The 144179-nt window shown below is 43.0% G+C and overlaps 1 protein-coding gene across 1 annotated transcript; it reads left to right on the top strand.

Moving 5' to 3' along the window:
* The first annotated feature begins 42064 nt into the window (after positions 1–42064).
* STMN2 (stathmin 2) lies at positions 42065–78543 on the top strand. The gene is made up of 5 exons (XM_075583058.1): positions 42065–42243; positions 66079–66174; positions 70831–71003; positions 72421–72612; positions 77418–78543. Exons 1-5 carry the CDS (start codon positions 42225–42227, stop codon positions 77475–77477), a joined length of 540 nt encoding a protein of 179 aa, XP_075439173.1. The 5' UTR covers positions 42065–42224; the 3' UTR covers positions 77478–78543.
* Positions 78544–144179: the final 65636 nt, after the last annotated feature.

Below are 144179 nucleotides of genomic sequence, written 5' to 3'. Positions count from 1 at the left end.
AATGGTATTTGGACAAATGTATTTATCTAACAAAGAATGAATACATCTATGTAGTACTATGAACAGATATGTATTTGCTTACATGAAAAAAATGTGTTTATGACATTCAGACGTGTCTCAACACCACTGGCTGTTTGGTCAGTGTCAGCTGGTAAATTGACGGGATGCTCCTCCTCCAAGCCCTGACGTATGTCTGTTTGTACATTATTGCAGAGTGCCACATTGTGCAAAATGCAACATGTAATTATAATATCAGACACTTTAGTAGGCTTATATTGAAGTGCCCCACCAGTTCTATCGAGACACCTAAATCTTGTCTTGAGAAGCCCAAATGTCCTCTCTATAACGGATCGCTTAGATATATGGGCAACATTGTACCTCTCCTCTGCTTCACATTGAGGGTTTGCCACAGGGGTCAACAGCCACGGCCTAATTCCGTATCCTGAGTCACCTATAATCCATCGTGCACAAATATGAAACAATTTGTGTTAACATTATTACATACAACATTTCCTAGAAAACCAAGAGTTGTTTGTTAACACATCATAATATGTACTCACCCACCGGCCAACCAGGTCCAAAATAGCCTTCTTCGAAAGCATGGAAGACTGATGAGTTTCTCAGGATAGAGGAATCGTGACTGGAACCAGGGAATTTGCATAATCTTCATCGTGACATCGCATACCACCTGTACATTCAGGGAATGGTAGTGCTTACGGTTGCGGTAAGCATGCTCACTCTGACTAGGCGGGATCAAAGCAACATGGGTGCAATCTATTGCACCCATCACACATGGTATCCCGGCTATGGTATAAAAGCCATTCCTGACTTCCAGCCTCTCTGTGTGCTCTGTAGGAAAATGAATAGAATTCCTAGCACGTCTATTCAGTGCACATAGAAACTGGGTAAAGGCCCATGAGAATGTAGATTGCGAGACCCCGCCCACTATGCCCACAGTTGTCTGGAATGACGCGGAAGCAAGATAATGTAAAGAGCACAGCATTTTAACAAGCCCAGGGACTGCACGACCTCTGGCTGTCACAAAATCTAAATCTCCCCGTATCTCTTCATAAAGAGCTAAGATTGCTGCTGAACTCAAACGATAGCGACTTACAATCTCCTCCTCACTCATCCCATCTAACAGGGTTCTCTCCCTGTACAAACAAGGACGAGGCATAACTTCTCTCCTCTCACTTCTCCTCTCATCTCCTTGCCCTCTACCTCTCACTTGACCTCTCCCTCTCCCTCTCCTGTCCGCGTGCCTGTCCCTGTCACTGTCCCTGCCACTGTCCCTGCCTCTGTCCCTGTCCCTTCCTTGGCCTGTGACATCCTCTCCATCAGCAAGCCTCTGGTCCAATAGAATCTTCCTCCGTCTCATAAACATTCGCATCATTTTCAGGTCTGTAGCTGTGAATGCGCAGGTAATTGCCCTCCTTTAAATACCTATGTGATGATGTCAGGTGACATGCTGAAGTGCAAGGTGTTACATTAACATATCCAAGTTGTTCACTCCCAACGTGTATCCAGTACCAATTAAAAGGATTATTTATGTGTGTTCACCAGGCAATCATGATATTTGAGAATGATGTAACGTTAAGCTTTGTAGAACCATTTATTGGCAAGTATTTCTGTAATGTGTAATGCATGTACCACTTCTGAACGCAACACTCAGTCATCTAATTAGGATACAACCATGACATTGACGTTGAGAAACTACGTTGCAACATGTGTAATTTGTCATGTTATTGTCACCTGTTCACATGAAGTAATTGTACATGCATATGCATAATTTAATGCCATCAGGATACTTGCTATTGATTCAGTTTCAATCGTGTAAAAATGAGTAACGATTATAGATGTGTGTCTAACTTAGCATGAAGTGATTCTAATGCATCGTGTACAATGTAAACATGCAATGTTATTGAGTGTCCAATTGCGAACGACATCAAAAGAGGGAGGTCACAAAGTACATGTAAACATGAAAACAAACAGCTACATTTACGTTTGATCATGCGTTACACATTACAAGGATTGTATAATGTATAGCAACATTACTATACGCAGGATCTGTTAGATGTGTGAAATGTGTTACATCATATAATAAATTGAAGCACACTTAAGTAACATGTTTGATATGATGTGACCTGTTCCTTTAAGTGTTGAGTATAGGATTTTCCCTTGACACATCATAACATTAAGACTAATGCGACACGCAAATCATCATAACATTGAAAAGTACAATGTTATGCAAATAATAAACGTAAGGGGTGACACGATGAAGTGAATGACCTCGACACTGTAATGCCAAGCACATTTTTATTATGAGCAATAGAACATAAACAGTCCTATAATGTTATAAGTCCCCGCTCCATTGACTCCATTGATGTAGAGATGAGGTTTTTTTTCTAAGTGCCGTCCCAGCAGCCTTGCCGATCCTTCTCCCCTCCAACTTGCCAACTTTAGTTGGCGGGACCAATTGCCGATGAAATCTCCATTTCTGAGTGCCGATCAGCACCGATAAGCTGATCGGGGCTACTTGAATACAGCCGATTTAAAAAAGTGCCGAAAAGTGCCGATAAATGGGTTATCGGCAGCCGCATGCCGATAAATTTTTATCGGCAAGAAAAACTGCCGGTTTTGAGCACTTATCGGCGCTTACTGAATCTCAAATCCAATTTTGGCGGGAAAATGCTGATAAAAGCCTTATCGGCGCTTACTGCATGAGGCCCTTATTCAATAATGAGTTGAAATTGGAGTCTTTGGATTCTTTGGGGCGTAAGAAACACAACATGCAATTGACTTTCACAGTATCAATTTAAGAAAAAACTAACATCAGCTGCACTGTCTTTCTCTTTGTGTAATTAGCATGTTTAAGTAGAGACACACAGAACCTCTTTGTGAGTGAATCCCTTGCTAATTTAGACAATGCTTATCTATGGAAGATACCAAATGGGAGAGGTTTAACAATTCTCATGTGGAAATCTCTTCCAGGGCCATTATAGGCAATATATTACAGCCTGCCGCTAATATATTCAAGTGGAAGCAAAAAAAAAAGAAGACACAAATGTAGGTTGTGGGGCATTTTTAGAGTCCTTCTCCTGATTTTGCTTGGCAACAAACAGCACAATATTTGTTAAAGAAAATATTATGGGTGATGTGTACTGTATCTCTCTGTGCATAAAGTATGCAATACAGTATGAACTATAAGAGCACCTATTTACAATAAGCAAAACATTCCTTTTACATACAATAGGATAATTTTCTTTAACTAATACATAATTTACTGGAGCTGTTTTTACACAAAGATCATGCCAGTTTTGCAGCCATTAGTCATGACCCCCAGTGTATAATGAAGAGTTTATTCCACTTTTACTCCCACCAGAAGCCATATTACAGCTCTCCAGCAGCTATCTGCTCCAATAGTTATCTTATTATGCATTTCACCATGCATTCATTTCGCCGCCCATTGTCTTTTTTTTTAACCTAAGTAGTATGGTGCTGTGCTGTGAACAAGATGCTCTATAGAGGAGGAAGCTACTGTATGCTACGCTATCAGTAAGCACTGAAGAGTACCAGGACATTACACACTTTTGTGTTTAGCTTTCATGAGAAGCATCAAGGTAATTCATTTGTGTACATTTCACTTCCATATCCTATTCTGCTTTTGGCACAGGCAATCCCCAACCTTCCCTTAATTATTTTTACTATAAATTATTAATTAGATATATTTTTGACCAATATAGTTTTACTTGTTATTAAAATAGTGTAAATGTGCTGTGTGCTAATTACAAAATGTCAGACTGTATCTTGTACGTGCAAATAACAAATTTAAACATAAAATATTACAAAAAATAGCTATCTAGATCGGGGTGCGCAAACTTTTACCGTGTGCAACCCTGCCTGCTCTCCTCTGCGACTCTCGCCCCCACCCCTGCTCGGCCCCAGCTTCTAATGAAACGTGGGTTCATGTGACATCACCTTACCATGGCAATGTGACATCACGTGACCCCGCTGTGTCATTTGCGATGACGACGCGTCACTGGAAGGTAAGGTAGCTGTGTTATAGATGCCACACGTGCTCCCACGGCATTTAATTTAATTTAAAGGCCTTGGGGGAGAGCGCAGGACCTCTTTAACTGCCTTGCCCCCCCAAAAAAATCTTGCACCTCCCCCTGGGGGGGGGGGGGCACGCACCCCAGTTTGCACACCACTGATCTAGATTATGCTACCATATATGGAAGAGAAGAGAGAAGATCCGGTGCAAAAGCAAACAGAGGTCACGGCAGTCCCCTATTAATTGCACTCAAGGAAAAGGTCAAAGTAAAGATATTAATATCCACAGTATGGATTTAAAGTCCCAGATGAAGTTTGAACAAATGCTTAAGGATACAATATCCACTGAAAGACTGATATGTCTGACATAATAACATATAATCAAATAAAAGGACCACACGTGTCCACAGTTAATGTTTGATAGCCCTAAGTATAACGGTGACATCCACTGATAAAATCCAAAAAATAAAAAAACTTTAATAAACCATAATTACGCCGAAAAGCAAGTGACAAAAAATGAAACAATGGTGTAAAATTTTAAAATACCCCTGTAAGGGGAGCGGGTGGGAGGAGGGTAGCGACAAATGAGGTAAAGGAAAATCACTATTAGCTATAGTAGTAGTAGCATATACAGTATATAGTGATATCACTAATGTGGCTACCAAATAGCATATTAACCCTGTGGGTTTAAGTCAAATGTGAGCATATCAAAATAGAGGGAGCATAGATGGGTAAGTATGTATAGGTCTGATGATCAGATGGTGCCTGATAATGTGATTGATAATCTACCATTCAAGAACGTAAATGACCACAAATTTATGTCCCATGATGTGCCCAGAAGGATTAGCAACATCAATAGTAAGCAAACAGATATGGTATATACAACCGTGCTCCTATGCTCCTTTGCTCAACCGGACTGTGATAGATCCCAACAGAGGCTGCTCGGCTCCATGAGGAAACCCGCTCACAGACACCCACAAGTGATGTCACGCCACGACGCGCGTTTTGTGTGAGGCTTCACACTTCATCAGGGGGGAGGAGCTAGCTTTTACTTTTAAATACCGTATATATTTAGCAAAAAATTAAAATAGCAATATGATCCTGTTTAAAGACTACTGATATGTGTGATACATTATTTTTCCATATTCTAAATGATGCAGTTTTCTCATAACTAATCACTGGCTCATGCATAAGTTGGAGATAGGAGTACAACAATAGCCATAAGCAATACATTTCAGTAATTGAGCCTTGATGACAAGACAGTGAAGCACTGAAGCACAGGCAAAGTCATTCCTGGAAAGCTTACTGAGAATTCCCCGTGGTTGAATTATCCTCTAACTACACGCCCTAAAAATATGTGTAAGGATATTGAAATATGATTAATTGGCAATACACTCTCAAGTAATTACACATTTTGGCACATTTTCATTCCAAAATTTGAATTCTGTAATCTATAGTGGCTGTGCCGCTTTATGTTGGCTCACTGGTATGGTGTAATATGAACTTAAAGGCATTCCTCCATGCTATGTATATTTCACAGTTGTATTTGGTCAAATCTCTTTGCAGCTTCCTTCTCTGTGTAAATGCTCCACAGATGCACCAAGGTATCTTCATCAAGAAGAGCACAGTTTATCTCAAATACTTTTACTACAATAAGGGATTCTAGCAGGATTTCAGCAGCCATGGGTTTCTGTGATAAGTACACAGACCAGCACAGAGACACAGGGTCCTATGCACTAAGCGCCGGGGGAAAAAAATTGCCGGGCTGTTTAAATCGCAAGTTTTGACAGCGTTGCTTTCACGGTATGCAGAAAGCCCCGAATACCTGTTATAGCAATATTTGCAAAACTGGCGAGTAGCCGGCGATGTGATGATCGCCTCTCTAAAAAGTGCTCACCCACCGATTTATTTTTGCTTCAGAGAGAGAGCCACCTCTCCCTGCACAAATGTCACTAGAGATCAAACATTTTTAATATAAAATGTAATACTAGTATATTGCAGCGGGGGTCTCCGGAGCAGAACCTCGTTGATATGAGGTCTGGAGACCCCCTGCTTCCATAGATACAGGCCCCATTATGGGAAGCCAGTAGCGCCTATGCATTTTATTCCCATGGTCACGTGACGCGTGGGGTGCCAGTATCTCCTCCAGTATTTAAAACCACGGTCACGGGTGAAGATTTAAAAATGGCGGTAATACAGGCACCTGATGTCCCATACCGTGGCCTGTAACTCGGGAAGCAGGGGATCCCTGAGGAAGAAACAAAAGCGGCTTAGCTCAGGATACCCCCTGCTCCCACAAACTATAAATAAAAATTACATTAAAGCAGCTTCATTACCTTAGCGGATAGCCGCCAATGCTTGTTTTCTATTGATTGTTATTTTTTCGATTTCTGTTTATTGTTTGGATTAAATTGATTTGAATTTGGATGGCTTGTTTTTAGTACATTTTAGGATTGATTAGCTTTTATAATTATTTATTTGTTTTGTTTGCTACTGGTTTTAATTAATTAATAGTTTTCTTGGCTAGTGGTTTTATTTGTTTAATAGTTTGCATGGATAGTTGTTTATTTAATTGTATTGTTTTAGAATAACAATTGTTATAATTTAGTGATTTAGTATTTGGTGATAGATAATTATTTGTGATGTGTACTATTTAGTTCTTTTATTTTTGGGGTGTTTATGTGCTCCTGTATTTATGTGATTATTGTGTATTTTTGGCATACATTATTTTTATTAGGTTTACCATTGAATGATATAGGGGCTTATCATGCCCATATTCTCTGGGTATGATATACCACTATGCCAATCAATGGGTACAGGGTTGGTATAGTGGGTCTGGGGTTGGTGCCTAGGCCTCCCGGGTGGGTAGCCTGAGATGGGGGTTAACCCCTTAGTTACTTTAGGGGTTATTAACCGCTATGGTGATTAAGGGGTTAGAGGCCATTAGATTGTATTTGTTCGTGTATTCTTTCTGGCATCGAAGGACATGGACCTGGAGTATGCTGACGAGGATGCACTGGCAGGGGTAAGTAGAAGGGTTTATTTACTTTATTTATGCTGGCTGGCTAATGTTTTATTTTAAAATGGTCAAATGAACTATTATCCATATCTGGATAATAATCATTTTGACCATTAATGTACTGTATGTATTGGGTGGGATGTATTTATTTGAATGTATGCATATATTTATTTTTAGGCACAGGATTGGTACCGCAGGCCAGCGGGGTTCCCCGGACACCCATGGGGACCACGTGAGGACCCCCGAAAACCTATGGGGACCACATGAGGATACCCGCGGGGAATATCCGAGGGCCTCCAGACACCCGCAAGGACCACCCAAGGGCCCCCAAGCACCTGTGGGGATCACCCGAGGTCCTCCAGACACCTACAGGGACCACCTGGAGGCCCATGGGGATACCCGGGGACCCCCACCGGCCTCTGGTATCAATCTTGTGTATAAAAAATGCTTTAGAAGTGCAGACTTTCAGCTTTAAGTCAAGGGGTTGAACAAAAATATTGTATGAAACGTTTAGGAATTGCAACCATTTTCATACACAGTCCCCTTATTTCAGGGGCCCAAATGTAATTGGACAAATTAACACAATCATTAATAAAATGTTCATTTTTAATACTTGGTCGAGAATCCTTTGCAGGCAATGACTGCTTGAAGTCTAGAACGCATGGACATCACCAAACGCTGGGTTTCCTCTTTTGTGATGCTTTGCCAGGCCTTTACTGCAGCTGTCTTCAGTTGTTGTTTGTTCGTGGGTCTTTCTGCCTTAAGTTTTGTGTTCAGCAAGTGAAATGCATGCTCGATCGGGTTGAGATCAGGTGATTGACTCGGCCATTGCAGAATATTCCACTTCTTTGCCCTAAAAATCTCCTCGATTGCTTTCGCAGTATTGTAGAAAACGGGTGAACAGGGGTTAACCCACCAGGTGCTCTAGAAGCCAAAACAGTCACTGAAATGTAAATGTATAGCAAGATATGAGGCAGGCCACGGCAACACTTCCAATGAGTGATGTAAAGTCTTTCCCAGCAACTGGCTCCGTGATGAGCACAAATAACATTGAGTTAGAGAGACTCACGGTTAGTGGAGTGTGTACTGCCGAGCCTCATGGATCCTTCAGTAATTGTTGCTCCGCCAACCCGTCTAGCAACGCTTCTGTCGCACAGGGCGGTCACATGACCGGCGGTGATGACGTCATCAGGAAAAACTCTTTGACAAAGGCCTGAGGGCTGAAACGCGTCAGAGGATCCATCAGCTGTATACTTTGTTCACAATAAAATTCTTTTAGTCACCATCTGAAGCCATCCTCCGCTTTGTTTCACGGCTGTGCTCTGTTACCTGCCTCCTGTGGGAGGAGTTCCTGCTCTGCTTTCGCAGTATGTTTTGGGTCATTATTCAATCAATTTCGCTGAATTTGGCTGAATGTGAGTAGACAATACACTTCAGAATTCATCCGGCTACTTCTGTCTTCTGTCACATCATCAATTAACACTAGTGACCCAGTGCCATTGGAAGCCATGCATGCACATGCCATCACACTGCCTCCACCGTGTTTCACAGATGATATGGTATGCTTCGGATCATGAGCTGTTCCAAGCCTTTTCCATACTTTTTTTCCCCCATCATTCTGGTACAGTTTGATCTTAGTTTCATCTGTCCAAAGAAAGCTGTTCCAGAACTGGGCTGGCGTTTTTAGATATTGTTTGGCAAAGTCTAATCTTGCTTTTCTATTCTTGAGGCTTATGAATGGTTTGCACCTTGTGGTGAACCCTCTGTATTTGCTCTCGTAAAGTCTTCTCTTTATGGTAGACTTGGATAATGATATGCCTACCTCCTGGAGAGTGTTCTTCACTTGGCTGGATGTGTTGAAGGGCTTTTTCTTTACCATGGAAAGGATCCTACGATCATCCACCAATGTTGTCTTCCATGGAAGTCCAGGCCTTTTTGTGTTACAGAGCTCACCAGTGCATTCTTTTTTTCTCTGAATGTACCAAACTGTTGATTTGGCCACTCCTAATGTTCCTGCTATCTTACTGATTTTTTTTTTGCAGCCTAAGGATGCCCTGTTGCTCTTTTGACTGCATGTTGTGGGTTCACAGCAACAGCTTCCAAATGTGAATGCCACATCTGGAATCAACTCCAGACCTTTTACCTGCTTAATTTATGATGATTGTGTGGAATCCGCTCCTGGGTTTGGGCTGGAACTCATCCTTGCTGTGGAGTTTCAGACAACCCCTCCCTGCTGCTGCAATCAAGAACCACCTGTTCTGGACTCACTCTGCAGTCTCCATCATGCTGCTTGCTATGCAGCTCTATCCCTATTGGCTGCCCATGCTATTTAGGGTTAGCCCTTCCCCCCAGGAAGTGGCTAAGCATAATCCAAGTCTGTTTGAATTTAATGGTGCTTGCTACAAGCACGCCTGTCTGGCCATTATGTTCCTGTGTGAAGCACTGGTTCCCCAGTGCAAAGTTTCTAGTTCCTGTGGCTTGCGACATATTTCCCTTGCAGAGGCCTTCATGCTGTCCTACCCCTGTCCTCCTTACAGGGGACTTTTTCCTATGCTGAAGCTGCTCCGCTGAAGTTCCTGCTTCCCTTTTCCTATGCTGAAGCTGCTCCGCTGAAGTTCCTGCTTTCCTTGCTGAAGCATCCTGCTGAAGATTTCCTGATGATGACCCTAGCTTGTGACCGCGACCATCGCTCCTATGCCGCCTGCCTTGACCCTAGCCTGGATAACGTTAACGCTGCTTTCTCCAACCCTGAACCGGCTATGTCTGACCACGGAATCTGCACTCCGGACCTGACTCCGTGGCCTAAGGTCGGTGCATATACATCCCCACTTCAGCCCTGCGGTCCGGTACCAGTTTGTGGCAAGCACGACAGTTACAATGATATAACGAGGGAATAGCCCACACCTGTCCATGAAACAGCTTTTGTGTCAATTGTCCAATTAGTTTTGGTCCCTTGAAAAAGAGGGGGCTAGAAATTAAAGAGATGTAATTTTTAAACCCTTCCTCCAATTTGGATGTGAATACCCTCAAATTAAAGCTGATAGATTGCACGTTACGCCCATATTCATTATTTAACTGTAACTTGAATGTACTTTGGTAAACAGCCGAAATAACAAAACTTGTATCAGTGTCCAACTATTTCCGGACCTACAGTAACTGTATATTGCTTTCTTGCCATGTCCATTTTTATGCTGAATAATGTAAATAAAAGTTATATATTTATTTATTAGAGACAGTTCCAGAGTGCCTCAATGTATTTTCTTTTTGTATATAGAATACTATTATGCCATCGTTTTATGTTCTTCAGGTAGAAGGGGTACTTGGTACTGGACTTTAAAGCTTGTCTGTGGCTAAGTATCTGATTCGATCCCTAATGCAATTTACTCATACCGGGACTCACACTCTCACTGATTGTATTATTGCTGCATAAATATTTAATCATTTATTTTGCTGAAAGGGAATTGGTACATTTCAGCAGGACTCATTAGTCCTTTAGTAGCATACAGTGTTGATAGCCTGTTTGCTCTGTGCATGCTACCTGTGTGGATAAGTCATGTATCAACTCTCTGCCTTATAGAGGGAGGTATACTATTCCATCAATCACCAGTGAGTGAGAATATATGCCTCCACACCTCTGGGTCATTGTGTTTATTTAGATTGTCCACTCAGGCTGTTATTATAAGTTTACTCTATTGAATCATTCAGGTGTTAGCTATATTTTCTCTCATTTTAGAGATACTGCTGACTGTTTTAAATATTGATTGTCTGTGATGTTATTAATAAATTTGACTATTTTGTATACCTGAGTGCTTTAGTTGGGATACTTCTCTTGTTTTGTTCTTCTCCCTGTCCTTCCCCTTCCCCCTCCCCTCTCCCCCCAAACCCCCCACCCCTCCACCCGCTGGTACATCTCCCCGCCCCCCTCCCCACCCGCTGGTACATCTCCCCCTGCTTCGGCACATCTCCCCGCGCTGCTACCGCCTCTCCCCTCGCTGCCGGCACATCTCCCCTCCCCCCTGCTGGTACATCTCCCCCCTCTGCCGGAACATATCCCCGCGCTGCTGCCGCGTTACCCCTCGCTGCCGGAACATCTCCCCCCACCCCCACTGGTACATCTCCCCCCACTAGCTGCCACATCTCCCCCCCACCCCCTGCTGGAACATCTCCCCCGCATATCTCGCATCACAAACACACAGCCCCGATCCAGCCAAGGACATGCCCCCTCCCTTAGTAGCCACGCCACCCCTCCCCCCAATTCCACTCCTGCTCTAACATTTTTGCAGGACATCCAATGGAAACTTAGAATGTCCATAATTTGAGAGGAAGAGGCAACAGCAAAGATGTTACAACAACGAGAAGTCACAACCTCAACATTCACTACCATTTGGTTAACACAGAAGTGGCTTGATAAAATGAAGCAGAACATTGTTAATGAGCCAAGAGGACAAAGAACTTTGAATTTGCAGCTGCATTCAATCTGACTCCCTTCAGTGTACATCTGCATCTCCCCAAAGGCGGCAGGCTTTGGCGCAGCTAAAGAGTGTGTGCCGTTTGCTGCCATTCGCTGATGTTTGAAATAGAGAAGCTTTAACATCACCAGACTGAAACTCACCAGCTCATTTATCCCCGTATCCAATTTTCCAACACTATCTGTCCATGAAACGCCTGTGAATTGACTGTATAACCTCTGTTCTTTTAATGTAACTGTAACAGGGACTTACCCCTGTTAAGAAACTTGCCTCTGATCCAGCAGTGTGCCGGTTAATTGCACACCTGCAATCAGCCAACCCACCTCCCTAATCAGAGCTATGTGAAATAGTGTCATGTGAGACACAGGAAGGAGATTCCTGACCTGACATTTGGAGCTGACACAGGAAAGCAGAGAAGCCTGCACACAGACACTGTCTTGAGCACAAAGGGGTGCTGCGATCAAGACACTCAAGAGACTTATATTCCTGGACACAGGGGACCCAGGAACCTACCAGAGACTGACATGAATGGCCACCTGCTTTAAGGTATCTCTTGAGACTGGGGAATAGGGTGGTAATGGGATTATCCCTCCAGTCCTGCAGATAGGGACTGGGGAAGTAAGTTAGCCCTTACACAGGGATAGGCATTTGTTGTTTTTGTTGTTTTCATATGTTTGCTGTGCTATTTAAGGAAACAGGCAATAAAGCCTTATTTTAATTTCACCTTAAAACAGTCTCCATTGTGTACCTCCTGAACACGTCTCTTACAGTAACCATGTATTGTTATAACTCTGTGACCAGGACATACTTGAAAATGAAAGGTAACTCTCAATGTACTGTATTACTTCCTGGTAAAACATTTTTATAAATAAATATATATAATATCACTTGTGAGCACATTCACATGTCTTAGACAGGACTGCAACCCTGCCTTTCAACCATTATCACCTCGCATACAGTGCTCCCACTGCAGCATGAGATTCTGGGAAATGACATGCAAATGAGCACACAATGTGTCACCTTTTGCCTGGAATATCCACTAAATTAATGGATGCGAGGTGTATGCGAGGTGATAATGGTTGAAAGGCAGGGTTGCAGACATGTCTAAGGCTAAGTCCCCGCTGGCGCTGAGCGGACTCATGCTTGGAGAGCGCTCCAAGCATGAGCACCTGGTCTCCTCTAATTTACGCAAGCTCGTGTGCGGGGGGGGGGGGCAACGGGGGTCGGCATTGCGGGCCAGCTGGGCACGCAGGGAAGTATAGTTTTTGTTTTGGTAAGTGCCAATCGCGGGTGACCGCGCACGAGAGCCGCGCTCACTGTGTGAGCGGAGACTTACATATATCTATATATGTAAGTCCCCACTGCAAGCGCCACCCAATCAGCATGCTCAGTGCTAGCAGGGACTTAGCCTAAGACATGTGAATGTGCTCACAAGTGATATTCTTTATTGGCTATATGCGGTGGAGGTTTTTTGTTGCCTTTTTCACCCACCATAACTATATATATATATATATATACGCGAAATGCATCAGGGAATGGAACTGCGTCATCACGCAAGCGCATGACGGCTGTATCGAGCGCTGATACACATTGCGGCCAGCAGAGATTGGAGATTTTCCTAAAACTCAAAGACTGCATCATTGATTTTAAGGAGCCTTTTTACTCACGCACCAGAGAACATCTACCAGCAGCTTCAAGTGAGAGTTGGACTGCAGGGTCTGGAGGCTGAGTGACCAGAGTTGGCGGTGATATATTTCACACACTGCTTGATTTTAACTTACTCTTGTGAGTGGATTTTATACCCCCCCCCCTTCCCCTTTGCCAAATAAATGTACTGTATTACGCTATGGGGCGTGCGCTCTCTCTCTTTTTTCTTTTCTAATAGGTATCATCTGGATGGGGTTCATCCTATTTGAGAGCTGCTGGAGATCCCCTCATACCAGGACTATTCTTCCTATTTAAGGACTTTTCATTTAAGGACTGTTTTTTATATCAATTCTTCTTTTTGCTTGTATTTTATGTTATCACATGTTTTGGAGTGTTGTCTTAAATTATATTTCACGAGATAGGAGCACATAACATATGTTTTATATATATATTTTTATTATATATTTTTTTATTCTAAATTGTAGTGTTCACATTTATGATTTGTAGTGTTTTTGCCCATTTAGAAACATACATTTAAATTATTATCAATAATATATATTTTTACACAATTTCAACACTTCCATTTTGGCGCTACTTGATATCCTTTCCTTTTGCTTTATATATATATATATATATATATATATATATATATATATATATATATATATATATATATATATATATATATATTGGTATATACATTTGATTGGCTCCATGTATTTCTTTGTAATAGTATTTTCTCATCCTGCTATTATCCTGTTCTTTAAGTGCAGTACTAAAGTTCTAAACTGAGAAAGATCCTGCTTGGATTTTTTATCGTCGAGCATTTAATGACATTACATTGTACTGACCCCTTCTACAAACCCCTAGTGGACTGGGTGTGTCGGCATCCAGATTGGCAATTGATTGATTGAATAGACAAGAGCATTTATCTCTGACACCATCTACTTCAAACCTCTGGGTCAACAGCAAAATGTTAATGGACAGTCCTATATAGTTTTTCCCTGTTCACATTATGTCTGATTTGTTTGGTATCTGTATTCTTATTTTGCACATTACCTCATTTGTATAGTAATGTATTTCTGGTTAGATCAATTTTCGAGTGCGGGGTGGACATCTTTTATGTTACAGTATGTACTACTTTTTAATGTTTATTGCCCTTAATTTGTATGCATTTGGTTAGTATGTCAGAATAATTATTTTACACATGACATACATGGACTAACAACTTGTTTGTAGATACAATAGTTTATAACAGTCTCATAATAAAAGAGGTTATAGAAACAGCACATACTGTAGCATTTAGTTGTTGTTAAAATATTAAAGGGCCTAGTAATTAAACTATGAGAATGGTGTTTCCATGCGAAACACATGTTCCTTAAACTGTTCTCACATGTCCAAACTAGAGAGAGACAGAAACTTTTTCATTTTTCACTATAACAAAAAAATTTTGCCAGTGATTGAACAAGCCTTTCAAAGCTTAAAATAGATTAGTCAATGGTCATTAAAGGTGCAGATAAGGAGGGAACAATTGTAGTTTTGAATGCAATTTCTTGAAATCCTGGCTGTCTAAAACCATTTAACAAAAAAATGTTCTGCTAAAAGCAAATCAAACAGAGCACATACAGTACATATGCAATGGCTGTTATTTAAACATTTCACGCGTTAAGACGTGAGATTACTAGTCTTTTGATCGAGTGCAGAAAATAGCATTTTAGCGTTGTCTGCAATACTGTCGAGAAACTGAAGTGGGCGATCGCGAATTGTTGTCTTAAAAATCTAATTGCTATTCAACCTGTCTTTTATCGCCGTACAGTACTTCAAGTGTGTGTAAATGTAAATTGAAGAATAACGTTATGAGTTCATACAGTATACACGGGAAAGAAGTCCTTTCTGAGTCTCCTTAGCCAAAAATACAAAAATTCAACGTCGTTTCTTCTGCCGAATGTAAAATATGTTTTTCGCGAATGTGTGTTTCTCAAATTGGAACCTTGTTGGAACGCATATGCGTGTCATCACATTTCTGCGCATGCAGAAATAAAAATTGGAAACTTCTAGCTTTATACTGTATTTTATACATACTGTATTCTGTACAGTATACAGTATCAATAACATTTTTATATATTTAAATACCTTTAGAAATTTAGGTATAGTACTACTGTAAGTGTCTAGACCATAAAAACATGACCACACAAAAAGTATATTTAAAGAATGAACATTTTTATTTGGATAGAATAATAAAGGGAAAAATAATAATAGAATAATACAACAACGTCGCCTCTTCATCCGAACGTAAAATATGTATTCCATAATGAGTGTTTCTCAAATTGGAACCTTGTTGATACGCATATGTGTGTCATAACATTTCTGCGCATGCGTGTATGGCAAATTGGAACCTTGTTGACACGCATATGCGTGTCATCATTTTTCTGCGTATGCGTGAAATTGCAAATTGAAAAGTTGTTGAAACGCGCATGCGTGTATGGCAAATTGGAAACTTTTTGAAACGCATATGCACGTGCGTGTCCTGATGTTCCTAATTAAATTACTGTACAGTAAGATACATTGAATTTCCTCACGGAGTCACTAGATACTGTATCTGCTAGACAGTAGTACAGTACTACTGCTCTTAGTATATCTAAATAGTAGAAAACACTTTCATTTTCTAACTTTATACTGTATTTTGTACATACTGTATTCTGCACAGTATACTGTATCAATGACATTTTTATATATTTAAATGGCTTTAGAACTTTAGTTATAGTACAACTGTAAGTGTCTATACCGTAAAAACATGAAAACACAAAAAAAATATATTTAAAGAATGATCATTTTTATTTGTCAGGATAATAAAGGGAAAAATAATAATAGACCAATACAATCTCATGGGCGCTCGGGTGCAGGTCTCTCAGCATGATGAACCATGTGCTTCAATCCTATGTAAAAAAAAATGGGAACAAAATGGCCAGCTTAGTTTGCCTCTTTAAAGCAGCATTTCATTCAAATTCCTGTATGTTTTTTTTTTTAAATAAATGAGTTGTGTGGTATTAGAATGTTGCAGTGTTACTGATAGATTCTGTTATATAGGTATGTCTGAGCTCACCTAATTTTGTTTTTCTAAATAGTTTTTTTATGGAGGTGTTTGGCCCTTTGTTCCTATGTTCTGAGCTCCTTGCCAATTCTGAAATTAGCAAATACACTGGCGACACACTTTATTCGAGCTCGGCTAGTCCCACGAATTCGGGTATACCCGGGTGTATTGAGGTTTGTGACTGTTTTCTGCCCGAGTGCATTGGGTTATTTTCCAGGCAGGGATTGAAGCATTTTATTCCCGCTGGCTGCAATACTGCACAGTATATATATAGATACTGCATTACAATTCATGAATTTATGCCATCTGGTAGACACGCGAAGCATTGCAGCCTATTAAATCCTAATCATTATCATTTAACAGATCAGCCGCACGTCAGCCAGGCATGAACCCAGGCTGGGAAGGCAAACGCAACGGGGCTTGTCAGAGGTGAGGAGCGGCGCATTCCAGGTATCTGCCAGGTACATACTGGGTATTTTCTCGAATAAAGTGTGTCGGTGCAGTAGGTGGTGAGTGCCTCTGACGGCCAAACAATAGAAATGTGTGTGTATATACAGTATGTAGATAAGGCAAACAATTAGTGTCCTACTGTACTTGAAAAAGTACTGTCCACCTGGAATTTTTTATATTAATGTCTTATATAGGGAATTTGTGGTGTCTCATCCTGGTCTGAAGGGCCTATGTTCCACCAACATAGTTTATATTAGCGTATTTTTACAATTTACAAAATAAACCTAATTGCTGGATTTGCAGGTGAGTGATCCTTGCATATTGCTCTTCTTGTTCTCAGCCATGGAAATGGTGGTCTCTGTGCATATATGTCTGTATGTTTTGTATTTCGTTTGATTGAAGGGTGGGTTTTATTTGTTTCTTTATTGTGGTTGGATTTCAATGTGTTTCTAATGAGAAAGTTTGAGGTAGTCAATATGTTTCTAAAGAGCCTGTTGGAGAGGTTCGGATGCTGTCTGTAAGCTGTCATGGGTGGTTCTGAGTATAAGGTTTTCATACTTTCACCCTCAGAGAGAACGGCTTGTAGATCTTTGATAACCTGTTTCCGTTGTTTCGGAGAGGTGTTGTAGGTAATGACTAGACGTAACCGTTCAGTCTTAGGGGCGTATGCAGGAAACTGCGAGAATGGCAACTCGCCATGTTTTTGGCGGATTCCCCTCGCAGTATGCAGAAAGGTGCGCAAATCTGGGAGAGGAATCCGGCAGAGAGATGGCAAGGCCTGGCGAGAAGGGCTCCGCTGGCGAGATCTGTCAGCAGAGAGCGAGATCCGCCTCTCTGCACAAATCTCGCCGGCAAATAAAAAAATTGAACATAACAAATCTATTAATATTGTAGCTGTGCAGGGGGTCTCCGAAGATGAACCGCATTGGTTTTATGTCCGGGGACCCCCTGTTTCATGAGATACAGGCCCCGTTATGAGGTACCGGTATCTCCTATGCATGGAGATAGCCCGATCACGTGACGCGGGACATTTCCATCATTGGAGATACCGGCACCCCATAACTGGGCCTGTATCTCGGGAAGCAGTGGGTCCCCGGACATAAAACCAACACGGTTCATGTCCGGAGACCCTCTGCACATGTACACTATTAATACAAATACCGTAATGCTGCTTCATTACCTTAGCGGCTATCCGTTAAGGCAATGAAGGGGTTAAGTCACAGTAGCAAGTTTATTTCGGACAATTGCCCCCAATAAACATTGCAATACACAACACAATCAACCTCTGTGCCCCCAACAACCCCTATGCCCCCCTTATATACATAACCCATAGTTATTTTTTTAGGCACAGGAATGGTTCTATAGGCCAGCGGTGGGCCTCGGGTGTTCCCGCAGGGGCCTGGGGGTCACCACTTGCCTTCAGTACCAATTGTGTGCCCCAAAAAATCAATTACAAATACATACATTCTTTTAAATAAATACACCCCCTCTCTAACACATACGCAGTACATTCATGTGCAACATGACTATTATCCACATATGGATAATAGTGCATGTGCCCATGTAAATACATTAATCCCAATAAATAAATCTTGCACTCACCCTTGGCCTCCAGCCACGATGAAGGCCATCCTCATCTTCATCACCGTCCATGGCCTCGGGTGCTGAAAAAAAAACCCACAAGCATAAAAAGAGGCAATGTTATGTCCCCGAACCCTTTAATCACCATAGCGGTTATTAACCGCTACTGTCACTAAGGGGTTAACCCATCCTCACCCACCACTCTGGAGGCCTAAGCACACCCCCCCCCCCCCACTACCCAACCCTGTGAGGCATAACCACCCTCACTCACCCCTACACACCGGGAGGCCTACCCTCCCTCCCTTGGGGACAATAACCCCTACCCCCAATACCGACATTCCAAACAATACACACACCCGCAATAAACAAAACAATTATTAATATACTATACGTAACTCACCCACACCATATAGCAAATATATTCTGGTGATACTTAACCCCTTAATAACAATAACGGTTAATAAGCGCTAAAGTTATGAATGGGTTAAGCCACCCTGCACCCATTCATTTGTAGCCTGGCTTCATCATGCACATATTATATATTTTACATATATATATTTATTGAACATATATGTATGATTAACCAATCTACAAAGAAATGGTTAAGGATATCCATGTACAAATATAAAACATCCCATCTCAAATTGACAACATCACAGCCAAATTAACAACAAAGCGAAATAAAAATTAAAACACATATCATACGAGAATACAGCAAGCACCTATCCAATCCAGTAAATAGCTATAAAACATAAAATTGAACAATGTGTACATGATGCAAATAATATTTCCATCATGTACACAATAGCAATCAATGATCCAAAACAAATACACGATTGACAGTAATAATTCAATATAAACAAAGCAAGTAGACTATAATAAATTACCAACATACAATTTATGCCATCCGAAATACATTACAAGCAAATTTAAACTCAAAACCCTATTCACTACTGTAATGCAAAAACAAAACCATTCCGAAAATAAATCTATTTCTAACTAACACGATCATACACAATCTAACTTCAAAAAAGAAGCCACAATAAAAAATTACGGTAGGGCCCATAAATAAATCGATGCAATCATCATCATCAGAAAGGACATATCTAATTCAAAATAACATTGCACACACAAAATTTTAACCAAAAAAGAGGAAATACCTGTACAAGACATAAAAAATACAAATAACATTAGCAATACAACCCTTTAATGGAATCTTGCTATGCGCATGCGCGGGAACACGATCCCCTTCACGAATGGATGAGAGGTTTTTGGCGTCAAACTGATGTCATCACCTACTGCCTTCTTATACCGAAATTGTTCAAATGCCAAATTACCACCTTAGAAGAAGCCCGTGGGGGCGAAACGCGTTATGGTATTCATTTGCTACTGGCCCTGATTGCTGGCCTCGTTTGGACTCTATATTTTTAGATTGGACTCTCTCTATATGTTGGTGATTCACTCCGGCTGGGATGACCCCGTCCAGGACTCTAAGCTGCACTGAACTCAGTGAATTTATGCACCATCAGGAGCTGAGTATACTCTTTACTTCGGTCTATTTATATGCCATTGCAGCATTCACCAGTCAATGCACTGGTATTACAATTTTTCAAGTGTATGACCAGTTCCCTGTATGTGATCACACTGTAGGTTTATGTTTGGGTCACTGAATAATTTCCATTGTTCCTCTCCTCTGTTCATGTGAGCTATATTTGTAGTTCTATGCTATAAGGAGGGTTTATTACAGTGCCCTACATATGGGTTCAGAATGTTTAGTGTTATAATTGTGTTATGATTACATCTTTCCTGGTGGGTCAACACCACATATTTCTTCTTGGAGTTTAGGGCATTTGCCTTTATTGTTTTTTTTTATACTATCTCCTCATTATATGACCGGCCGGTTGCTAATCACTATGGGTACTTGGTCCCCATAGTGGTTTTATAGATTGAGGTTTTGTTTATTTCTTTCTCCCTATTTTTGTGTTATAAGAGTTAGTCCCATTTATATTTTATATTTTTTGTCCAATGATACTCTTTGAGTCCAGTAGTTAGGGTTTCAGTTAGCTTTTTTTGTTTTTTCTTTATATTTTGATTCAATAAATTTATTATTATTTTGCAATATAAGTCTGAGTGCTTTTTGTGAGGTTTCTTTTTCTTCTTTTGTGTATGTATATGTATGTGTATGTGTATGTGTATGTGTATATATATATATATTATATTATATTATATTGTGGGTAGCAGAGATGGGTGCAGTGTGTATTCGCCACAAGGCTGGGAGTTTAGGACTTGCGGGTGGGTAGCTGGAGGGCTTAACCCCTTCATGACCGTTGCGGTATTAACCGCAAAGGTGATGAAGGGGTTAAGTTCACCCGCAAGCCCTAAACACCCACCAAAGGCCAAACACCCCCTTCATCCACCCCTGCTCCCCACAATAAGCCTAGTACTGCACGGTTAACCCCTTCATTGCCTTAGCGGTTAGCCGCTAAGGTAATGACGTGGGCTGTTAATGCATTCTTCCTGCTTCGGATACATGGGGGGGGGGGGCGCTTCGGTGCTGATATTACTGGGTATCAGCTCTGGAGCCCCCCGGCATCAATCCGACCCAGGAAAATGGCCTGATTTTTTTCTATGTATCGCCGCTCAGCACCAGATTTTTGCCAACTTTTCTTGGCGGAGCGAATTGGAGAAAATGTCTCCATTCTACAGCGGCGAACAGCGCCGAGATGCTGATCGGCGCTACTAGAATACTGCGGGTTTTAAAACTGGCGAGATATTGCTTCTCGCCACCCGCGCGGCGAGTTTTTTTTCCCGTCAAACAAAATCAGCGGATTTTGCTCATCTCGCCAGCTTTTCGGCATTTACAGAATTGCTGTAGGCATATTTGCCAAAAAAATGGCGAGATAGGGCTTTTCGCCGTTTCCTGCATAGGCCCCTTTGTTTTTAATTTATACTGTTTGGGGGTCTTCACTAAGTCAAAACTATTGAAATAGCCTATTATCTGTTCATTTTCATTTACTGACAATTTGCTTTGATTGCGGAAGGGTACACCAGTTGAATTTTTCAGGATCAAAATATGGAACTTAACAATTTGCGACTTCAATATATTATTATTGATAGAGACGAAGTGTCCTCACCGGGGAGGAGGGAAAACAGCGGGCACGGCCGTGCAACAAAATAGCGAAGGCCGGACTGTGCTAGAAGATACTTTATTGTGTCATGGATTTAAAAAAAGAGAGAAGTGATGGCACCCCCCGCAGCTCTTACGTGTTTCACCCACTCAGGGCTTTTTCAAAGAGTAAAGATTACTTGCTGCCGTGCTTCCTAAAGTACTGACTACACCCGGAAGTGACGTCACTCAACCAGTGCTTGCAAGATCTCCCGAGATGTATGAAGGGAGCCCACACACCTGGTGAGTGTAAACACACCCGTAATGAGTCAGTGCTGGAAGCATAGGCAGTAATGGCAAATAATTTGCCAATGAGACAACAATTTAATCAAACATTTATATAATTTACACAAATCTTAGTTATTTAGTCAATATTCACATACACCCTTAAGGGAGGTAGAATAACAATAATATATGCTGGAAAAGGCATAATAAACCTCAACCTTATAGGATAGCGAAAAGTAAAAAATAAGGAAAAATTGCATAAGGAATGCAATAATCAATTAAAATCAAGTAATATCGGGGGGATGAGGTATATAGAACTTTAGATCGTTTAAATGACTAAATGTCATATATAATGCAATTTATGCAGTTCTATGCAGACTATAAATCATGTTCAGAATTTGCTACATTCTACACAAGTGTTACTAAAGCAACTAGACAACATGTATATAAACTTGTAACAATTTTAAGTCACTTAGTTACTTATTATGTAAACTTTAAAGGGTTTTGTGACACACTTTAAGTATGTCCCACCTCAATGTTAAAAACGCTATTTTGTTGCAGATTGCCATGAATGTCAAAAACATTATTTTGAAAAAGAAAAAGAAGAAGAAGAAAAAGGCAAGGGAAAAAAAATAACAAAGAAGATAAACAATAAACAATAATATACAACAACATGAGTTGGTTCTTCTTTCAATTCACAATAAGTGAAACATTGTCGGGCTATGTTTCACCAAGCATGTTTGTTAACCCCTCAGTAACAACTAGGGGTTTTACTTCACCTACAGGTTTCTTTAAATGTTGTTTTTGCAAGGTATGTACCTATGCTAAACCCATTAAAGTAATACACTCAAAAGTTAATAAGGATAAAATAAAGCTTAAGAGTTTTATTACATGTAATACCAACTACGTAATCTACATTTTAACATGTGGTTGCGGCAAGAGCTACATAGGAAGAACAATACGCCCATTATAAAATCGTATAATGGAACATATTAGAAGTATAAAAAATAAGGATCAGAGATTTCCTGTAGCGAGACACTTCTTAGAATGCCCGATGGGCAAATTTGATTTGTTTACCTTTAGTGGGATAGAATATATTCCACCCCCAGTCAGACGAGGTGACCGACAGAGCATCCTTAATCAAAAGGAAATGTTCTGGATATTTACAATGGACACAATGTCACCAAGAGGAATCAACGTTGACTGGGAGATAAAACACTTTCTTTGATGTGTCTCCCCTCTGGCAATCTCTGATCTGCTAATTGTTTGCCTAATTTAACTCTGTGAATAACATCTGTGGTATAAGATTATTATTTCTACTATTAAAAATATCTATTGTTAGGGCCTCTATTCTTCATAAAACATGTTTAAACTTATTAAGAGCCATTTATTGACCAACTTGTTCATTGTATGAAAAAAACTAATCTTCCATATATTTTGGTTACTTTTAAAACAATGCTCAAAAAATAATGTCTATATGATTATTCACGTATACAATTTAGACATAATCTGGATATGTTCTTTTAGTGGTTTCTATCTTTAAGACTTTGATAGTGGAATACTGATGAACATCTACACGTAAATAAGTCCTGATTTATGATTGAAATGTTTCACTTATTGTGAATTGAAAGAAGAACCAACTCATGTTGTTGTATATTATTGTTTATTGTTTATCATCTTTGTTCTTTTTTTTCCCTTGCCTTTTTCTTCTTCTTCTTTTTCAAAATAATGTTTTTGACATACATGGCAATCTGCAACAAAATAGCATTTTTAACATTGAGGTGGGACATACTTAAAGTGTGTCACAAAACCCTTTAAAGTTTACATAATAAGTAACTACTGCTGCGGCAGCTTTTATTCTAACAAATCGCCATTTTTTCCCTGGCTTTTTCCTGGAATGCAACGCTCTTCACCTGGCGCATGCCGCGTTCATGTTGCGTTCCCAGCCACGGGTCATGCGCGGCTGACGCGCGGTTGATGCGTTTATTGAGAATGGTTCGGATTTAATAGGTTGCAATTCTTTGCGTGTCCGCCAGATGGCAGATATTCATGAATTGTAATGCGCATGCGCTTCAGTAATGTGTCGACTGGCAGGTGTTTTGTTTAAAAAAGATACCACAGTGTGCTATTGTAACTTGGCCTTGAGACTGAAGGAAGAGGTTGCAAAAATGTATCAATGTAGGCTTTTCATATTAAAGAAAGACAAAGACCAGTTTCGGTTACAGTATTCTCCAGAGACCCGCCCGCCATGAGTGTTCAAGTGCAGCCCGCATTCCAAAAACCCGACAGAAGTTACGCGTATTTGATATGGGCCGCGATTAATGCAACAGAGGATAAGATGTATACATACAGATTTGGAATAGTCTGTAGTATATTGTTCCTGTAGTCGCTCATTCACTTATCATCACATTGATATCACTATTTATTTGCACTTAATTAATTGAATTTGCACTTAATTGAATTGCACTAACATTTAGGCATCACTGTAGGTCAGCGCTTTTTAGAGGGTTATTTCTATTTGTTTGCCCAGAGGATAAGATGGCAACAGTTGTTCAAATTTATCAGTATTTTATCGAAAACTATGACTTTTACAAATTTTCGCCAACTCCTCATACGTGGATGGGTGCAATAAGGAAAAGGTTATGTAGCGATCCCTGTTTTTATCGTATTGAGCAACAATTTGTTGGAGGGTATTGGTGTGTATCACCGGCTTTTTCCTGTATCTATGATCATGATGACGGCAAAAGGCGAAGGGTCGTGTTAAAACCAACTAAGAAATGACAGTCGCTGCCAAGCAATGCACCGGCTTCCAATGACGGTCCCGCCATCAGTGACAACCCTGAGCCTGAGCCGGATTTCGCATGCAGTTTCGATCAAGCTTGCATGTACCTAAGCAATTTCCAGCCTCATCAGCTGACTACAGGTGGACTAGTCCCGCTGCAAACTATCGACGTGGATGATCAAGAATGCTGGACTGGCAGTGGACCGGCTCCGGCGCCAGCTGAATGGGAAATTCTACGGTGAGTATTGTTGCCGTATTATTTTCTGTGTTTTTTTTATTTTGACAATACAGTATCAATATCGGTGCGATTCAAAAGTCAAGCGATTCTCCTGTAAGCAATATCATTGGCAGAGCGGCTTCTACAGTACTGCAGATACTGAACAATTGGTGGAACGCTAGGTGCATGCGCATTGGAGCCTTCTTGAAACGCATATGCGTGTCATCGCATCGACGGTAGGCGCATGCGCATGTGAACAGGAGACACCCCCCGAAAAAATTATTGGTGGGACAGGCTGGGAACTTCTTTAGACCATTACAGTAAAACTTTTCTTTTTGTTTTTCCTCAGAAAAGAAAACGGCTAATGGAGGGATTTCGATGGATAATATCGCTTTGTGTAACAATGCCTGCACATTGCTGAATCGGATTTAAAAACCCACGTACCGGAGTCTACAGTTTAGTTGCCGTTGTTATTGATTAGGATAGAATACTGTACCTGAAACAGTATGCTGATGTTTTCCGGCCATACAGTATACTGTACAATACTTTTTATATATAGTACAGTATATTGTGTAATAAACCCCCAAAAAATAAAAACTATGCATTTATTCTACATGTACAGTATCACATACATTATGTGTCTTCTACAGTATACAGTGCCAGTACATACAGTACAGTACAGTTTGTGTCTTCTATTTTTTTTAATACTCTTATACTGAGCATGCCTACAGTATACAGTGCAGTATGCCTCGACATTCTAGAAACACTGTATTTTGTTACTGTAGCATAGGAGCAAATGGAACAATGTAAGACAAATCAACATGTTCTTTTATTGGTGGAGTAAGTACAAAAACATTTATTTACAAATAATGTAGAAACATTTTAAGTGCACAGCAATTCAAAACATCAACAGGTGTATGGTTTACTGCTACATGTGTGAAAATATTTATGTCAGTCAGTATGGTTTACAGTCACATGTTTTAAAAACAAATTCTTTATTCATAAAATAAGCAAAACGCAACATCTCCTTTATTAAAGAACGACAAGTCAAAACATACTGTATACTGTACAGTGGGATGGTGTTCAAAACAGTCTGCACCAGTACAGTCCTCGAGGGCAGCATACAGGTCAGGTTTTCAGGACAACCTTGAAAACCGTGCCTGTTTGCGGCCCCATGGGACTGGAATTGTGCATGTCCTGTGTGTGTGGACAGCAAGTTAAAACATTTCTGTATAAATACAAGTAAAAAACACACAACAACATCTCCTTTACTTAAGTACAGCAGGTCAAAACATGTAGAGTACAATACAGTTCAGCACAACAGTATGGTCTTACCTGTGATTACAAAAAAAATGTATTCATAAAATGCAGTATACAAACGAAACATCTCCTTTATTAATGAAACATATACAGTACAGTGGGATGGTGCGCAAAACTGTCAGTCAGACCTGCACCACTACAGTCCTTGAGGGCAGCAAACAGGGCAGGTTTTCAGGACAACCTTGAAAAACGTGCCTGTTTGCGGCCCCCAGGGACTGGAATTGTGCATGTCCTGTGTGTGTGGACAGCAAGTTAAAACATTTCTGTATAAATACAAGTAAAAAAACACACAACAACATCTCCTTTATTTAAGTACAGCAGGTCAAATCATGTACAGTACAATACAGTTCAGCACAATAGTATGGTCTTACAGAAAGTCCTCTGCATTGTCCGTCCATGGCCGATTCCTTGCATGGCGCAAAACGCCATTAATGCAGTCTCGAACGCCTTTCATTACAGGATCTTTAATTGGATAAAAGCGCCGCATTTCATCCTGAATGTTCTTTCTTAAATTGACAGGAAGTGCCTTTTTAACGCGATTTCCTTCGTAGTTCACTTTGAAGGCCCAGTTGCAGTACAACGAGTAGGGAACATGGTGCTTAAAAAGTAACAAGGCATACTTGTGGGGTGCACCAACACTCTTCACCCTATACTTCTCCCTGAGCGCCGGTGGCAGATCGCACAGGGTGATGCTGGGCACCGTATCGATGCGAGCGACTGTAGGTCTTTTGGGAGTGGGTGTGCTTGAGGCGACGGGCGATGCTAGGTTGTCTGGGAGGAAGCTTTCCTCTGGTCTTGGTCGCCATGTTGTCTCCTGGCGTGGTCTTGACGGGGTTGTCATGTCCTCCTCAACGGCATACATGTACACTACATCTTCTGGTGATGGGGGTGCGCTTGGTGATGGAAGGGGGTCGAAGGTCCCATTCATCACATCCATGTCACCCCCCTGCTCCAGCGTCGGGGAAACAGGGGCATTAACACCGAGCAAATAATGTATGCCCGCTATGTCAGCCTCTATCTTCTCCATCCGTCGATCCATCCGTTGATCCATATGTATCATCCGTTGATCGATTTGTAGCATCCGTTGCTCCACATTTAGCATTGTCTCCAAAAGCAGATCTATCTTTGCTCAGGCGCAGTGAGGCTTTGTACTGTAGCTCGGCTATGGACGGATTAAGAACACAATGGCAAGATTCAGAAAATTAACGACTCTGTGGAGAGAGGGGGGTTGGGTGACTCATGTGCAGTAAGCAGCTAAGCAGCTAAATAGCTCCCATCTGAAAAAGGATCACACGCAGGCACAGTGAGGCTTTGAAGCTTGGCTATGGACGGATTAAGAACACAATGGCAAGATTCAGAAAATTAACGACTCTGTGGTGAGGGGGGGTTGGGTGACTCATGCGCTGTAAGCAGATAGCTCCCATCTCGAAGAGGCTTAGAGTACACGCAGGCGCAGTGAGGCGATTGATGCTCGGCTAGGGACGGATTAAAAACACAATGACTAACTTCAGAAAATTAATGACTCTGTGCAGTTGTCTGTCGAATGACTCTGTGGAGAGGGGGGGTTGGGTGACTCATGCGCAGTAAGCAGCTAAGCTTCCATCTGAACAAGGATTACACGCAGGCGCAGTGAGGCTTTCAAGCTCGGCTATGGACGGATTCAAAACACAATGGCAAGATTCCAAAAATTAAAGATAGGCACATGAAGTTCAAAGCTAAAGACATACTTTAATTTCAAAAGGCAGTTCATCATAATAATACACCCCCAAATACAGTACATAAAAAGCACACAAATCAACCATGTGCAGTCAAACGCACAGGGTCGCAGTCAAAAGCTACTTTACAGCAAAGATTGAATATCATAATACAGTAAGATGGTTTTTGCAGGCTTGTGGAGAAAATAAAAAAAAATTACAATAAAAATTTTTTTTTCATTTTTAATTTTTTTTTTGGTCACTTACTCAGGCAAGCAAGCCGTGGTGGGCGAAGTTACAAGTGCATGCGCAGTAAATTCCTGCTGTCAAGCAGGAATGTGATTGAAACCAGACACACGTTCAAAGGAATGGTGTGGGAGAGATGTACTGTACTGCATTGCACAGAAGATAAGAAGCTTGCGTGTACTGATTGATCTGTGTGGTTGATTGAAGTGCTGGTTGGTTAACGTGTGTGCAGTTAGAACCAGAAGGAAAGGGTACTGGGTATACTAGCAGGGGTGTCTGTTTTGGGGGAGTGTGCAGTGGGTTAATCTATTTTTAAAGTGTGCTGTAATTTGAAGCCTGTAACTTTTTTTCTCCTTTCTCCTGCCTGAGGCAGAGTTGGTGTGGTTGGTTATTTGGCTGGCCTAACACAACTGCAGTGGGTGGGGTTAGTTAATTGATAACCTAACACACCTGGTGGGTGTCCCTATTTAAACAGAGGCTTCTAACGAATCCTAAGCTTGCGTGTACTGATTGATCTGTGTGGTTGATTGAAGTGCTGGTTGGTTAAAGTGTGTGCAGTTAGAACCAGAAGCAGTTTGAACAAGGAAGCAGTTAAACAAGGTATGGTTATTGAAGTACAGTTTACTGTTAGTACTTCTAAACTTCATAGTTGCTAGAATGTGCAGGATTGAAAATGCCACTCAATGCACATCTTACCACATGTATGTGCACTTGGAGCAGCTGTTCCAAGGAGCATACAGCTGTGAGAAGTGTGAGCAGGTGGTCTCTTTAGAATCAGAGATTACTGATCTGAAGAGGCAACTTGCAATATTGAGGGACATTGGCAATCTTGAAAGGGAATTAGAGCTCACTGAGCAGGCCCTTGCTTCGACTAGTGGTGCAGATGGTGGCGCTTTTAGTGAGGAGCAGGTAAGTAGCTTAGTTGCTGTTAGTGAGGAGCAGGTAGGTAGCTGGGTGACAGTTAGAAGGGGAAGCAGGGGCAATAGGGAGAGGCAGGTCGTTTCTGAGCTGACACATCCCAATAGATTTGCCATGTTGAGTGAAGATATTGGGAATGTTGGGGCAGAAATGGCAAGGCTGGGGGAGACTAATTCCTCTAGCAGCCAGGGGAATAGTTCCTCCAGCACAGTGGGGACTCAGGATGCTCAGATGCAAAGAAAGATTGTGGTGGTAGGGGACTCCATTATTAGGAAGGTAGATAGGGCAATCTGTTGCCGGGACCGCATGAACCAAACAGTTTGTTGTCTCCCGGGTGCTCGGGTTCGGCACATTGCGGATCGGGTAGACAGATTGTTGGGGGGGGCTGGGATTGACCCGGCGGTCTTGGTACATGTTGGCACCAATGACAAAGTTAGAGAAAGATGGAGGGTCCTAAAAAATGATTACAGGGATCTAGGCCAAAAGCTTAAGGCAAGGACCTCCAAGGTAGTATTTTCTGAAATACTACCAGTGCCATGCGCTACCGCAGGGAGACAGTCAGAGATCAGGGAGGTTAATGCATGGCTAAGAAAGTGGTGTAGGAAGGAGGGGTTTGGGTTTTTAGAGCACTGGGACTCCTTTTCTGAGAGGTGCCATCTATATTCTAGGGACGGATTGCACCTCAATGAAGAGGGATCTTCTGTGCTAGGGGGGAGAATGCTAAAAAGAGATTTTAAACTAGGATGGAGGGGGGAGGGGAATGAAACAGATAATTAACTAAATGGAATAGATGAGGATACAAGGTGATATGGAGGTAGAATGGGGGCAAGTGCAAGTTTGACAAGCAGTGAGATACCCATAGTAAATAGAGATAATACTAGAAAACTTCTAAAGACTAAACCAAGTGGGAGCAGAAAGGAAGGAGCAGATAAGATAATAGTACAGGCTGAAAAAAAAACTTAAATGCATGCTTGCTCATGCAAGAAGCCTGACAGATAAAATGGGGGAGCTTGAATTAATAGCTACAAGGGAGCAGTATGATATCATAGGCATTACTGAAACATGGTGGGATGAAACTCATGACTGGACAGTTAATTTAAAGGGGTATTCTCTTTTTCGGAAGGATCGAACAAATAGAAGGGGATGTGGAGTGTGTCTATATGTTAAACCAGATCTAACACCTATTATAAGGGATGATGTCTATGAAGGGAATGATGAAAATGTAGAGACCTTGTGGATAGAAATTAGCAGTGGAGGTAAAAGTATAAAGAAAATGTTTGTGGGAAAATGCTATAAACCACCAAATATCTGTGAGATTGAGGACGCTAAAATACTTTTGCAAATGGAGAAGGCATCAAAACTGGGTCATGTTTGCATAATGGGGGATTTTAATTATCCAGACATAGACTGGGGCAATAAGATTAGCGTTTCAACAAAAGGAAACAGGTTTTTGGGGGTGCTTAAAGATAATTATATGACCCAAATTATTGAGGAACCAACCAGGAGAGGGGCAGTTCTGGATTTGGTCATATCAAACAATGTAGAAGTAATAACAAATATTCAAGTCCTGGAACATTTGGGTAACAGTGATCATAATATGGTCTCATTTGAAATAAATGATCAAAAAACAGATTACTTGGGTTCAACAAAGACTTTAAACTTTAGAAAGGCAGATTTTAATAAACTGAGGTCTAATCTAGTAGTAATACAATGGGATGATGTTTTTGCAGGGAAAAATGTAGAAGATAAATGGGCAGTCTTTAAAACATTGTTAGAAAAGCACACTTATCAGTGTATATCCCTTGGGTAATAAGTATAAAAGAAATAAGTCAAAACCAATGTGGCTAAATAAACAGGTAGGGGAGGAAATGGACAAGAAGAGGAAGGCATTTAGATTCTTTAAGTCAGAAGGGACAGAGACATCGTATCAGAATTATAAGGAATGTAACAAAAATTGCAAAAGGGCAATTAAATTAGCAAAAATGGATAATGAAAAAAGGATTGCAATAGAAAGTAAGGTCAACCCTAAAAAGTTCTTTAAGTACCTTAATAACAAAAAAATGAGAAAAGAAAATATAGGACCCTTTCAGTGTGAGATGGGTAGGCAGATTATTGGAGATAAGGAAAAAACAGAGGTATTAAACAAATTCTTTGCCTCTGTGTTTACCAGGGAAGAATCAAGTTCAATAGTAGCGCCACAGGAGGAAGCCACAACCTCCATATTAATGACCAATTGGTTAACTGAGGAAGAAGTTCATAAACAACTTGAAAAAATTAAAGTAAATAAGGCACCTGGCCCCGATGGCATACATCCAAGAGTACTCAAGGAGTTAAGCTCAGTAATAGCAAAACCATTATATTTAATATTCAAGGACTCCATTTCCAAAAGCTCAGTACCACAAGATTGGCGTAAAGCAGTTGTGGTGCCTATATTTAAAAAGGGAGCTAGATCACACCCGGGGAATTACAGACCTGTAAGCCTGACTTCAATAGTAGGGAAACTACTTGAAGGTTTAATACGGGGTAATATTCAGGAATACCTAATGGAAAACAAAATTATTAGTAAAAGTCAGCATGGATTTATGAAGGATAGATCTTGCCAAACTAACCTTATTTGTTTCTTTGAGGAGGTAAGTAGGAATTTAGGCCAGGATAATGCAGTTGATGTGGTCTACTTAGATTTTGCAAAGGCTTTTGATACGGTTTCACACAAGGGGTTGGTGTACAAAATAAAGAAAATTGGACTCAGTAATAATATATGAACCTGGATTGAAAACTGGTTAAAGGACAGACAACAGAGGGTTGTCATAAATGGAACTTTTTCAGGTTGGGCTAAAGTCGTGAGTGGAGTACCTCAAGGATCAGTACTGGGACCCTGCTTTTTAACTTGTTTATTAATGACCTTGAGGTTGGGATCGAGAGCAAAGTCTCCATCTTTGCTGATGATACTAAATTGTGTAAGGTAATAGAATCAGAGCAGGATGTAATTTCTCTTCAGAAGGACTTGGAGAGACTGGAAATGTGGGCAGGTAAATGGCAAATGAGGTTTAATACAGATAAATGTAAGGTTATGCATTTGGGATGCAAGAATAAAAAGGCGACTTACAAATTAAATGGAGATATATTGGGGGAATCCTTGGCTTAGCAATAGTGCCCAATGTCATGCAGTAGCTGCAAAGGCAAACAAGATCTTATCTTGCATCAAACGGGCAATGGATGGAAGGGAAGTAAACATAATTATGCCCCTTTACAAAGCATTAGTAAGACCACACCTTGAATATGGAGTACAATTTTGGGCACCAATCCTAAGAAAAGACATTATGGAACTAGAGAGAGTGCAGAGAAGAGCCACCAAATTAATAAAGGGGATGGACATTCTAACTTATGAGGAGAGGCTAGCTAAATTAGATTTATTTACATTAGAAAAGAGGCGTCTAAGAGGGAATATGAGAACTATATACAAATATATTCAGGGACAATACAAGGAGCTTTCAAAAGAACTATTCATCCCACGGGCAGTACAAAGGACTCGGGGCCATCCCTTAAGGTTGGAGGAAAGGAAATTTCACCAGCAACAAAGGACAGGGTTCTTTACAGTAAGGGCAGTTAAAATGTGGAATTCATTACCCATGGAGACTGTGATGGAAGATACAATAGATTTGTTCAAAAAAAGGTTGGACATCTTTTTAGATGGGAAAGGTATACAGGGATATACCAAATAAGTATACATGGGAAGGATGTTGATCCAGGGATTAATCCGATTGCCAATTCTTGGAGTCAGGAAGGAATTAATTTTTCCCCTTAATGGGGTTTTTTGTTTGCCTTCCTCTGGATCAATAAGTAAGTATAGATATAGAATGAAGTATCTGTTATCTAAATTTAGCACAGGTTGAACTTGATGGACGCTCGTCTTTTTTCAACCTCATCTACTATGTAACTATGTAACTATGTAACTATGAAATACCCTGCAGTGCAGTTAATTATCCTGAGCGAGGGGAGAGCGCTGTATATGCCGAAATGTGACACTGTTACAGTACTGTACACGCCTATGCGTTTCAACAATTTTCAAATGAGACATACCGTACAGCAGCACTGAAAATGCATGTATACTTTAAATATGCAAATTTACAATTACTGCGTGCGCACACACAGACTGTGTACTGACGTAGGTTGACCCGCGAAGGTATTAGACTTCCAAGACAACAGCTCACAAACCCCCCCCTGAGTTTTTACACGGCATTGCAGTATTGCAGAAAGCGAGAATTAAATGCTAATATCACGAGCGCGAAAATAACGTAGTTCACTCCGGGCGAAAACGACACAAAACCGTACATAACCGGGATAATCTGAAAATCGCGGATCTAGCCGATTTAGACTAAAGGCGGACGCCACTGTAAGTGACTTAAAATTGTTACAAGTTTATATACATATTGTCTAGTTGCTTTAGTAACACTTGTGTAGAATGTAGCAAATTCTGAACATGATTTATAGTCTGCATAGAACTGCATAAAATTGCATTATATATGACATTTAGTCATTTAAACGATCTAAAGTTCTATATACCTCATCCCCCCGATATTACTTGATTTTAATTGATTATTGCATTCCTTATGCAATGGTTTTATTTTTATTTACTTTTCGCTATCCTATAAGGTTGAGGTTTATTATGCCTTTTCCAGCATATATTATTGTTATCCTACCTTCCTTAAGGGTGTATGTGAATATTGACTAAATAACTAAGATTTATGTGTAAATTATATAAATGTTTGATTAAATTGTTGTCTCATTGGCAAATTATTTGCCATTACTGCCTATGCTTCCAGCTCATTACGGGTGTGTTTACACTCACCAGGTGTGTGGGCTCCCTTCATAAATCTCGGGAGATCTTGCAAGCACTGGTTGAGTGACGTCACTTCCGGGTGTAGTCAGTACTTTAGGAAGAAGCACGGCAGCAAGTAATCTTTACTCTTTGAAAAAGCCCTGAGTGGGTGAAACGCATAAGAGCTGCCGGGGGGTGCATCCCTTCTCTCTTTTTTTAAATCCATGACACAATAAAGTATCTTCTAGCACAGTCCAGCCTTCGCTATTCTGTTGCGCGCCATGCCCACTGTTTTCCCTCCTCCCCGATGAGGACACTTCGTCTGTATCTCTACAGAGCCTGGAGCACGCAAAGATAAAGAAGAAAAAAAACGGAGGAATTTAAAGACACCAGTGAGTAATATCATTATCATTATTTCAATGTTGGAGCTTACCCAGGTGTTATGGTTCATATAGCAGCGGGACTCATGTATGGGGTCTGGGTGGGTTTTAGGACTTCCCCCAGACAACCCTTCACAGTCGCCGCCAGACCACATCCCTACTAGGGGTGATTTATTATTCAGCTCCTTTACTCCTCTTTTCATCCGGACAAAGCAGCAATTAAATTACTCAGGTGGACTCATATGCTCTGTAGCACTGGTTGATTGAGGGGGTCGTGCGCCTCAATGTTTCTTCTATATTATTCTTGATAGTTTATAATAAGCTGTTTTTGTCTGTGCTATTTTATAAAGTAGGGTCTAATTTACACACAATGACAAAAAAACAAAGCCTGTGAATGCATTGTTAATGTGTTTTAAATGCTTTGAATGTAAATGGGGTTTTTTTTTCATTAATATTTATAATTTCATTACTTTATAGTTTTTAATAGTTTCATTGTTGTTTAAGTAATATATATGTCATGTACATATCGGTTTCCTTTTTGCAGCCCATCTCCAAGTAGCACCATCTGCCTGAATGTGCCTCACATGTGCTAATTAAGCAGGCTGAACTTAACTGTCAAGTGACATGTTAGGCCCATATAAACACAGGCATAGCTGTCTGTAACCAATTTCCAAGTAGCACATTGTAAGTAGCAAGAAAACTGAAGTTCAAAAGGAAGTTCAAAAGGAGTGGACAACACCTACTGGCCCTGGTTCCTGGATTTGATCTACGCTGGAAAGGAGGATATTATCTACTCCAGACTGCACATCTCAGCACTTTACTATTACTGTGATGCCACCTCTGCTAATTATATTTGCTATAAGATCACTTCTTTTCAAATTATGTACTTCTTTCTACCAGCCTCATTATGCCTCTAACTCTATTCATATATCTCCATTTCTCATTCCTTCGCCACTTCTCAGTTCACATGAACTACTTTCTTATGTGCGCCCTCTGACACTACACAGCTGTATCCCCTGCACTAAATCACACCTCTACAAATCATCTTCACACATTCTCTTCTATCCATGCTTCTCCTCCTTGCTTCTGGGGATAACTCTCCCAATCCTGGTCCCTGCCTTATTCCTACATGCTCTCATCCGCACCTGCCAAATGCAACTTCTACTCCTTCTGGTGTAAACCCCTCCAACCTCATACCCATCCCCTGCCATACTCCCCCCTCTCTCCCTTTCTCCTTTTCTCTGTTGCCCTTTGGAATGCTCGCTCCCTTTCTAACAAGTTCCTCTTTGTGCATGACTTATTTCTCTCTCACTCTCTGGTCCTATTTGCTATAACTGAGACCTGGCTCACTCAGGCTGACTCTGCAGCACTCTCTTTGTTTCTCCCACACTCTGTGTCCTGATGGCAGGGGTGGAGGCGTGGGGCTGCTCCTCTCCTCTCTCTGCCGATACAGTACCCTTCCTATTCCTTCCTTTCTTGCTTTTACGTCCTGAGGTTTACACTGTCCAGATCTTCTCTCCTCTCCCTGTCCATGTGGCAGTCATCTATCACCCACCTACCTCTACTCATCGCCTTCTGCCTTTCTCTCTCACTTTGAATCTTGGCTATCATTCTTTCTCTCCTCTGACTCTCCTGTTCTTCTCCTTGAGGACTTCAACTGCCACATTGATGACCCCCTCTCCCCTTGGGCTGCCCGCTTTCTCTCTCTAACCTCTTCTTTTGGCCTTCAACAGTTGACTGTAGCCAGCACTCACAAGGATGTCCACTATCTAGACCTGGTTTTCACTAAAAACTTTTCTCTCTCCGATTTCCTATTTTCCCCCTTTCCTCTCTCTGACCATCACCTCATCTCATTATCTCTCTCTCGCTTATCCCCTTCTCCACCTCCATCTACCCCTCAATTTTGCAGAAACCTGCGCTCTATTAAACTTTCAGCCTTTGATTCCACGTTATGCTCCTCCCTCTCCTCTCTCAGTTCTGCTACAGACCCTGACAACCTGGTCAGGAACTACAACTCTGCCTTATCATCTTCTCTTGATCTATATGCCCCGCTTTGTCTCTGCCGTCCTCACCCTCCTAACCCCAGACCCTGGCTAAATTCCCACACATGCATGCTGCTTTCCTTCACTCATTCCTTTGAACGCCTCTGGAGGAAATCTCACACTCTCGCAGACTTCCTTCACTACAAATTTATGCTATCCTGTTTCAACTCTGCCATCTTTAAACAAGCTAAACAAACATACATTTCCTCATTAATCGACACGCACAAGTCTAACCCACGCCAACGCTTCTCTGTCTTTGACTCTCTACTCAAACAACCCTCAGCTGCCTCTTCTTCTTCTTCCGTCTCACCTCAGGACTTTGCTGACTATTTTAAGGAAAAGGTGGAATCCATACGTCAGAACATCCCCTTTGTTTCCTCCTCCCATCCTACACCGCTTCCTAACTCTCCTCCTGCCTTCCTTGACTCTTTTTCCACTGTCTCAGAGGAGGATGTGTCACTTTTGATCTCCTCTTCTCCCTCTACCACTTCCCCTCTTGACCCCATTCTCTCCCAGCTCCTAAAACCTCTTGCTCCTACTATAATCCCTACGCTCACATACATTTTTAACTCCTCCATCTACTCTAGTACCTTTCCATCCTCTTTCAAACATGCAACCATTATACCATTACTCAAAAACAGCAAGCTTGACCCTACCTGTCTTTCTAACTATCGATCTGTCTCCCTCCTGCCTTTTGCCTCCAAACTCCTTGAACATCTTGTTTTCTCTCGCTTGCTCCACTTTCTCAATGCCCATTCTCTCCTAGACCCTCTACAATCTGGCTTCTACACTGTTCACTCCACTGAAATAGCCCCCACTAAAACAACTAATGACCTCCATGCTGCCAAAGACAGAGATCATTACACTCTGCTCATATTACTCGACCTCTCTGCAGCATTTGACACCATGGACCACCCTCTTCTCCTTCACATTCTCCATACTCTTGGTATTCGTAACAAGGCTCTATGCTGGATCTACTCCTACCTCTCCCATCATACTTTCAGTGTCTCTTCTGCTAACACCTGCTCCTCCTGTTAGGGTACCCCAGGGCTCTCTCCTCGGACTTCATTTCTTTTCTCTGTACACACTTTCTCTAGGTGACCTAGGTGACCTAATCACATGTCTTGGGTTTAAATATCACCTCTATGCTGATGACACAGACATCTACCTTTCCACCCCGGACCTTACACCTGCTGTACAAACCAAAGTTTCTGAATGTCTCTGTGCCATATCATCCTGGATGGCCCTCCACTGACTTAAACTTAACATGACAAAAACAGAGCTCCTCATACTTCCTCCCAAACCTGGCCCTACTACCTCCGTCCACATTACTGTTGGAAGTACGATCATTCATCCAGTAGTCAAAGCACACTGCCTAGGGGTCACACTCGACTCCTCTCTCACATTCTCCTCTCACATTCAAAACGTTTCTAAAACCTATCGCTTTTTCCGCCACAATATTACAAAGATAGGCCCTTTCCTCTGTTGCTCGACTGCTAAAACTCTGACTTGGCCCTCATTCTCTCCAGTCTCGATTACTGTAACCTCCTGTCGTCTGGCCTTCCTGCCTCTCACCTGTCTCCCCTACAATCTATCCTAAACACTGCTGCCAGAATCACTCTACTCTTTCCTAAATCTGTCTCAGCATCTCCCCTGCTGAAATCACTCTCCTGGCTTCCAATCAAATCCTGCATCTCGCTCTCAATTCTCCTCCTCACTTTTAAAGCTTTACACTCTTCTGCCCCTCCTTACATTTCAGCCGTAATTTCTTTCTATGCACCATCCAAACTCTTGCGTTCTTCTCAAGGATGTCTTCTCTCTACCCCCTTTGTATCTAAAGCCTTCTCTCACATTAAACCTTTCTCACTGACTGCCCCGCACCTCTGGAATGCCATTCCCCTCAATACCCGACTAGCACTCTCTCTATCCACCTTTATTACCCACTTTAAGACACACTTGCTTAAAGAAGCATATGAGTTGCACAGTGCTAAAACTATATGCATGATACATAAAGCTTGGCCCCCTGCAGACGCACTTACAAGAATGTCCTCCCACTGTCTCTGGATGTTCTTCCTACCTACCAATTAGATTGTAAGCTCCTCGGAGCAGGGACTCCTCTTCCTAAATGTTAGTTTTATGTCTGAAGCACTTATTCCCATGACCTGTTGTTTATATTTGTTATTTATATGATTGTCATGTGTTACTACAGTGAAGCGCTATGTATATTAATGGCGCTATATAAATAAAGACATACAATACAATACAATGTTATCAAAATACCTAATGGAGGTGCACATGGAACATTGTAATAATGTAGTTATAGTAAGAACAGAAAAGAACACTCCCCTAGATAATGTTTTATATTATGTTACTATAATGAAATTTTGTTAATATTTTACAAGTTCTGAGATTCACTGCTTGGTCAGAATGCTGTCAGTGCCATGGAGATGGTCGTGATGCGTTTCTCGTCATTTTACAGGCACGTTATCAATCTTATTTAGTTTCCTTTATTTTTACTGCTCCCAGTTCATTTAATTTTTCTAGAGCCCATGGTTATTCCATTCTCCCATTATTTTTCTTTGTTTATTACATTTTATATTTTTATCAACAAGGACAAAAGTTAAAAAGATGAGTAGTGCACGCTAAGGCATTTAAAACTTAACTTTTAATTCAACAATTATGATATATATGTATACACACAACAATACATTTAACAAAAAGTGTATGTTTAAAAATAAACAAAATAAAATGACAGGTTGTGAAGTGTAATTATTTCTGCTGTTGTAGTGTTTGATATATAATGAACCAGAACCGTATATTGGACTGTGGTACAATGATGTACTGTAATAATATTTTGTTGTTCCAAATGTATAAACAGATTAGAGATATAGATCCTGTATATTAAATATGAAAGTCACATAAATACGTGACGCAACTAGGATTTATATTAATCTCCAAATAATGTGTGACTGGATGCGTTTGTAGAGGATGATAGTATCACTGATTGTTGGAGTTTATGATGTTTGAGGTGCAGTGGAGATATATGCTAGAAGCTAGATATAAAAGTCATGCAGGGCATGACGCAGCTCTAACATCACTGCCAAAAATTACTCCTCAACCAATTAATTTTAAGATAATCTCCACAATGTGATGATTGGTATATGATATTGTAGGAAAAATTTGTAGCATTTCGAGTAGTCTATTGAAAGAAATAGGTTATAATGGACAATATATTCATGAAAGAAGTCTCTCTATGAGGGAACAAAAAATACCCTAATGTCCTTGGTAATAGCTGCAAAATAAATTGAAGATGCCATAGTCTGGTGATACCAGTGATATAAGGATCACTAGTTTATTTAGAATTTGGGCTCAACTGTATGCATCACCCAGCATACAGCACTTCCGCTGCAGCAAGGGATTCTGGGAAATGACATGCAAATGAGCACCCATTAAGGTCGAAACAGCTGTCTGTGGGTGGTTTTCTGGGTATGCACCTTCACCCTGGCTGTGCTCAAAGCTGTGACCATGCAGCAAGCTTAAGCCTATAGGGAACCATGTTAAAAATGGTTTTTGAAGCGAAAAGTGGCACTGCGTGCTCATTTGCATGTCTTAGGCAGGTCTGCAACCCCACCTTTCACCATTATCACCCAGCATACAGCACTTCCACTGCAGCAAGGGATTCTGGGAAATGACATGCAAATGAGCACGCAGTGCCACTTTTTGCTTCAAAAAACATTTTTAACATGGTTCCCTATAGGCTTAAGCTTGCTGCATGGTCACAGCTTTGAGCACAGCCAGGGCGAAGGTGCATATCCAGAAAATCACCCACAGACAGCTGTTTCGACCTTAATGGGTCTCATCAGTGTGGGGTTGATTAACTGGGTATGCAAAGAAGCTATGGGATAGGCTATACCATAATACTGAGTTAAGTTATGGTTATATATAAATATATATATATATATATATATATATATATATATATATATATATATATATATATATATATATATATATTGTAAATGTGTCTTGATCAAATCCTATGTACCTATATTAACATTTATTTGAACCACACAATCGCCAAACCTTCAGCTAAATTAATCTTTGTATAATTTCTTTAATTTTGTTTCTAATGGAAGCAGCCTGCAGTGCTAACTCCACTTCTTGCAGCACATTGCAGGACATACAGAGTGTGAGAAGCAATGCACATCTAATGCTTCTACCACTGCCACCAGCTGAGGTTCGGGTGGGGCTGCTGCATCTCTTCTCTTGCTTTTCACACATTTCCATGTAATCTCCTGAACAAATCACGGTAAACAAGAGGATATCAAAATCCTACCCACAACAGCTCATTGTAATTAAACCGTTTGAAAGCTTTGTTAGCTGTCTGCTTTACAAGCCATGTTCTCCATTACAGGCCAGATTTGTTTGAGGGCTTACAAATGGAGGTTTAAATACAGCAGAAAAAAATATCCAGTATCACGCAATATACCCTTCACTTCTACTGTGTATTCTCATGCACGGTATATTTCAAAGCAAATTGCTTAGCTAACTGCGCATGCACAAGGGTGTGGTGAGGGTCAGCTAGAAGCTCTTAGACAAATGACTGATCACACAAAAATCACACATTACCAACGTTTTGTTATTTTCATCTAGAAAACAATGTTGGGATTTTGTATTTTTTTTTTATTATTTATCCTTTCCAGCAGTATGAAAAAATACATCCATAATAATGTACCTCATTCGCTTAATGAGGGGCTACAGTACATAACCAAAAAGTGCATATTATAATGTTGAGTAAGGAGGAGCAGCAGCAGCAACAGCAGCAGCAGCAGCAGCACCCATAACCTCTCCAGCGTCAGACAGACGCACTGAATGACTTAATGACATCTTACATACCATATCAGACGATTCTTGTTAATTGTACAGTAAATTATATCCCTGCTGAGAAATATGTGTTGTGCTATTGCCTTAGAGTATCAGGGAGGAGACAAAGGCTAAATGAGTGTCTTTTTACAATCCGTATCCTTGCTGTCTTTAAAGGGTACTCAAAATTACTCCACTCACATGATTTTTACATAATAATATATCATACAATTTGCATTTAGTTAGTAGCATAAAAAAAAGTACAACAATGCGCTATTTTGTCATTTTTCTCATGTATATTTTCAATATGTTGTATTATTCTCCTCCTGGTCAGTAAATGAGGCTGCGCTTCTGCACTGGTGGCCTAACCTCAGAGAGGTAAGCGGTGTTTAGTGCAGCATTTCAGTACCAAGGACAGCTCTGCGAGATTCTAAGGTCAATTGTGAAACAAGCGCAGAGACTGTTAATGCTCGTTAATGGAATACTGGAAGTATCATACCGTACAGTATATGGCATTATGACATTTTCATGCACATCCTAATTGGCAGGAGCTGTCATACAACACGCATACAATGTGTGTGTGTGTGTGTGTGTGTGTGTGTGTGTGTGTGTGTGTGTGTGTGTGTGTGTGTGTGTGTGTGTGTGTGTGTGTGTGTGTGTGTGTGTGTGTGTGTGTGTGTGTGTGTGTGTGTGTGTGTGTGTATATATATATATATATATATATACTGGTGCTGGTAAAATATAAAATAATAAACTGTTACCGTAATTCATTATGTACAGTACAATCTGAATTCTACACTCTTGTCATTCCTATTACGGTAAATTCAGGGGCACATATTGTATAGTTGGCAGTAGAATACCATTCCCATTCCAAAATCTTTCTTCTGTATAAATACGTAATGCATTTTACATAGACTGTACTATTAAAATAAAGGGGGGTGGGCTTTTTGGGAGACGATTTGAAATTCAAACTGCACACTTCCATTTGATCTCTCAGCTCTATTGGTGGATAAATATTTAATGCTTAGAGATTGAAGCATCAAACGAGTCATATAAGGGGACCAGTGGAACCAATCTGCTTCAGCATACGACTGCTAATTATGCATGGGCTCCTGCCTCTTGCTCTTTCTTTTGCACAGCCCCACTCTGCTGACTCAGTGCCTTATTCAGTCTTTTCTCTCTCTCCACTGCTGTAGCTGGACCCCTTGCATTCACAACCTCTGAGCATCTGCATATATCACCATGGCTAAAACAGCAATGGGTAAGAAACTGAATCTCATTTCCTTCAACGAATTCAACATCCTTTGTTTCATGTGATGGATTACAATGCATTCTATTAGAGATGCGAGTGTTTTAAAGAGATGCAATGTTAGCTTTACCATTGCTGTAAAAGAAAGGATGTGACATGCAGATTTCCAAATCCAAATTGATTTCTGCTATTTCGTGATATTATTAGTTATCTAGGTAAAGAAATATGCTAAATCTTCAGAATATATATATATATATATATATATATATATATATATATATATATATATATATATATATATCACAAACCTTTTCAGACTATTATACTCGTTGATATGGTAGTTTTAAATATAATATTACTTTATACAATGGGTAATTTGTTCTCATATCTACATGTATGTATATATATATATATATATATATATATATATATATATATATATATATATATATATATATATATCTTTCTTTAAAACGCCATGAAATTAAACCGTTAGGATGTCGAGCAGAACACGCCCAGTGGAATTGAAATGCATCCTTACACAGCAATCAAAGATTATTTCAGTTCACTCCATTAATTGCGATGTTTAAAAAAATCTGAAGATATATTTTGCTGATGTCAGTAGCTATCTCTTTGTGACATTGTAGGGTAATCCAGGCGAATGTAAAAAGGGTGTCCCTGCTATGGCACACGCTATAACACAATGCAGACAGACCCCACCCAATGTGTTTCTTTCTTGTTCACAGGCAGCTAGCTCACTGGGGAGCCTTTGCCTATCTCTAATATGTTTCTGCTGTCTTAGTCCAAACTCATTAATGGAAAGACGAGCACATTACTGTATGCAACTCTTGCCTTTGGATTTTAGTTAAACACATTTACATTTTAGACTTAGCATGGAACTCACCGCAGATTTCAAAATCGTGCTTGCTATTAGATTTGACAGGATACATGTAAATCCTAGTTCAATTTGCTTTTATGTCTTTTTTTCTTTTTACAAGTTTCACATGAAGCTCAATTTATTTGCCTCATACTGAGAAAGCTAATGTGCATTGTGTTTAGACCCTGGAGACCTTCACATTTTATAAAGCAACAAGGTCTTCATTCTGATGTTATATTACGAAATCACCGGTATTTGCAATGAAGCTGCAGTGAAAATATGTGTGAATTATATTCTTATATTGCTTAAATTGTACTTCTTGGGTTTGGCTAGTAGGAGACCGTGGATAAACTGTCCATTTTGTAAAGAAAACATATTTTTCTCATTTAACCTTGTCACAACTTATCTCCGCTAGACATTAAAATCAAGGCGTAGGCTCGGGGCTGGTGTGTGGTGTTTTGTAATGGAGTTGACACTATATATTTATGTATCAATATGACTATTTCAACAGATGGAATTGGCTTTGCCCATATACTTAACAAGTGCCCCTCTAATTTGTACACATTTACAAAACCAGTCCAGTTTATTACAATTATATAACATTGTTATTGCTGACTATTATTTTAGGAAAGGACCAATTATTGTGTTAGAACAATTCATATTTATTGTGATGTTCTTTAAATAAATATGATACATATGAAAACTATTCATGATAATTATCATGGTAGAAATCCCACCAAATATATTTTTCTTGATAAGCGTTTGTCATCCTTGCTGACATTATCTTAACATTGGATTTCCTTTTAGTGGCTTCAGTAGGGTATAGAAAGATGAAAACAGTGGTTACCAGCAGGGGGGTGGGTAGGGGGGGACGGGAGGGGGAGAGTAAAGCCACTACAGTATGGCAACTGTATACTGTATGTAAATTAAGGGAAACTGGAGCTATGGGAGTCGGGCCAGCCCTGCAGTGCTCAGCAAACCATCCCCTCCCTATTGCAGCAATCTGGTAATCAGTATTGATAATTTGTAGTCAGTAGGAGATTGATCAATGCAGAAGGCCACTGTTATGAATTATGTTGCTGAGTAAGGTAGTGCTCTACATTATTTGATTAATGGCATCACATTCAATCAGACAAGCATAAATATGTCTGGAGATGTCATTGAGGTGTTTGAAATCATTAAAATTAATCATTGGAGTTAATTATCAAATCTTCTCTTCTCCATTGGATAACAATATAATTCAGGTATAGAAAAAAATATTTCAAATGTTGTCATTATTTTATTATTTTTATAGACTTTGATTGTTTTGTTTTTATTTTTTTCTTATCCCTCAATTACAATAAATGCCTCAGAATCCATATATATGTTTTTTGTGTTTACAAAAGTATGTGCTTTATTGAAATTATGATTGAAAGTTTATTTACATCACATAAATGCAATTTTTCTACATTGCTCCACATGAAGGGATCAATATATCCAAGACAAATGGCTAATATCATTTACATAAGAGTTTAAAAATATGATGTTCATTTATGCCATTGAAATTCCATGGATTGTACAAAACCTGGATTTATTACCTAGCTCTTGGGAGTTTTACAGAATGAGCTTCATCAGCACCGTAGGAAAAACTGGGTAAGCTACTGTCATCTAGTGGTCAGGGGACAAACAGCAAGTAGTTTGGGGAGGAGCATTTTGGTTTCAAAATCTCTGGATACAATACAAGTTTTTTTAATGACTGCAGAAGTCAGAGAAACACGATTGAAAAATGAAGAATACACCTTTTTGTATTAGTATATATTTTTTCCCTAAAGAAGACAACTCATGCTGTGACTTTCTTTTTATTGCTATATCTTTTGTTGCCCCATAATTTATGTGTATTCAGCCTGTGGGGCTGTGTATTTCCCCACAACATCAACTCCAACTCAATATTCACCCAACAAGCAAATTAGAGCTCTATTGTTGTGTTTCATTGGATTAAGTTGAGGATTATTTACCATATATATTTACCTAGAATGTACAGTCACAAAATCTTTTTTTTATACGAAGGATAACCATTACAATGTAATGGAGGGAAAGAATATGTGAAAATTGCATACAAGTGATATAACAACACTTCATATAAAATACAGTTCAAATAGGAAGTAACATGGATGCAGAAAATTATAGCAAAACATCCAGTGTCTATTTTAAAAAAAACACAAATTTAAGTCTTCAGTAAGACAGTGCAGCAATAGGCACCTGGGTCATAATAGAATATTATCACTTTTCCGCACGTGTCGTTTAGGGGGAAACAATTCCAGTTACTGTATAAGATCACCAGCAGGAGTCTCTATTACAACTTTTCACTCAATTAAATAAATGTCTCACAGGTTCCTATAACAACATGTAACATACCTTTCTCACTCTCCTCTGGTATTACAGTATGTGCAATTATTTCTCTCTGCGGCATTATTATGTCTTCTTTTCATTTTCCCATATGTTTCAAGATTTGGGTTGTGCCAGAAGTCACCCAGTGCATTGTATTTCGCAGTAACGCATATTTCCTTAATGTAATAAATAGGCACAAAAGCATTTTTATTAATTTGTTTATATTTTATGGAAACATTTACCTGTGTACAGTATTTGCTACAAAATTACATTTTTATGGAAACCAAAACAAGGGCAAAATGTCAATGCAATGGAGACACACTAACATTTCTAAGTGCATTACACAATTCAATGAAACAATATACATTGAAATGTAATAATTTTACAGAGGCAATTTTCTGAAATATTTTACAGCATTATTCACATTCCAGTTCCGCAGGAGCTAAAATTGCAACCTTTCTATTCTAAACTAATTTTCCACTGAGACATTTAAAAAATATTTTTTCACAAAGGCCCAATGTTTTCTAAAGTTTTTGCTGTAAATATTTAATATGATGCAACAAGAAATGATTAACAAAACAAAAGGCTCACTTGGTTGAAGTTAGCTAATTAAAGCCTAAATGATATTCAACCTAAGCTAAATTAGATTTGTTTACATTAGCAAAGGAGGCGTCTAAGAGGGGATATGATAACTGCATACAAATATATTCGGGGACAATACAAGGAGCTTTCAAAAGAACTATTCATCCCAAGGGCAGTACAAAGAACCCAGTTAAGGTTGAAGGAAAGGGGATTTCACCATCAACTAAGTAAGGGCAGCTAAATAGTGGAATTCATTACCCATGGAGATTGTGATGGCAGATACAATTTATATATCTTCAAAAAAAGGTTGGACATCTTTTTAGAAAGGAAAGGTATACAACAATATACAAAATAACTAAACATGGGAAGGATGTGGATCCAGGGAGTAATCTGATTGCCAATATTTGGAATTAATTTGTTCCCTTTTGAGATATCATTACAGTAGATGATATTTCACTGGGATTTTTCATTCGCCTTCCTCTGGATCAATATACTATAAGTACAAATATAGGATAAAGTATTTACCATCTAAATTTAACACAGGTTGAACTTGATGGACGTATGTATTTTTCAATCTCATCTACTACGGTTTGTAACTATGCAACTACTATATGTAACCTCTATTCACTAAGTCAGCGGTGCGCTAACTGAGGGGCTCGCCCCCCAGGGGGGGCGGGAGATTTGTCTGGAGGGGCGCAGGCAGTTCAGAGGCCCCGCACTCTTCCCCAAGGCATTGAATTTAATGCCGGGGGATCGAGTGAGGCCTATGCAACACTCCACGTACCTTGATTCAGCCGGTTGTGTGACGCGTCGCCATGGGCGCAAGCACCAGAGGATCAGGCAGGCGGGTGCAGCACTAATAGTTTGCGCACCACTGCACTAAGTGAATAAAGGTTAGCACCAGAGAATAATACGGTTATTTAGGTCATTCCTAACTCTGGCGTTACTCCCACCCAGACCATGAAACAGGACAAGGGGGTAGAGAGAAGGTATCCTTGAGCAGAATGCAAGAGTCGGGATGGTACATAGCGAGAAATTAGGGCTGAGATGTAGGGAGGGGCAGAAGAGTGTAAAGCTTTAAAAGTGAGGAGGAGAAATGAGTGCGAGATGCGGGATTTAATAGGAAGCCAGGAGAGTGATTTCAGCAAGGGAGACGCTGAGACAGATTTAGGAAAGAGTAGAGTGATTATGGCAGCAGTGTTCAGGATAGATTGTAGGGGAGACAGGTGAGAGATAGGAAGGCCGGACGGTAGGAGGTTACAGTAATCAAGACGGGAGAGAATGATGGCCTGTGTCAGAGTTTTAGCAGTCGAGCAACAGAGAAAGAGGTGTATCTTTGTAATATTGCGAAGGAAAAAACGGCAGGTTTTAGAAACGTTTTGAATGTGAGAGGAGAATGTGAGATGAGTTGAGTATGACCCCTAGGCAGCGTGCTTTGACTACTGGGTGAATGATAGTACTTTCAACAGTAATGTAGAAGGAGGTAGTAGGGCCAGGTTTGGGAGGAAGTATGAGGAGTTCTGTTTTTGCAATGTTAAGTTTAAGTCAGTGAAGGGCCATCCAGGATGATATCGCAGAGAGACATTCAAAAACTTTGGTCTGTACAGCAGGTGTAAGGTCAGGGGTGGAAAGGTAATTTTTTGTGTCATCAGAATAGAGATGATATTTAAACCCAAGAGATGTGATTAGGTCACTGTAACAGGGGAGTTATCCCTGTTCAGGTAATGTGCCTCTAATCCAGCAGTGTGGTGGTTAACTGCTAGTAGTCAATTAACAAACACCACCTGCCTGATTAGATTGCTTAAAAAAGCCTGACTTTTGAGACAGGAAGGAGGTTGTCCCTTACTCTCACAACTTGTGAGACTGAAATGGGGACAGACGTCTTGAGTCTACCAGAAGAGGCTGCTTGCAAGACACAGGTGAAACTTCTAAACCTGAATGCTGACAAAACCCTGGGGGAAAGGTAGCAACTAGGAACAGAGAAGATTTTCCCTCCAATCCACCAGGAACAGATAAGACTTTCATTTATAAGACTTTTTATATCTGCTCATTTCATGATATATGTTTGGGGCTGGGAGACATGCTTATCTAAAGGGAGTTGTGGACTGCATAGTATTTCCCTAGAAATACTCCCAAGTGAATATAAGCTTTATTTACCCCTTGTTTGGATGGTTTCCTGATGTTAAGGAAACAGGCGCAATAAAAGCCTTATTTAATTTCACCATAACCAGTCTCCCTTGCATACCTCTGTGAGCGTCCACCTACAATCACCTAGACAAATTGTGTACAGAGAAAAGAAAAGAGGTCCCAGGCCAGAGCCCTGGGGTACACCCACAGAGAGATCGATAGAGTAGGAGGAGGTGTTAGCAGAAGAGACACTGAAAGTATGATGGGAGAGGTGAGAGTAGATCCAGGATAGAGCTTTGTTATTAATACCAAGAGTATGGAGAATGTGAAGGAGAAGAGGATGGTCCATGTGTCAAATGCTGCAGAGAGGTCGAGTAATATGAGCAGAGTGTAATGACCTCTGTCTTTGGGAGCATGATGGTCATTAGTTATTTTAGTAAAGGCTGTTTCAGTCGAGTGAGCAGTGTGGAAGCCAGATTGTAGAGGGTCTATGAGAGAATAGGGTTTGAGAAAGTGGAGTAAACGAGAGAATACAAGACGTTCAAGGAGTTTGGAGGCAAAAGGCAGGAGGGAGACAGATCGATAGTTAGAAAGACAGGTAGGGTCAAGCTTGCTGTTTTTGAGTAATGGTATAACTGTTGCATGTTTGAAGGAGGAGGAAAAGGTACCAGAGTAGAGGGAGGAGTTAAAATGTGTGTGAGCATAGGGAATATAGTAGGTGCACTTGGTTTTAGGAGATGGGAGGGAATGGGGTCAAGAGGGGAAGTGGTAGAGTGAGAAGAGGAGATCAGCAGCGACACATCCTCCTTTGAGACAATGGAAAGCAGGATGAGAGTTAGGAAGCAGTGTAGATGGGAGGAAGAAGCAGAGGGATGTTCTGATGTATGGATTCCACCTTTTCCTTAAAATTTCCTTAGCAAAGTCCTGAGGTGAGATGTGATTAATAAACTATTAAGTGCTCCACTACTAAATGCTGCTCCTAAGGACGGTCTCTTGAACCGTCATAGGAAATGTGAGAGAGAAAAAAAGCGCAAATAAGGGTCCCTCCGAGTACACCGTACCGCCGGGTCTGAGAACCAATCTGGGACTCCTGCATTGCTAATACGGACGCGGAAGTAAGAACACCAGCAAGAAGGAGAAGAGCGTGCACACTGACCAATTGGAGACTAGCAGACTATTGAAAACGTCAGTAGTGGGTAGAATGTACCTTTATGAAACTCATTGCACATATGCACTTGGGAATGTGTGAGTTTATTCCATTTTACCCCTTTACATATAGCTTTTTATAGTAAATAATTTATGCTATGTATGCTTTGTGTTTCTTTGTGAGGAATGATGTAGCATGAACATTTTTCCAGCACCCATGCCCATCTTACTCTGGAACTACTTAAGAAAGAATTATTGTGAGTGCTTACTTAATTTTGAGCATTTTGTTCACCAGTGTATTTTTTTGCAAACTAGATTTGGCTTTATTCACACACACACACATATATATATATATATATATATATATATATATATATATATATATATATAGCACAACAGAAAGAAAAAAAACGGCGCCAACCTAAACCACTAAATGAATGACCACATAAAGATGATGAAAAAAACCTATACTGTACAAAATGGGGAAAGATAATAATACATGCACAATACACAAAAATAAAAGTAAAAATATCAGATGAAAAGTCCAAAAAAAGATATAAATAAAAAATATACAAATCCTAAAAAATGCTCCAATTTGCTATCCAAAAGAGTCTCTGCAGCCCGAATGAAGGGAACACCACTTCCTTGAAGATATCTATAGAAACACAGAAAAAACAGGCGCACTCATAGCGTAAAAAGGTATAACAATATTTATGGAGCAAAGGATTTAAAAATGCACACTCACAAACATAGCTTAATAAAAAGCAATTTTGAGTATAACTCAGCCAGCCAGACGCAGGAACATGGTAACGGATAACTTCAGTGTCCGGTGTAGATACACTGCAGCAGCCTCTGTGGACGCCTCCGTAGCCCGGGGAACACGAGGGACGCCGCCTTCCTCTCAATCCGGCGTCACACAATGAGTTCTCAGCTCCAGGTACCGCGAGAACTCAGTGACGTCAATGGATTCAACCGGAACAAGTTCACATGAGTATAACTGGTGGACGGCTGAGATAAATGTTTCCAAAAGAAACAAGAAATGCTGTAGCAAGCCAGTGAGTGTATATCTAATAAAACTGGGCAATACACCTCCACATAACACTCTCTACGCGTTTCGTCTCAAAGAGATTTCATCAGGAGTTGTACCTTTATGAAACTCATTGCACATATGCACTTGGGAAAGTGTGAGTTTATTCCATTTTACCCCTTTACATATAGCTTTTTATAGTAAATAATTTATGCTATGTATGCTTTGTGTTTCTTTGTGAGGAATGATGTAGCATGAACATTTTTCCAGCACCCATGCCCATTACTCTGGAACTACTTAAGAAAGAATTATTGTGAGTGTTTACTTAATTTTGAGCACTTTGTTCACCAGTGTATTTTTTTGCAAACTAGATTTGGCTTTATTCACACACACATATATATAATGTGTTCATGTTTTGAATACAATTATCTTTGGATTAACCCCGTGCAGTTTGCTGTCTCTTTACTGATTTTTGGATTGGTTCTATTGATATATATATATATATATATATATATATATATATATATATATATATATATATATATATATATATATATATATATATATATATACAGTGTTCGACAATCCTTTACATTTACTCGCCCGGGGCGGGTGGATTTAACCCCCTGGCGTGTAAATATTGGCCCAAGCAGCACACGTGTTTTTTTTTAAATTTCCCCGTTCGCGCTCAAATTTCCCTGCTCGCACTGAAAAATAAATAAATAAATAAACTCCCTACCTGACTGCTGATTGGCGCGCGCTCCCAGGCTTTGTGGGCGTGCGGCAAGGCTCTATATGAGCCCGCCCCCAACGAGCGGCCATTCTTTCTGCCCGGACATCAAAAGTAAGTACACACCATGCTGCGGCCCCTCTGCTCCTTCCCTGCGATCCCCCTGGTCCCCACATGGCTCCCTACTCCCCACCGTGGCAGCTCTCCTGTCCCATTCCCCTTCTCCTGTCCCCTGCTCCCGTCCCCTGCTCCTGTCCCCTTCTCCTGTCCCATTCCCCTTCTCCTGTCCCCTGCACCTGTCCCCTGCTCCTGTCCCCTTCCCCTCCTCCTGTCCCATTCCCCTGCTCCTATCCCCTTCCCCTCCTCCTGTCCCCTGCTCCTGTCTCCTTCCCCCTCGATCCACCGATCGCTGCCCGGGGCGGGAGGTCCCCACTGCTGCAGCCCGGTTGGCGTGCGGGGGGGGCGGCCTCGGCCCTCACCACATGACACCTACCCTGCCGCCTCCCCGCCTGCTAGCTTCATGCCGCCGCGGGCTGGGGGGAAGAAGCAGTCTGCAAAGCTGCTTGGCCGCACATTGTGAAGACATGCCGGCGAGGAGAGCAGGATAGTGGCGGCCACTGCGGGGCTGACTGTCCACTGGGGGATACCTCGCCACGTGCCTCCCCCCCACCCTGCCTCCCCTCCACCCTGCCTCCCCAAAGCTTCCAATATGCCCGCGTAAGGTATGAGCGGGAGATGGACGCGGGTGGGTGGGGGAGGAGCGTGGTGGTGGTGCTGGTCGCGGTCTTTCCTTCCCCCCGTGTGTTTGTGTGTGTGTGTGTGTGTGTGTGTGTGTGTGTGTGTGTGTGTGTGTGTGTGTGTGTGTGTGTGTGTGTGTGTGTGTGTGTGTGTGTGTGTGTGTGAGCAAGTGTATGTATGTGTGTATGGGAGCAAGTGTATGGGAGCAAGTGTATGGGAGCAAGTGTATGGGAGCAAGTGTATGGGAGCAAGTGTATGGGAGCATGTGTATGGCAGCAAGTGTATGTATGTGTGTATGGCAGCAAGTGTATGGCAGCAAGTGTATGTATGTGTGTATGGGAGCAAGTGTATGTGTGTATGGGAGCATGTGTATGTGTGTATCACCCACCGTTTCTCCCCTCTGTCCCCCACACCCTCTCTCTCCCCCCCACACCCTCTCTCTCCCCCCCACACCCTCTCTCTCCCCCCCACACCCTCTCTCTCCCCCCCACACCCTCTCTCTCCCCCCACACCCTCTCTCTCCACCCCACACCCTCTCTCTCCCCCCCACACCCTCTCTCTCCCCCCCACACCCTCTCTCTCCCCCCCCCACACCCTCTCTCCCCCCCACACCCTCTCTCTCCCCCCCACACCTTCTCTCTCCCCCCCCACACCCTCTCTCTCCCCCCCACACCCTCTCTCTCCCCCACACCCTCTCTCTCCCCCCCACACCCTCTCTCTCTCTCCCCCCCACTCTCTCTCTCTCTCTCTCCCCCCCACTCTCTCTCCCCCCCACTCTCTCTCTCTCTCTCCCCCCCACTCTCTCTCTCTCTCTCCCCCACTCTCTCTCTCTCCCCCCACTCTCTCTCTCTCCCCCCACTCTCTCTCTCTCTCTCTCTCTCTCTCCCCCCACTCTCTCTCTCTCTCTCCCCACTCTCTCTCTCTCTCTCCCCACTCTCTATCTCTCTCTCTCTAACCCCCCACACTCTGGATCTCTTATTTACCCTATATATCTTACTTGCCCTATACTACACCGAAATAACCTATACTGCTGTCTTCCAGATCTGACTCAAGCTTCACACGGTAGACATCGGAACCCCCCCCTTACCCAGAAGACAGGTAGGGAACACCTCCCCAATGTATAACATTGCGGGAATGAGGGTACCTGGACATTGAGGGACTGCGGATCAGGTAAGATCCCAGGTGGGATTGCTGCTTTAGATATTGTGAAGCGGGGACGTCCAGACACTGGTTAAGAGGTTCAGGAAACTAGTCATTCATACCTGGCTTTTATTTCTAGATCTGACATTTACACACACACACACACACACACACACACACACACACACACACACACACACACACACACACACACGTAACAAGGACTAATTGTAGTATAATGTAATACAATAAATACATTTATGTAAAAAATGAATGTTGTTCTGACTAGGAATTTATTAAATGTATTGTATTTATATATTTTATTTTAAAGCGGAGTTGGGGGCGAGACTAGGGTTGGGGGTGGGACTAGGGGCGGGGTTGGGGGCGGGACTAACGTGGCGAGTAGATTTTTGGGTGATTTGTCGAACACTGTATATATATATATATATATATATATATATATATATAAATATATATATATATATATATTTATATATTCACTTATTTGAAAAAAATATCTGAAAGAGCAGCTATCTAAAAAAAATGAGTGAGCAATAAATATCTCCAAGTGTTTCGAGATTTTAAAACAAGGGAAGACATAAATAATTAACATCTTATTAGATGTTAACGCAGCACCAGTTAATAATGTTAACATTATGTTGATTAGCTCAATCGTGGCCTTTATTTTGGCATGTGAATACCTTAGCGAATAAAGAAGAATATGGTAACTGCTTTTCCTATTTTAAGTAATCCGGCTGCTCCTCCTCTTACCATACTCCCCAAAACTGGAACAATCTACCGGAGAATCTCACAGCCAAACTTGATACCCTCTACAACTCAATATGCCGCTTTGTCCTCCAATGCAATTACAACACACATCACAGCAAAATGCTCAAAGAACTAGATTGGTCATCACTTGAGTCTAGGCGCAAAGTTCACCTCTCCTGTCTTGCCTTCAAATACTTTCTGGGCAGGCTACCCACCTATCTGAACAAGCTCCTCACACCTACCACACACAGCACTGACTCCAAAAGACTGTTCATGGTCACAAGGTTCAACAAAGTATCTGACCGCTCCTCCTCTTACTGTGCACCCAACAACTGGAACAGTCTATCAGAGACTCTCACTTCCACCATCAGTCTAAGTTCTTTCAAAACTTAAACTGTCATATTGTAATCTGGTCTGTAACTGTTACATACACCTATAATATATATTATCTTTAACTGCATGCAATGTCTTGTATATAATCTATAACCCTGTTCACTTATGTCACTATGTTCTTGTAACCATGTATTATGTGTCATCATAACTCTATGCCCAGGACATACGTGAAAACGAGAGGTAACTCTCAATGTATTACTTCCTGTTAAAACATTTTATTAATACAAATAAATAATGTCCCATTTTTTGCACTGATTTAACAGTTTAGTGAATCAAACTTCAATTCTTTATAAAAAAAAAAAAAGTACTTTCTAGGTAAGCTGTAATTTTGAATGATCTATTGTATTTTATGTCATTGCAAAGTTCTAATAGATGTGTATTTAAACAAATTACATTTAAATAAATGCCATCTAATTATAACTTAAGAGTGTTTTACAGTTAACATTTAAAATACTTTTTTTTTACACTAAATTATTATTAAATTATTATTTTTTTACAAGGATTGTTACCACTTAGACCTGGTCTTTACTTTAAAAAAAAAAAACCTGTTCCCTTTCTGATATCTCTATCTCCCCCGTCGGCTCTCTGATTATCATTCACCCCCACTCATTCCCCTCAGCCCTCCTAGCTGTTCTACTTGCCAATCTCGAGACCTTCACCCAATTGACCTCTCTGCTCTGATATTTACCCTAAATGCTAACCTCTATTCTCTACCTCTCCTGAAACTGAAAATCTTGCAACTCTCACAACTCTATCCTCTCCTCCTCTATGATCTATATGCCCCTTCTATGCTCCAGCACCCTCGTTCCTCTATCCCACGGCATTGGCTAAATTCACAAACATGTTCCCTTCACACTTGCACTCACTCCTTTGTATGCCTATGGAAGAAATCTCCCACCCAGAATGATTTTCTGCACTATAAGTTTCTCCTCTCCTGTTTTAACTCTGGTCTCTCTATGGCCAAACAACACTACTTTTCCTCACTTTTTAAAACTCACAAATCCAATCCATGCCATCTTTTCTCTCTATTTGACTCCCTCCTCTGACCTTCTCCTCTCACTTCCCATCCTTCCTTCCCTTCTCCTCAAGACTTTGCTGACTACTTTAAAGGCAAGGTGGATGCTATCCACAAGGAGATTCCTTCTGTCCTTTCCCCTCCTCTCTGCTTCTACTTAAACCTCCTTCTTCCACTCTTGACTCCTTTTCTCCTGTTACAGAGCTGGAAGTTTCTAAGCTGATCTTATCTTCTTCCTCAACCACATGCCCTCTCGGTCGTATCCCCTCACACATTATCAAATCTCTTATTCTTCTCTTTGTCCCCACTCTCACCCCCATCTTCAATTTCTCCCTGTCCTCTGGCACTTTCCCTTTTCGGTTAAGCATGCAGTGGACACACCTTATCTCAAGAACAACAAATGGAAAAAAATGGAGATGCACAGCACGAAAAAACGGAGGGGGCTGGAGTGCATTCAAACACTGATCAAATTATTTATTAGAACATAACAAAACCAGATAAAAAGGGTAAATACACTGTAACATGATTTACACTGGGTTAGGCTTGCACTCCAGCCCTCTATGTTGTTTCATGCACTGTCATTTTCCCAAATTTTACGTGTTCTTCATATGCAGCTGGAGCACGCCAATGGAACTTGTGACGGGAGGGATGGGGTGGTGATTTTTTATTCCATATGTACTTTGGATGATTTCCTATTACCGTATAAATTCAGTATTGTGGATGCAGCTCTAAGCCTTTGTTTTTGATGGGGGGCATGTGACATCTTAGATCACTCCCACCCATGGGTGCAGGTCTTCGGTTCCACTTTTCAGAGTCGGCCTAATTATGAGTCGCACCTTTATCTGCATAGAAGAGTTTGTACTCATAATTCGGGATATATATACAGCCCTAGCCATGGAAAGTGTTCCACATTCTTATATAAAGAACACAGCCATCTTAGAAACGTATGTACTGCACCTATTACCACAGAGGTTTTATGATGTCCTGACATTACTTTTTCATCTCCTATTCTCAAAAGCAACCTAGACCCAACATGCCTTACTAACTACTGCCCAGTATCCCTCATGTTGTTTGTCTCCAAATTGTTAGAACATCTCGTGTTTTCCCGTATGATCACCTTTCTTAATTCCCACGTCCTCCTGGATCCTTTACCATCTGGCTTTTGTACAGCTCACTAAATTAACCAATGATCAACAGCTATATCCCAAGGTCACTTTTCCCTACTAATCCTTCCCAATCTCTCTGGTGCTTTTGACACCATCGATCACTCGTTTTTCCTTCATATTCAAATCTCTCTTGATATCCGCAACAATGATCTATCATCATTCTCACCCTACATCTCCCTTTGTATATTTTCTGTCTTTGTTGCCAACATGTCTTCGTCTTCTGTTGATCAGTCTGTTGGTGTATCTCTGGGCTCAGTTCTGGGACCTCTCATGTTCTTTCTCTATACACTATCACTTGGTGACCTCTTCAACTCTTTTGGCCTTACGTATCATCTCTATCCAGATGATACTCAGATATATCTATCCACACCTACCCTCACTCCTGCAATCCAGTCGCAAGTCTCGGATTGCCTCCTGCTTATATTCTGTGGATGGCATATACTGGTACACAAAACAGATATGTTTAATGGCTTCTCAAACCCCCGCTCTGAACAAGATAGCAACAAACATCATAGAATATATCAACTGTACTGGCAGTTTAGCTACAGTATTTTAGTAGCTAAATTAGGATACAACACTGCAACAAATCCAAATGTGAAGTGCTCAGAACTGAATAATAAAGCATGGCTATGAAAAGCTGCGGCATTTTACAAAAAAAGTGCCTGGAAAGTATTATTTTGCAATAATATTTTTTTCTAAATTGAAAACTTTTTATGGTGACATTTGATTACGGTAGTCTATAAGAAAAAGAGTGACTGCAACTTCAGTTTCTGAAATTATTTTGCATGAACAGGAGAGAGATCCATTTTTCCTGTATTATTTTAATACATGTAGCATATGATATAGTTGTAGCACTCTAGAAAAAATAGGTTTTGAATTTGGTTTGTTATACATATGGTTGTATTTTAAATTTGGGGAAAAACATGTTTATGTTCAAGTACAGAATCCTCTGTTAATGTGTATTAATGATGAATCTGTGAGACCTTTCTTAATATTGAGTTTAGAACTGTAATTTCCTTAAACTAATAATCTGCTTTAATCCTACACACAGAGCTGTTTTATATGCTATTGAGTTATAAACCCCAGTTGAGGAAAGACTGCCAAATTTCCAAGCTTATGTGCTTTACAATAAGGATTTTTGTTTGCTAGGGAGTTGTAAATGTCCCCTTGTGTAGACCATCACATTCATCTACATCATAATCTCAGTTATATTAAACTCATTTTTCAGAACCGAAGAATTATTGCAGGAATTCACTGAAACATTTATGTGAATTGGCAGCTTGTATTTTCCCAAACAGTACTTCTTCAGCAATCGAGTACAATAAAACAAATGTTGCAAAATAGGAATACAATAAAATGTCAATTACAAAAAGCTCATTATTGCTTTGCCATTTAAAATCTCTGTGATCATCTGTTAGCAGCATCAATCCTTGTTGACCTTTTGTAAGGAAATTTCAAATGCATAAATCACTATGAAAGGCAAAGTACTGTAAATCCAATACGTCTAAAGTCGCACAAAATGTGTAGAACTGCATCCATGAAGAGCTTGCTTCAAGCCGGTCTATTTAAATGTGTAGCTACAGTACCTGCAACCAACAATAACAGTCTATGTTAATATCACCAAAAATACATTCAATGTATTATCTTATATACTGTACATCCAAGTTACCAGTGCAACAATATATGTCTGTTACATGTCTTTTATGAAAAAGAGTGCAGAATGTTGCCTTAATTTTTTTTTTTTTTAAAAAGTCACACAAGCATTGTGATCTCCACATCAGAGTCACATCACTATGCACGTTTTTATTGGCAAACTTTGCCATTTTTACGTATTTTTTGGTGATAAACTAATTTGTGAACCGTTTTGCACGTCTCTACTTGAGTTGTGCATCATTTTTGCTCAGGTTTGCAAAATAGGTCAAATGTGTTTTTTTGGGGGCGGGGTTTGTGCAATAATAATAATCGTGAACACTTTCAGTTTGCAAAGAAAAAATTGGCAAACAGAAAAGTCAATCTGCATGCTGCCATTTTTGCAAAATTCTGGGCTGCGTGCCAAAATGTTAGCGAAATCAGCCAGCGCTCTGAACACAGAACCTTTCGTGAAAATTTCCTGAAAACACATTCAGATAAATTAGCAAAAAAAAAAAATTGGAAAACACATTTGAAGATAGCTGCGCAGCTATTGGATTTTTCACATTTTCAACACAATGAAATAATAAAAGATAAAGGATATCATTTTCCGTGCTGCTCAATATTTCTAGAAAAGTGTATACAGTTAAGATTATGTGTATGTTGCTAAAAATATGTAATAATGATACCAGCTGATGGTTCTGACGACAGTCATTTAGGAAACGTTTTTTGGGACACACAAACTAGCAGTGTGTCTAAATACTTTCAGGTAAAAAAAAAAACATTGCTATTTCAATTACCATGCATATGAATTTGAGCTATTATTGTAGTAAGTAAGCTGTCAAAAAATAAGTAAATAGTCAAATAAGAAGTGCTTATTTATTTTGCTCCAGTCGACCAACCTCGCTTATTTCTTTTTCCCCAACCATATCCACAAGGGACAGGCTGAGAATAGCTTTCCCTCCACAGTATTTCCCATTTCTCTACTTCAGACAGTAATTACCCACCCGCCTGTCAAACGCTCAAACATGTCCAACACGTGAACATTTGCTTTTTTATTATGTAGATGAGATAACATGTATGCATGTGTCTCAGATATTTGGATATTTATTTACAGTTACTGTCAGAAATGTAAGATTTATTTTTTTCAGTAATGCCTTGATTGTATCACTGTTAAATATAAAGAGCTATTGGTAACAACTTAAAACAAAATACGTTTTTTGGAGAGGTTTATTAATAGGAATTCTAGGAACAATTTTGTCATATATAACTATTTCTAAAGAGGTACAAAGGTAATATAAATTATTTATTTGTCTCACTGTTATTTCTAACAGTAGAATATGTTTAGATGTTGTTTGTTTTGATATATGCTTTACCTACTGTAATATCTATGTTAATGTGATTTTATTATTACTGTTGTTCACCTCCATTGTACTGGGCTGTACAATTAAATAGGCATAATAATTGAAAATACTATAACTGGATTCTTGTAATAGATTTTGTTTTCAATTTTAGCATAAAGCTAGACAAAATATAAATTATATGTGATTACTTTAAACTATATTAAATTGAACTGGCTCTGTTTCTATAACCAAACTTTGTTATATGCTTTAGATACCTGTAATAATTACATAGCTTTATATACTGTATGTTAGCATACTCAGTATGCATTACCTATGTCATTTTCCTTGTATAATAATTCATTGTTGGGATAAATACTTGATGGAGAAGGATTTAGGAGTGCTTATAGACAGCAGGCTTAGCAATAGTGCCCAATGTCATGCAGTAGCTGCAAAGGCAAATAAGATATTATCTTGCATTAAACGAGGTATGGGTGGAAAGGATGTAAGCATAATTATGCCACTGTATAAAGCATTATTAAGAGCAGACCTTCAATATGGAGTACAGTTTTGGGCACCATTCCATAAAAAAACATTATGGAACAAGAAAATGTGCAGAGAAGAGCCACCTAATTAATAAAGGGGATGGAAAATGACACATATGAGGAGAGGCTAGCTAAATTAAATTTGTTTACATTAGAAAAGAGGTGTCTAAGAGGGGATATGATAACTATATACAAATATATTCGGGATCAATACAAGGAGTTTTAAACATAACTATTCATCTCAAGGGCACTACAAATGACACAGAACAAACGACACAAATGATACCTTAAGGTTGGAGGAAAGGATCAGCAAAGTAAGGGCAGTTAACATGTAAAATTCATTATGCATGGAGACTGTGATGGCAGATACAATAGATATCGTCAAAAAAAGGATGGACATCTTTTTAGAAAGTTATACAGGAATATGCAATAATAATTAAGAAAACATGGGAAAGATGTTGATCCAGGGAGAAATCGAAGTGCCAGTATTTGGACTCAGGAAGGAATTTATGTTTTCCCATTATGAGACATCATTGGATGATGTTTCACTGGAGTTTTTGTTTGCCTTCCTCTGGATCAATATACTGCAAATTCAAATATAGGATACAGTAAGTATCTGTCATCTAAATTTAACATAGGTTGAACTTGATGGCTATTATGCATTTTTTCAACCTCATGTACTATGTAACTATGTAACTGTTTCATTAAATTTACTGATAGAAAGTATTTCCCTTAATACAGGTATATTGCAATATCAGCGAGTTCATTATTAAAGAATAGTTAGGAGCCCATATCTTGCTTTTGAATTATCTCTGTTTCTTGCAGGAGTGATGAGAGTTTAATAATCAGATTCCTGTTTTATCTCCAAGAGCACTTTTTGAAAATAGTGATATTCTGCAATATTTTCTGGGCTTGCTTCTTAAGATCTTATAAAACATGAAGCTTCGGATATGACATATCTGGGTTAACCTGAGGGATTGCTTGAAACAGCTTTTACTCAGTGTGATCCCTCTAAAAAAGATTCTCAAGGTAATTATGCTTTGAGAACAGCAGCAGGGGCATAGATATCCAAGCAACCACAGATTATATACAGTACATCAATATATATGTACACTTTCTTTCTATGGGATGTAGTGTGTATTTAAGGTTTAGATTGGTGACCACTCTGTGTTCTTGACAAAGGCTCTATAAGGAGCTGAAATGTTGAATGCAACACAGCATTAGAAACGTAGAGTGCTTACTTCCTCCGTTCATTATTAAATACTGTACTTGCTATATTGAAGTGGGTAGCACCCACCTTCACTAATTGAACCTTATCTGCGTATTAGAATTGCCCTGTTTCTTGACTTTTTAAAATATATTTATGTATTTATATATATGTATATATTAATCGTTTCAGTGCCTGCGGTCCAGCGGCACCAGAGTGCCACCAGCCCTCCAATATTTGCGACCATGTGATTGCTTCAGCAGTGAATAGTTGACTGCCAGCGCCCCCTGGCAGAGGCAAATGGAAGTGGAGGCAGCTCCACTTCCATTTTAATTGGGCCAATTGCTTGGTTGGAACGGTCTGTCCAATCAGCCTCATGACTTACCTGGTACCTCAATGGGACCACTGGTGTGCCAGGGTCTGTGACATACCAGGTACCTCAAGTATTTTTGCATTAATATTCAAACATTGTAGAAAAAAGTGCGTACTAACGCTGGGATTCATCCAGCTCTGATGTGAGGTATCACAGCCTGAGCTGGCATTTACTGACATTCAAATCAAATTAATGCTGGAACAGGATGTGATACCCCACACTGGAGCTCGATGAGTCTGCCGCTAAGTGCTTTACCTCATCTGAATCTATTTCCAGTTACAGTAATTATCCGAATGTCATATGCATGACTTTTGAAGGCTTGTAACCTAGATACAATGGTAATTCTTTTTTTAAGGCAAGATATATTTAAATACGGATATAGACAATGTTATTGTGCCCACTGGCAGGCTCCTTTGGGTTAAATAGCAAGGTTGCCCACCACCTAAATCAAAACAATAGTTAATTCTCACACTGGTGTGTTGTGTATGTCCCGTTGCAATATGGCCATGAGGGTAATACAGTTGGTTACATCTGTAACATCTTATACTCCTTGTTAAAGGACCGCAGGTCCGAAACGTGTAGGAGGGCGACACTACCCCTGTGGGTGATGTTATTTTGATCAATAAATACATATATTTTTTAACCACCTGACTCCTTCACTGTGCTCTGCGGTTTCTACTTTTTCTCTACATTGGTTACATCTGTACTCTGAGATTTTAACCAGAATCAATTACTGATTGGCTGTGAACTTCTAATCTATTTATATATTAAGGTAGTGTGATTGTCTAAGAAAATCCAAAAAACAATAAATACACAAGTATATAGATTAAATAAAAACATTGAAATAAATATACATGTATAATGTTAATATAAATTTTAGTTGTTTTGAAAGTAGATGGCTCAGAATTTGAGGTATATTTTTCTTAACATTATTCCAGTTCATTGTTGCTATAGAAGTAGGTTTTATCAGTTTATCAGTATGATATTTAGTAAACTTTCTATTGTATAATGGCAATGACTATTTGCATTTGTTTCTGACTAAAAGTAAATATCGACCCCAGTACATTATGTAAACTTCGGAGATTCATTAATATCATCAACATTTGCAGAACATCAATACATTTTTTCACTGAAAATATTTATCCTATATATTGTTAAACTAATTAGAATTTGCAACTGGTTCCATCATTTGCAAAGAAAATTCCAGACTAATTCTAATATTGAATCCCCATACCCAAAAATATTTAATCTGAAGGTTTGCTTGTTTTATTCGTTGAAGTTGAAGATCAATCCGACATGCTTTGCTCCTAATTACTTGTATTCATTTAGTGAGTCATTTTCCACTATGACTGCTTTTGTGCTAAATGTGCATAACAAATCAAATAAAAATATAAGTTATTGAGTATCAGTAGCATTGTCTTTGTAAATTCTACTTTTTCGGAGCACTGCTTGTAAACTGTGTGCACTATATAAGAAAAGATTATTACAAATATTAAACTAACATTATTTGTAGTTTAATTTTTGATGATCTCACCTCTCGTAGCTATATATTAATCCTGAAGAAGTGCCGATTTGTTGTTAATTTTGAGAGCTGTGAGTTTTTGGAAACTTTGTATACTATAATTGAATCGATGAAGAATCTTCATGTTAGGTGGTGTTCTGAATTTCCAGGATTATCTATCTTTCACATTTAATGTTTTACTAATAATTGGAAATATTTGGAAAGTTAACTATGATGCTATTGTTAGATTAACAGAAAGAGAAAGAATATTTGCATGTGATAAATTAGATGTACGGGGGTCGATTCATTGAACTGCGTGTTTTACCAAATTAGATGCGGATAAAAATCAGCAGAGACCGAGATGGAGTAGAAATCGTGAATCACTGCCTTAAAACTGGTTTAACATGTCTTTAGTACAAAGAAGAAGAAGCAGGCACATGGTCTTACTCAAAAGGAGGTTTAATATGCCATAAAGTCCAACGTTTCGGCAGTCAAATACTGCCTTTCTCAAGAGAGAGGCAGTATTTGACTGCCGAAACGTTGGACTTTATGGCATATTAAACCTCCTTTTGATTAAGACCGTGTGCCTGCTTCTTCTTCTTTGTACTGGAACATTTGGGACTACAGGAGCTCCCCAGGACCAGCGCACCGGCAGCTAAGTACCCCACCTCTGTTACCATTGATATTGAGTGCGTGTCTCATCCTCTGTCTTAACATGTCTTTAGACATGCAAAAATGGTTTAATGAATAAGGCGCAATGCGTTTCCGAGTGAAAGTGTGCATGGCATACTTATTTAATGTAAATGTAAATTGATGAAAGGGCCGAAAACTAATGTAAACTAAATTCATGTCGGGGGCCCATTATTACTAAGCATTATTACTGCTAGAAGACACCTTAAAGCACAGGCCTATTTACTGAATGAGCTGCAAGGTGGCTTCCAGCACTGGTAGGTGCCTTATGGCAGAATACTGCCTAGACTGCTGAAGTCTCTTGTTTGCCAGACGTGGCTCCACATCTTCTTTTATTCTCAAATTTACAGTGGCACTTGATCACCATTTTGATTCAGAACATTTGCTCTGAGTTCATATTAATATTTAAGAATTAGAATATGTATGTATGTATATTTAGGACGCAGGTAATTGTATTAGAACATTGTGTTCAGTATCATTCTGTTTGAGCATATGGATATATCTCTAGGTGTTCTTTCATACTGTGATAAGTACTTGCATTGATAATCCGTGCCTTCTGCCACTCAGCACTTCCATTTTGTGCAGAGATTTAAAAGAAGCTGTGGAAAATTGTTAATATAATATACATTAATTCCATGTTTAAATACGTTCATGTCATGTAATCACATATATTATATTATTATAACATATTTTATGTACAGTATGTATTACTACATAAGAGTGCTATTATATGTACTTTATTTCTTATATATAGCATATATTTTTCTTTTATTATTGCCCCTAAAAAACTAAATCCTCACCCATGAGTTTAGATCATTATTGAATATCCATTTTAAGATAAGGAGTAAATATGTATAAAAAAATATTTATATTTGATACCAATTCAAAATGCAGTGGGCAGTCAGATATTGATCTAAAAAATAGTGAATTTTGTTTACAACCCAATATCACTTAAATCATATTACTACAGTACTTAGAGATTCTATAGTGTAGTAACAGAAAGTGCTTTTTCTATTGAAGTCAACATATCTCATGTATGAGAAGTTAGTTTAATGTCCCTTGCTTCAATATTATTGACCTGTAACCCACCCATTAAAGACAGAATGAGTTCTACACGATTCGTGTAGTGGATTAGTTATCGTGAATCGTAACTACACAATTTGAGAGGAACCTTTATTAGCGGCTTGTTCTATATCCATTGAGGCAGACAATCGGCTCGTTTTTAGCCCAAATTTAGCCCAAATTCCCCATTGACTTCAATTGACTTAAGTGGGGAATTTGGGGTGAAACTGGCCGTCGGTAGCATCAGCAGATACAGTGGCGGCCGCCTTTAGCCTCTTGCGGGCGTTTCAGCGCAACTCTGAAAACTGCGGGCAGATGCAGTGTTTGATGTGGCATGTTCCGGAATTTAAATCCGCGGCCGCGTGCATTGTATTAGCGCTGTATCGGCATGAATGCGGCATGAACGCGGTGAAGTGTGTGGCATTCGAAAAAATACCCAAACAAAATCGGAGATGTTGGAGAATAAAAGGGGCCGTGACAGTATAGAATAAGCCTCTTAATGCCATAACAAAATTATTTATTTTTTAATATTTATTTATGAAAATGTTTTACCCGGAAGTAATACATTGAGAGCTATTTCTCATATTCAATAATGTCCAGAGTTATAACAATACATGGTTAAATTAAAAGAACAAAGGTTATACAGTCAATTCGCAGACATTTCATGGACAATATCAAGATGTCATATTTTCAGCGCTGTCTCATTTCTTTCAAAAATTCCCCTTGAGCCTTTGCTTGATAGCATGCTTTATGTGTCATGAAATGCTAATCCATAATATTATACTGAGCCCCAATTGCTGGAGTGGCGTGACATTGTGTTTTGGGGAAGACAAGCAGCAAAGACGTAAACCTCACAGATCAGTCGATACACATTACACGTTATTTTTATCTTGCCATCCAAATGACATGCACAAGTCTTCAATTATTACAAAATAGATTTTACTGTCTTGCCATCTTTGGGTATATTCAATAACGTGGATAGCCATGATATCGATCAATTGCACCTAAGTGACCTTACATGTCAAAATATATTTTTTTTTCTTGAATTAAATTAAATATTGATTTTAAACTACAAATAGTTTTTTTTTTTAAATTATACTGTCAAATGTAATGAAGTAAAACAAGATAGAATTTGAAACTTGAACCATAAGTTAAAATCGATTTGATTTAAATAAACTGCCTGCGATTTGAATGATCTATCATATGTTTGAGCAGGGGAGGCCAACTATAGTCTGCAAGGACCACCAACAGGTCAGGTGTTAAGGATATCTCTGCTTCAGCACAGATGGCTCTGGCACTGACTGAGCCTGTGCTGAAGCAGGGATATCCTGAAAACGTGACCTGTTTGTGGCCCTTGGGGACTGGAGTTGGCCACTCCTGTGTTAGAGCACCAAACATGATTACAGTATATATATTTTTTTCAGCCTACAAGGAAAAGATGAAGGAGCTGTCTATGCTCTCCCTGATCTGTTCTTGCTTTAATCCTGAACCTCGCAACATCACTGCATATACGTATGATGGTAAGTAGCTGCTGCTGAAAATGGGAAGTTACAGTAATTACCGCAGAAGATTTACTTTGGTGGAAATGCTCATGATGTGCATGTACTTCTAGTTGTCGTTCATAGAATAGCTGATTTGTTTGTTTTCGTTTTTTCATTTGACTTGCATGACTATTTTGTTCGTTAACGTATAATGAAAGTTTTCTGCTGATGGAGAAACTTTCTCCAGTCTCCTGTAAGGGTGCTGTTTTACTTTGATCTCTGAATACACTACACCAGTAGAATGTTTGAAGTTAAGTTTGCAGAAGACAGCTGTCGAAAATGGTGCAGGGGCACAGGAAGTAATCCATGTGTGTTTTTAAAAAAAAAATAATGTTGGCAGACTTCTCAGCGGCCTATATGTCAGAATTCTACCTCTCTTGGTAAACAATCCACCAGTCTGGATTTAAATGAGAAAAACATGGAATCACCTAATTTATTATAAATTATAAAATTTCATCTTGTGATGAAAAGCCTAAAGTGAAAAAACTCATTGCTACAGAAACTGTAGTTTTACACTGAGATGCAATATTTTTATTTGCTGAATTTCATTTATGAAAGGTGTGTAGCTCATATATAAAAAATATATATAGCTAAGTAAGCAGAAAGGCTTTCTGACTTATTAATTCTATATATATTCTATATATATATTCTATTTAATTCTATTGAAAGGTAACAATGACATTAGGACATAGTTTATGTCATAGGAAAAGCTTTCATAGGAAAAGCTTTCGAGAGTTCTCCTCTCTTCATCAGGTCAGCAATACTGATATACACTGGAATCTATGGCTAAAACAGTGTAGAGAGGAGAAAAAAAAGGAAAAAAACAGATATGTACTGTAGATAAGGTAGGGTGTTAAAAGTGTTTGAAGCCAGGGGATGGTGACAAGGAAAGGTGGGGAGGGGGAGGGATGCTGGGGGGGGGAGAGAAAGTGTAGATAAGAATAGAGGCAAGCAGGATAATTACAAACAATTTTGATAGGGTGTGAGAAAACCCATGTCTGCATTAAGTCCTTTGGTTTTGGTGTCAAAGAGTCTTATCATTCTAAGTTCAAATGTTTTCCGTTCTTGGGTACTTTTAAACATTCCATTGAGGATTTTGATTTTTAAATCATTTATGGAATGATCTGGCTGTGAGAAATGATGTCCCACAGGTGAGCAGTATCTTCCTTCTTCGTGATGGAGTATGGAGTGTCTGTGCATATTCATTCTGCCTTGTAGTTTTTGGCTGGTTTCCCCAATGTAGCAACCTTGGTCACATTTGTTGCACTGAATCATACAGTATACACTATATTCCTGGATGTGCAGCTGTATGATCCTTTAACATTGAGTGTTCCATGGTTGTGACTGACTGTGGGATCTTGGCATACATGTTTGCAGAGTTTGCAGCGTTTGTTGTTGCACGGTTTTGTGCCATTATCAGTGTCTTTAAGTTCATTGTGAAGTTTTCTGCTGACTAATTTCTGTTTGAGGTTTGGTGGTTGCCGGAATGCAAGAATGGGAGGTTTGGGAAAGATTTCTTTTAATGTTGCATCCTCTGCCAGCATGGGTTGCAGATCTTTGATTATTTTTGTATACCCTCTAGGGTAGGGTTGTATGTGGCACTAGTGGTATGCGTGTGGTATGTTCTTTCTGTCTGTATTGTAGCATGTGTTCTCGTGGGGCTTTTAGTGCAGATGTAATAGTTCTGGCAATAGTCTTTGGTTGGTATCCCTTCTGTCTGAACGATTCGGTCAGGGTTCTGAGGTGTCTGTTTCTGTCTTCAGTGTCAGAGCATATGCGGTGGTATCTTGCAGCCTGGCTGTGTATGATACCTTGTTTGGTATGAGTGGGATGGAAGCTGGAGTTGTGGAGGTAACTGCATCTGTCTGTAGGTTTCTTGTATACAGATGTGTGTAGTTTGCCATCTTTCAGTGTTACTGTTGTAACTAGAAAATTTACTTGGTTTGCCGAATAATCCATTTTGAGTTTAATTGATGGATGGAATGAGTTCAGGGACTCATGGAATTCTTTTAGGTTTCCTTCACCCTCTGTCCATATTATAAACAGGTACAAGTGAAAAACAAATATATCAAAAAGTGGCGCTCAAAAATTATATAAACAAATGTGATAAAATGTGATACTTAATACAAACATGAGTGGATGCTGCTTAACCCAGTGTGGGGTCGTTCTCTCGATCCCGTGGACAGTGAAGGGGTGAAGATCATCGGGAAGCGCAAAACCATGTAAAACAGAAGAAAATTCCCTGATGGTGCAATATTGTGATTTATATGAGAATAAATATCAAGGTGCAGTGTGCTAAATACTCACAAGTGTAGAGTGAGCAAGGTCATCAATGTATCTGTAGTATTTGTAGGGTTTGTGGGGGCATGTAGTTAGGAATCTTTGTTCAAGATTTGCCATGAAAAGATTGGCATATTGCGGTGCCATCTTGGTACCCATTACAGTCCCCATTAATTGTAGGTACATTTCCTTGTTGAAGCTGAAGTAGTTCTGTGTGAGGATGTATTCTATCAGTTTGGAAATTACATCAGCGCTGTATTTCTGATCCAGGGGAGATGGTGTAAGGAATTGCAGGCATGCCTCAATACCATCCTTGTGGGGGATATTGCTGTAAAGGGATTCTACATCCATGGTAACTAGCAGTGTGTTGGATAGTAGTTGGTTGATGTTGTTAAGATTATTGAGAAAATCTGTGGTATCTTGTATGAAGCTGTTGGTGCTTCTGACTAAAGGTTTGAGGATATTCTCCACTAAGCCTGATATTTTTTCAGTGAGTGTATCCATACCTGTTATAATAGGTCTGCAGGGGTTTCCTGGTTTGTGGATTTTGGGAATCATGTAAAAGATCCCAACTCCTGGGCTGTCAGGTATTAGTTGCTTCAATTGTAACACCCTACCTTATCTACAGTACATATCTGTTTTTTTTTCCCTCCTCTCTACACTGTTTTAGCCATAGATTCCTGTGTATATCAGTATTGCTTGACCTGAAGAAGAGTGGAGAACTCTCGAAAGCTTGTCCCATGACATAAATTGTTAGTCCAATAAAAAAGGTATCACCTAATACTGAAGAATCATTTATTCTGCACTATCGCAACTGGACTAACACAGCTATTTTCTGCTATATATATATATATATATATGTCCTAATGTCATGAGTGTGTGTATATATATATATATATATATATATATATATATATATATATATATGTCCTAATGTCATTGTTACCTTTCAATAGAATTCAATACAATATATATATAATATATATAATTAATGAGTCAGAAAGTCTTTCTGCTTACTTAGTGAGATGGAAGATAACTTCTGACAAGGAGTCTATGTAACTCAGGAATAGATCATTGAAAGTTTGGCAGCAAACAACACCCAAGGAAGTCAATTGGCGAAACGCGCATCTGTGCGAGTCATGTCATGAATGGGTGATGTCACCACGGCAGTATCATATGAGTCTACACAAGGAGCCTGTACAGCGCTTGGCGGTCCGGCAGGACACCAAGACATGTTGCTAAGGAGAAAGGCATTAAAGACATTTGCACTCTGAAATAGATATTATTGCATATACTTCTTTAAAATACAAAGATTTTGTAGCATAAAATCATTTGATTGATGGGTCTTTGATCCAGGCATTTAGATTAGGTAACATTATAGCACTTGCCACAATACTGTACAGGTATATCAGTTCTAAGGAACATTGCTTTCAAACATCTATTCCTGAGTTACATAGACTCCTTATCACAAGTTATCTTCAATCTCACTAAGTAAGCAGAAAGGCTTTGTGACACTTTCTGGTATATACAATATATATATATATATATATACACTGTTGAATACTTGTGAGAAGTGTATACTTAAGGATACATACACTGATACTTGTGACAACTATTTTTCATTGCAAATGTCCTTTTCCTGGTGTTATTTATTACCTAAACCCCTCTCTTTTTTACTAAATGGAATTGGATAGAGTATGTGCTATATTTACTGTACAACCTATTAATGTAATTAATGGACCTTACTTACAAAATTGTTCTCAGTTCAATAAACTGAACACTAGCAATACGTTTATCATTTAGTTAGCAGTGTTACATTTCAACATTGGTAATACTTTAATTTCGTACTCAAAATAGCACCAATAAGAAGTATGTACTGTAATAAGTGTAGTGTATGAGATGTATTATAATGAGTACCGCTGCCTTTGTATTTATAAACCTCACATTCCACTTCTTTGAAAAGAAAAACCATATCCTTCTTACAAACCTGTCATTTTTATAGTGTAAATATGCCATTAAGCTGTCAAATAGAGATCGACTCTTTGACAATCTAGTAGAGTAGCATCACTTTTTAAAATGTAACTTAAAGCATTATTTGAAATAAACAATTTGATGAAAAGGCCATAAGGAGGCTACAATAAATAAAATAAGATCACTATAGTTTATTGGGCCACCGAGCAAAGCAAGGGCTGAAATACAGTCACGTTGCTGTTGAACACTTAATGAAACATATATTGCAACCCATATATTGCAACATATATTGCAACCCAGTGTTTTACAAATGAGAAGTGGTCTTTAAGTAAGCTAATCCGTTTTCGTGCTATCGATATCTCATTTTAAACTGGTGCCTTTCAGACATGGAAGTGATACAGATTAATAAACGTGCATCTGGCCAGGCTTTCGAACTGATCTTAAAGCCTCCATCACCAATCTCAGAAGCTCCACGAACTCTGGCCTCTCCAAAGAAGAAGGATGTTTCCCTAGAAGACATCCAGGCAAAGCTGGAAGCTGCAGAGGAGAGAAGAAAGGTATTTTGTTCATTCCCGTAATAAAGAACAGTTCTTGTTGGCTCATAAATGTTTGATCTGTTGAAGTCACACTGAGCGTATTAGCAGAATACATTCCAGAATCTAGAGTGACTGTTGTGGTTAGGTTAGTCCTGATTATTTTATTGAAGTAGATTGCACTGAAATCCTGTCCATGGTTGATGACAAATATTCAGAACAGATGTTTTTCAAGAAAGCAAAAGCCGCAACCGTCTCCAATAAACTCCCCAGGCTTTGTGTTTCAATAAACTAAATAGACAGCAAATTCAATTCCAATCTATCACGAATATGCCATTGAAACGACCGACATGAATGTATTCAAACTCAAGATTAAAATGTTAGTGACATTTTTGGGCTTAAGTCTGGTGAAGAAAGACTGAGGCAACACCCTAAATGGTTCTTTGCATTAAAAGCATATACTTTACTAAAATGTGGCATCTCCAATTACAGAAGATGCAACTATCACATATAAACATACAGAATGTCAATAATTGGAATTATTTATTGCACAAATGAATTTAATATCCATTGCTTATTTGCTGCTTAGCTCGTCATTTAAAAAAAATGATATATATTTTTTTTTGGTTACCAATAGGGAAAATAAATACATATATTGTATATGTATAAATACATATTTGTTAGCTCCAGGGGGTTTCTGAGCCCCCCCCCCCCCCATTCCATCCCAGCTGCAGACGCTCAATCCTAGGTTAAGTCATTTATTTATTTATTTCACATATCCTTCACCTATCACGTCACGATTTAGTTTTGCGCACTATCACTTTTTTTTTGTTCACTATAAACTGTACGTGTCAGCTACCCAGTACCATATTTCATCTATGCAGATCTATCAAATTGGTCCATATAAAGATATCACAAGCTCCAACAAATCTGAAACAAATCTACTAATTAATCTCTGCATGTCAATGTTGCTATGTATGAAATAGCTGTGCTGTTATAAGTCAAAAAACAATCATTATGAATATGTTACCTGCATGTCTGACCGCCTTCTGACATATAGTAAGATATCAGATAACAAATGACCTTTTTGCTTTTAATTACTCATTTGTTTCATAACTAATGAAAGTTACCTTTATAACAATACGTTTTTTGTACTATTTGAAACTCATCATTGGACCAATCACTTGCTTTGAGAAAATGTGCATGACACCTAAAACAAACAACTGTTATATTTGCATATGCTAAAAAAGGCTAAAGGGCTGTTCCTGTGATAACGTTATCCATATTTCATCTTGAAGCCCAACCATTAATTAGCATTTTGTGCACTGATGTAAGACGTTAAAAAAGAGGAGCTTAAAAATCACATTTGAAAACACAAATCACATTATTATTTAATGTAACCCATTAACATATTTCACTATTTTATTATTTTCTTTAACAGGTTCAGGAGGCACAAATCCTGAAGCAATTGGCAGAAAAGAGAGAGCACGAGAGAGAAGTTCTTCAAAAGGCTCTGGAGGAAAATAATAACTTCAGTAGAATGGCAGAGGAAAAACTGATACTGAAAATGGAACAGATAAAAGAAAACCGTGAAGCCTATTTAGCTTCCCTCTTGGAACGTCTTCAAGAGAAGGTATGAACATTTTGGCCATTGCTCTCGTCCATTCTATGAAAAATATTCTTTGATAGGGGTAACAACTGGATCCACATTAAGATGACAAGTTGTTTCATTTTCTCAGTTATTTTGTCTCAAAAGATAGAAATGGTTTGAAATCCCTTTGTGCATTGAGAGGGACTTAAGAGAGCAAGACAATGGCAGTTCATGCCAGATCGGGGTGTGATACCCCATATGGAAACTTGATTAATCTGTCCCATATATAAAATTGATGACTTTTCATGAGTAAACATCCAGCACTGCCACCCAGAAAAAAATCAGTGCTGATGAGCTAGATTCACTAAGGCTAGGTCCCCAGTGCAGCCGGCAGCGCGCGCGGCTGTGCGTGCGCCTCTCACCAGCCCCTTACCTCCTCCCTGGATGCAGTGCCCCCTCGCTTCCTGGCTCACTACACACTGTGACACGTCAGCCAGCAGTGGCTACAACAAGATTCTGATTGCATGCGGCGACACATCACGTGGTGTGCCAGGAAGCCAATCAGAGAGGCGGTTTGCTCCTGCTCCTGCCCTGCCCCTAACATCACGTCCACTTTGAATCCTCCTCTTCAGCTTCTTTGCCCGGTGATCTCTTTGATGCACGACCCCTCGTGCAGCAATTGTGGGGGGGGGGGGAGGGGGAGAAAATACCTTCAGTCACCAGAGGGGTTAACTTCCAACATAAACACCATACAAATAAAGCACAAGAAGCATGACATTCATACAATACAGGATGTGCAAATATTAAGCCTTTAGTAGCCAGAGTGGCCAGATAGGATTGAGTTAGCATGACTAGCTACAGTAGCCACCTGGGCATCTAAGAGGATAATATATTAATTAGTAAGTTCGACATTAAGACTATGTATTTTTATGATCTATTCTAGGTTGACTAGGCCTATCTTGCCTATATCTACAGTATAGTGGCCATAATATGATACCAACAAGAAAAAAACAAAAAAAGTATGAAAGCGCCGAATGGGTTGTTATTTGAATATGGGCACTGGAGCAAAGTAAAAAAGAAAAAATCACAAAAACAAAAAATGCATGTGACATGAACCAGTCCGGTGCAAATGAGTGTTTGCTGATGTTACATTAAAATATAAATGGAATTAAAGTAATCACAACCCGATGGTGGGTGCAGCTTCTGATAATAGGGAACCCCCAGTCCCTAGTGTGGGCGTAACAACAAGAAAGAAAAAAGTGAGAAGCGCAGACAGTGGGGTTGTGATTAAACTAAAATTCTTTATTAAATAAACTAGTCCCAGGAAAATCCCTCTAGGACAACAATGTGAAATCAATACATAAATAGTAATTTAAAAGTAGTGCTGATGGAATGGATGTGCGGTACCAGTTAATCAGTCTCCAGGGGATTGAAAACGGGAATTACCCGATAGACAGTCTTGGTCCTTTAGATAGTGCACTGCCCGGGCAGGTATTGGTGAAGAGGGGTACCCCAGGGTCGAGACAGTATTGGAAAAGCTCACCCTTTGATCTGAGGGACAGCAGGACCGCCAAGGATCTGCAGTATTTAAAGGGTGAGCTTTTCCAATACTGTCTCGGATGATACCATTTTGGCGCGCGTGCATGCTGCGCGCGTCTGGTAAGGAATGTGGTCCATACACACCCCGCCCGGGCGTGGTGGTGCTCGAGAGGATGCGCGGAGCGGCTGTACTTCGGTAATCCTTACAAGAAAATAGTTGGAATAAGTAATAAGCCATTCATTTTTCATTTGCATGCTTTTTTTTTTGCATATGTCACCATTAATGCTCACATATTGCCACAGTAAAAAGTCCCTTATCGCTGTTATAACATTTAGCAATATGGTTTTAGTGAATTGAACGATAAATCAAATTGCCGTTAAATAACGATAACGACAATTTTTTGGATTTATCGACCTACAGTGAATTGCCCCCTGAAGGGTCTCATCTCTCTAGTGTAAATAATGTCAATTGAATGCAGCCTATGGGGCCTATGCAGAGAGCAGCGAATTTTAAAAATGGCGAATTTAGTAAAAAGTAGCTTTTTTGGAGAGTTTTATTCTCCATATGCAGAAAAGTGCGAATTCTGCTATGTTTAACATGGATGCGTGTGGCGAGTTTAAATTGGCGAGATGCGCGCTTCAGAAACGTGTAAAAACAAATTCGCGCCTTTTTTTTCCCATTGCAATGGCCGCGAGCGGCAGCTTCTTGCCAATTTTTTCTGGCGAGGCAAAAAGGAGACAATCGCGCCATTTTATTGGCACGAACAGCCGCTAGATGCCGTTCGCGGCTCTCTGCATTAGGATATTTTTAAAACTGGCGAGATTGAGGTTCTCGCCAGCCGCGAGGCGAGTTTTACAAATAGAAAAGAAAAATTGGCGCGTTTTTCGGAACTCGCCATTTTCTGCTGTTTTCTGCGCGATTTTCTCCAAAAAATGGCGAATTTCGAAATAGCGCTGCTCTCTGCATAGGCCCCTATATGTTTTGTCTTCACATAACTACTGATTCTTGGTTAATTATTACTGTCTTTTATAACAGCCGAGACAGACAAGCAATTTGAGATCAATTGAAACATTTTAACCAAGCTTCTCAAGTACAGAGGACAAAATAGTATTTTTGTACTATTCTTAAAGATGAAAGCAAAACACGTATTTGTATTCTGTATTTTAACACTGAAACACTTGCTAAGGGACAAAGGTTATCAACATCATGGTATAGTTTTAGGGTAAATCTGTAAACATAAAATTAAACTTTTAAACTTTGAAATTTGTTGCCGTAACTTAACAAAAGTGTGGTTTCCAAAGCACTCAACACAACATTATGGAATATGCTACACATTTATCTCAGCTATCCAGTATGTTATAATGAATTGTTCCCTTGATTTCTGCACAGAACTGGCTTTACACTCAACAGTAAAACAATTCTAGTGTCTCTTCTTAATAATACATAGGGATGGATAAACTATTGGAATGATGCCATCCATTTTTGCCAGCCTCAGTTGTTATTTACATTCTAATTTATTGGTATACAGATAAGGTCAAAAGAATTGCAATACTTTTAATTTTAAGAAAGTGTAGTAATCAATGAGAAAAAAAGACACAAAAGAGATGGGCAAGAAACATACTGTAGAGACCTATGAATGTGGGAAAACTAATTACATGGAAATCATCAGCATTAGATTTTGTTAACTGGAAATATACAGTAAGGAAATTATATGAGATCCCATGTGCTAAAAATCAGTATTAACATCTTCCAATGAAACACTACCAGAGCCATGTCAAGATATATGCCACATAAATGGCCAAAGGCCACTCACCTGAAGGTCTTCCATCTGCACTTGACATGTCATGCCTACCCTTGCTGCCAAGAAGCAGTACAGATGTTTGTGTGGTAGTAAGTGACTGCTTAGTTGCAGACCACAATCCTGCCTCTTCCCTCTTTAAGGCTTGTGTACATTTTCACGCAGAGAGGAGATTTTGTATACCTCCACAGTTTGAGAGAATCAGAGTTGTGCAACATTTTCACACGTTCATGAAAATGGCGGATGTTGGACATTCATAGCTCGCAAAAATGTTGTGGAAATGTCAGTATTTGTAAGTCTCTATCTCTCACCACTAACATCACCTAAATGAAATTGCAAAATCCATAGGTGTCTCAACTTTTCAAACACATGAAATCTCTAGAGAGAATGGCGATAAGCAACACCTCTCTAATTTTGATAGGGGTTAGAACTTCTAAACCCGTGATTCCCAACATAGGGTTGAGGAAGCCATATGATTTTGTGAAGTGTCACCAAGGGATTTGCCAAAAAATATATGTAATAGCGGATCCCAGACAGTATAGTGGCAGTATAGTGAGTTTCTGAGCCCGTATGGGGACTGCACACTTGGTAAGGCCCCAAACTGCTTCTTAGCGTCAGTGGTATAGCTGACAATTACAGCAGGAGCTGCTATCACTCCTCATGATGCTTTGCATCCACAGCAAGAAGGCATTGTGGGCATGACTTTGGAAGCTCCTGCAGTAATTGATAGCTATACCACACATGCTGTCTGCACACAGTTTGGGGCTTTACTAAGGGTATTTTTGCCACCAGCTCAGGACACTATACCGCCTGGGATCGAACAAACAGTTTTGTTAGCAAATTCTGATAAGTAGGCAATACGATTTATAAATTGGGGGTTCGCGCAGCAAATGTTTTCTAGCAGGAGGTGCACAATGTAACAAAGCATGGGAACCACTGTTCTAGACCATTAGATTTCTGGATTAGTAAATAAAATAATATAAAAGGCAGCATATATTTTACGTCTAGCCAACTAGTGTAGCCGCTGGTAAAATGTATGGGGTTCTTTTACCTTTTTTTCTGGAGACACATTAAACCTAGAACAGTCTTGATTTGCATATAGGAAGACATCCTCTTAGTTGTTACAAAATATCAGTAATAAACTGAGCCCATTTTAACCATGGTTCGGGAACAGTCGCATTACAACTGTTTTAAGGATTTGTGACAATGCCTTTATGGGGGTGAAGGATGATGGTAAATGAAAATGAGACTTCGTGCCAGCTGATGGTGACCAAGATCAGTCAGTTTGTTGTTTTTGGAACAGCAGCCCAGCTTATTTTATTTTATAGCAAATTACTTTAGGGACACTGTAGTGGACAGAATACACTATGGGCTAAGACCAACACTGCATGTATTAATTCTATAAACACCTCTACCAGCTGTTAGGGATGCAACAAACACCAATGTTTTGCTGCATCATGTCAGGATAAGAAGAGATTGACAGAGCTTTTGTTGTTATTTATTTTCCAGGAAAGGCATGCTGAAGAGGTGCGCAGAAACAAGGAACTCCAGGAAGAACTTTCTGGCTGAGATTATACCATCATTAGTAACTCCCTTGCCTATATAATTACGGAACATGCGATATAAGTATGGAAAATGTATACCATGTTAAAAAAAACAAGAACACGTTAAGAAAAAAAAAAAGAAAAAAAATGCGGTCTCTTTGCAGAATGATTTGCTTGATGTTTAAAAAATAAAATTTGGGTCTTTTTTTGTAAATACTTACATTTTTGTTAATAAAATACAAGTATTGCATTATGCAAGTTATTTCATAATCTTACATGTCCTGTAACAGGCTTTTGGTGTTGTCTATCTGCTCTAAATCAAATTTGCTGAATCTTTCCAAGATACCCATGTCTAATCTCATTCCCTGCAGTTTTTCCTTTTGAACATAGGATAAAAGTCAGAAGGTACATGGTGCTAGGGAGGCCAACCATTGCCTAGTCATGCAAAATATTTTGTAAGCTTCAGACATTGTTAAAATGGTCTGTATTTCCCAAGTACAGTGATGCTATTACATGTCCGTGTCCAGATAGATACTTACCTCGTTTAAGAAAAATGCTGTTTCCCAATGAGTCTAAAGCCATGCAATTCTAAATATATCATGGCTTTATTTCCAGGATTGATGTATAAGTAAAAACAATATATACCTGTTCATTACTGTTATATGGAGATCTCCATCATGCACCATAGCAATGTAATGTAATTTCTCCTGCAGTAAGGTTTGCCGAGTACAGTATATTGAAAATGTATCTTGCACATCAGTTCTGTTTGGGACCTGTAAAATGAATGTTGAACCCTTCAGAGCTGGAGCAGTCTGCCACACATTTGTTCTCCAATACAAGGCTACCTTTGTTAGCAAAAATTCCCTAAATCTAAGAAGTAAATCAGCAGGGATCATTAGACAGGGTGCACGTGCCAAGTATGGAATGACTAAATAGCCACCAAGTCTCAAACATAGTTGCCGTTTTGAAGTTGTTTCTCCCCAATGGAAGTTGCTGCCTGCATAGTCTACTCTTCTTTAGTGCTATTTTCCTGTATGTCATTGTGAGCAAGCTGTGATTAATAAAGAATTGGGGTTCTGTGAACTTATAAATGCTTAGTCTTTTTATTAACTCGTCATTTTGTCATGTTGTGCCAAACTCTTTTTTCTTCGTCTTCAGTCAATTACTGTATCTCAAAGAAGGTCGTCCTTAATGTCTGTGATGATAGGCCAATACATACAATAGGATGGATATTATAATTAAATAAATATATCGTAAGTAAAAAATACACAAATAGTATATGTAAATATATATTAATTGTAAAAAAAATACGGTAGAAAAAACAGGATATTCAGCGCTCGTGCTGTGTGATGGTGTGGATGATCCCTTTGCAGCATGTACATAAAGTGTCTCCCCAGAAACTCTCAAATCTAGGTGAACCCCCCTAAGAAAGGGGGGAAGGCACCCTGAAAAACAAGATAATAAAAAATACACAAATGCGCACCAGGGATTAGTGGAAGGTAATTTATTAAAAATACACAAAAACTGAGGGGATCCAACCCCACCCCAGAACAGCTGTGCAGCTGGACGGCTAAGTACTACCAAGGAGAACACCTGTTCACTTCCTGACGAAGTACTTGGTACGAAACGCGTAGAGGTCACGACAGGTCATCCTGCGCGTTTATGCTGGTAAGCTGAGACGGAGCCTGCAGGCGACAGCAGCGGTTTTATCCATCTCCGCGGTGCCGAGATCCGGATCCTGTGCAGACACCGCGAGTCTGCTGACTGTCTCAGTGTGAGTGTCCGTTTCCCCTTGCCAGTGCCCAACCCTATGGCGGTTTCTATACAAATCTGTTGATAGGTTGTTTTCATGTTTGTTTTTTTCTTTCATGTTTTTTATATAAATTTCACTGTATTTGTATACTGTGCAGCTTAGAGTTTAGTCACCATTAGGTGTTCTCCTTGGTAGTACTTAGCCGTCCAGCTGCACAGCTGTTCTGAGGTGGGGTTGGATCCCCTCAGTTTTTGTGTATTTTTAATAAATTACCTTCCACTAATCCCTGGTGCGCATTTGTGCATTTTTTATTATCTTGTAAAAAAAATACATATATATATATATATATATATATGCAAATATAGCTGTATGCTCATCTGCATGTCTTAGGCAGGTCTGCAACCCCACCTTTCCCCATTATCACCCAGCATACAGCACTTCCACTGCAGCAAGGGATTCTGGGAAATGACATGCAAATGAGCACACAGTGTCACTTTTTGCCTCAATAACCATTTTTAACATGGTTCCCTATAGGCTTAAGCTTGCTGCATGGTAACAGCTTTGAGCACAGCCAGGGTTAAGGTGCATACCCAGAAAACCACCCACAGACAGCTGTTTCGACCTTGATGGGTCTCATCAGTGTGGGGTTGATTTTACTGGGATGCAAGAGAGGCTTATGGGATAGGCCAAACCATAATACTGAGTTAAGTTATGGTGAGTAAAAAAAGTGACAAAAACCCTCCACAGGAAAGCAAATATGCAAATATAGCTGTATGCTCATCTGCATGTCTTAGGCAGGTCTGCAACCCCACCTTTCCCCATTATCACCCAGCATACAGCACTTCCACTGCAGCAAGGGATTCTGGGAAATGACATGCAAATGAGCACACAGTGTCACTTTTTGCCTCAATAACCATTTTTAACATGGTTCCCTATAGGCTTAAGCTTGCTGCATGGTCACAGCTTTGAGCACAGCCAGGGTTAAGGTGCATACCCAGAAAACCACCCACAGACAGCTGTTTTGACCTTGATGGGTCTCATCAGTGTGGGGTTGATTTTACTGGGATGCAAGAGAGGCTTATGGGATAGGCCAAACCATAATACTGAGTTAAGTTATGGTGAGTAAAAAAAGTGACAAAAACCCTCCACAGGAATCCCTTGCTGCAGTGGAAGTGCTGTATGCTGGGTGATAATGGGGAAAGGTGGGGTTGCAGACCTGCCTAAGACATGCAGATGAGCATACAGCTATATTTGCATATTTGCTTTCCTGTGGAGGGTTTTTGTCACTTTTTTTACTCACCATAACTTAACTCAGTATTATGGTTTGGCCTATCCCATAAGCCTCTCTTGCATCCCAGTAAAATCAACCCCACACTGATGAGACCCATCAAGGTTGAAACAGCTGTCTGTGGGTGGTTTTCTGGGTATTCACCTTAACCCTGGCTGTGCTCAAAGCTGTGACCATGCAGCAAGCTTAAGCCTATAGGGAACCATGTTAAAAATGGTTATTGAGGCAAAAAGTGACACTGTGTGCTCATTTGCATGTCATTTCCCAGAATCCCTTGCTGCAGTGGAAGTGCTGTATGCTGGGTGATAATGGGGAAAGGTGGGGTTGCAGACCTGCCTAAGACATGCAGATGAGCATACAGCTATATTTGCATATTTGCTTTCCTGTGGAGGGTTTTTGTCACTTTTTTTACTCACCATAACTTAACTCAGTATATATATATATATATATACATATATACACACATACATAGACACATACCTTGCCAAGCTAAATATGCTAAGACCGAAAAGTATTATAATTAAATTACAGTAAAACAAAACTTTTTAAGAACCAAATGACCACATATAAAAACAAGTCCCCAAAATCAGGTCTTATGGAAATGCTGCTTCTGCACGCACAAGGAAATTGAACCAACTCCTTCAAGGCACTAAACAAGATAAACCAGAGAGAGCACAAACTCCATAGATTATTAGTACAGGAAGGCCCCACTTTCAGTGTTCACAATGCATACCTACTCCTTTTACATTCGGCGCTAGTTCCGTTTTTACGGCGCTTTTCGGCACCCGGCTGTCGCTAAGCAACATTTTTGCGTGCGTGCGCATGCATATAGTGTTGTATTCTCCCTGCCATTTACTGTATCATTGAAGCCTTCGGCTACCGTAGAACCGGAAGTAGTGCGTGTCGGCGCACAATTGATCTTTCCCTTACCTTCCCGCGCTGGATAACGTAGCGTGATGGCGGTCGATGTTAAATAGTTTTTAAGATAAGTAATCCCGCTTTACAGCAATTTTCGGCGGGGGCCTGGAATGGAACCCACAGTATTAGTGGGGCCCTGCTGTATTTTACTTATATTATCTAGGATAGGGGTGCTTAACTCCAGTTCTCAAGCACTCCAACAGGTCAGCTTCTCAGGATATCCCAGCTTCCACACAGTGGCTTAATCAGTCCCTGTTTAAGGACAGTTGGCTCAATCAGTCCCTGCTTCAGCAAAGGTGGCTCAATCAGTCCCTGCTTCAGCACAGATGGCTCAATCAGAGACTTAGGGGCCTATTCTTGTAGCCTCGATATCCCACCTATCGAGGCTTTTGAGAAGTAATTTGCCAAAAAGCTACAGCTAATCAGAAAGCCTTTTAATGAAAGAATTTTATCACCATTTGCTCCAGCCCAAACACGCTGCGAGGTGTGCAGCGATAAGTCCCAAATTTCAAGTTTTGGAAAATCGTTAAATTCTAGTAGCCTCAATTATGTTATCGAGGCTTTAGAAAGGCGATTTTATCCCAAATTCGTCTCACCAGAAAAAGTTGGCAGAAAGCTGGTGAGAAGACTGCAAGATAGGGACTTAGGGGAAAAAATGCATTTTTCCTGCATCGGATAGATATCGGGAGTCTCTGGAGCAGATATCAATTAATACAAACCCCGTAGACCCCCGGCATCAATCCCATGCAATAAAAATGCATTTACAGGCAACATCAATACCTTAGCGGCTAACCGCTAAGGCAATGAAGGGGTTAACCACCAGTAACATGTTTATTGTGGGTAGCGGGGGTGGATGATGGTAGTATTTGGCCATTGGTGGGTGTTTAGGCCTTGTGGGGGGGTTGTGGGTGGAGTTAACCCCTTCATTACCTTTGCGGTTAATACCGCTAAGGTAAAGGGGGTAACTCCTCCCACTACACACCCGGTAGGTATAAACACCCAGCAAGGGCAAAATGCCAACTTCACCCATCCTCGCTACCCACAATAAATATTCAAAAATACAACAGCCCTACTACCCACCTCCTCTAGCCCCAGCAACCTCCCCCCACCCCCTGCACATACAGTACAGTAATGGGCAAAATTACTATTATCCAGATATGTATAATAGCTCATGTGCCCATTCAAAATCAAACATTAGCCAGCCAGCATAAATAAAGTACATAAAACTTCTACTTACCCCTGCCATAATGAAGGTCATCACCTTCATCCTCATCACCATGCTCCAGGTCCATGTACTCCGTTGGAGCAGTTGTACAATACAAAATACAATCTAATGGTCCCAACCCCTTTATCACCTTAGCGGTTAATAACCGCTACAATAATTAAGGTGTTAACCCCCTCCCCCGCTACCAACCGGGAGGCCTAACCACCCACCCCGGGGCCACTATGCCCACCTTTTATCCATTGATTGGCACAGTGGTAAATCATACCCATATAATATGGGCATGATAAGCCACTATAGCAGTCAATGGCTAACCTATAAAAAAGATCATCAAGCACAAAAATACACAGCAATTAAGGAAATAAACCAGCACCTAAAAACCACAAGAATAAAAGAACTAAAAAGACTCAACTACACATCAATAACATTATTCTAACACCAAAACAGCAAAATAATAAAAATTATGTTATCCCAAAATACTATAATACAATTAAATAAACACTTAACCAACAAAACAATTCAAGAAATAAAACCGCTAAACAATCCTAAAATGTAATAAAAACAAGCCATCCAAATACCAAACAATTTAGTGAAAACAATAAACATAAATAGAAAAAATAATAATCAATTCAAAACAAACATTTGCCAAAAAATGCATTGCCTGTCACTGTATTTATTAATATATTAGCACTCAATGGGCAATCAAAAACAAACAAAGAAATAAATAAAATCAAAAATCCTGAAAAAAGACAATTACATACATTCAATATCTGTCTTACTGTACCTTTAGAAGTCTTCACCCTCCGAATCTCAGCGTATCAGGAAGCTCTTGACCCATGACATCATCCACTGCAATCTGGCTCCATCCTCTGCGATGCTCAGCATCAGGTAAAAAAAATCTTCTTTCTTCATCTTCTTTCACCTTTTTCTATCTTCATTTGTCATTCTTTTCTTCTATCTTCTTTTCTTTCAATCCAAATCCAATGGTAAATCTAAAACAGATGTTGACTCATCGTCACTTCAGCTAAAATGATGGAACTGGTCTTATATAGAGCCTGCAACATCCCATTTTAGGGTCAGATGATACAGCTCCAATCCGATTGGGTGCTGTACCATGTAACCAGCTTTTTTTTTAAGGATGTTACGTCATCTCCAAGGGAGGTACACTGGCGACACACTTTATTCGAGCTCGGCTAGTCCCACGAATTTGGGTATACCCGGGTGTATTGAGGTTTGTGACTGTTTTCTGCCCGAGTGCATTGGGTTATTTTCCAGGCAGGGATTGAAGCATTTTATTCCCGCTGGCTGCAATACTGCACAGTATTTATATATATACTGCATTACAATTCATGAATTTATGCCATCTGGTAGACACGTGAAGCATTGCAGCCTATTAAATCCTAATCATTATCATTTAACAGATCAGCCGCCCGTCAGCCAGGCATGAACCCAGGCTGGGAAGGCAAACACAACGGGGCTTGTCAGAGGTGAGGAGCGGCGCATTCCAGGTATCTGCCATGTACATACTGGGTATTTGCTCGAATAAAGTGTGTCGGTGCAGTACGTCACATCCTTAAAACCACATGGCTCTTATCACATGGTACAGTACAAGGGAGGATGTCACATCCTTTTTAACAAATGGAACATATCATATGGTACAGGAACCAATGGGATTGTCTTCAATCCCATTGGCTTTAATACCATGTGATATCAGTTATGTGGTTTTAAGGAGGTGACGTACCTCCCTTGGAGGTGACGTCACATCCTTAAAAAAAATTTTTTAAACCATCCAATAGGATTGGAGCGGGACCATCTGACCACAAAAATGTGACGTCACATGCCCTATATAAGGCCTATTCCGTCTCATTTTAGCTCAAGAAGACGACAAGTCAATTTCTGTTGCTGGATTTACCATGGGGAATGGATTACAAGTAAAGAAGATGGAAGAAAAGAAAATAATTACAGAAGAAGATGGAAGAAATAAGATTTTTTTTTACCTGATGCTGTTCTTCGCGGAGGATGGAGGCGGATTGCGGTGGATGACGTCGCGGGTCGAGAGCTTCCTGATACGCCAGGATTCGGAAGGTGAAGACTTCTAAAGATAAATGTTGAATGTACAGAATGTAATTGTCTTTTTCAGGTTTTCCTATTGTATTTTTTTTCTTTTTATGTTTTTGATTGCCCATTGACTGCTAATCTATTAATCAGTGAGGGTACAGATAAATACAGGGACAGGCAATGCATTTATTTTGGCAAATGTTTGTTTTGAATTGATTGTTTATTGTTTTGACTAAATGGTTATGTATTTGGATGGCTTGTTTTTATTACATTTTTGGATTGGTTAGTGGTTTTATTTCTTGAATTGTTTTGTTGGTACATTACAATTCATTCATATAAATGCACACAATCCCTAAAATTCAAACAAAGCAACCGCAATAAACGTGCGTGCCTGGGGCGATATGTCACGTTCATGCCGCGTGGAGTACAGCAGCGCACACGAAAACGGCTCCGTGATGCCTTAAAATAACAGCCGCTGCATCTGTAGGTGTGTATTTAATTGTATTCTAGTATTTTGGGATAACATCATTTTGTAACGGTCGTTCACCACAAACCAGGACCAGACCGCGGGGCTGAGGTGGGGATGTAAAAACACCGACCTTAGACCACGAAGCCAGGTCCGGAGTGCATATTCCGTAGTCAGAGGTAGCCGGGTCAGGGTTGGAGAAAACAGCGTAAACGTTATCCAGGCTGGGGTCAAGGCAGGCGGTACAGGAGCGATGGTCGAGGATACAAGCGAGGGTCAGCAACTGGAAGGCAGGTGCGTGGCACTTAAGCAGAGCAGCTTCAGCGTCGGAAACAGGAACTTGGAGCGGAGCCGCTTGAGCGTAGAAAGGGCGCCTGTAAGGATGACAGGGGTAGGGCAGCACGAAGGCCTCTGCAAGGAGGAATGCAGGAGGCCACAGGAACTAAGAAGCTAGCACTGGGGATCCAGCGCTTCAGCACAGGAACAGCTGGGCCCAAGGAGGCCAGACGACAGAGGCCTCTGCAAGGAGGAAATGCAGCCAGGCCACAGGAGCTATGAAACTTAGCACTGGGGATCCAGCGCTTCAGCACAGGAACAGATTGGCCCAAGGTAGGCCTTCCAGCCGGCACTGCAAGTTGGGCCCGACCTCTGGCCAGGCCTGGCTGCCGGTCCTCTCACGGCTGGGCACCGACTCTCACTCACTACAGGCCTCCATCCCTCTGTCCCACGCTCAGCTTGCGCGCACCGGGTCTCCCACCATGCCATTGCTCGCCGGATGCTGGGCCAAGTCTACTTCTGGTGCACACAGATGTCACAGAGGCCCGTTGCCGTAGACAGTGCTAGAGGCCTGAATCTGAGAGAGACCTGGGGCCCATCCGGGAGAAGACAAGCAGCCGGGCCTGGCCAGAGGTCAGGCCCAAGTTGTGCTGCCGTCCGCCGGGCCCCCCCGTTGCCACCGGACCCGGGACACCTCTACCTTCTGTGCCCCCTGTTGGCAGCCATGCCTGGGGCTACTACCTTCTTCATCCACCCCCTCAGCCCTTAAGAAACAGGCTGTTGAAGTTGAACCCCTTCATTGCCTTAGCGGCTAGCTATTTTGTTTAAATAAAAAAATATAATACTAGTGTACATGAGCAGGGGGTCTCTGGAGCAGAACCGCATTGATTTCAGATCCGAGAACCCCCTGCTTCCCGAGATACGGGCCCTATTATGGGGTGCCGGTATCTCCTATGCACTTAAATGTCCCGGTTGTCACGGGAGACCAGGCTAAATACACATTTATACCAGGATCATATCATTGAGCAAAACCAATAAGTAAAATAAATTGTAATTTAGTCCATAGAAACAGGCAAACACACATTGAATTACAATAGACAGAAAAAGATACACTTACTGGGTTCTGGGGTTGACAAACTGACTTTCCTAGTTGAAATAAAGTCTTTAAATCAGTCCAGTGCTGAAGTGGGGACTTAGAAAACATTCCGGTTTAAAAGTCCTGCATCCTTCCTCCTTGCAATCGCAGCATGGCGTCTCTGGGCCCGGTCTGACCTGTTCTTGCCCTTTGAAAAATTGGACTTCTGGAATCACTTGGGAACACATGGAACACCCAAGAAAGAACAACAGCAGAGAGAGTTCTGGGAGGCCGACGAGTTGTCTTATACACTACCGTCACACTTTATTTGAGTGCGGCTAGCTCCGCAAGCCTGGGGATGCCCCGGCATGCTAGCCGCACTCCCTCGGGTTGCCGCGCGTCATCGAGTGCCTGCGCCCCCTGCACGCGTGTCCAGGGCTCCCCGAGGGAGCCCTGGTGTCCCGCGATGTGGGGGACGGCGGCAGGGGGTTCCGGGGGACCTGGCGGACCCGGCAGCGGGGAGGAGAAAGCCCCGATCGGAGGGCGCTCCTTCGCGGCTTCGGCGCGCGCCCGGCACCCTGCGGCGCGCGCCAGGTTACTGCTGCGGCCGAGAACGGGCAAATGCTCAAATAAACTCGGCCGCAGCAGTACACTTCGGGACAAGCCGTGCCACCACTTGCCCTCCAACCAGTGGCGTGGGAATTTATTCTCCAACCACTCACACACTGTTCCTATGCAAAAGCAATCAAAACAATCCAGTCAAAGATAAATAAAAACAAAAACAAATTGAGGAGTTTTATTACGTGCAACACCAACCATGTAATATATCTCTTGACATGCGGCTGTGGTATGGGCTATATAGGGCGAACGATACGACCATTAAAACTTCGAATAATGGAGCACATTAGAAGTATTAAGAACAGAGACCAGAGGTTCCCTGTGGCACGACACTTCATGGAATGTCCCAAAGGAAATTTGGACCACCTTACATTCAGTGGTTTAGAATACATTCCACTCCCAGTCCGACGTGGAGATCGTCAGAACATTCTCAACAGAAAAGAGATGTTCTGGATCTTCACGTTAGATACCATGACACCTAGAGGTATCAACGTGGATTGGAGATAAAACACTTTTTATAGAACTATTCATCTCTTGCCACAGGGAACCCTGTAAAACATGTGTTCCATTTCGTACAGTTCGCCCTTATGGCCCATTAATACATTCCTTTAAATAAATAATCACAATCAATATGATAATGATAAAATATAGTGTATATATACACAAATATCTTTGTTTATATGCAATGTTGAGTACCTAACATATATTTAAAATGTTAATATATCTTCCATTCGGTCCTTCTTTATCGTGATCAATGAGGAATGTCTAACATCATACACATATATCTTTTGCCCACTAATTCTAGTCCATATATTTACCATATGTTGTTACAAATATGACAATATATATATTCATCTTTAGCCCTCCCCTCTTCCCCTCCCCCCCTCCCTTCTCCCCTCCCCCCCTCTTTCCCCCCCCCCCTCCCTTCTCCCCTCCCCCCCTCTTTTCCCCCCCCCTCCCCTCCCCCTCCCCCTCTCTCCTCCCTTCTCCCCTCCCCCTCCCCCTTAATTATGCAATGTTTTGCTGGTTTCGTCATATTATAATATACGATCGCACTTATACGATTATATATTTGAAATTTCTAAAATACAACTGAGCATGTTCTGATTAAGCAAATTGTTCTAACCATGGATTGTAACAATAGCAACATAAATGTACTAAATGTATGTTTCAAATACCACTGGATCATTATCAATTAGATATTGGAAATTCCCATTACCCCTGCCATTACTTGTTTTTAATTTTAATTATTATTATTTTTTCATTTTTTGCTTTCTATCATGATATATATGTAAATTATGAAATGTGTTTTTGTAAACGTTTATACTCCATTAAGGTTTACAGTTCATTAACATTATGAATTGTATTATTTCTCATGTTTAACATGTGGATCGCTCAAATGTTTGCTTTCACTTGTTTTTAACCTCTTAGTCCCTACTGCGCATGTCACCGAAGCCTATGGGTACTGAGTGAATGTCATCTAACTGGGACTCAGTATTCCATCATGCAGCTTGCTGCACGTGTGGTGTCGGCACATTTGCTGACAGGCGCCATAGATGGCGCACTCGCGCTCTGTGTGAGCGCCGTCACGCCATGACTCTGACAATCTATCGTGCAGCACGCAGCATACTTACAGCCCATTCGCTGGATGACGTCACTTCCGGTTCGCTTCCGGTATATCAGTGGCCTGCACACGGGTAATGTCACTCTTTGAAAAAGCCCATGTCTGGGTGAAACGCGTTAGAGGTGCGGGGCATGTCTTTTTCCCCCCTCTTTTTAACTATGCTTCAATAAAGGAACACCTTACAGCACAGTCCAGCATTTGCTACGTTTTTCCTGCCTCGTGGTGCCCGCTGAATCACCTTTCCTCAACCGGAACAGGTACACTACTAACTACTAACACTCCTCCTAGGAAGTAACTCTACAGTCACCGTATCCCCACACTGTGTCCACAGCCCAACCCCCTTGTCCCGTGGTCAGCGCTGCCACTATGTGTGATGATAGTATGTTAGGATACGTTGGTGCACTTAGGGGGGTACCTGCCGAGCGCTCCTGCACTCGGGCCTGCAATTGACTTCGCAAAGGATCTGTCGCTCGGTGATTCCGTCTGATCCTGTGGTTCCTTGCACGGGGTCCGCCAGGGGCGATCCCACCCTGGTGATAGTCTCTGTGGGCACAGACTTGAGCCCAAGTATTCTCTCGGGGAGCGCAGCGTCCGCTGTGTCCCTATCTAACACTAGTGCTACTGTGACAGGGTCCCTAACCTAGGGCCTGTCCCTGTAGCACCACAAACTGAGGAGTGAGGACGTATCTGGGACCTAAGGGGTTACTGACCTGCTCCGTTCCCCTAGCTCTTCCCAGGTCCTGACTCTAACTACTACCTAGCACCTGCAGTAACGCACTGCCACCTACTTGGTACTTGCAGCAAACATGCTGCACAAACACACGATGCCTTCTTGTCAGACCTCACAGCACTGACAGCCGTGACTCTGACAAGACAGCATATACACACACCTAAGGGCAGGGTCCCTAACCTGGGGCCGTCCCTTGTTAATTACCCACTAACCTGGTGGGGAGTTGGGTCCTGTCTGGGACCTGGGGAACCTTACCTGGTGCAGGGGGCCACTTGCTCCATACACCTTTCCTTCCCCTTCTTGCTCCCAGCTCCAACTAACTAGCGTGGGCTCAGCGCGCGAAATGTATCTATTCTCTTGCCTGCAGGGCAATACTTCAGCCCTATTGGCTCCCTGGCATCACGTGGGGTGTGCAGAGGCTCATGGAACTCGTAGTCCCTGCTCAGAGCCTTCCCTGGTAGGCTAGGGTTTCGCGGGCTCATCCCTGTGCATGTGCGAGCTGTTTGGGGTCCTCCCAGCGCCTGGCTCTCACTGCGTATGCGTGAGACAATGCGCAATGGCGGCGCCCTGCACTGCAAACCGCCGGGACCTCGGCAACACGACCGCGGCCCTAACAACGGCCCGCGCGCGTCCCCGGCAACCGGGCATCAGGGAACAGCGTGCGGCTTGCACACATGCCCCCTCACCTCCCCGCGAACAGCCGCAGCAAGTAAGAGGAGGGGGGGTCCGCAATAGAAAGGGAGATATGGCTACATCCTCCCCCTGGTGAAAAATCCAACGTCCCCGCTTGGGGAACGACGTCAATCGGCATAAGTTTACACAAAAAAAATGCAGGGCAAGATATGTATAACTTATCACTCTTGACTCTACACAACAGGGTACAATGCAGTTCACATACAATTCTCGAGGCCAGCTGAGCGTCAGCTGCTTGCTGAGACCATGTGTGGGGTGCCCCTAACTGATCATGTGGGGGTACCTCACTTTTACGTTGGTGAGCCTCCCCCGAGAGAATCTCGGGGCGAGCACACTCTGGGGTAACAGTCACAGAGTCCTTACTACTTCCTCCCCCTGGTGGACGGAATAGTACCATGTCTCTTGGGCAGACCTTTACTCGGCCATCCGCGGCATGGATGCGATAGGCTAGGAGGTCTTGACCTTTTCCACGGTCCACCACATTGTGAATGGAGCGCTCCACTTTGAGCTTAAAGGAGGCAATTTTACTAAATCCCTCGCCACACAGTCCTTGTCCCTACGTACTTGCGAGGCTTCCACTGGGAAGCAAGCAATTGACAATGTCTCTTTACTCAAAGTCTCTGTTTCATCTGGCAGGGAGTAAAGGGTAGATACCTTACCACTGTGGTGATTCACGGTGGCCAACAGGTCCTCGGGGACACTGTCAGTTCCCACCTCGGCTGTCTCGGGACCTGCCCCCGGCACTTCTGGGGCAGTCCACTTACTTGCTGGAAACTCGGGAGCATTGGATCCCAGTCCTGGGACCATTTGGGTTGGAGAGCACGGGCTCCCACTCAGATCAGGAGCCTGTGGGGAGTAAGGAGGTTCCTCACCATTCCACTGGCGTGCAAAGGGTTCCTCTTCATCTGGAACACTGTCAGGTACCATCTGTGTTTCACTGGACATCACGATGGGGCTGACTTTTTTCTTCGCCTGGACGATAGGCGGTAGGTACTGGTCCACTCGCACAACTGGACAGCTGGCTGCTAAGGGAGACACCTCCATCAGGGCGCGATGCCGAGTGGAGCCATTCGCCCTGGTGTCCCGACTTAAGGAGCTATCGTGCTCCGCGGTCACCTGGAGGCTCACACTCAACACCCCTGGGGCAGTCAACTCACCCTTGTCGTCGTCAGCAGGTACTGATCCCAAGCTGGGGATCGATGGTACCATCGTAGAGGACCGGACTGGCCACAGTAGGGCACACGGGCCCACATCCGAGCAAGCGGCAGCATCTGGATACACCTCATCTAGGGCACACGGACCCATAGCAGGCTCTGTATCCGCCGAGATAGTTGGCTCGGTGACTTTACTAGAGTGGTCCGCCGGCAGGCGCATCACCACAAGTGGTTGGTCGCTGGAATCACCAAAAGAAGATGGGGGTATAGACACCCTGCCCTGTGATTCCGGAATCTGCTGGTCTGGGTTCTGTGGTTCCTGCTCGGGAACCGGGTCTGGAACCAACATCTGGGGTTCCAACATCGGTAGCTCGGCCTTCGGCTGCTCCGGCTCAGGACCTGAATCTAGAATGTCCATTTGGGCACACGGCCCTCCACAACCTCCACCTCCGAGGTAGGTAGACTAGCAGTGGCGTTGACCACCAGGGTAGAGACATCAGGCGCCTCTTTCTCCATGGTTTCCGTCATCAGAGGTTCCTGCTCTACCACTAGGACATCCCCTTTGAGAGGGTCTGGAACCGTGGGTAGGATGATCAAGTCCTCCGAAATTTCTGTGAGAGGGGTAGATTGGTTATATATACTGACCGGCTCCGTATTAAAGTCGACCACTTCTTCCCCCGGCGGATTCTGCAGGCTGGGGCATAATAGGCTTCAAGATACATATCCCGCAGCAGGCACATTCGGGCTCCCACGCCAGTTCGCCTCTAGAACAGTCACAGGTGGTACTAAAACATTGTATACACGTTTCTCCTCCCACCTCGGTTGTCTTGAAGCCTAGCGAGGACTTGGATATGTCGACTCCCTTGCCACAGATTTCCTGAAGGCAGGGGCACATTAGCACGAGGGCATCTATTCCGGGCAATTGCCGGGTCACATACGCATTAAAGTGTAACTCCTTGCAGTCTATTTCATTTCCAGGGGGAAAATAATCTGTTTCTGCAACAGTGTCTGGAACATCACTTTGGACACACCTGCCCCGTGGAGCCTTTGGGATTAAGGCAGACTGAGTAGCATTGTAACTCCCTTCAGTAGAGAGGTCAGGCTCCTCTTCCTCTGCTGGTTCTGCAGCCCACAGCAGCACGGGTTTCAGGAGCTGTATCCCGCAGCAGGCACACTTGGGTCCCCAGGCCAATTCACAAAATGAGCAGTCACATTTGTTACAGACACATTTTATGCATCCCTCCTCGCTCGCGCTTGCCACCTGATCTTCTACTATTTGCTTCAAGGTGCCAAAGTCCATACTACCAGACGAACTCAATAATTTTGGTAAGCACTGACACAAAAGAAAAGATATGCTCCCTCCCTTAATCTGCAAGACTCCATACGACTGAGGGTGGTTTTCTCTGCGTCCAGTACTTTCTTTGGTGGAGACAGCAGTTACTGGTGGAAACACACTGTGCTTGCTCCCCCTGGTGGAATTTAAAGAAGGGGTGGCACACTCTTTCAAGGAGCGTTTCTGGATTTGCACGGTGCCACTCAGTTGGCGGGGGTGGGGCTTAGGTTTTCCCGCCAATCCCGGACAGTTTTCTGCAAAGTCATTCTGCGCCGCCTGAGCGCAGCACCACGTGCACGCTGCCAACTTGGGGAAAGTTGCCATGGCGCTTGGTCAGAGTAGACTAAAGGGTAACCCTCAGGGGGGCACCCAGGCATAAACAACGTGGACGGTGCCTCTGACAGGCATATATCCCACGTGGGGGTCACCACAAAAAGTATTGATCTGGACATGGGGTCTGGATCTTCATCTATAATACAGGCGTACGACCACCCGGGGATTTTACGCATATGGTCACAGACTTCCTCATATGATATATTTGCAGGAAGGCCTTCTACGGACACCACGCGGCGGGGGCTAAGATTTATCCTCAAGGCCCAGGTGAGGACCATGTGTTCGGACTTTACAAACATGGTGGGACAATTTGACAAAAAAAAATGGAACAGGGCATCCCAGGTCTGTCTCTCAGCAGTGCCTCCAAATGTAACGGTTATTCCCCCCCACCAAATCGCATATATGGCATATGGAAGGGGAACCTATATGTTACCAGTTGTGGTGCAGTATACCTGTCAGGCTCACAGTAGGTCTGAGCCTCCGCTAGTGAGAGCCTGAGGTGAATCCTCTGGAACGTTCTCGGTTTCAGCACCTCCACCGGACGCACACATATAATAAGTACATGCACGAGGATGTATATAACCAATTTATATATATGCAGGCAATACAACACATAACATACACTACTAACACTCCCCCTAGGGAGTAACTTTACAGTCACCGTATCCCCACACTGTGTCCACAGCCCAACCCCCTTGTCCCGTGGTCAGCACTGCCACTATGTGTGATGATAGTATGTTAGGATACGTTGGTGCACTTATGGGGGTACCTGTCGAGCGCTCCTGCACTCGGGCCTGCAATTGACTTCGCAAAGGATCTGTCGCTCGGTGATTCCGTCTGATCCTGTGGTTCCTTGCACGGGGTCCGCCAGGGGCGATCCCACCCTGGTGATAGTCTCTGTGGGAACAGACTTGAGCCCAAGTATTCTCTCAGGGAGCGCAGCGTCCGCTGTGTCCCTATCTAACACTAGTGCTACTGTGACAGGGTCCCTAACCTAGGGCCTGTCCCTGTAGCACCACAAACTTGGGAGTGAGGACCTATCTGGGACCTAAGGGGTTACTGACCTGCTCCGTTCCCCTAGATCTTCCCAGGTCCTGACTCTAACTACTACCTAGCACCTGCAGTAACGGACTGCCACCTACTTGGTACTTGCAGCAAACGTGCTGCACAAACACACGATGCCTTCTTGTCAGACCTCACAGCACTGACAGCCATGACTCTGACAAGACAGCATATAGACACACCTAAGGGCAGGGTCCCTAACCTGGGGCCGTCCCTTGTTAATTACCCACTAACCTGGTGGGGAGTTGGGGCCTGTCTGGGACCTGGGGAACCTTACCTGGTGCAGGGGGCCACTTGCTCCCTACACCCTTCCTTCCCCTTCTTGCTCCAGCTCCAACTAACTAGCGTGGGCTCAGCGCGCGAAATGTATCTATTCTCTTGCCTGCAGGGCAATACTTCAGCCCTATTGGCTCCCTGGCGTCACGTGGGGTTTGCAGAGGCTCATGGGACTCGTAGCCCCTGCTCAGAGCCTTCCCTGGTAGGCTAGGGTTTCGCGGGTTCATCCCTGCACATGCGCAAGCTGTTTGGGGTCCTCCCGGCGCCTGGCTCTCACTGCGTATGCACGAGACAATGAGCAATGGCGGCGCCCTGCACTGCGAACCGCCGGGACCTCGGCAACGCGACCGCGGCCCTAACAATGGCCCGCGCGCGTCCCCGGCAACCGACCGCGTCAGGGAACAGCGTGCAGCTCGCACACATGCCCCCTCACCTCCCCGCGAACGGCCGCAGCAAGTAAGAGGAGGGGGGGGGGGGGTCCGCAATAGAAAGGGAGACCTGGCTACATATATATATATATATATATATATAAACAAAAACGAATAGACAATACCGTTCTGTGGCTAACTAAATGCTTTTATTTGTGCGAGCTTTTGAGGTACACTGATCTCTTCTTCCGTCGGTGTTACATTGTCAGAAAAAGAGATCGGTGTATCTCAAAAGCTCGGACAAATAAAAGCATTTCGTTAGCCACAGAACGGTATTGTCTATTCGTTTTTGATTATTAAGCTCGGCTAACACGGTACAGATACCTCTACACACATATATATCCGGTATATTTGTAGATTAAATATTGTTACTTATTTTCCTGTGTATTTTTGTACATGTACTGTATAAATATCAAGATTAAATTGAAAAGAGATTAACCGCTTCCGAGTAATGTGTTGTTCAGCAACACTGGGGTTAAGCATATCCTAAATTCTGAAAATCAAAATATTTAAAATGGCAGAAAGTATTATACATGGCTGTGTCCATTTGATCTGCTGCATCACTAATCTAAAATTGAGCAAAATGCTAAAAACCAATCAATTATCAAAGATGATAAATATACCAATACACATAGAATACTGCTCTTATAAATAAATGCATAGGGTAAAATGACACTGCTAGAGCAGTTTGCCTTTTCAATTCATCACACCTGTGAAACCTGTCAGCTCACAATTAATTTGACCAGACCAATAACAGCCAGAATGCTATATTTGCATAACAACTGTCATGAATAATGCCTCAGAGGCCGTGTCTAATCAATTTTGCAGCAAATAATTTTAGTTGCATCCTGTTGGCATAATTTTTAGCTGTATGCCTCTGATGTACCTTTTAAAACTGAACATTTATTATGGGTAATAAAGGCATGTTTTTAACTTGGGGGGGTTTATTCTGATTTCATACTGTAAAATTATCACAGTGTTTTTCTAAATTGGAGAAATATACATTTGTAACCCGCCTTGCATGGCTCTAAAGGGGCTTACATCGAGTTGGATATATATATATATACATGCCTGTGCTCAGTCTCTCATACCTTTTCGGGGTGCTGGATCCGTGCTGGATCTGTGCAGGCTCTGTGTGGATGTGCAGATAGAATAATGATGGGCGCCAGGATCTTTTATAGTACAAACAAGAGCTTTATACACAGCCATTCATAATGCTCGCCATAGAACAAAAAGACTTCACTTCAAACAATACAGGAGCAATTCAGGTGCTTTATTTATTTATTATTTTTTCATGTAAGTGTAGCCCCCTGTAAACAGCACAGGCTATACCTATCTCCCTTCTACTGTGGTAAGTCCTGTTAAGATCAGGCACCAGTAATCATCATGGGTTTTCCCCCTTCATAGCCCTGCCATGAGTGGTAGATGCAGGCCTAGACTCTGCTGCAGGCGTGAGCAAGAGGGGAGGTTCTGCTGACATCACGAGAGGTGGGGCTAGCTCTATATTTAGCAGCCAACTCCTGTGAGTTAGTTGGAGTTGCCAGAAGTATGCCGAGAGTCTGCAGTGGGACATGTCGGAGTAGTGAGCCCTGTGAATCGGTCCAAGGAGTCGGAGGAGACCGTGGTCTCACCTGCACAGCCGTGCAGGAGCAGAGAGAGGAGTGGAGAAACTCAGCCCTTTTAGTAGAGCTGATAGCGTTATAGACCTGGTGGACCAATGCCCCTCACCCCTCTGCCTGGGTGATGGGGAGAATCCAAGCCCCACCGCGAGGATAACCTTGGGGTGGGCCACGGGGTATTGAAGCCTCAGCCCAGACCATCCTGTCGGAGGAGATATCTGTGTGTGAGGAGAGCGGAGTAATAAGTACAGCTTGGCTGTTGTTGTTGCGGCTGCTGGACGCTACTACCGTTGGGAGTTGCTGATCTGCCAATAAAAGAGACTATCCTTGGTTACCAAAGACTGTGTGTGAATTGGAAGCTATTACCCTGGGACCCAATGGGGTTCTTCTATACAGGTCCTGTCCCATATTCCTGGGAGTATAGAAGATGGAGGCGCTGCACCACTAAGAGATCATGGAGGCTACCACCCCAGAAGCCCGGTCCTGGCTCCCCAATAACATCGCAGGAAGCTCAGGCCCTCCTGTTCCTCACAGGTATGCACCACACAGCATGTAATCTGCCCTCATGCACCCTAGACCCCACCGTAGAGTCTGGGGGACGGGGGGAAGCAGGGTTACATAAGTTTGTAGCAGGGAGTCTGAAATTAATGGGGTTCAGCTGACAGGCATCACACCATATACATGTGACCCAGTCAGTACTCTCCCCAGGTATGACATTCTAATTGCCGATTTAGGGCTGCCCCTGGATAAGGCAACATAGTACCCATTCCAGGCTGTAACTGCAGGCTAGGCCCTGCGCAGGAGCTTAACCCCAACACTGCCTGTTCCTTTCAGGACTTATAGTGTTGTGGCCAGTGGAAGGCTATAGCCAGGGTCACTAGGCTACACTTCTTATACTAACTAGTAGTCCTCAAAGGGGGCTACCCATGTAAAAAGCTGCTTTGTAGCAGTACAAAATGCCGTTTAAAAATAATAATTTTTTTTTTAAATCCTTTATTCTTTGTTGATCCAAACTTTAATTATCATTTTTAAGATGCCTTTTCCTTCCTTTTTTACTAGAACACATACAGTAAGATATACTTGTATTTATGACTTTTTTCGGCGTATTTTACAAAGTTGCTGACATTTGCTTCAACTGGAATGTTTTGCTGCCTCCATATTTTATGGGTATGATGTTTTTTTTTAGGACATAGGGCCTCATGCAGAGAGCAGCGAATTTTAAAAATGGCGAATTTCATAAAAAGGAGCTTTTTTGGAGAGTTTTAATCTCCATATGCAGAAAAGTGCGAATTCTGCTATGTTTAACATGGATGCGTCTGGCGAGTTTAAATTGGCGAGATGCGCGCTTCGGAAACATGTAAAAACAAATTCGCGCCTTTTTTTTTCCCTTTGCAATGGCCGCGAGCGCCAGTTTTTTTTGGCGAGGCAAAACGGAGACAGTCGCGCCATTTTATTGGCGCGAACAGCCGCTAGATGCCGTTCGTGCCTCTCTGCATACGGATATATTTTAAACTGGCGAGATTGCGGTTCTCGCCAGCCGCGAGGCGAGTTTTACAAATAGAAATGAAAAATTGGCGCGATTTTCGGAAATCTCCATTTTCTGCTGTTTTCTGCGCGATTATCTCCAAAAAATGGCGAATTTCGAAAATTCGCTGCTCTCTGCATAGGCCCCATAATTATAAATGATCTGCTGCATTGCTGTGTGTGAGTGAATTGTGAGTGTTCATTGTGCATTATACAGTGAAATGTAAAGGATACACCTCTTATGCAAAAGAGCGTTTGCTGGAAACTTTCAGACACACCACAGAAAAGATTAGTATCACCAAGTACTGTGAAACCCAGTATTCCCAACCTAACTGCATGTCGTCATTTATCCAGTCCTGGTTCTATTTATCAAACAAAGATAAAGCAGTGCACAAAATGAAGCCTATATTTATCAGCACAGAAACTCCCATTGCTTTCAGTGGGATCTTATTTCTTTGATAAATCTGATGTTGCTTTTTGCTCCATTCTTACCCAGTTTGTCAGCTGAGACATTCATCAACAAACTCCAAAGTATGTCTTTTGAAGTGAAACTTCTTTAGTGGCACCTATTCTGATGGGGCAAAACTGGAGAGATGGAGACGAAAATGAAACGGAAGTGACGTGACGTCACGGCCCCCCTCTCCCCCCCTCCATGCCTGCTGTGAAATGCGGCGGCGGCAGCGATAGCCGCCGGCGCCGCTCCTAACGGACGCCGCTCCCCCTACACACCCGCTGTGACATGCGGTGGCGATAGCCGCCGGCGCCGCTCCTAACGGCCGCCGTTACCCCAACACGTCCGCTGCCATGGGTATACCAAGATGGCTGGCGCAGAGCTTCCGGTGCTGTGGGTGTACTAAGATGGCGGAAGCCCCGCAAGTCCTCCGGCTGTGAAGGGTAACCTAGAAGATATCGCTAACGGCCGCTGCGCTGTCAGCATATGCCGCACATGCGCGCACAAACACGTTATCGTGCCCTCTTGCCTCTCACGGCTCCTGCTCCGGTAACGCGGGAAGCGGAGGGTTTGAGCGTGCCACTTCCCACGCAGCACTGCCGGAGGGGGGGGCCTCTTAAGCACGGTATCTGCCCCTCACATACGCTGGGCCCGGTGCAGCCGCGTCTCCGTGGGGATGGGGGTGGGGCGGGGAGGGGTAGCGGGAGGAGAGACTCAGACAGAGCCGCCGTGGGTCCGCAGCTCCGCCTGGGGTGGGGGGAGTCAGGAGAGAGGGGGCAGGACACAGAAAGAGAGACACACATACACTGACAGACACACATACACACACACACACACACACACTGACTGACACACATACACACACACACACTGACTGACACATATACACACACACACTGACTGACAGACACACACACACACACACACACACACACACACACACACACACACACACACACACACACACACACACACACACACTGACTGACACACATACACACACACACACTGACTGACTGACACACACACACACACACACACACACACACACACACTGACTGACACACATACACTCACACACTGACTGACACACATACACACACACACACACACACACACACACTGACTGACACACATACACACACACTGACTGACACACATACACACACACACACACACACACACACACACACACACACACTGACTGACACACATACACACACACACACACTGACTGACACACACACACACACACACACACTGACTGACACACACACACACACACTGACTGACACACACACACTGACTGACACACACACACACTAACTGACACACACACACACACTGACTGACACGCACACACACTGACTGACACGCACGCACACTGACTGACACACACACACTGACTGACACACACACACACACTGACTGACACACACACACACACACACACACTGACTGACACACACACACACTGACTGACACACACACACACTGACTGACACACACAAGCACACTGACTGACACACACACACTGACTGACACACACACACACACACTGACACACACACACACTGACTGACACACACACACACTGACTGACACACACACACACACTGACACACACACACACACACTGACACGCACGCACACTGACTGACACACATACGCACGCACACTGACTGACATACATACGCACGCACACTGACTGACACACATACGCACACACACTGGACTGACACACACACACATTGACTGACAGACACACACTGACTGACTGACACACACACACTGACTGACACACACATACTGACTGATACGCACGCACACTGACTGACACACATATGCACGCACACTGACTGACACACATACGCTCGCACACTGACTGACACACATACGCACGCACACTGACTGACACACACACACACACACAATGACTGACAGACACACACACACTGGACTGACACACACACACACTGACTGACACACACACACTGACTGATACGCACGCACACTGACTGACACACATACGCACGCACACTGACTGACACACATACGCACGCACACTGACTGACACACATATGCAGGCACACTGACTGACACACATACACACACTGACTGACACACACACACTGACTGACATACGCACGCACACTGACACACATGCGCCCAATAAACATTACCCCGCCAATCAAATTTACTCATGCTCTATGCAGTAATAATATTATTGTTACTTTATATGTTGCTGACAACACACAAAGAAGTTTCACTTACTATGCGCGTGCACAGCACACACAGGTTTTTTTTTTTTTTTGTTAAACAGCACCATTGTGATCAAATATGTGTACGGGTTAGAGTTGGAAAAGAAGAGCTGGATGGCGGAATGGGACATTTGGTCACGACCATCTCGCCGCTCCCTGGCATTTAGCCACAGGGGGACTGTGAGAGGAGGAGCCGCTGCTCATCCTCTCTCCTCCCTACCTCCGCTTCCCCTTCCCTGTGTCCCGCTGACTGAGCGCCGCCGGGGCCAGAGGAGGAGAGGAGCCCCGGGATCAAGAAGGGTAACCTAGAAGATATCGCTAACGGCTGCTGCGCTGTCAGCATATGCCGCGCATGCGCGCACAGACACGTTATCGTGCCCTCTTGCCTCTCACGGCTCCTGCTCCGGTAACGCGGGAAGCGGAGGGTTTCAGCGTGCCGCTTCCCACGTAGCACTGCCGGAGGGGGGGGCCTCTTAAGCACGGTATCTGCCCCTCACATACGCTGGGCCTGGTGCGGCCGCGTCTCCCTGGGGATGGGGGTGGGGCGGGGAGGGGGAGCGGGAGGAGAGACTCAGACAGAGCCGCCATGGGTCCGCAGCTCCGCCTGGGGTGGGGGGAGTCAGGAGAGAGGGGGAAGGACACAGAAAGAGAGACACACATACACTGACAGACATACACACACACACACACACTGACTGAGACACACACACACACTGACAGACAGACACACACACACTGACTGACACACATACACACACACACACTGACTGGCACACATACACACACACACACACTGACTGACACACATACACACACACACACTGACTGACACACATACACACACACTGACTGACAGACACACATACACACACACACTGACTGACAGACACACACACACACACACACACACACACACACACTGACTGACACACATACACACACACACACACACACACTGACTGACACACACACACACACACACACACACACACACTGACTGACACACATACACACACACACACTGACTGACACACATACACACACACACACTGACTGACACACATACACACACACACACTGACTGACACACACACACACACACTGACTGACACACACACACACACACTGACTGACACACACACACTGACTGACACACACACACACTGACTGACACACACACACACACTGACTGACACACACACACACACACTGACTGACATGCACACACACTGACTGACACGCACGCACACTGACTGACATGCACGCACACAGACTGACACACACACACTGACTGACACACACACACACACTGACTGACACACACACACACTGACTGACACACACACACTGACTGACACACACAAGCACACTGACTGACACACACAAGCACACTGACTGACACACATACACTGACTGACACACACACACACACACACACACTGACACACACACACACACTGACACGCACGCACACTGACTGACACACATACGCACGCACACTGACTGACACTCATACGCACGCACACTGACTGACACTCATACGCACGCACACTGACTGACACACATACGCACACACACTGGACTGACACACACACACATTGACTGACAGACACACACTGACTGACTGACACACACACACTGACTGACACACACACACATACTGACTGATATGCACGCACACTGACTGACACACATATGCACGCACACTGACTGACACACATACGCTCGCACACTGACTGACACACATACGCACGCACACTGACTGACACACACACACACACAATGACTGACAGACACACACTGACTGATTGACACACACACACACTGACTGACACACACACACACTGACTGATACGCACGCACACTGACTGACACACAAACGCACGCACACTGACTGACACACACACACTGACTGACATACGCACGCACACTGACACACATACGCACGCACACTGACACACATACGCACGCACACTGACACACATGCGCACGCACACTGACTGACACACATACGCATGCACACTGACTGACACACATTTGAACGCACACTTACTGACACACATACGTATGCACACTGACTGACACACATACGCATGCACACTGACTGACACACATACGCACGCACACTGACTGACACACATACGCACGCACACTGACTGACACACATACACTCACTGACTGACTCACATACACACACTGACTGACACACATCCACACACTGACTGACACATACACACACTGACTGACATACGCACGCACACCGACACACATACGCACGCACACTGACTGACACACATACGCACGCACACTGACTGACACACATATGCATGCACACTGACTGACACACATACGCATGCACACTGACTGACACACATACACTCACTGACTGACACACATACACTCACTGACTGACACACATACACTCACTGACTGACACACATACACTCACTGACTGACACGCATACACTCACTGACTGACACACATAAACTCACTGACTGACACACATACACTCACTGACTGACACACACACACTCACTGACTGACACACATACACTCACTGACTGACACACATACACTCACTGATTGACACACATACACTCACTGACTGACACACATACACTCACTGACTGACACACATACACACACTGACACACATACACACACTAACTGACACACACATACACACTGAACACATACGCACGCACTGACACACATACGCATGCACACTGACACGCACGCACACTCTGACACACGCACGCACGCTCACACACACCCCAGTGATGCGCCGAACACCGCCCAATAAACATTACCCCGGCAATCAAATTTACTCATGCTCTAAGCAGTAATAATAGTATTGTTACTTTATATGTTGCTGACAACACACAAAGAAGTTTCACTTACTATGCGCGTGCACAGCACACACAGTTTTTTTTTTTTTTTTGTTAAACAGCACCATTGTGATCATATGTGTACGGGTTAGAGTTGGAAAAGAAGAGCTGGATGGTGGAATGGGACATTTGGTCACGACCATCTCGCCGCAACTTACTCCCTGGCATTTAGCCACAGGGGGACCCTCTGCCGCAGCCGCTCTGCTGCCGACCACGTCGACTAGTATGTACATTTTAGGGTAGGGGGTAGTTTTAGGGTAGGAGTTAGTTTTTGGGTGGGGGTTAGATTTAGTGTAGGGTCTAGTTTTAGGGTATGGGTTAGTTTTAGGGTAGGGGGTTAGTTTTAGTTTTAGGGTGTAACACACTTTCCCCACCCCATGGGAGATGTGTAGCTACAGTGTGTGTGCAATACCTGTAGTTCACAGGAGGCCCGAGCCTCTGCCGCTGGGAACCTGGGGTGTACCTGGATTGATGCTCAGTAGCGGCTCCACCTGTGCGGGATTCTATACGTAGAATAACCCCGTTACAGGACACATAATAAAGAATACACACTTGGTCAAACAGAAAAGGTTTACTATATGGAGCTAATATATGGTTACAGCTACCCACCAGGCCTCGCACGACCGTAACCCCACACCGTGTTCCCAACACCATGTCCTCCGAGTCCCACACCCACCCCAGTGTGTGAGACAGCACTGCCCACTAAAATGGAGTTGTAGGTTGGTGTACATGTTGTTTTGAGGTATCTGCCGGGTGATGCCACACCCGGGCGCACAGATGCTGTCGTTGGGATCCACTGATCCAGGACGGTGTTCAGCGACATATTGTATTGTATTGTATGTCTTTATTTATATAGCGCCATTAATGTACATAGCGCTTCACAGCAGTCATACATGTGGTAATCCAATAAATAACAGATAATATAAATAACAGATCATGGGAATAAGTGCTTTAGACATTAAGGAAGAGGAGTCCCTGCTCCGAGGAGCTTACAGTCTAATTAGTAGGTAGGGAGAACGTACAGAGACAGCAGGAGGGAGTTCTGGTAAGTGCGTCTGCAGGGGGCCAAGCTTTATGTGTCATGTGTTCAGAATAGCCACAGTGCTATTCATATGCTTCTTTAAGCAAGTGTGTCTTAAGATGGGTCTTAAAGGTGATAGAGAGGGTGCTAGTCGGGTACTGAGGGGAAGGGCATTCCAGAGGTGAGGGGCAGTCAATGAAAAAGGTTTAAGGCGGGAGAGGGCTTTAGATACAAAGGGGGTAGAAAGAAGACATCCTTGAGAAGAACGCAAGAGTCTGGATGGTGCATAACGAGAAATTAGGGCTGAGATGTAAGGAGGGGTAGAAGAGTGTAAAGCTTTAAAAGTGAGGAGAAGAATGGAGTGTGAGATGTGGGATTTGATCGGAAGCCAGGAGAGGGATTTCATGAGGGGAGATGCTGAGACAGATCTAGGAAAGAGTAGAGTGATTCTGGCAGCAGCGTTAAGGATAGATTGTAAGGGAGACAGGTGAGAGACAGGAAGGCCGGACAGCAGCAGGTTACAGTAATCAAGACGGGAGAGAATGAGGGCCTGAGTCAGAGTTTTAGCAGTCGAGCAACAGAGGAAAGGGCGTATCTTTGTTATATTGCGGAGGAAAAAGCGATAGGTTTTAGAAATGTTTTGAATGTGAGGGGCAAATGTGAGAGAGGAGTCGAGTGTGACCCCAAGGCAGCATGCTTGGGCTACTGGGTGAATGATCGTAGTTCCAACAGTAATGTGGAAGGAGGTAGTAGGGCCAGGTTTGGGAGGAAGTATGAGGAGTTTTGTTTTAGCCATGTTGAGTTTAAGGCGGCAGAGGGCCATCCAGGATGATATAGCAGAGAGACATTCAGAAACTTTGGTTTGTACAGCAGGTGTAAGGTCTACGGTGTGTGGGTCCCGCAAGGATGGTGCCACCATATACAATGTCTCTTCGCTGCAGGTGTCTGGTCCCAGACCACCTGAAATCAGGATGTCGCCGCTTCCTGGCTGTGTCCCTCACTTTAAGGCTACATAGGCAGTGTCCCTATCTATGGGCCTGTCCCTGCAACAACCACAAGCTGAGGGGAGTCGGGGCCTAGCTGGGGCCTAATGGGGGTTTCTGGCCTAGTGCAGGAGCCACAGACACCTGCACACACAACCTACCCCTTCCTTGTCCCAGCTCCGACTAGCGTAGCTACAAACACGCAAAATGTATCAATATCTGGTGCAGGGGAAAGCTGCAGCCCTATTGGCTGCCGTAGACCAAGTGGTACCCCTATGCATCCTGGGAGCTGTAGTCCTGTGTGAGCCTGTCCCTCTATTGGCCACCGCTCCAGGTGTCCTGCTGTGCATGCGCAAACTCTCTACTGGCCGTTTGTCTAAGGGATTTCTCCGTACATGCGCAACTGAACTGCGCATGCGCGTGTCTGCCCAATATGGCAGCACCCTGTGGAATCGGGCCGCCACAAAGCCTCCGGCGACCGGCTCGCCTCACCAGCCGCCCCCGCAACACTCGGCATACCGGGCATATGTCCACACCCACAGCTGCCATGAAGGTAAGGGGTCTACTGGGAGCCCAAGGGGGACCGGGGCTACAAGGGTTTGGGGTTAGTTTTAGTTTTAGGGTAGGGGGTTAGTTTTAGTTTTAGGTGAGGGGGTTAGTTTTAGGTGAGTGGGTTCGTTTTAAGCGAAAGGGTTAGTTTTAGGGTAGGCGGTTAGTTTTAGTTTTAGGGTAGGGGTTAGTTTTAGTTCTAGGGTAGGGGTTAGTTTTAGGGTAGGGGGTTCGTTTTTGTGTAGGGGGTTACTTTTAGTTTTAGAGTAGGGGTTTATTTTAGTGTAGGGGTTAGTTTTAGTGTACGGGGTTAGTTTTAGGATAGGGGTTAGTTTTAGGATAGGGGCTTAGTTTTAGGCGAGGGGGTTAGTTTTATGGTAGGGGGTCAGTTTTAGTTTTAGGGTAGGGGGTTAGTTTTAGCGTAGGGGTTAGTTTTAGTTTTAGGGTAGGGGTGTGAGGATTCGCCATCCTGGTGGTTGCAGGCCATCTCCTCACCCCAACAAGTCTTCCGTGACGGACACTCAGGATGTGCGGTTTCGTGGTCCTAGTACGCGCACGCGCACGGACCTTGCGCGTCCTGATTCCCCGCCCACGGATTTGGATCCCGCCCCCCTCTCTGATGCACGACGGGTACGTTCGGCCAGCCTCCCTGCTGACGCGCGAGTCAAGCCCTGCCCCTGCTCTGGTGAAAGTCAGGATCGCTGTGGGAATGACGTGCGTTCTCGGCTCCGCCCCCTGACCTCCGTGACACGCGCGGGTCGGGTGCGATTGATCCCGCCCCCTCTTGCTCTAAGAATCTGCGTGGGAGTGACGCGCGCTCCAAGCCCTGCCCCCTGGCCTCCGTGACACGCACAGGATGCGCGCGAACAGTTCCGCCCTCATCCCAGATTAGGCTGCATCACAGGGCACACCTGTGTGCACCAGCAGCCTATCAGCACTTACTTCCTGGTTCCGCCCGGGCTGGCTATTGGAGGCTCCTCCTATATAAACCTTCAGTCTGCTCTCTATCCTTGCTGAACATAGTCAGTGTGACGCTGTGCCTTGCTGCATTCTTGTTCCTGAGACCTTGCCTTGGCTGCCTGTTAACCTCTTGTTGCCTGAACCCTGCTAGTACCTTGGACTCCGCTTCTCTCCACTCCTGATCCGGTTTGTACGACTATTCTCCTGACCTTGGCTAAGTACTCCAACGATCCGATATTCTCCTATCCGGAACCAGGCTACGTACCCCGACTATCCGATACTCTCCAATCCTGAACCTGGCTACGCCCTCTGACGATCCGCAACTCTCCGCTCCTGAACCTGGCAAGTACCTTAACTATTCTTCAATCTGTAATCCTGACCTGGCTTGAATGACTACTCTACATCATAGGCGCACCCGCGTGGCTGTGGGTCGGCATTAACCAATTCCCTACCTCAGCACCGCGGTCGGGCTTCGTTTGTGGTGAGCTACGCGTTACAAGGGGTTCGTTTTAAGCGAGGGGGTTAGTTTTAGGGTAGGGGTTAGTTTTAGACGAGGGGGTTAGTTTTAGTTTTAGGGTAGGGTTAGTTTTAGGGTAGGGGTTAGTTTTAGGGTAGGGGGTTAGTTTTAGTTTTAAGGTAGGGGGTTCGTTTTAGGGTAGGAGGTAGTTTTAGGATAGGGGGATAGTTTTAAGTTGGGGGTTAGTTTTAGTTAAAGGTTAGGGGTTAGTTTTAGGGTAGGGGGATAGTTAAGGTTAGGGGTTTATTTTTAGTTTTAGGGTAGGGTGTTAGTTCTAGTATAGGGGTTAGTTTTAGTGTAGGGGGTTAGTTTTACTTTTAGGCGAGGGGGTTAGTTTTAGGGTAGGGTGTTAGTTTTTGGGTAGGTGGTTGTTTTAGGATAGGGGGATAGTTTTAGGTAGGGGGTTAGTTTTAGTTTAAGGGTAGGGGTTAGTTTTAGGGTAGAAGGTTAGTTTTAGGGTAGGAGATAGTTTAGATTAGGGGGTCGTTTTAGTTTCAGGGTAGGGAGTTAGTTTTAGATTAGGGGGATAGTTTAGGGTAGGGAGTTAGTTTTAGCTTTTAGGTTAGGGGTTAGTTTTAGGGTAGGGGGATAGTTTAGGGTAGGGAGTTAGTTTTAGGGTGGGAGTTAGTTTTTGTTTTTAGGTAGGGGGTTAGTTTTAGTTTAGGGGGGTGCCTTTAGGGGTTTTAGTGGTTCGGTTAAAAGGTTTTAGAGTAAGGGGTTAATGTTTATAGGGTAGGGGTAGCGTTAGTATTAGAAGTTAACATTAGGGGGTTTGGGGTTAACATTAGGGGGTTCAATTTTTTACACCCAGGGTAACACTTCTTTGTGATCTACAATTGCATAGTTCACCTTTTTATTTATTTTTTAAAGAAACAGGGACTTATTTAGAAAGCCTCCCCCACTTCTATTCATACAACATAAATGTTGCTTAAATCTTTGAGATTCTTTGTAAAAACAGATTTCAAGGAACATTGCCCCCGTGCTTAATAAATGTAGATCTTTTTTTATAATCACAGTTCCACTACTTTATTAGCCACTTTGACACCTATTTTCTGCCCTCTGAGTAATGAATTTGACAATTAAGCATCTAAAATCCATTTGTTCAACACTGCAGATGAATTGGGTGAAGTTCAATTAGACTGTAAGCTCCTCTGAGCAGGGACTCCTCTTCCTAAATGTTACGTTTGTCTGAAGCACTTATTCCCATGATCTGTTATCTATATTATCTGTTATTTATTTGATTGCCACGTGTATTACTACTGTGAAGCGCTATGTACATTAATGGCGCTATACAAATAAAGACATACAATACAATACTTTGACTTTTGCCATTAGAGAGTTTGTAGGCACCATAAGGATAAAAAGAACAAGAGCAAGATACCTTCGGCAGAGAAAAGATGGCAACGCTTAAACTGCCTACTGAGATTTCTTGGGGATGTAAAAGTTTTAAAGTGGTAATATATTGCAGTGTTGCATTCAGCCATAAAGGTTTATGAAGATGTATGGCTATCATTTTCTATTTTCTCTTGATAAACAGTGAAAGATCACTTGTCCACTAGGTGGCAATCTGTAACTATAAATATGCAGTTCATCTGGGAAACTCTGACTACCAAAACCTGCTGAAGTGCACAGATATACAGATATATACAGATATATATATATATATATATATATATATATATATATATATATATATATATATATATATATATATATATATATATATATATATATATATATATATATATATATATATATATATATATATATATATATATATATATATATATATATATATATATATATATATATATAATACTGAGTTAAGTTATGGTGAGTAAAAAAAGTGACAAAAACCCTCCACAGGAAAGCAAATATGCAAATATAGCTGTATGCTCATCTGCATGTCTTAGGCAGGTCTGCAACCCCGCCTTTCCCCATTATCACCCAGCATACAGCACTTCCACTGCAGCAAGGGATTCTGGGAAATGACATGCAAATGAGCACACAGTGTCACTTTTTGCCTCAATAACCATTTTTAACATGGTTCCCTATAGGCTTAAGCTTGCTGCATGGTCACAGCTTTGAGCACAGCCAGGGTTAAGGTGCATACCCAGAAAACCACCCACTGACAGCTGTTTCGACCTTGATGGGTCTCATCAGTGTGGGGTTGATTTTACTGGGAATGCAAGAGAGGCTATGGGATAGGCTAAACCATAATACTGAGTTAAGTTATGGTGAGTAAAAAAAGTGACAAAAACCCTCCACAGGAAAGCAAATATGCAAATATAGCTGTATGCCCATCTGCATTTCTTAGGCAGGTCTGCAACCCCGCCTTTCCCCATTATCACCCAGCATACAGCACTCCCACTGCATATAGGGAACCATGTTAAAAATGGTTATTGAGGCAAAAAGTGACACTGTGTGCTCATTTGCATGTCATTTCCCAGAATCCCTTGCTGCAGTGGAAGTGCTGTATGCTGGGTGATAATGGGGAAAGGCGGGGTTGCAGACCTGCCTAAGACATGCAGATGAGCATACAGCTATATTTGCATATATATATATATATATATATATATATATATATATATATATATATATATAACTCTGCACTTCAGCAGGTTTTTGGTATATATACAGTATATGGAACACACATACACATATACACACACACACATACACCAAGTGTGTGTGTATATATATATGTATTTATTTATGTATTCCTGTGGCTCTGCCATAAAATTTCCATATACTGTATATATACCAAAAACCTGCTGAAGTGCAGAGTTATATATATATATATATATATATATATATATATATATATATATATATGCAAATATAGCTGTATGCTCATCTGCATGTCTTAGGCAGGTCTGCAACCCCGCCTTTCCCCATTATCACCCAGCATACAGCACTTCATATATATATATATATATATATACACACACACACACATACACCAAGTGTGTGTATATATATATGTATTTATTTATGTATTCCTGTGGCTCTGCCATAAAATTTCCAATAAAGCAGTCTTAGCACTAGATTAGTTAAACCCTGTTACCTAAAACAGGAACAGACGTTATTTTCCATGAGTTAAACCAGCGGTGCGCAAAGTGGGGGGCGCGACCCCCAGGGGGGGCGGGAGATTGTGCTGGGGGGGCGCGGGCTGTTGCAGAGGCCCCGCGCTCTTCCCCCAGGCATTTAAATTAAATGCCGGGGGATCGCGTGAGGCCCCTGCAACTGTTTACTTACCGGGATTCAGCCGTCTGTGTTGCGTCGCCATGGCAACGCGGCGTCAATAGACGCCGCGGCACCATGTGACCTGACGTCACACGCCCACGCAGCGTCATCTGACGTGGCTGAAGGAAGGCAGGGGGGCGCGAGAGCCGAGGGCAGAGAGACAGGGGGGCGCAGCACAAAAAGTTTGCGCTCCCCTGAGTTAAACAACACCTTTTTCAGTAGGATAATTAAGCGCAGCAATAACGGGCGTAAATGTTGAATAGGGTTAACATCATGTTATTTCAGGATAGAGCCTTGTTATGTTCAAATAATATAATCTAGGTGTCACTCCCATCCAAACCCTGAAATAGGATTTTTGCTGGGAAGGGAGAGGAGAGAGAGATTACATAGAATAGATGATAAACATTAATTTAATACACATCACATTTGTAATACTTAAATCCTTAGTAGACCAAGTGGCCAGCTAGTTATGGACAGCCCATGGCTTGCTAGCCACTAAGTACTACTGTATATGGAGTTAATGTATTCCTAACAGTGACTAGACTATACCTGCCCCTCTTTGCATAGTTCTATGTTAGCCAGCTTTGGGTAACGGGGGTTTAAGTAATTATTGCAGGGGGAGGTGGTTAGATGTGTTGGGGTGGGGACAGTAGAAATAGTGGAGGTGCATAATGGTGGTAGGTGCCCCACAGAGGATAGTTACCTTCTTCCCCCTCCACCCAGAGAAGGTGGAGGTTAACTCCTTGTTTGCCATAGGAGCTGTTTAGGCATTGCCAAGCATTGCACACATTCTGTTTCTGATGAGGTATTTCTGGTGAGACAGGCTTTAAACAAAAGCTAAAATGCATTGATTATAAACAGGAAGGAACTAATTACGAAGAGTCACAAATATGTACTGAGAGTAGGACATAAATCAATGCTGCATAAAGCCATTGGCATTTTTTTTTTTTTTGCCATGATCACAAAGCATGTTGTTTCTTTCTACATGTGCAGTGCTAGCTTAGATACTTAATACAGACAGTAAAAAGGCAGGACAATCAAAGGGTTTATCCAATTGTAGAATATTGTACAAACCTGTGTCTGTTCCTGAGCCATTAGGAAAATGAGCAAGTAGGTATCACCATGGAAGATGATCTAAATGGCAGCACACTAGTGGCAAATATAAACTAGTGCATGGATGGCCAACTCCAGCCCACAAGGGCCACCAACAGGTCAGGTTTTAAGGATATCCCGGCTTCAGCACAGGTGCTCAATTGTTTATTGAGCCACCTGTGCTGAAGCAGGGATATCCTTAAAACCTGGCCTGTTGGAGGCCCTTATGGGCTGGAGTTGGCCACCCCTGAACTAGTGGTTTGAGAGGCAAAGAGGTCATAGCACCAACAGTGTGCAGATCTCTTTTTGGCTCGTGGCCCAAACAAAAAGGGACTTACTGACCCTACTGACAGTGGGGGCTGCAGGAGGAGACATAAATCCTGCAAAATGTGCTATCCATCATTACCCTCTCCACCTAGTATACTATTTTGGTAGCATTCTGTGAACCTACTTACTCAGACATCTAAAAGTGGTAACTTAAACTGCAACGTTGCCTTAAAGGACTGATTTTGTTTTTAAAAAAAGACATTGGAAAGAAGGGGTTAATAGGCTATGACCAATATGGGAACGGAAGTTGTCTTTGTCCCCTTGACTAATTGTTCTGGCTAGTCACACCCTTGGCTGTAACCCATATCATTGTCACTTTGTGAGGACTTCTAACTCCTTCCCCCTCCTTTGTCTTCTCCTCACAATTCAAAACAGAAAACATTTATTAATGATCCCGTATTCAAACATGACCTTATTTATTGGGCTTCGTCACTTTATCTGAGGCCAGCTTTATTGCGGTACAGTACTTCTAAACTGCATCTCATACAATAGGCAGCACTTAATGACACTTAATGAAACAACTTAACACAAATTGTAAGCTCTTAAATGACAGGACTTCAAGCCAATTGCTTTCTTTCATGATACATGCATTTTTTATCAGTATTCCCTTGTATTTTAGATTGTTTGCATGGTAACATGATAAACCATAGTTTATATGATGGCACTACATATAAAATTGGGCAATACTACTACTTCTACTAGCAATTAGATATGTACGTAATGTTCGCAGCATGTTGAGAACAATGCAAAATGGACACTTTAATTAACTATGGCAAGAGAGTGTGGGAAAGACAGTCCTATTTAGTAGAATACTAGTTGACTTATATACCTCCCAAAACACACATCTATACAACACGTGGAGAGATTGTGAACACACCTGATAAATAAGCTGGTTTAAATATTAAAATTATCTTATTTGCATATTCAAATTAGCTTTTTTTCCCAGGTATCTCGGGTGTGTTCACAGATATCTCTCCATGTGTTCTCTCTCTCTCCGTCTCCTCTCTCTCGCTCCAGCAAAAGCCCTGTTAAGGAGTATGGATCTCGCCATAGTGCAAAATGATCAGGATTCCTGCAGCATCTAAGACTTCATTTTGCTAGTTTTTTAGCCCATGGCAAAATATCGCACGAAACAGCAACACTTCTAAGAAACCGCCACAAATGGTATGAGCACAGTTGGGACAGTTTCACACATCCCTACTTGCAATTATAACACGTATCAATGGAAGTGCCAAATAAGTATTTCATGATTGAGTTCATGTCCAGACATTAAATATAAACTTACAACAACTTTTATTATTAGAAACAGAAAAAAAAAACTAATTCACTACATTTGATGAAAAAAATAATTGTCGGTTTGAGAAATAATTAGAACACAGTTAATATATTAGCCAATGTTTGGGTCCCTAAAGAAAATCACCAAACGGATCAAAATGTTGACTAGGTATGAAAATATTTTCTTCTGTTAAAATAAGGTTTATAGATGTTAAATCATCTAAAAGTAGCATTCTGCTCTACTACGCATAACAATTATATGTCTCCCGTCTCAAAAATAATAAACAAAATCTGGCTAGCGCTTGATTAAGAAAAAATAACAGCTTATCTCAATGATTCACTAACCACATTTACCAATATATGGAACCCATGGTAAGTAAAATGGGAGACGCGGGACAGCACCGGAACCTTCTCACCTTATAGAAGATTCCCCCTCAGGTATAGACACACAAATAGATCTGAGTTCCTCGACACTGGAATCAAAGGGACATATGCACTAAGCTCCGATAGAAAAAATCGCCAGGGTTTTTAAATCGCCAGTTTTGGCAGCGCTGCTATCACGGTATGCAGAAAGACCCGAACACCAGTGATAGCAACATTTGCAAAAATGGCGAGTAGCCGGCAACGTGAAGATCGCCCCTTTGAAAAGTGCTTCCCCGGCGACGAGTTGTTTCTGCTGCAGAGAGAGAGAGCCACCTCTCCCTGCGCAAATCTCACCAGAAAATCTATATTTTTCATTTACATTTTATTACTAGTTTATTGTAGCAGGGGGTCCCCAGAGCGGAACCTTGTTGATTTGAGGTCTGGGAACCCCCTGCTTCCCGAGATACAGGCCCCGTTATGGGGTGCCAGTATCTCCTACGCATTCAAATGTCCCGCGTCAAGTGACCGTGGGAATCAAATGCATAGGAGATACCGGCACCCCAAAAGGGGGCCTGTATCTTGGGAAGCAGGGGGTCCCCGGACCTCAAATCACCATACTATGAATAAAAATTACTTTAAAGCAGCTTCATTACTTTAGCGGATAGCCGCTAAGGCAATGAAGGAGTTAAGGCACAATAACTGCTTTATTGAGGGCAGAGGGGTGAGAGAAGCGGGTACTTGGCCCTTCATTCACCCCCCTGCCCCCAATAAACATTACAAAATGTACTAAACACCAATACACAACCCACCCCCTTTGCCACCCCATAAAAACAGAATTTAATTTTTTATACACATGATTGATACCAGAGGCCAGCAGGTGGCCCAGGTGGTCCCTACAGTTGTCAAAGGGCCCCAACGGGGTCCCTGGGTGGTTCTTGCTGGTGGCTGGGGGTCCCTGGATATTCCCCACAGGTGTCTGGTGGCCCTCGGTTGGTCTGCACGGGTGTCTGGCAGCCCTTAAGTGGTTCCCCTGGGTGTCCGGAGGCCCCACAGGGGTTCCCAGGTGGTCACCGTGGGTGTCCGTGGGTCCTTGGGTGGACCCGTGGGTGCCTGGAGGTCCTCGGGTGGTCCCCATGGGTGTCCAGGGGTCCTCGCATGGTCGCCGTGGGAATCCGCTTTCCTGTGGTAACATGGCGGGCACATGACAGAGCATCCAATCAGACTGGAGCTGTACCATCTGACCAAAAAATGTGATGTCATTGGCCATATTTAAGACCTTGATGCCTCATTTGAGCTCAAGAAGCTGACGAGTCAACATCGTGTTGTGGATTTACCATTGGGTTTTTGGATTAACAGATGAAGAAAGAAGATGAAGTAAATAAAGAAATAATTACACATCAAGAAAGAAGGTGTTAGAAGATCAAAGAAAGAAGAATTTGGTTACCTGGTCTGGATCTTCAATGTGGATTGCTTCGGATTGAGTTGGATGACGTCTCGGTACGAGAGCTTCCTGATACCCCTGGATTCGGAAGGCCAACGCTTCTAAAGGTAAGTTAAATATTTAATGTGTGTAAATGTATTTTTTTTTCAGGTTTTTGGATTGTATATTGTTTATTTTATGTTTTTCATTGCCCATTGACTGATAATGTATCAGTATAATAAATACAGTATTAGCCAATGCATTTTTTTGCAAATGTTATATTGAGTGTTATTTTTTCTATTTCAGTGTATTTTTGGGGGATTTAATTGTTTGCCCTTTTGCTGGCTTGTTTATATTTTTTTAACTGATTGATTAGCGTTTTTAATGAATTATTTCTTGTGTTGGCTCCTGCTTTTAATTGATGTGTTGGATAGTGGTTTTATTAATTAATTGATTTGTTGGCTACTGGTTAAAATTAATAATTTTTTTGTTGGGTTAGTGCTTTTATTTATTTCATTGGTTGGCTCGTGCTTGTATTTCTTTCATTTGTTGGCTAGTCTTTTTATTGATTGCATTGTGGTGTTGATGTGCTTGTGTATATGTTTGATTATTGTTTAATTTTGGCCTTCATGCTTTTTTATTAGGGTGACCATTGAGTGCGATAGTGGCTTATCATGCCCATATTATATGGGTATGATGTACCACTTTGCCAATCAATAGGTACAGAGTGAGTATAGTGGGTCCGGGGTGGGTGATTAGGCCTCCCATTGGGTAGCGGGGGAGGGTCGGTTTACCCTTTAATTACTATAGCGGTTATTAACCGCTAAGGTGATAAAGGGGTTAGGGGCCATTAAATTGTTTTATTTCATGTATTCTTTCTGGCAACGGAGGACATGGCCCTGCAGTATGCTGACGAGGACGCCCTTCAGAATGCAGGGGTAAGCAGAAAGGTTTTTATTTACTTTATTTATGTTGACTGGCTAATGTTTGTTTTAATAATGGGCAAATGAGCTATTATCCATATCTGGATAATAGTTATTTTGCCCATTACTGTACTGTATGTGTTTGGTGGGGGGGAGGTGTCTGTATTGAAATGTATGCCACATTTATTATTTTTACAACAGGATTGATACCGCAAGCCAGCGGGGAACCATGGGGACCACCTAAGGACACCTGGCACCCACGGGGACCACCCAGGGAACCCTGTGGGGCCCCTGGACATCCATGGGAAGCACCTGAGGGCCCCCCAAACACCCGTGGGAACCACAGAGGGCCCCCAGACACCTGTGGGGATGACCGGGGACCCCCAGACAACCGCAGGGACCACCTGGAGGCCCACGAGTACCCACAGGGCCCACTCCATGACTCCCAGACACTCACGGGGACCACCTGGAGGCCCCCGCAGGCTCCTGGTATGAATCCTGTGTCTAAAAAAAATAAATGATGGTTTTATGTGGGGGCACAGGGGGTGGGTTGTGTATTGGTGATTGTAACATATTGTAATGTTTATTGGGGGCAGAGGAGGTGAGGGAAGGGACAAGTACCCCTTCACTTACCCCCTCTTCCCCCAATAAAGCTGCTGTTGTCCACTAACCCCTTCATTGCCTTAGCGGTTAGCCGCTAAAAAAAATGCTGAAGAACTATCTTATCGCCGACTTATCGGAGCTTACTGAATAATAGTAGGCTTTTTTGCCGATAAGGTGGCAATAAGTGATTTATCGGAGCTTAGTGCATAGGCCCCAAAGAGTCTAAGACCAAGCATATAGAAGCGATATTTGACTTAAACCATACCCAGTGTGGCTAAACATAATAATGTGCAATCTAATGTTATAATTACTGTGTATTTGTATGGTTGAAAATGTACTCTACAACTACCACCTTCCCCAAGTCCTATTTTGTTTCTCTACCCACACCACGCCCTTCCCTTTTTGTACCCCCATCCCTCTTAGCAGTGAAAAGAATTAATAAAATATAAAGTTAAACAAAAACAATGATCTGTCTCCTTTCTTAGTACCACTTTAAAGTTCTTGTGCTACTGTTTTTAGCAATACCAACGCCTTGAAGATTCTGTCGTTGAATTCTGAAGATATCTGTTGTTGAAAATTTGTCTCCCTGGGAGGCTAAAATGGCTGCTGCCATTCACATTCATTGAGACAACAGAGGTTGCTATGGTAACAGCTGATGACATGGACATAATGAACAGTTAAAAACTCCATAAAAATTAAGATTTCGAAAAAATAAAAAAGTTAAAAGTAGATCATTACAGCTTGAATTGATAGATTATGACATGACTTCATTTTATCTTTTGAGGAATGCTATTTTAAAGGTTAACTAAAAGAAAATGAAAATCATGTTAAATAATGGGCTATAAAGAAGCCTTTACATTTTCTTTTTGGATAAGCGTCTTTACTTATACTAAGACACAAAGATTGACCCTATATTCTTTGCTGATTACAGCAAAAACATATAAGGTTACTTATAAACATCAGCAGGATGCAATTTCTCTGCAGAATGAATTGGCAAAACAGGAAGCCTGGACTGTAAATGGCAGATGATGAGGTTTAATACAGATAAATATAAGATTATGCATTTGGGAAAGCAACGGTAGACCTGCTACCTACAAACAAAATTAGGTCAATCCTTTATGGAGAAGAATTTAGGAGTCATTGCAATTATCCTGCATAAAATATAGTTTAGATGGAAAGGAACAGATCATTTTTCTCTGGTATAAATCTAAAAGTAAGACCACACCTTGAAGATTGAGTAAAGATTGGAACCAAGAGAAGAGCCACCACATGAATAAAAGGAATGGAACGTTTCATCCCAAGGACAGTACAAATGACCCTGGTTAATCCCTTGTGATTAAACGAAAGGAGTTTTCACCAACATCCAAGTGTAACAACTTTTGCCCCCCCCTATCGCAGATGGGGTCCATGTGGGGAAATACAATTGTGTTACCGAGTGTGGTGCGTTACCTGATAGGCTCACAGAAGGCCTGAACCTCCGCCACTGGGAGCCTGGGGTTACATGATCATTCGTTGAACACAGCGCCTCCACCTGTAAGGGCTCCCACCTTAGTGGGATGGTCCTCTTACAGGAACCACAATAATAAAACACACACACAATTTATGCTAATAACTGTTTACTATTGCTAATACTAATAACTTCGGTACCTGTACCACACAGAATAATGCATATAGTCATACACATAGAAATGCACTGGGTGCACACATCACCATAAATATCCCCGCCTCCAAAGTACCTTGAGTGCTTGGCACCAATCCCCTGATGTCCCTTTATGTCCACACCGACTCAATGTGTTGGAGATAGCGCTATCCCTTTAAGTGTTAGTGCACTACTAAAGGTACCTGCCCGGGGCTCCAGGCCACGGGTGCCACTATTCAACTGGGTTTGGATCCGCCGGATTCGACGTGATGTCCTCCTACGCGTGGGGTGAATTCCGGCGTGGATAATATCACCGCGGCTCAGCAACGTCTGTACCTTGAAGGGGATCCGTCTGCAGCCGGCAGGCCGCAGTCGCTGCTTAGCGTGGCCTCCGTGAAGATAGTCTATATATATATTAGTCTCTGGTAAGATAGTCTGTATATATAGAAGGGTCTGAGCCCAGACCCAGAAATCAGGCTGCGCGCCACAGTGTGTATCTTTACTTAACCAAATAGCTAAAGGGGCAGATCTCTTTCTATAAGGCCTGTCCCTGAAGCAACCAACAAACTGGGGCAAGGGTAATCATTATCTGGGGCCTTTGGGGGTTATCTAGCCTAGTGCAAGGGGCTACTGCTCCCCTGCACCCTCACTCACTAGCTCCCTGCTCCAACTGCTAACTGCCAACTGCCAACTGTATCTAAAAGCAACTGCAGAGAATCCTTGAGCCCTATTGGCTGTTCTGGGTCACCTGGGGCTTTCCTCCCTAGGCCTCATGGGAGTTGTAGTCCAGTGGATGCTGCTGTAACATTGGGGCCGCGTGCGCAATTGCACTGCGCATGCGCGACTTTGGAATGGCCGCCGCAACTCCCGCACTTCACATCTCATGCACGATTACTGTGCCCACGAGTGCAAACCATCATGGCGGCCCCTGCTAGCTGGGTGCGCCGCCGAGCCTCCCGAGACTCAAAACGCTCCCTGGTCTGGCCCCCACCTTTGGAAACAGCCGGCGGGTCCGTCGCTGGGTCCGGCGGCACCGCAACCGCACTGAGGCAAAGGAGGGGGTCTCTGGTAGCCAGAGGGGATAGGGGCTACACACTCCCCCTGGTAAAATCCCAACGAGCTCGCTTGGGTAGCAACCATAACCATGTACAGAAATTATATAATAAAAAAAATGTAGCACAATTATATAACTTAACACCGTGCAATGCTCTACATTAGATTACACAATTGCGTGAACATCACAATAACGGCCTGTATCTTGGCCCGTGACCACTGCTGGGCCTCATAGTGGGGTGCCCCAACTGAATCGTAAGCTACCCGATTGGGAGGGTGCCTCATTCTTTGGCTTCTGCGAAGCTCTGTCTCTACTTCTTCTGGAGAGTAATGTGCATAGTCATGAGGCTCAGCCTCTCCCATTGAGGGTATAAATGTCTCTGAAAAGTCTGTTTGGGGCATGAAGCATGGGCTTCGAGGATCCATGGGTCTACTCATTGGAGTTCCTTTATGAAAAGTTGTTTGTTGAGGCCCTTTACCCGTAGCTCCGCCGGGAGGTGCCGCGGAGTGTTGTGGTTCCCTGTGAGAGGGGCTCTCCATTCTGACCGGAGTAGTTTCCTCATTAGCTTCTACTGGTTCTAACTCTCCATCTAAAGATGTAGTCGGTATCTCTGTATCTCCTTCCTCCATTTGTGGAATAGGGAGGAGGTGATTTCGATGCCAGCTTTTTACCCGGCCATCACTGTCTTTTATACGATATACTGGGAGCCCTGGCATTTGTGATTCTACTTCATAGACTCCGTCACGCCAGCGATCAGCCAGTTTGTGTTTGCCGGGGACTCCTAGGTTTCGGAGTAGAACGGCATCGCCAGGACGAATCTCCCGATGGCGGACCTTATGATCATAACGTCTTTTGTTATCAGCGTTCAAACGAGCAGAAGCTTTCTCGGCTAACTGGCAGGCGTTTTGCAGACTGTCTTGTAGGCTTTGTACGTATCGGAAGTGCGTCATATTGGGTACCCCATCGGTAGATACCCGCAGACGTATATCCACCGGAAGTCTCGCTTCTCGCCCAAACATCAAGAAATAAGGAGTGAAACCTGTGGACTCATGGCGGGTGCAATTGTAGGCATGCACCAAAGATTCCACATGTTTGCTCCATTCTCTCTTCTGAGATCCTTTTAACGTGCCGAGCATGTCCAGGAGAGTCCGGTTGAATCTTTCCGGTAAGGCGTCCCCCTCTGGGTGGTATGGTGTGGTTCGAGACTTAGAAATGGTTAGAAGCTTAAGCAGTTCTTTAATGATGTTGCTTTCAAAGTCCCGACCTTGATCCGAGTGCAGACGGTTTGGCAACCCGTAATGAATAAAGTACCGTTCCCATAGGACTTTAGCTACCGTGATGGCCTTCTGGTTTTTGGTGGGGAAGGCCTGAGCGTAGCGAGTATAGTGATCGGTGATGACCAATACGTTACTGATGCCTCGGGTGTCAGGTTCAATACACAAAAAGTCCATGCACACCAAGTCCATGGGACCCGAACTTTTCAGATGAGCCATGGGGGCGGCTCTGGTAGGGAGGGTCTTGCGCTGGATACATTGGTAGCACCGACGACAGTGTTGCTCCACTGATTCACGCATCCGTGGCCAGAAGAACCGATCACGCACCAACCCAAAAGTCTTTTCTACACCCAGATGGCCATGTTCATCGTGTAAGGCTTTCAGGACCATATATTGTAGATTTCGGGGTAGGACCAATTGCTTCCTTTCGGGATGGTCATGGTACTGTACCACCCGATAGAGTAGGCCGTTGTTCAGCTGGAATTTGTCAGCTTCCCGCATGAGAATCGCCACCACGTCGCTTGGAGCACGCTTCAGCATATCCAGTTTGTTTTTCTGCACGGCTTGGCGGATAAGGCCCACTACTGCGTCCCTTATTTGATATTGTATCATATCTTTCCACAAGATAATTTTATCAGGGGTGACGTTCAGCCCATCAGGATCACAGTAGGCAGCAGGTAGAGCCTTGGATTGGCATCCCAATGAATCCACGACACGTAATTCAGAGAAGGCCACATTATTCCCCACTATAGCTGCGGTGTTGCACAGGGCTCGCATTCCTGGCCCAGGAATTTCCTCCCAAATGTCCTCATCCAGGGTGGCCCCTAGTCCAGGCCTTCTAGATAGGGCATCAGCTCCAATGTTTAGCGGCCCAGGCTTGTACTTCAAGGTAAATCTGTAGTTTGCGAGAGATGCTAACCATCGATGGCCAGCAGCGTCCAGTTTGGCGGTGGTCGTTATGTATGTCAACGGATTATTGTCTGTACGCACTTCAAAGTTGACCCCATACAAGAAATCGTGGAGTTTATCCACAATCGCCCATTTCAGGGCAAGGAATTCCAGCTTATGGACGGGATAGTTCTGTTCGCTGGGGGTTAAACTGCGGCTGACATAGGCCACTGGTCGGAGACCGGCCGGATATTTCTGATGGAGTACGGCTCCCAGCCCGTTGAGGCTTGCATCCACATGAAGGATGTAGGGTAGTTCAGGATTGGCGTATGCGAGAACGGGTGTCTCTGTTAAACATTTCTTCAGATCAAGGAATGCTTGTTCACAGGTATCTGTCCATTTGTCATCGAACGGCGCTCGCACCCATGTAGCAGGTCGGCCCGTATCTTCTGGGTATATTTTGAGAAGATTGTTAAGAACCTTGGTTCTACTGGAATACCCTTCTACAAAACGGCGGTAGTATCCGCAGAATCCTAGGAAGGAGCGTAGCTCCATGACGTTTCCGGGTCTTGGCCATTCCATCACTGATTCAATTTTGGCGGGATCCGTGGCTATCCCTTCAGCGGATACTATATGTCCCACGTAGGTCACTGAGGTACGGCAAAATCGACATTTATCCAAGGATAACTTTAGGCCTTCTTGCCCCAGTCGATCCAACACCTTCATGAGTCGCGTTTCATGCTCCTCCAACGACTTGCCGAAAACAATGATGTCATCCAGATAAACGAGGCATTCTCGGGGGTTCATGTCCCCGATCGTCTTTTCCATCAACCGTTGTAAGGTGGCTGGGGCTCCGCAAATACCTTGAGGCATGTGAGTGAATTGATAGAAGCCCAGAGGGCATACGAAAGCCGTCTTCTCTTGGTCGTCTGCACTCATAGGCACCTGGTAGTACCCAGACCTCAAGTCCAAGACACTGAACCACTGACTTCCCGCCAGGGCATTGAGAATTTCTTCAATTCATGGCAGTGAGTACTGATCAGGAATTGTACGGTTGTTCAGGGTCCGGTAGTTGACACACAATCGCACTGACCCATTCTTCTTTCGCACCACCACGATCGGCGAGGCGTAGGGGCTACGGGATTCAGTCACAATGCCTGCTGCTTCCATCTCTCGTAACACGTTTCGCACATCCTCCACGTCTCGAGGAGCAATACGACGAGATCTTTCTCGGAACGGAGTAGTGTCACTTAGCCGGATAGTGTGTTGGGCATTTCGGCTACAGCCCACATCCATGTCACTCGTGGAAAATATGTCCTTCCGCTGTTCCAACTTGGCAGTCAGCCGTGCCCTCCGTGCCGCGGACAATGCGGATTCCCCGAAGTCAAAGGCCATTTCTGTGGGCTGCTCCATGGAGGCTGCATCATCTACTTGGGCGGACATCATATCGACAGAGGTAACCGCGTATATCCGTCCCAATCGTTGCCCATAGTCTAAGGGCATGGGATAGGGAGAGGTGTTGTGAACATATACCTTGACGTTCAGAGGCATTTCGCCCTTCCACTCTCGGATCTCAGGCACAAGTCGGTAACCCCGATAGGCATCCTCTTCGGGCGCACTCTCTAAGGAGAAGAGCTGATCGGCTTCGTCGCGTTCTGGATAGCAGCATTCCGCCCACATAACTTCTACTCACCCTGGGGGAATCACGGTCACTCCATTGTGAGTATTGAATAAGTCGCCGTACACTGGCGACACACTTTATTCGAGCTCGGCTAGTCCCACGAATTCGGGTATACTCGGGTGTATTGAGGTTTGTGACTGTTTTCTGCCCGAGTGCATTGCGTTATTTTCCAGGCAGGGATTGAAGCATTTTATTCCCGCTGGCTGCAATACTGCACAGTATATATATATATATACTGCATTACAATTCATGAATTTATGCCATCTGGTAGACACGTGAAGCATTGCAGCCTATTAAATCCTAATCATTATCATTTAACAGATCAACCGCCCGTCAGCCAGGCATGAACCATGGCTGGGAAGGCAAACGCAACGGGGCTTGTCTGAGGTGAGGAGCGGCGCATTCCAGGTATCTGCCAGGTACATACTGGGTATTTGCTCGAATAAAGTGTGTCGCAGCAGTATTCTACTTCATCCGGACTCGGCGGCTCGTCTTCCTTCATACTGGGTTGTATGGGTAGAGCCGAGAGGGGTAATTCACAAGCCTCTTCCAAGTATGCTCGGAACACTGCCCGTACCACATCGGTATTTGTTCCCAAGATAATTGGGGCACTGGGAGGCTCCTGAGGTTCGGGGCATATTAGCACCTCCACTTCCATTGGATGGGACTTGCCAGTGTTCAATTGTAGTATGGCTAGCCGAAGTTTCACCACGCCGTCAATGGTGTAGGCCTCCTGACTAAGTCCACAGAGTTTCATTGCGTCCGCAGTTTGCAATGGCAGGTGACTCAGATGTTGATCATAGAACTAGCGATACACAATGGTCACCTGAGATCCGGTGTCCAACAAGGCAGTTGCGTAAATGCCTTCCACGAGGATGTGTATAAGAGCAGCTGGTCCCACCCGAATGTAGGCGTCTGTGTTTATGGCTTCTCCACTGCTCAGCGGGGTGGGGCCCTCGGACGGAGAAGGAGTTTCTTCAGTCTGCGCCGTGCAGGTCATGGCTTTGGGTGGGTCGGTCCTGACCTTTCTTGTCCCTGTGCAATAGAACAGGGAAACCCGGGCGCTACCTGGAACTAGATAGGAGTTAGAATGGGGTATATTATCCACCTTGAGAGTGGGCAAAGTGTCCCTCTGTTGCTGTTCCTCCTGCGACTCAAACCCCAAAGGAGGATCTACCCAGGATCCTTCAAAGATACAGGAAATAGAAAAAGGGGGGATGGGGGAGCACAGGTGGAATCATATATACTCTGGACTCAGATGTGTAAGACTCTGAGCTGCTGGTGTGGGTGATATATATCTATGTATATTCTCAAACACTCACACGGCCTTGTGCAAATGCGTGTGCATCAAGGTATCTTTACGTCCTATGTTCTTTTCTTTAAGGGTCTCGTCTGTGCTTTTCCTTCTTCGTTGGTGTAGATCTGTTTCTTTTGTTCTGAAGTACTTCACCTCTCGTCCGAACTGGTTCTTCTATTTCTTGTATTCGTTGTTTCCCTCGGAATTAAAGAACACAGGTTCAGCGACAAAGAGATAGCATGCAAAGGGGACAATCTAGGTGGGGGGTAATCTATGAGGTAGACGGTATATAATCAAACACTCACACGGACATGTGTGGGTGTACTCAAGGGCTAAGGTATCTTTTGGTTCCCTGAATTGGTCTCACTGTTCCAAATAGTAAGTGATTGATTATAATGATAATAAAATATTGTTACTCACACGGCCAAGTGTGAGTGCACACTTGGAAAGGTATCTTTGGTTAGTCCTGATGTCTTGTGTTGTAGAATTTCTAGCCGCTCCTATTCTGGATTCCTAGCTCCCAGGTGGGTAAATAAGAATATAAGTCCAAGGATACCGGGCAGAAACTTTATTAAAGTAATAAACAATTGAACGAAATAAAATGTTAAAAACAGGGGTATATAACAAGCCCTCCGCTTGCTCAACTCGTGGGCTGCGGTAGGGGAAGGGGTGGGAGGCACGTCTTTGGGATATTCAGCAGTCTCGTGGTGCTACAGCCGCTCGCTCCGCGTCCGGATGGAGCTCTGTACTTCCCTGTTCCTGCTCCCGACAGTGGCCGCAAAGTGTCAAAGTAGTGGGGGGATTTTGAGCAACGCGTTTCGCCCTATGGGCTTCCTCAGGCTCCGTAGTTAGTTAGCTGAACTTTGCGGCCACCGTCGGGAGCAGGAACAGGGAAGTACAGAGCTCCATCCGGACGCGGAGCGAGAGGCTGTAGCACCACGAGACTGCTGAATATCCCAAAGACGGGCCTCCCACCCCTTCCCCTACCGCAGCCCACGAGTTGAGCAAGTGGAGGGCTTGTTATATACCCCTGTTTTTAACATTTTATTTCGTTCAATTGTTTATTACTTTAATAAAGTTTCTGCCCGGTATCCTTGGACTTATATTCTTATTTACCCACCTGGGAGCTAGGAATCCAGAACAGGAGCGGCTAGAAATTCTACAACACAAGACATCAGGACTAACCAAAGATACCTTTCCAAGTGTGCACTCACACTTGGCCGTGTGAGTAACAATATTTTATTATCATTATAATCAATCACTTACTATTTGGAACAGTGAGACCAATTCAGGGAACCAAAAGATACCTTAGCCCTTGAGTACACCCACACATGTCCGTGTGAGTGTTTGATTATATACCGTCTACCTCATAGATTACCCCCCACCTAGATTGTCCCCTTTGCATGCTATCTCTTTGTCGCTGAACCTGTGTTCTTTAATTCCGAGGGAAACAACGAATACAAGAAATAGAAGAACCAGTTCGGACGAGAGGTGAAGTACTTCAGAACAAAAGAAACAGATCTACACCAACGAAGAAGGAAAAGCACAGACGCATTTGCACAAGGCCGTGTGAGTGTTTGAGAATATACATAGATATATATCACCCACACCAGCAGCTCAGAGTCTTACACATCTGAGTCCAGAGTATATATGATTCCACCTGTGCTCCCCCATCCCCCCTTTTTCTATTTCTATTGTCCCTGTGCAAGTCTTAGAGAAGTGCCCTTCTTGGCCGCACCTGAAGCAAGCTTGACCCCCCGGAGAGGTCCCAGTCCTGGATGCCGCTGACTCCCTCTTGGGCAAGTGTAGTGCAGCAATAGGAGTTTTATGAACAGGGGAATCCTCCTCACCTTCGATCTCTTTGGCCTTTGCGATCGCTGCTCTCTTTAGTTCATCTTGAGGATGTCCTTTGGTCGAAGTAGCGGACTTTTCTCGTCTCGTAGAGTCACTCGGTAGCTTTGGCCGGTGCAACCGCAGATTACCTTCGTGAGCGAGCACTTTATCCATCAACTCTTCGAAATCTAGAGGCTGATCTGGAGAGAGAGTACAGCTGACTCGTATCGCCACGGGATGCATGGGCAGGGTGCCCTGCAGAAGCTGCTGGACTCGCATGCCATCAGCTTGGGCTGCCGGAATAACCTCCTTCTTTACCAGAGGCCATAGAGCCAACTGGATCCGACGAAGAAACTCTGACACTTCTTCTCCTTCAACTTGCGTGAGCGAGTAGAATTTGGCCAGTAATGACACGGCGTCCTTAGGAACCCCATATGTCCGGGTTAGGGCCTGGATCAGGGCTGCCACACGTGTTCCGTGTGGTCTTTCCAGTCCTCAAATTCTGCCTCACCCGCCGGCGTGGGTCTATTCCCGGAGAATATCTTGAGTTTGCGGTATTGATGGGAATGAGAGGCCTGGCTCAGAGCTTCTATTAGCTGAGGTAGGATTCCTCCCGTCACTGGGTCCACCTGTAAGGACTTAGGGGCCTGGGAGGGTATACTGGTTGGACGTCTGGTACTTGTCTGTCTTTCAGGGGACACGGAGGGCGGGGGCCCAGTCTGGAGAGGGGTCTCCATGGGGAGTCCGGGACTGAAGTTTACCCTAGGTATCAATGGCTCTGAATATATCAAGGACTGTCCTGAGAGTAACGCGTCATATTTCCCTTGGCCGCGGGAGGGTCCCGGTGTGGCTTCGGGATAGAGTATGAGGGCCGGCAGTGCCCTAGGTAATTCTGAGAAAATGACAGGACACCCCGGAGGCAAAGCTCCCAGAAAGTGTAGGGCGGCAGGGGTGATATTGTCCCTTACTTCAGAACGGGATGCTATAAGGAGTATGTACCAGCGGTATGTGGGGTTCCATCTCCGCCCTATTTGGCGGGCTCGCGCAAACCCGGGAAGGGATCTGACCTGATTAAGGACTTCTTGAGGGGCACATCCCCCACCGCGATCACATGGTGGGGGGATTCATCTAATTAGAGCGCCCAGTCGCGCACTTGTTGCTTAGACGGGGAGAACATGGTAGTGACTGCAGCAGCTCAATTTAGACTTTAATAGAGCACCTCAGGTCTGAGATCTAAGCAGCGCCTCCAAAATGTAACACCTTTTGCCCCCCCTATCGCAGATGGGGTCCATGTGGGGAAATACAATTGTGTTACCGGGTGTGGTGCATTACCTGATAGGCTCACAGAAGGCATGAACCTCCGCCACTGGGAGCCGGGGGTTACATGATCATTTGTTGAACACGGCGCCTCCACCTGTAAGGGCTCCCACCTTAGTGGGATGGTCCTCTTACAGGAACCACAATAATAAAACACGCACACAGTGTATGCTAAAAACTGTTTACTATTGCTAATACTAATAACTTCAGTACCTGTACCACACAGAATAATGCATATAGTCATACACATAGAAGTGCACTGGGTGCACACATCACCATAAATATTCCCTCCTCCAAAGTACCTTGGGTGCTGGGCACCAATCCCCTGATGTCCCTTTATGTCCACACCCACTCAATGTGTTGGAGATAGCGCTATCCCTTTAAGTGTTAGTGCACTACTAAAGGTACCTGCCTGGGGCTCCAGGCCACGGGTGCCACTATTCAACTGGGTTTGGATCCGCCAGATTCGACGTGATGTCCTCCTACGCGTGGGGTGAATTCCGGCGTGGATAATATCACCGCGGCTCAGCAACGTCTGTACCTTGAAGGGGATCCGACTGCAGCCGGCAGGCCGCAGTCGCTGCTTAGCGTGGCCTCCGTGAAGATAGTCTATATATATATATTAGTCTCTGGTAAGATAGTCTGTATATATAGAAGGGTCTGAGCACAGACCCAGAAATCAGGCTGCGCGCCACAGTGTGTATCTTTACTTAACCAAATAGCTAAAGGGGCAGATCTCCTTCTCTAATTCCTGTCCCTGAAGCAACCAACAAACTGGGGCAAGGGTAATCGTTATCTGGGGCCTTTGGAGGTTATCTGGCCTAGTGCAAGGGGCTACTGCTCCCCTGCACCCTCACTCACTAGCTCCCTGCTCCAACTGCTAACTGCCAACTGCCAACTGTATCTAAAAGCAACTGCCGAGAATCCTTGAGCCCTATTGGCTGTTCTGGGTCACCTGGGGCTTTCCTCCCTAGGCCTCATGGGAGTTGTAGTCCCGTGGATGCTGCTGTAACATTGGGGCCGCGTGCGCAATTGCACTGCGCATGCGCGACTTTGGAATGGCCGCCGCAACTCCCGCACTTCACTTCTCATGCGCGATTACTGTGCCCGCGCGTGCAAACCATCATGGCGGCCCCCACTAGCTGGGTGCGCCGCCGAGCCTCCCGAGACTCAAAACGCTCCCTGCTCTGGCCCCCACCTTTGGAAAGAGCCGGCGGGTCTGTCGCTGGGTCCGGCGGCACCTGCGACCACGCTGAGGCAAAGGAGGGGGTCTCTGGTAGCCAGAGGGGACAGGGGCTACACAAGGAAAGGGTTTAATTGCTTACAGTAAGAGCTGCGATGTCAGACACAATAGATATCTAGAAGAAAGGATTATACTGTACATCCTTGAACACAGAAAAGGTATACAGGGATTTGCTATTTGTGTTAAATATAGAGGTGTTGGTGTTGATCCAAGGAGAAATCTGAATATGCCATTACAGCAGAAAAAAAACCCTTGTACGACATAATTGGGAAATGTTTCACTTAGTTTTTTTGTTTGCTTTTCTCTGGATAAATAGAGCTAAAACTAGAAATATAAGATCAGTATTTTGTCCAATTAAAATGTAACAAAGGTTGAACTTGATGTACATATGGGGTTTTTTTTTCCAACCTAATCAACTATATTAATGTAACGGGTAATCCCCCCCACCGGGTAATCCCCCCCACCCAATCTTATATATGGTGTATGTAAGGGGAACCTATATGTTACCAGGTGTGGTGCAGTATACCTGTCAGGCTCACAGGAGGTCCGAGCCTCCGCTAGTGAGAGCCTGGGGTGAATCCTCTGGAGCGATCTTCTAATTACAGTGCCTCCACCTGTGCAGGATTCTAGGAGTGTAGAATGCCCCCTACACAGGACCCACATATATGAACCACATATACCAAGGTATATATAACACAGGTTTACTATACTGCACCGACACACTTTATTCGAGCAAATACCCAGTATGTACCTGGCAGATACCTGGAATGCGCCGCTCCTCACCTCTGACAAGCCCCGTTGCATTTGCCTTCCCAGCCTGGGTTCATGCCTGGCTGACGGGCGGCTGATCTGTTAAATGATAATGATTAGGATTTAATAGGCTGCAATGCTTCGCGTGTCTACCAGATGGCATAAATTCATGAATTGTAATGCAGTATATATATATATATATATATACTGTGCAGTATTGCTGCCAGCGGGAATAAAATGCTTCAATCCCTGCCTGGAAAATAACCCAATGCACTCGGGCAGAAAACAGTCACAAACCTCAATACACCCGGGTATACCCGAATTCGTGGGACTAGCCGAGCTCGAATAAAGTGTGTCGCCAGTGTATGGGCAGATAAACCACAATACACATGCATCAACAATATGACATCAACAGTACATAACTTCAGTGTCACCCTGTAACACTACTAAACACAACTATCCACACACCTCGCAGGGCCTTAACCCCACACAGTATTCCCAAAGTCCTTGTACCCAAAGTCCCGAGTCCCACAACCCCACCCACGTGTGGGACAGCGCTGCCCACTAAGATGAAGTGAATAGGTGGTGCACTTGGTGACTTGGATACTACCTGCCCGGTGCTCCTGCTACCGGGTGCGCAGATGACCTTTACTTGGAATCCCTTGCTCCAGGAGATGATCCAAGATGCCTCCGCCTCAACGGTGGGTGGCTCCTGCATGGAGTGATCCACCTTTATAATGTCTCTTATCCTTGCTAACGCAGAGGATGTTATACCTTCACGCAATTCACCTTCACAGCAATTCACCTTCACAGCAATTGCCAGGATAGTTACGTTTCCTGGCTTGATCCTCACTTGTCTAGGTTCTACAGGACCGTGTCCCTAGTCTAAGGGGAGTCCCTGTAGTATCCACAAGCTGAGGTGAGTAGGGCCTAGCTGGGGCCTAAGGGGAGACTTCTGGCCTAGTGCATGAGGCTACTTTCCTCCCTGCACAAACACACCCTCCCCGTGTCCCAGCTCCTAACTGACAATCCCTGTCTGCACACAACATTGTTGCAACTTTGCAGCCTGAGAATCTGTCAGCCTTATTGGCTGTCTGGCTGCCTGTGACCAGGGTGAAAGTGCAGTCCCCAGAGGCTGCTGGGAATTGTAGTCCTTGGTGGCTCTCTTTAACATTGGGGCCTCGTGCGCACTGTGTAATGGCCGTCGCTGCTGCTAACTGCGCATGTGCGAACTGGGGGATGTCCCTGACTATGGAGCGCCTCTTCTCACTCCCTGTATTGGCTGCCGTATCGCATCTGGGGCTACACTGCGCGTGCGCGAGCTTCCGCGCATGTGCGAACGCACACAAGATGGCGACGCCCAGTAGCTGATGTTGCCGGGAGCCCCCGGTGAAGCGATCACCCCGGCAACTGCCCTCACGCTGTCGCAGGTAAGAGAGAGAGAACTTAATATCTGGGGAGCCAGAGAGGAACTGGCTATATTCTCCCCCTGGTGTAAATACCAACGTCCCCGCTTGGAGGACATCACAACATAAGGTTACACAATCAAAATGCAGTGCATAATAGGTATAACTTAACATATGTTCAATGGTACATAACATACTCACATCAGTGATACCCAAGGCCAGCTGAGTATTAGCTGTTTGCTGTGACCTAGTGTTGGGTGCCCCTAACTGATAATGTGGGGGTACCTCATTTTTACTTTTGTGAGCCTCCGTCTGGGCAATTTCTTGCAAGTCATGATCGGGAGCAACAGTCCGTGGTTCCATACTACTTCCTCCCCCTGGTGGAAGGAATAGCACAGTGTCTCTTGGCCAGACCTTTACCCGGCCATCCGCGGTATGGATGTGGTAGGTCAGGAGGTCTTGACCCTTTCCTCGGTCCACCACATGGTGGATGGAGCGCTCCTTTTGTGCTTAAAGGAGACAAATGTCAATGGGGTATTCACAACACAGTCCTTGTCCCTACGCACTTGGGAGGCTTCCACTGGGAAGCGAGCGATTAGCAATGTCTCCGTACTCAAAGTGTTTGTTACATCCTGCAGGGGGTAAAGGGTTGATACCTTACCACTGCGGTGATTCATGGTGGCCAACAGGTCCTTGGGGATGCTGTCAGTTCCCACCTCGGCTGTCTTGGGACCTGTCCCCGGCACTTCTGGAGCAGTCCACTCACTGTCTTGAAACTCGGGAGTGTTGGATCCCAGTCCTGGGACCATTTGGGTTGGAGCGCACGTGCTCACACTCAGTTCAGTCATGGTGTCACACGGATGTCCAGCGACGTTCTGCTGCTCAGCATGAGCTTTAGTTGGGGCCTTTTCCACGGCCACCTCCATCGGGGCCTGTAGGGAATAAGGAGGTTCCTCACCAATCCGCTGGCTTGCGATGGGTTCCTCTTCCTCCGGTCCCGTCTCCGAATATCCTTCCGACATACTTGGAGTCGCCACGGCCGGGGGACTCTTCCACGGCTCCGGCCGCACCAGCGCTTGCTCCGGTGCCACTAGCGGAAGTGCACCCCACTTTTCCTGGGCATCTGAGGTTCCTGCTCGGGAACCAGGTCCGGAACCGACATCTGGGGTTCCGACATCTGTGACTCTGCCTTCGGTGGCTCCGGCTCGGGACCTGAGTCTAGAATGTCCATTTGGGCGTACGAGCCCTCTGCAACCTCTATAGCTGGGGTAGGTTGAATAGCAGCGGCTTCAACCGCCTAGGTAGAGAGATCAGTCACATCAGTTTTCTCTGTGGATTCTGCAGGCTGGGGCATAATAGGCTTCAAGAAACATGCCCCGCAGGAGGCACATTTGGGCTCCCACGCCAGTTCGCCTCTAGAACAGTCACAGGTAGTACTAAAACATTGTATACACGTTTCTCCTTCCACCTCGGTTGTCTTGAAGCCTAGCGGGAACTGGAATATGTCGACTGCCTTGTCACAGGCTTCCTGAAGGCAGGGACACATTAGCGTGAGTGTATCTATTCCGGGAAATTGCCGGCCCACATACACGTTAGAGTGTAACCCCTTGCAATCTATTTCATTCCCAGGGGGAAAATAATCTGTTTCTGCAACAGTGCCTGGAACATCACTTTGGACACACAGGCCCCGTGAAGCCTCTGGGATTTAGACAGACTGATAAGCAGTGTAACTCACTTTAGTAGAGAGGTCAGGCTCCTCTTTCTCTGCTGGTTCTGCAGACCACAGCAGCACGGGCTTCAGGAGCTGTGTCCCGCAGCAGGCACATTTGGGTCCGCAGGCCAATTCACAAAATGAGCAGTCACATTTGTTACAGACACATTGTATGCATCCCTCCTCGCTCACATTTGCCACCTGATTTTCTATTATTCGCTTCAAGATGTCAAAGTCCATACTACCAGACAAACTCAATAATTTTGGTAAACACTGGCACAAAAGAAAGGATACGTTCCCTCCTTTTGTCTGCCAGACTCCATACGGCTGAGGGTGGGTTTCTCTGCATCCAGTACTTTCTTTAGTGGAGACAGCAGTTACTGGTTGAAGCTCACTGTGCTTACTCCCCCTGGTGGAATTTAAAGTAGGGGCGGCACACTCTTTCAAGGAGTGTTTCTGGCTCTGCACTGTGCCATTCAGTTGACGGGGGCGGGGCTTAGGTTTTCCCGCCAATCCCGGACAGCTTTCTGCAAGGTAATACGGTGCCGCCTTGAGCGCAGCAGCACGTGCACGCTTTCAACTTGGGGAAAGTTGCCATGGCGCTAGGTCAGAGTAGACTAAAGGGTAACCCTCAGGGGGGCCCCCTGGCATAAACAATGTGGATGGTGCCTCTGACAGGCATATATCCCACGTGGGTGTCACCACAAAAAGTAACGATCTCCACATGGACGTGGGGTCTTGATCTTCATCTAAAATACAGGCCACCCAGGGATTTTACGCATATGATCACAGACGTCCACATCTGATATATTTGCGGGAAGGCCTCCTACGGCCACCACACGGCGAGGGCTAAAATCTTGCCTCAAAGCCCAGACCTCATGTCCGGACTTTACAAACATTTTTGGAGAAAAAAAACTGTAGGGCACCCCAGGTCTGATCTCAGCAGCGCCTCCAAATGTAATGGGTATTCCCCCCCACCCAATCTTATATATGGTGTATGTAAGGGGAACCTATATGTTACCAGGTGTGGTGCAGTATACCTGTCAGGCTCACAGGAGGTCCGAGCCTCCGCTAGTGAGAGCCTGGGGTGAATCATCTTTAGCGATCTTCTAATTACAACGCCTCCACCTGTGCAGGATTCTAATATATGAACCACATACACCAAGGTATATATAACACAGGTTTACTATATGGGCAGATAAACCACAATACACATGCATCAACAATATGACATCAACAGTACATAACTTCAGTGTCACTCTGTAACACTACTAAACACAACTATCCACACACCTCGCAGGGCCTTAACCCCACACAGTATTCCCAAAGTCCTTGTACCCAAAGTCCCAAAAGTCCCACAACCCCACCCACGTGTGGGACAGCGCTGCCCACTAAGATGAAGTGTATGGGTGGTGCACTTGGTGACTTGGATAATAGCTGCCCGGTGCTCCTGCTACCGGGTGCGCAGATGACCTTTTCTTGGAATCCCTTGCTCCCGGATATGATCCAAGATGCCTCCACCCTCAACAGTGGGTGGCTCCCGCATGGAGTGATCCACCTTTATAATGTCTCTTATCCTTGCTAACGCAGAGGATGTTATACCTTCACGCAATTCACCTTCACAGCAATTCACCTTCACAGCAATTCACCTTCACAGCAATTGCCAGGATAGTTACGTTTCCTGGCTTGATCCTCACTTGTCTAGGTTCTACAGGACCGTGTCCCTAGTCTAAGGGGAGTCCCTGTAGTATCCACAAGCTGAGGTGAGTAGGGCCTAGCTGGGGCCTAAGGGGAGATTTCTGGCCTAGTGCATGAGGCTACTTTCCTCCCTGCACAAACACACCCTCCCCTCTCTGTGTCCCAGCTCCTAACTGACAATCCCTGTCTGCACACAACATTGTTGCAACTTTGCAGCCTGAGAATCTGTCAGCCTTATTGGCTGTCTGGCTGCCTGTGACCAGGGGGAAAGTGCAGTCCCCAGAGGCTGCTGGGAATTGTAGTCCTTGGTGGCTCTCTTTAACATTGAGGCCTCGTGCACGCTGTGTAATGGCCGGCGCCGCTGCTAACTGCGCATGTGCGAACTGGGGGATGTCCTTGACTATGGAGCGCCTCTTCTCACTCCCTGTAATGGCTGCCGTATCACATCTGGGGCTATACTGGAATCCTCCCGAGCCGGTCCCAGTCCCCCCTCACGGCACAGCTCACTACACGCTGTGACGCGTCAGCCGCTAGGGGATTCAAGAGAATTGTAATTCCTAGCGTCGATGCGTCACGTGGTGTGGCTGTGAGCCAATGAGGAGTGGAGGCTTCGGGAGGAGGGTAGGCTTCGGGGAGCGGGGAGGAGAGTGTGGAGGGAAATCAGCGTGAGTGCCTGTCTTTGTGTGTGTGCCTGTGTGTGTGCCTGTGTGTGCCTGTGTGTGCTTGTGTGTGTGTGTGTGTGTGTGTGTATGTGTGTGCCTGTCTGTGTTTGTGTATGTGTGTGCCTGCCTGTGTGTGTGTGTGTGTGTGTGTGTGTGTGTGTGTGTGTGTGTGTGTGTGTGTGTGTGTGTGTGTGTGTGTGTGTGTGTGTGTGTGTGTGTGTGTGTGTGTGTGTGTGTGTCAGTGTGTGAGTTAGTCTCCTACTGCAGCCAGATACAGTGTCCCTCTCCCAGTGCTGTCTGTACAAGCCCAGCCGATCACACACCTAGGGCAGCCCGCAGCAGCTCCCTGCTGCAGCCCGAGCCCGAGCCCGTGGAGGAAAGGGGGGGTCCCTCCGCTTAAACCACGCCCCCCCCCGCTTAAACCACGCCCCCCTCCCTCCCACTCCAGCCCCAGCTCCCGCTCCCTACAGACCGCATATCGCGGTCTGTGTCTGTCAGCGCCCCGCCTGTCTGCAGTGCTGGCGCGCTGACGGAGGGAGCGGGGCGTTAGCCTAACAATTGGTTCAGGAGCAAACACGTTATTTACGACCTTCAGTATCAATCAACCGAAACTCTAAATGTTTCCCATAAAGCCAATTAGTCAAATGAAAAGGTGCTTGCACTTCTTCACTGAATGGGGTTTAAGATACTCTGCCCCTGTGCCCCCAGTTGGCCCTTTCACCCTTTATTAACCACTTCTCAATCCAACAAACGCCACTCACCCCTCTCTGCCCCTCAACAAACATGTATCCTTAGGCCTAGGTAAAGGGTTTAGTCCTAGGCCTTGGGAAATCTGTTGGCCGGCCTGCAACTGAGCTAATACCATCTTTAGGGGCATCTACCCATATTCAAGTCTCGCATATTATATTTACACTGAATTACAGGAATAGATTTTCACATTGTTTTAATTTCATGTCAGTAAAGGAATTAAGTACAGTGTATATACTCAGATCATCTGTTGATGGTGCTTTGATTCCTGAAGTCTCTACAATGGCAATGTGTAAGTTTTTATACTGAAGTTGCTAGGTGTGATCTGAACAATACTTCTACAATTCAAGCTACTTTTTGCATTGATCAGATTTGAGCTAGTATTAGCTAGTAATCACTAGATAGTAATGCTTGTAGTAAGGTACGGGTCACAACACTGTTTAACTTTTAAAGTGGCATCAAAACTCCACTATGTTAGCAGCAGAAACACTGGAAAAAATCCCACTATTTTGTAACTATTGTCACTTAAAATATCGAGATGTGTTTTTTTTTTTTTTTAAATGTAGCAATGTATTGTTTTGTGTCTTTTAGATTAAAAGTGTAAAAAAAACTTAGGTCGCAATTCAGTCACAAAACACACATTTGTTAGATATATACTCATTACTATTTATTAACAAACACTGTATGATTATCACACTGTTACCATTAATGCAGATTTTGAGATACTGTAAGGTACAGACAGTCCTCGGTTATCCAACACAATGCGTTACTCAAAATGGCGTTGGATAGCGAAACGTCTTAAAGCGAAACACGCTTTCCCATAGGAACACTGTTTAAATGAAAGGTTCCGTTCCTGAAGGCATTTTTAATGCTAAAATACACAAAATATTTTACTCAGGCAATAAGATATGCAGCACACACATACATTATATAGTGTATATACTGTATTATATATATAATATAACATAATATATCATGTAATTTAATATAATAATATATTATATAGTATAATATCATATTATATTATATGATATATATATATTATTATATACACATAAACAACTTTGCAAAGCGTCGTAAGAGCGTTGGATAAGCCATTTTGGCGTTGTAAAAATGAATATAGGTATACATTGCATAGCGTTGGATAAGCTATTCGTTGTAAAGCGAAGCGTTGTAAAACGAGGCCTGCCTGTACAGGCATACCCCGCATTAACGTACGCAATGGGACCGGAGCATGTATGTAAAGCGAAAATGTACTTAAAGTGAAGCACTACCTTTTCCCCACTTATTGATGCATGTACTGTACTGCAATCGTCATAACTGATGTAAATAACGCATTTGTAACAGGCTCTATAGTCTCCCTGCTTGCGCACAGCTTCGGTACAGGTAGGGAGCCGGTATTGCTGTTCAGGACGTGCTGACAGGGGCATGCGTGAGCTGCCGTTTGCCTATTGGGCGGTATGTACTTACTCGCGAGTGCACTTAAAGTGAGTGTACTTAAAGCGGGGTATGCCTGTATGCAACAAAAGACAAGCCCAATGCTACATCCAATCTGACAAATTATATAGTTAAATACTATCTGTTTATCTGCGCATAAGTAAGGGTCAATTAGTTACATTCTTTGAACAACGCATTATACGATAAGCCTGCAACCACGTCACAGTAATCTCTTTTCTGCAAGTCCTACGCTACCTGTAAACGTTCTCTTCACCTCTCTAAAGGAGGAAAACATGTCTCAGTAGACTGGTCACTCACAAGTGTGCAGTAGGATAGGGCCTGCTAATAAAAGTATTCTGGGTGAGCTTCAAACCAAGGAGGATGGTCACAGACCTCCAAACAATTGTAACCACATTGACATTTAAAATCAAACACAATCCCAGCAAGCTCAAAGCCCAAATCTACTACACTATATATACTGTACGTTTATGTCAAAAGGAGTGCTACTGGGTTAGTGACATAATGTAGGCATTGAGTCACTACTAACCCAGTAGCACTAATTTCAACACAAATATATATACAGTAGTTTCGTAGGTTTGGGTTTTGAGCTTGCTGGGATTGTGTGTGTTTTTGATACTGTAAAGTATCACGAAAGATATATGCACCTTATACAAAAAGTTTTTTTTTTGTCTGATTTTAATGTTTCTTATGCCAGTACTCCAGCTAAGAGCTTTTCTTCCTACACAATATCTGTACTTCTTTCTGGAAGTACAACCAGGGGGGTGTTTGACTAGGACTTTTACACTCTGAAAGATGGTTCTACTCTGCTGTCCTTGAGATAATTATCATACAAATATAACATCAAAAACAGGTTTCTTCCTTTTGAACTTGATCAAAATACCTATATGTATGTCAGCAAGCATAGTGAAAATAGCATTCAGCTGTAACATGGCATTTTTTAGAACAGATGAAATAGCAAATGCAGGCTTTACAAGATGTTACAGACTCATACTTCCATACACATGACGTTCATTCTCTTTTAAGATTTGCCTGCACATTCATTTAAGATTTGCCTGCACAGTAACTCCCATGACCATGAATAAGATTCTGCGTGTGATAGTGCCAACATTAAAACAATTGAATGAATTACCCATTAGAGCAGTTGTAGCTGCTCTTCTTCTACTATTTAGTATGTGTCATCTACGTTTAATAGACCTCGTTTATCTATGAAGAAATCTCATTACGACTCATTACATTACTACTCACTACAGCTCACTTCTCAAGTAGGGCTTCTAAAACATGTTTACACTATAATTAAACAAAGTGTCATAACTAGTCAATATACAGTAATTATAGTAGTGGGACAAAACGCCCTTTATTTCAGAGTTCTAGATCTATAGATCTAGATAGATTTGGTGAGCTGTGATTCATGTGCTACACATTTGCGTTTTCTTTTCCTTTCTTCCCTCCACCCCCCCCCCCTTTAAAATAGTATTTTAACTCTTCCACAGTCATCCTCAGTATGTTTTTGCCTAAAAACAAAGTAGGAGCCATATACATTTATCAGATTGTCTACAGTGGGCACTAATGTCATGTAGCTTGCCAATTGTTGAGTGTTTCTTGGTCTGGCATCTGCTTTTCATTTAATAAACGTTTGATGCACAACTGAAGTCTGTAATGTAGGAAAATACAACATCAGAGATCTACTGAGTTAGGCTTAGATGTTAAAAAAGAAAAAAAAAGGAACAAATGAATTGAATATTATAATTTTGGTGTAAAGTTATTACTTCCATGATTACTTTCCTGATTACTCTATGCATTGCAACTTGCTGATGTAACTGACAATAGGCAAAAATCTTTCCTAAAAGTGTCGACACAAACTCATGCAACATTTTCTAGTGCACAATCAGGTTAGTTACCTGTAATTTTCACTGTTCTAGTAATTATATTGGTTCATGATGAACAAGCAATATGTGCTAAAAGCTGCGGTTCAGTCTCCCCTTTTTTTTTTTAGTTTTTTTTTTTAGTTTTTTTTTTAGTTTTTTTTTTTACTTCAATAGTTTCATGTAGGCAATTTCTACTTACCTAAAGAACTGCATAGCTGCCGATCAATTCGTTCTCCGTCTATTGATCGGCAAAGTTTGGCGACATCTTTAAATATGGGGAATGTAAATGGTTGCTATAGTAACAAGCATGCTTGTTAAAATAGAATACAACAAAATTGGTCTTTCAAAGTTGTTGTTTTTAAAACAGAAAATGCTAAAATTATTTTTTCTTACTACAGAACTGATTTATTAAAAAAAAACACACATGCAGGATATTGCTTGAACTGCAGCTTTAAATACATCAACATGTTGAATTTCTAACCTAGCTGCTTTCCCAAATATTGTATAAAAAAATACAATGATAAAATGGCATTTTTAAAAAAAAAAAATGTAAAGATATTGTAGCAGCTAAAACATCCTGTAAGTAGTACATTGAAACGTAACATTTCCTTTTATGAAGTGCCATCATATTAGGGAAGTGTTCTCTATCCTAACAATGGCCTTTCACTTGTGTACAATGGTTCAGACATGTTTCTAAAGTCTAAAAGTCTAACTCTATGAAATAAGTTGTGTGTTGTACAGTTTGGTACTGATTACATAAAATTCCCACAAGAAGGGAAGTACCTTTAAACTAAAGGCTATTCAATACTAGTACAGGATATCCTCTTGTTGTTGATAATTTCCTCTGTACAAAAAGAGCAAGAAGAACATATAATTATTCATAGAGGCGAAAGACACAAGTGGCCATCGGTATTGTGAAGGGAACATTATTTTGTATACGTAATGTTTTCCTTTTGCTTGTAATTGCGTCAGTTTTAACAATAGTTTCCAAGTTCATTTAAAAAAAAAAAAAAAATTATATATATAGGCATACCCCGCATTAACATACGCAATGGGACTGGAGCATGTATGTAAAGCGAAAATGTACTTAAAGTGAAGCACTACCTTTTTCCCACTTATCGATGCATGTACTGTACTGCAATCGTCATATACACTGGTGACACACTTTATTCGAGCTCGGCTAGTCCCACGAATTCGGGTATACCCGGGTGTATTGAGGTTTGTGTTTTCTGCCCGAGTGCATTGGGTTGTTTTCCAGGCAGGGATTGAAGCATTTTATTCCCGCTGGCTGCAATACTGCACAGTATATATATATATACTGCATTACAATTCATGAATTTATGCCATCTGGTAGACACGCGAAGCATTGCAGCCTATTAAATCCTAATCATTATCATTTAACAGATCAGCCGCCCGTCAGCCAGGCATGAACCCAGGCTGGGAAGGTAAACGCAACGGGGCTTGTCAGAGGTGAGGAGCGGCGCATTCCAGGTATCTGCCAGGTACATACTGGGTATTTGCTCGAATAAAGTGTGTCGGTGCAGTACGTGCATAACTGATGTAAATAATGCATTTGTAATAGGCTCTATAGTCTCCCTGCTTGCGCACAGCTTCGGTACAGGTAGGGAGCCGGTATTCCTGTTCAGGCCATACTGACAGGCGCATGCGTGAGCTGCCGTTTGCCTATTGGGCGATATGTCCTTACTCGCGAGTGTACTTAAAGTGAGTGTCCTTAAAGCGGGGTATGCCTGTATATATATATATATATAATGGAAAGGTAGTTGGCACACCTGGTTGCAGTGCCCTGTTTGTTCAATACACGTCTTGGAATGTAACCTTCTTCTATGTGCTCTCTCCTTTACTGGACCTCCATCTGGTAACTACAGATACATGTATATGTATGTGTATATGTGTTTGCAATTGTATATAGTACGTACATAGTAGCATATGTGTGTACTGTACTTCACTATTAGACAAACCCTTAAGCATTATACTTGGATAAAATACTGTATTATGTGACATCAATACTCACCAATTTTTGTGATATGAAGTATTTTCTTTGACAGAAATAAAACTAGGTATTGTAAATGTGTACTGTAGGTGTCTTTCATCTTGAAGCTTGATCCATTATTTTGACATAAAATCCCATTTGGCATGCAATGGACTTATTCAGCAGACTTCACTTACATCAACAAGGATATCTTGAATTACTTTGATTCTATTCTGGTAAAACTGCTTTCACAAGCAGCAAGGCATACATTCAGTATTTACCAAGGATAGTGACTGTAGTGTAAATACTGCCTGCTACAAGTCCTGTTGTGTTTGGGTGGTTTCATATTATTTAAACATTTGCACAGTTTATTTAATATGATTTACGTTTAATTATTGCACTAGGAGTAAATCTCAGTCTGCACATACAGTACCACTCCTACTTTCTATGATTTTGAGTTATCTCCAAGCTTCAATGTCAAGTAGTACTCCCAACTGTGTACTAAAGTTAAAATAATACAAAGTCGTAAACACAAGCAAAAATGTCAATCATTTAGCATAATTCACCCTGCCAGCATCCTTTTTTTAATGTTTGCCAATGAGGGCCTTATTTTATATGTAGCCCAGGTCCCCTCTGGGCTCCCCTTTGCCTCTCCCTAACCTTAATTGTGGTCGGAGGGACTGCGGTGCGGGCGCCGCCGGTGTCAGCGGCGGCCTCGGCGGTTAGGCAGGAAGGTGGGGGCAGTATACAGGGAGCGCTCTGGTGCTCCGGAGACTCCGTGGCAGCCCGAACGCTAGGGCGCCACCATCTTGTTCCTATTGCACATGCGCGACACTCGGCGAATGCGCGGTGGACTACAGAGCAGTGTTGCAGGCAAGTTAGGCCTTTGCGCATGCGCACAAGTGCAGGAGCGGAGGCCATTGTCTATAGGCTCCGCATGGGGTACTACAATCCCCAGCAGCCTAAGGGGCTGTTAGTCATCTGATCCATGGCAGCCAATAGGGCTCTAGGATTCCCTGCTGCAGGGAATAGATACATTTGGAGCGCTGGAACAGTGAGTCAGTCAGTGCTGGGACAAGGAAGGGGTAGGTTGTGTGTGCAGGGGTCTGTGACTCCTGCACTAGGCCAGATACCCCTATTAGGCCCCAGCTAGGCCCTGGCTCCCCTCAGCTTGTGGTTGCTGCAGGGAAAGGCCCATAGATAGGGACATTGCACCTGAAGTACCAGTGTGAGGGACACAGACAGGACACCGCGGTCTCCTGTTCACAGGTGGTCTGGGACCAATCACCTACTACACAGACACTCCTAAAGGTGGTACCATCCACGTGGGACCCACCCAATGTAGAGGCGGAGGCTTCGCGGGTTACGACACTGGATCCGTGGATCCCATCATCCGCAAGACAGCCTCAGCGCGCCCGGGTGTGGACACACCCGGCAGGTACCCAACAAAGTGCACCAACTCACTCTTACACCTAATTGGGCAGTGCTGTACCATACATTTATTTGGGAGGGGGATTAACCTTGTGGACAATGGGTTGGTTGGACGCCCACGGGCCCCTAGGTACCTTGGGAGTGGGGTTACGGTCGTGCGTGGCTTGGTGGGTAGCTGTACCTCATTAGTACTGTTTATGATATGTGTTGTTCATGGTTATGCCGGGTTATATGCTGATAGTAAAGTATTATTGTTTTACTATATTGTGGTCTTTATTCATATATGTTCCTGCACGGGGTTATCCCACTTAGTTAGGATTCTGCGCAGGTGGAGGCGCTGTCATCTATCGAATCAGGCACACCCCAGGCTTCCAGCAACGGAGGTTCAGGCCTCCTGTGAGCCACAGGTAAAGCACCACACACACCGTAGACGCCTTTTCTCCCAGGGGGTGTTGGAAAGGGCGCTACATATAAAGAGCTGTAGTGCCAAACCAACGCTTTTGCTCTATATAGAATAAGGCCTTGAGACTCCCTTGCTGAAAGTTGTGCTCCCATTATGGGAAAGATAAGTGCCATGGGAAACACACATTTAAGGCAGCCTGCTATAAATGGTAACCTTGAGGGTCTTTCAGTGAATGAGTCCAGTGACAATAATACCAGGAGCAACCTGAATCAAGAGAAATTGCTGCTTAAGCATTTCCTATCAGCAGATTAGACAACACACTGAGCTGGCAGCAAACAAGGAGTGTGTTGCAACACTATTTTAAGCATATAGTCCACCTTCATGGTCACGCTGATCTCAGTAACTGTAATAAATGAAGGCGATGTGGTCTGTATCTATTAATGATGTCATGAAGAAAATTATTTCCTCATTGGTGATTATTTCCCTTGAGGGAGAGGGAGAGGGCGAGAGAATCCCTAGAGATCCAATATACCGGCACAGCACAAGAGATAATCACATAAAAGTGGTGCACATATGTGTGCATTTTGGACCCAATAAACCACTTTTACATGATTATCTCTTGTGCTGTGCTGGTATATTGGATCTCTAGGGATCCTCACAGACGTTATTAATATATATATATATATATATATATATATATGTAGCCAGGTCCCCCCTGCCTGTCGCCCCCCCCCTCACCTTGATGCCGATCGCGGGTGCCGCTGAGCCCCATGGCGGACCCGTCGGCCAGGTGCAGGAGTGGGGGCGGATAGGAGCTTGTGTGGGGGTTGCTGGGGACGCGTGCGGCCGGTTGCTAAGGCCGCAGTCGCGTCGCGAGGGCTCCCGGCAGCTCCCGGTAACGGGCGCCGCCATGTTGGATTGCACACGCATGCGCAGTAGGGATTTCGGAGCGGTGACCAGACGCGACGTTCGCGCATGCGCAAAGGAAGTGCGCGTGAGGTGGCCAATGGGAGAATAGCTCCCAAGAAGAATACAGTCCCCAGGGTGCAC

The sequence above is a fragment of the Ascaphus truei genome, chromosome 2, assembly GCF_040206685.1.
Source record: "Ascaphus truei isolate aAscTru1 chromosome 2, aAscTru1.hap1, whole genome shotgun sequence".
In the NCBI taxonomy this organism is placed as follows: domain Eukaryota; kingdom Metazoa; phylum Chordata; class Amphibia; order Anura; family Ascaphidae; genus Ascaphus; species Ascaphus truei.
This window is presented reverse-complemented; position numbering and strand designations above follow the sequence as displayed.

Coding starts and splice junctions, on each gene's coding strand:
- STMN2 (XM_075583058.1), top strand. Junction 66,175..70,830: donor CACTGCATATACGTATGATG/GTAAGTAGCTGC, acceptor GGTGCCTTTCAG/ACATGGAAGTGATACAGATT. Junction 72,613..77,417: donor TGGAACGTCTTCAAGAGAAG/GTATGAACATTT, acceptor TTTATTTTCCAG/GAAAGGCATGCTGAAGAGGT.